Below are 144179 nucleotides of genomic sequence, written 5' to 3'. Positions count from 1 at the left end.
TACAGTGTTGTTTTCTTGGGTTCTCCTAAGACCTCTCAATTACAGTGAAGACAATCTAAATATGTAAGCTTATCAAGATATTTTGGACCATTACATGATTCCAACTTTATGGGGAAAGCTTTGAAAAGGCCCTTTTATGGTTCAAGCATGATTGAATCCAAGAGAGCAAGGTTCATAGAGCCTGGTTGGATGAGTTTGTGGAAGAATGCGACTGGCTCGCACAGCCCTGACCTCAGCCCCATCAATCGGGGTGTCAGTTGGGATGAACTGAAATAGAGATTGCGAGACATGCCCTCTTGTCCAGCTTCAGTGTCTGATCTCACACAGTCCCTGCTGGATGAATGGGCAAAAATTCCCACAGACAAACTGCAAAATCTTTTAGACAGCCTTCTCAGAAGAGTAGAAGCCATAATAGTTGCAAAGGTGAGACCAACTCTGTATTGAGTTGTATGGATTTAGAATTGGATGTCAGAGATACAGAAATACTGAAATTTGTATGTGGTTCAGTGCTTTTGTCCATATAGTGTATTAGTTTTGAGTAATTAAGCCTACGTAGCATAATCTGATCTCTTCCTTTCACTGTGATTTTTATCTCTAGAGCGCATTTCCCTGTTGCTTAAGATAGACTTCAGACTTGTTCCCCACACTGGTTGTGATTGTCACCCAACTACCTTTCAGTCTAGAGTAAATAACACAAATTGAAAACTGCAAGTGTAGCCCTTCTTACTTCTGGGTTGGATAATGTTGGTTGATAATGCAGAGAAGTGGCAGTGCATTCACTGGTGTGGATCCCCATTATAACCAAAGGCCAATCAGCCCTGCAGCCAGCTTTGGAAGCATATGTGTTATGATGCTCTACCGCTGTGTGGAAATGTCCAATTCTCTCCTTTGTATTTGTGCCCAAATGTCTGTCTCTTAATAACCCTTTCAGTTCCCTGGGCAGTGTTTTTCATTGGTTTGTAGGTTTCAAATCATCCTCTTGGCCCTTTGTGGGAATCCCGGGATGTGGATAGCTTCCCCCCATGAGAATGCTTTGGCAGAAGATTTTTGTTTTTGTCTTCAGCATTGTTAATCAAAAGCTGGAAATCTCGAGGCTTGAGTTTGCTGCCCATTTTTTCAACTGCCATCACCCTAATGTCACACAAGTGTGCAAAATTCCAACAAGCCCAAGAAGAAGCTCAGGATTTTTTCAGCCCTCCCACATTTGTCTCCCCTTTTTGCCACATCAGTTTGAGTTTTTGGATCGTTTTTTTTTTTTTTCCTCTCTTGCTTTTTATGTTCCCCTATTTATTTATTTCAGTAGTTTCAACAGTTAATAAAAAAAAAACAAAACAGCAACAACAAAAAAAAAAAAACAACCCAGAAGGACTCTATTGTACCAACCATCAGTAGTATTTAGCTGTCTGGCGGAGATAAAGATGTCTCAGAAAAGGGATGTCATAGGAAGACAAGTCTCTCTGGGCGACCCACCCCCATTTTCCTCTTATCTCACGGATCAAGTGTTCCTTCAGGACTCTATACCACCACGGAGATACCATCCCACCAGCACTGCGCCCCAGAGGGAGACAAGACTTCAGCCACTTCAGGTAATGGTTGTATTTACCTTAACATTTTTTATGGCCTGGTAGTAGAGATGAAGTTACCAGTTTAACAACCAAAGAGAAGTCCATCCATCCATCTTCTACCATTTTTCCACTTTCGGGTCCCCAGGGGTGCTGGAGCCAATCCCAGCTTACTCTGGGCGAGGACAGGGTCAGCCTGGACAGGTCGACAGTCCATTGCAGGGCCTGAAATAGAAATCTTGCCACACAATTTTGGACTGAAGTGTCTGAATTAAATTGTAAGAAAAACCACCAGTGTCTCATCAGCAGCCACATAACTGGTTGCCATATACATTTTCATGTTTTATTTCTTTGTTTATATTTCATTTGATACATTTTTTCTGATACTCTGTGACCAAACATATATTCTCCTTTAAAAGAAAAGTCCTATTCTTCAACTGATATTTGTCCTCCATGTTTAGGTTTGGTCCATTGATGTTTAAAATAAATTTTTATGCTGATAGGGATTTGCAAGCGCAATATTATGGTACTCAGTGTCACCAGACAGGTAGATGGCCACATTAAAGACATGGTTGCTTTTCCACATTGCCATGGTTGGCTACAGTTAAAATTTGTACATGATCAGTTCAATGTGAAAGACACTGCTGCCACACTTTGGCTGGTGTTACAGCATCACTTTATATGCAACTTATTTTGCATTGAAGATTGTTTTCAAAGCATATCAGGTAACACTGATAACATACATTTGTGAAGAACCCTTGAGGTTCCTCAACCATTCAACACAATACTCAACTTAATTTCATTATGAATTGCAAGTATTAAAGCTGGAGCACGTTGAAATATTGGCCTATTTGACTTTGGAAAAAACACATTTTACTGTATATGCGTAGACGGGTTCAGAGGGAGCTGATGTGTATTGCTGTGCTCTGTGTTTTTAGAGTCCTGTTGATCCTGTCGAGAAGCACCTACTGAATTTCAGGTTTGCAGCCTCATCACCGTTGCCCCTCAAGCCTCACACTAGCACTACTATGAGCAACCATGGAGATGATTGCTACTTTTTTTACTACTCCACCTGCACAAAAGTAAGCAAAGTTAAAACACATACAGGAAAATGACTGGTGACCAAGGGCAAGAGGATTTATGCTTCTTGTTGATTCTGCAGGGGGACAGCTGCCCATTCAGACACTGTGAGGCAGCTATGGGCAATGAGACCGTTTGCAATCTGTGGCAGGAAGGACGCTGCTTTAGAACCATCTGCAAGTTTCGCCACATGGAAATCACAGTGAGTAGGAGTTTGGCTATTGGTTTGCATTTATCATAATGGAGTGCTTCTAAATGCTCTTAGGCTATGGTTTACACTATCAGAGAAACTAGGTGGATCCCTGCAGTATAAAATCATGACTGTTCAGTCTGTCCAGTTTTTGAATCATGTTTCAGCAATAAAGCGAGCTGAAGAAGTTCAGATCATGAGAAATCATGAAAAGATTTTCTCTTACCTACCAATTCATGTATGTGTAAAGGCAAATGAAATGGACATAAATGTAATCCCAATCTCCACCATGCTTGATTTGACATTTTATTTATCTCTTACATCACAACAGAAAAACCGAAAGGAGATTCCTTGTTATTGGGAGAACCAGCCAGCCGGCTGTCAGAAGTCTCACTGTGCCTTCCTCCATGAAAAGGCCCGCTACATTGATGGCATCTTTGTCCCTCCTGATAAATGTGAGAGGGCTTCTTGGCCAGACCTTGCAAAATGTAGAGATTAAGACCATTTTACATCCACATGTGAAAGGCTAAGCCATAATTGTTGTAATTCTTTCAGGTTTAAACAAGAGTGAGGAACAACCCCTTGAGGAGCCTGCCCCCCCACCGGCAGCCCCCCTCACCACTGCAGCCAATCCCCAGCTCAGAGGCGTCATCAAGACAGAAACTCAGGAGCCAGTACCAAGCCCAACCCACCCACCTGTGGTGATAAATCCAGCAGATGATGATGAGGATGAAGATGGTGAGTTGAATTTGATGTCTCTCATCTTACAATATTGTTGGAACATTCCCATCTCAGATTTACAGAGTGTTCATTGTCATCTTTTGGGTCACTGTGTTTCCAGACCAATTCTCAGAGGAGGGAGAGGATGGCAAGTTCAGCCCGTCCCCTAGAAAACTATCTAAATCTGGTGAGGCTGCATCCAGATGTAAACACTATTTGTAGCTTGCAATTGTAATACAACGATTCATGGGCACCCACTATGGATCGACTGTGTTGCTTGAGGTAATTTTGTGTGTTGACAGGTGACTCTCTGAATTTTGGAGTGAGTACTCTGGAGGAGATCCGACTAAGGAAAGCCCTGAAGGCCAGCATGAAGAGAGCTGGTTACCCCATCCACAGTGCTGACACTCCCGCCAACGGAGAGAAAGAAAACATCCAGTCCTTATTGTCACCAGCTCTCTATGAGGCCAGAGAGGGTAAAAAAATATCTGAAACTTCTGAATTTTAGGGATTTAGGGATAATCTGTTATTCCTCCTATACTGCCACAATATCATATGGTGTTTGATACTTTAGACTGTCTTCACGAATGCCAGTGTCTGAAAATGTGAATGCTGACTTGACAGTTAGGTAAACTGCTACTTTTGGTCAATACAGTGACTAGAATATAGAGGAAGACAGTTAAATTGAACATAATAATTGACACTGAAATATCTCACTTATGGAGTTTTGAAGCAGGGGTTTACTTCTCGGAGAACATTAAACTCTGTTATTCCACTCTGACCCACTTATGGTTCCTGTTTTACCCAAGGCCCCCAAGAAACTGGGAGACCAAGAGGCAGTGTTGCTGAAAGGCTGGGGAGGAAGATGCCCATCAATGGTAAATTTGCACTTGTTTCTCATATTTTTTAAACACCTGTCAGCAACCGTAGATACCAAAGTGAATTACTTTTTTTTTTTTTGTAGATTTAAAAAGGGGAGAAGGTGTGCTGAAAAGGAGTCTGGCTGAACGTCTGGGCAGTGTTATGGCTGAGGAAGTGTCACCCCCTCATAAGGGTGGGTACTGGGAAATATCAAAGCTAGCTCTCAACCATTCACTGTGCACAATCTGCTTTTACCCAAAATGATGACGGTGATAGATTATGTAGCTTAGGGTAGAAAGAACCATGGTGCAGCTGAAATGAGCTCTAAATAAGATGTTTACCATCTGTAAGGAAGAATGACTTTTTTCTTGTTCTTTTAGCTTTGAAACCTATCAAGGAAAGACTTGGATTACCTGCTGCTCTTGTTGCACCAACCCATCCAGGTAACAACACAGAAGAACCTTGAGTTTTATGTTTTCTAAAAACAAATAATCCATTAATGCTTATGTAAACATTGTGTGTTAAACAAATTCTCTAATAGCTCAGAGCAACACAGAGTCAAAAAAAGCACCTGAGCAGATCCACATCAAAACCCTGGAGGAGATCAGACAGGAGAAGGCAGCAAAATCTCAGTCCCAGAGCCAGAGTGATAGCCCTTCAGACCAAGGCCCAGAAACTACTAAAGCTACCAGGGCTATGAAGCGAGCTATCTTCATCAAAGACGACTCAACAGGCCGCATCAAAACATTCGAGTTCCTCCAAGCCAAGAAGAAAAGGCAGATGGAGGAGCAGGAAAAAAGCAAGATCAGCCCTAAGAAGGTGAAGAATGCATTGGAGAAAAATCCAGGCAAAAATCCAGCAGAGACAAACACAGCAAGACAGGGACCTAGTCCTGTTACCACGCAAGTAGAGGAGATCAGAGTAAAGACCCTGGACGAGATCCGCAGGGAGAAGGCAGCACGAATACAAACCCTGGATGCTGAAAACAAGCAGAGCTCTGATATGCAGGAGAATGGTGCTAAGAAGCCACGCATACTGCGCAACAACACGCTGACTTCCCAAAGTAAGAGGGTGGCTTTATTTATACACCTCCAAGGTGCTGGCACAGCAGAATTGTTGTTACTTTATTTCAGTTTGACTCCCATTTGGAGGTTTGCTCATTCTCATCATATACCAATTTAGAGTTCAAATAATGACTTTAATTTTGACAGGAAACATCACAACAGAGAGAACTCCTGAAATAACTGTGAAAAAAAAAGCTCAATCTGCTGCTGTGGGGGTAAGATTTCGCATATTGGCTACTATTGCTTGTACTTCCATCGACTATTGATGATGTAAATTCATGTTTGTCTTTCTAGACTGACCTGGCCACTAATAACCAAGTCAAGGTCAAGACCTTCGAGGAGATAATGCGTGAGAAGCGACTTCGCAAGCAGGAAATGGAGACACAGGGCAGACCTTCACCTGAAGCAGAGTCTTCTCAGAAACAGACTGTTGATAGGATACTAATAAAGGATTCTGCTAAAGACAGCCTTACATTACCACGGTCTTCATCACCTTCCTCCACCACTCTGACCCCTGATGTCACCCCTTCCACCCAAAAGCTCCCTCTTCGCAAACGGATCCCTCTCAAATCCAAGGCTGCCTCACCTTTGAATAGCACTTCTCCTGCTGGTGCAACAGTTGCTGCAGTCACAGTTGTGACCTCAGTACCTGCAAGGCAGACCTCTTCCCTACAGGGAGAATCTACAGAGTTCCACTCTGAGAGCTCCACAACCTCCAGTGAGGCCTCAGACAAAATCTCAACAAATTCTACCCTGTCCCTGACCAAGAAATCCAGGGCCACGTCACAGGGTCCCACTGCTGATAAATTACTGAACAATCAGAAAAAGTCACCAGAACACACTACCGACACCAAAGGTAACCGCCCCGACCATTGCTTTCACACACTCTTCATGTTTACCTATTCTTTTTTTTTTTTTTTTTTTTTTTTTGTCCAATTAGAGTTATAGAAACCTAATAAAACCCTTGAGCTGAATTAAAACAGGATTTTGAACGCATCTGTGAATGCCTTTGTGTGAGGATAAATGACTTAATTCTTTTTATCCCATAGCCTAAATACTCTGTTTCCTTTCCAGTGAGGCCCAAACTGAATGTGAAGCCATCTGTTATGAAGCCAGCAGTGCAGGTGAAACCGGGCCAGAAGAGGAGGGGGGTAGAGCGATCTGCTGTGGCAGCTGTGAAACCTTTGAACAGCTCCACCGCAGAGCTTGACGAAGCTCTGCAGGAGAAAGTATGCCGAGACAGACAGGTAGGCTGGACACAGGGTTGTGGGTTCATGCTCTTCTTTACACTGTACTCAAAAATTGTTGACATATTGGGTTAAAATTCAGAATCTGTTTCCTGATGTTACTTACCTTTTGTTGTCAGGTGTTCCCATCCTCAAGCACAGAGGCTCAGCTGAGCTCTGCAGTTCCCAACAATCCCAGCACCCTGCAGGACTCGAGCACCAGCTCCAGTCCACTGAGAGAGGAGTTCCAGACTGTCCCTGTCTTCAAACAGAGCCTGAGCCAGGAACCCAGTCGGTTCACCAGTGTTACTTCCTCCGGAGAGGCCTGTACAGTCCCCCAAAGGTAGAGTTGCACAAATTTGTACACTGACTTTAATCTGAAGAATGTATGTGTAGGCTTGTGTTTGGAGTGATGAACAAACTGAAATACAAACATTGTAGTTGTTTTAGAGATAAAGAAAAAAAACGCAAATATAGTACGACTTAATATGTGGGAGACTGCGGTTCAATTCCCCAATGAGAAACCCCAGCCACAGGGTACCCACTAGTGGGACTCTTGTGCTAGTCCCACTAATGAGAGGGTTGCATCAGGAAGGACATCTGGCGTAAAAACTGTATCCAAATCAATCATGGAGGTTGCAGGAAGCTGACGTCCTGTGGCGTCCCTGAATAGGGAAAAACCAAAAAAGCAATGGAAAAAAAAAAGTATAATAAGACTTCTTTTGGAGATTCCAGTTCATCCTTAAGAATAGTATTCATTGTGTTTTCAGCTCTATATATAACGTAAACATAAAAAGTAACGACCCTCTTTTTGTCCGTCAGCCCCATCCTGAAGTCCCCCACTCAGCTGAAGACACGGAGACAGAGTGCTGGTGTATCCCGCACCACCTCTAGTGCTTCCACCTCAGCCGCTGATGAGTTGGAGGATCTGATCAATCAATTCACTAACGACCATCTCGAGGAGGATGTGGATCCAGACATTGGAGAAGATGACCTACTGCAAGAACTGTCAGAGATGATTGACAGCTGAGGTCTCCATTTAGTGCAATCACCCCACCCCACCCCGCTCTCACCCACAGCCTTGTCCTGTATTTTTGTAGGACAAGTGAAACCCATCATCCCATGTCCACCAAGGGGCATTTTAAGGACATTTTTACTTTAAAGTTAAAATAGTTTTAAGCTTTTTCTTCTGTCTTCTCGCAGTTGGCTCATTTGATCATCTATTGGCCCAGGGGTTTCCTTTATCAAAGCTAAGCTGTTAATCATCTGTGTCCAAATGTCCAGGCCCAGAAGAGGCGCCCTGACTTGGAAAAGATCCTGAAATGTCAAAGAATTCTCAGTTGAAATTAAATGTTTTTTGAGAGAATTCATGTTCGTACAGTGAGTAAAAAGGGAATAGTAAGTTTAAAATAGAAATAATGAATACTACTTCACGAAACAGTAGCCTGATGCTTGTGTCCACCCCCCACCCCCCCTTTTTTTTCTTTTTTTTAATGTTTTATGAGCAGATGAAACTAGTCCCCAGATTATGTCATTATGTTTTAAAGACTCTTTAGCCACATTAATGTGAGGATCTTCTTCTCAGTAGTGGTTCCTCTCATTCCACTCAGAAGTTCATGAGCGCTCTTTCTGCCTGACTGTCCTCTCCAAGTCATTTTATATGATGATTCATCGAAATGTGTATTTTTTAAGCTGTTCTTAATTTCAGTGGACAAACAGAGTCTTGGACAAACCGTTATGTCACTCTCTGGTCTTTGTTAATGAACACCTCAGGGACTATTTCTGATATTTGTACTATGATAGACTGTCATTCCTTTCAATAATACTGTCTTGTTTTTTTGTGTGTGTGTGTTTGTTTTGGTTTATCAAAGTGCTATGTGACAAGATAAACTTGGTTTTTCATCTTCAAGCATTCTGCTTTACTTTCTTATGTTGCTTGTACAAATTGCTGTGTAAATAAAAATGCTTTTAATGACCAGCTTTATCAATAATTGACCTTTAAAGAATGCTTTAAATCTATTTAGTAAGTTTTAACAAGTGACATTACACAACAAAATACATGAAATGAGTAAAAGGTCACTTGTTACAGGCAAGACTAACTGAAAAGAACAATGCCAAAATGGTGTTCATATTAAAGGTCACACATTATACAAAATTGTATGTCCATGTCTTTTTATGTCTCGCAGCTGCGGCCAGAGTCATGGACATTGTTCTCAGCTGTTAGTCCACCCATCCTGTTCTGACGGCATGTCTCAGAAAGACAGTGGGAACTTGTTAAAATTCTGTTGCAAGAATGGACTTCCTCCCACTGTCCAAAGACATGCACGTTTTGGTTTACTGGGGAGTGTCTTCTTTTTCTCCATATATTGGCTCTGAGATGTACTGGCGACCTGTCCAGAATGTACCTCAACCTCGCCCAATGGGAGCTGGAATTGGCTCCAGCATCCCTCCTGACCTGGAAACAGATAAGTGGTAGAAAATGAATAAATGAATGAGCGGATGACTGGATGAATGGAGATGTGAAACTGAGCCATGAGACCTGGAGCTGAGACTCTAGATTGATTGTAAATCGGGTCTAGAAAAAGTTCACATTCTGGATTCAGAAGCTGAGCCTTAAAATCAGCCGTGAGGACCTGTGGGACATTGTCCAGTGATGTCCCCAGAAGCAGTGTAGTGTGGTCTCCCTACCGGCAGGAGGCGGCCCTCAGCGCGGTGACGGACCCCCAGCAGCCGGCGTCCTTGTGTTTCCAGGTTAGTGGATGTAAACAGGAGGACGTTCCTCTTTGGAGACAACATGAGCAGGCTGGAGCTGCTGAGCGTGTTTCTGAACGAGAGGCTGACGGCGGCCGGTCAGGAGATCTTCCGCGCAGTGAAGGACGCGGTGCTGGAGTACCAGAGTGAGATCCTGCGCTCCAAGGAGGAGAACGAGCGGCTCCGGCGGCTCCTCAACGCGGCCGTCCAGAGACTGCTGGTGCAGCCAGGTGAGCTCCGGGGACTGCGGTCTGTCCTCTGCCTCTGTCCCCGCAACACATCACTGACATGGAGCTCCGAGGACACGGCAACGAGTGAAAGTCAGAACGAACATGAAACAGGGAAGAATTTGGGTTGGTTTCTAAAATATCTTAATAACAACATTACTACTGACCACACAGAGACCGACACATGCTTTTTAAGATGTTTTGTTTGGATTCTGGCCATAAATTAAAATTTCATCAGCACTGGGATGTTTACTTATCAAAATGACTATCTGTCTCTATAAATGTGTGTGTGTGTGTGTGTGTGTGTGTATATCAATACACATATTACTATTTTATTTTATTTTGTTAGTTTTAAGAATATGTTGATGTAAATATCATATTTGGTAAGCAGAAAATATTGTGACATTATAGAATTGATTCTCATGAATAATTCTGAAAATGTCTATTAGCAGAGACTTCTTTAGGGTGCACTTCAAATGAGCAGCAATAAAACCTCACACTAATTTTAATTTATTTTTTCCTATGAGTTTTATTCTGTTTCTTTTATCAGACTGGGGTAAATAATTGTATGATAGAATACATCTTTCCATCTGACATCGACTGAGTACTACACCCTTCCAACATACGAACACCATGTAAACTTACAGTATCATCTGGAGGAGGGACCTCAGTGACAGAGATCAACATATTTTATTGCATTCATAACACAACATGTTTCCTTTCTCTCATCCATGTCACACACAAAAGAAAACGTAGCTGGACCATGCCAAGTTTATGCCAAGTTGTTGGTGGGAACCTCGACTTTTTATGAAACAGAATAAACTCACCCAGAGAGCACAGACCTCTGCCAAGGCCGTGACCAAATAACATACACCAGATTTCAGAGGAAAGATTTAAAATTCATAGGAAATTCATAGAATCTTCCTCTGAATGTAACCGGTTCTTCCCTGGTCCATGATCAACCCCTCCACCAATGTCAATACTTCAAATAAACAGAGATGAAAATTAGTATTTTATGAGGCTGTCCTTATAATAGTTTGGGGAAAGCTGCCACACCAAATCAGAATGACACCAGTTTAATAGTACATATTAACACATGAGAGAAAGAGAGGAATTGGTGAATGAAGAAGTGAATTTAAGAGTAAAATCATGTAACTCGGGTTAAAGTCTTTAGACTAAATCAGCAGATATTTGAATTGAGTTCAGTTGAGACAGAGAAGTCAATGCTCAGGCCAAGCCAGTTTTAATTTTTACAGCAGTGAATGGAAAAGAAATTGCTGGTCAAGTGGAGGCAAACACAGAAGATAGCATGACTGTGATGTTGGTCACCTTTCAGAGCTTCATTCTGTCCAGCCCCAAGATGATGGTCAGTCCTGTGGGTCAGAGTGGAGAGGCAGCGTGGAGCTGCTGCCGCAAGTTAAAGAGGAACCAAAAGTACGAAACATTCAGACCCGTGAAGGAAGAGACTCAGAGGAAGGAAACTGTAGTCACATGGAGCCGCTGCAAAGCCCCCGTCCTCCACCAGTCAAGGCTGTGTGCAGGAGTGCATCCCCACCACCACTTACATCCCAGGAGATTAAGGCAGAGAGTGGCAGAGCGGACGACAGGAGGCAGCAGCCAGCCAGCACCTTAACTTCTTCTCTGACTGTTGATTCAAACTGTAGAGCGTTTCAGATGGAAGCTTGTGCGAGTCCTGCAAAGACTCAAAGGACTCCGAAAGCAGAGCAGCAGGAGAAAGCTTTTGTTCGCTCCAACAGCAAAGTGAGCGCTCATATACTGCAGATCAAGAACGTGAGGTCCCTGAAGCCGCCCCTGCCACAGAGCATGCAGAGGTGGCACAGCTGCAAGGAGTGCGGGAAGGGCTTCAGCTTCGCCTGCCAGCTGGAGGTCCACATGCGCTGGCACACTAAGGAGAAGCCTTACAGCTGCGCAGTGTGCCGAAAGAGCTTCACCACGGTCAGCATGCTGAAGAGGCACCACCGCATTCACACCGGAGAGAAACCCTTCCGCTGCCATGTCTGCGGGAAGTGTTTCAACCAGTCAGCTCACCTTAACACCCACTTCAGGCTGCACACCAGAGAGAGGCCTGGCTGGAGCTGAACTCCACACTGCAAGTAAATCCAGGCCATCAGTGTGACAGTTTCACACCGAGTGCAGTCATGGTTGTTGATTGTGTGTCTTATTGTTGTGCAATAAATTGCAGTGTATGGATAACTCTGACTGACTGATTGTGTTGTTTATCCCCATCAAATGTATTAAAAGGACAATATTAATAATAATAACTTGTGTAATAATAATTTGTGACTCTAAATTGCTTGTAGGTGTGAATGGCTGTTTATCTCAATGTGATGGGCCTGTGACTGACTGGAGCAATGTCCAGATGTCGCCGTCCTCTCATATTGCCAGCTGGGATTTGGCCCAGGGCCTCTGTAAGCAGGAAATATGAATGACGCGAGAGTGTTTCCAGTTGTGTTTGTGTTGAATCAGAACAGATTGATATGACACCTGTGAGGGTAAAACTTTAAAATTGGAATATCAATTTTAAGAGTTTTAGCTGCATTCTTTCGCATCAAGTCATGAAATAGAAACATAGTAAAACTAAAATTTAGTCACTGAAGTCACTGATCACAGTAACTGTGTAATGTGCCTCAAGACTTGGAACACCAAGCTGGATGAGTCACCGAAACTGAATGGGACAAAGTGAGAGAGAGAAGAGCAACTTTGTCTTCAATCAACAGTAAGCTGTTCACTCTGGAGGCAATTGGTGATCAGCGGCTGCTCTATCTGTGATCGGAGCAGACGATGAAGGACAGGCCACGTCACAGGATTCACACAATACAGTTGTTTCTCTCGCAGTTGTTGTCTCTCACTTCCACTGACACACAATAACCCTTCTGCCTTTCTCTAAGGATCCTTCTTTATTTTTCACCAGCACAAAGACCAGACTGTGCTACACTGCAGCTTCCATACTTCACTGATTGAGCATGAAGACAAAACTAAAATTGTATAATGGATGATCGATCCATCCGTCAACAACACTTCAGGGCCAACTTCACCCACACGGGTGTTTTTATATTGGTTGATTAGACATTTTGTGCTGAGCTATGATACAGGTATAAGTAACCCTGTCATAACAGGATAAGTTATAGCCATGGAGACATCAGTCCATTACACTGTTTATGGTTCTGCAGTCAAACAATCAGGAGTTCAAGTTCCAGGTGTAGACCTTTGTCACAGCAGGGAAACACTCCAATACAGATGGCGTGAAAGAAGGAAGTGCCACTGCCACTACCAGAAGCCCAAGTGACTTCAAATCCACCATTGAATATGTAGTAGATGTCTCTATTTTCAAAATAAAAGTGCACTTCTTAAAATGTTCTTTTCTTGTGACAAGCCATTGTGACACCTGTTTAGTCAACATCTGGAAGTGCCATGTCAGGATGGAAAAAGTAAAATGTTCACTGGCACTATTTGAAACACATTTGTGTAGAAAGTTTGATAGAAAGGTGTCCTCTGTGTGCTTTGAAAGGGCTCTTTCATTTTTTTTAACCTGTCCTGTTCATCAGTTGGGGCAGGCAGCATGAATGCTCCTGGTGCCTTGTTGTGCTGAATCAGTTTTACTGTGCAAAGAAGGAGTCTGATATATTCCTCCTGTCGCCATCTGCATTTAACTTTATGGGCAATGGTACTGGTTTGGTGGTGGTAAAGCTGAGGCTGAGGCTCAGGAGTGGAGCGAAAGAGAGAACAGGAACAGAATAGGGAGGACAGGGGGGTACAAAAACAACAACAGCAGTAGCAGCAACACTATTAACATGGGGAAGACGGGTACACACAGATGACAACAACAGCAACAACAATATCAACATAAACTGTGAGAGCAGAGTTTTCCGTGCAATGTGAGTAGGGCACCTTGTGTATATGCGAGTGTATATGTGTAAGCTATGGTTTGTCATTGAATGCTGAACTGTAGCTGATGTGGGGGTCTGGAACAACACGCCCCCGGCCCAGGATAGCAGGCAGGTCAGGACTGAGCCACCTGAGCTCTTTCATTTAACAAAATAAATACACAAGTATTTCATTTATATTTTTAGTCATGATGTGCCTGTTGTGTTAGAAGTGTTAATACTGACATCTGCTGGAGCTTTACTTTTAGTAGCAACTGTGAGCAATAAATGACCCCTGAGGAAACATGCAGTATGTACGAGCACTACCAGCTGCTTTTGAGTTGTTCTGATTCTAAACTCAGTAAGCAAAGTATGCATGTACAGCCCTTTTCACAGACACGAGTAATACACACAGCCATAAACAATCAGAGTCTGCCAAAATGCAACTACATAGAAAACCCACAATGCAGGGACACAATAGAGCGCCCAGTAAAATCTGCGCAATCTTTCTGAAATTCTTTTTAGCTAAGTCTCTAACTGCTTTTCATGGATGCCACAGGTACACCAGAGAACTTGAGGGAGCAGGCTAACCACTGTGCATGCTGCAGACCAAAAATTCAAAGTGGAATGTATGTGAGACAGTGACTTCACTTATTTTATCTGAGAGAGCAAGCTGAAAAGTATGTGGCGTTCATCAGCTGAACATGCAGTACTTTCTATAAAAGAAGGAAAACTGTGAGCTGGATACTAACAGGGAGCCAGTGATGCTAAGACTGACATAGTGTACAGCCCCAGCGAGGCAACAGCACTACCCACTATGCCACCATATTGAACACCCCAAGAATAATAGACTAAAACTAGAAAATGTCCTCACAGAAATGTTGAGATTGTTGCCAGGGGAGAGAAGACTGTCTGTCCCACAGTAATGTATGAACCAAAAGAACAACATTGATTTTAGCTGTGTGTGTGTGTCTATCTTCCAGTATCTGTCTGCGTGTGTCTGTTCTTGTATGCCGCTCAATGTGTGTGTGTCTCAATATCTATGTGTGTAAATGTATGTCTGTATGTGTAACTCTGTTCAAATCTGTATATATTTAAGTGTGTTTGTCCATGTTTGTGTCTATGTGTGTCAGTCTGTTTATCAAGCTGTGTGTATGTGTGTCTCAATATCTGTGTGTTTATGTGTCTGTCTTTTATTGTATGACTGTGTGTGTGTGTGCGCACACGCGCGCGTGCGTGCGCTCGTGTGTATGTGTGCCAGTTGATTAGCTGCTCTCATGTCAGAGGAGTCTGCACATGAAGCACACACACACCTGCAGCTGTCACCTATAACTCCAGCATTGCTGTGACAAAACCCTGAGAGCAGAGACAGAGAGGCCAAAACCGGTTGATCTCTGGCTCAATGAAACCCTCAAACTGGGGCGACTTATGACAAAGAGAACTGACCACATGGTGACCTCTACAACAAGTTCCTGAAGCAGTGGATGGTTTTTGATGTCTCTAGAGCCTAAAAAGCAGATAAGAGAGCGATGTGAAGAAAAGCGACAGATCTGCTTTTCTCCTGAGAAATTGAATTGGGGCAAATTGGAGAAATAGACGGTGGACATTTCCTTCAGAGGCTCACAGATCAAATTCTGTTTGACTCACTGTTCAAGTACACACAGTGTCTGAAACAGGACAAGAATCTCTACTACTTTGGAAAAAATTGTGCGGCTAGCTAGAGGTCCATGGACTCTGTGCAGGACCCAGGGGTACCAAACTCTACGCAGGCTTTAATAATTTTGATGTTTGTTTCATGATACAAGGTTAATGAATGCAGAGAAAAATATTACAATTAGTGCCAAAAGCATATGTCTGCAGCATGATAGTGACATATCAGGTCTGAGGTCATAGGTCAGGTCAAAAGGTAACCATAGCAATTTAGCAGTAAAATCTTAAAGCTAGATGAGTGGGGGCCTTCCCCAAAAACTAACATTGGACCAGCAAAGACTGAGTTGAAAAAAAAAAAAAAAGTTCTCAAAAAAATCATCCATCTGCCATGGAAAACATCTGTTTGGCACATCAGAAAAGATCTGGGGTGGATAATGCTAATGCTAACATTAGACTGTTAGACTGGGGCCATTAACGTTGCTCCAGCTGAGGGCATGGGACTCAACTGTTCTACGATGCCAAAGCTACACGTGAGGCTGACAGAATACTACACACCGCCTGCCTTCTTCTCAAAACAAATAGACAGTATGTTGGTCCACAGAGGTCACTGTGCAGAAAATTCAAGAAGTAAAGGGACCAAAGATGCACGCTGCAATGAAGACAAAACCAAAGATACATACACACATGCAGAACAGTTCTCTGCATGTGTGCACTATGTTTGACCAGAAGGTAACATCCAGGAAAGACTCATTTGCTTGCAAAAACTGGATATCTATGGTGCAGAAATGGGTTCTTGCATCAAACAACAACATCAACTGTTGTGAACAACTGTTGTATGTTCATATAATTTTGTCTTCTCCAGTGATACATTTAAACATTTTTTTCAGATTTTCAGATTATATTATTGTCTCTTTTGGTGAATTTAAGAACCTTTACACTTTTTTCTTGCATCAACTCTGAAGGTGTTCCCTGATGTGTTTTGTCACGTGACTCTCTATCGCATACTTACGCTTGCAAGATGCGTTTTTGTAGATGTAGTAACTGAGAAATATTTATCATATGTTTGTTGTAGATCGTGTATCGTTGACAGCAGACATTCTTGTCAGAAACCACTCAGAATTTGTGTTTGAGTTGGAAGTGAACTGCAGCTTGATTGTGGATAGAGACAGTGTTTAAAATGTTTCAACTTCCCTCTCTTTGTGTGACCCCAGAGCTGGATGTGTGTGTTGGGATCGCTCCCGCCGTGGCCACGCTTGGAGCGTGTGCACGCCCTGGAAGGAAATCCGAAAGAGGGGAGGAGTACAGAGTCCGACAGAGCGAGTGAGCGAGAGACCTACACCGCATATTGACAGGCAACACGGAGCCAGAGCCCCGGTAAGGCCGCCAGCACAGAGGAGGCGGCGGCGGCGGCGGATCGTTGTCGGATGCCCCTGCGGAGCTGACTGTGCGGCAGCTGGGAGAGGAGCGGCGGACCAGCGGCAGGTAAGGGGAGCCTTTCTACTTCACGCCGGAGTTGGAGCTCCCATCGCAGCGATGCATCGGGCGGAGTCCCGGGTCTGGCGGGACCGGTTAGCGCTGACGATGAGAAAGGAGGGTGCGAAAAGTGACAGCAGGACGCAGTACTGCAGCTTCAGCATCGCAGGCTCCGAACGCTAAAGTCCCGGCCCTCTGCAGTGTTCTCCGGGCGCCGGGTGTACACGGCCCCCGCCTTTCTCTGCGCATCTTCTGGATGATGCTGCGGTTTTGTGGGATTTGTGCTGCTCTGCGCAACTCGCGTGTAACGGCACCAAAGTCATCGCTGTCTGCATCTGCAGAGGCCTCTGTGTGTGATGCTTTGAGGTGAGGTGTCATTGCAGAGGACGAGGGCTTTTTCAGGCTGCCAAGTTGGGCTTATTTTCTTGGGCCCCAAAGCTGCAGCCTGGGCAGCACACAGGGTGAGTCAGGGCTGTCTCAGCTCTCCAAATGGATCAGAGCACATCTGACTGTGAGGGAGGTGACTGACAGAAAAGGTGGCGTATTTATAGTCGGTTATATCATGTCACCCGTGGATGAAACACATCTCAACACATCAAACAAGTCTCGTCCTGCTGAGTCAAATACGGGAGCTTGAGCATTTCATGATGACCTTGTTGTATTTTAATACCTAATATGATCTCAGGTGACTGCATTGCCCTTTTATTTCTGTAATAGCCCAAATGAGTCCGTGGGAGTTTTATCATGAAATCCTCCAACAGTAGCTACATCCATGATGTTTCCCCAGGGGATCATCAGAAGTTCTGAAATCATAATGACCTTCGCTTTATGACATTTTCTCCCCTTTAAATCATCAAAACTATTTATTCAGCTTTTGAACTTAAATGCAATGATCAAGTACTCACAATTATACTAGTGCAACAGTATAGTCAGTTAGATGTCCTCAAAAAATCAAAGACTCTAACTTAAATATGAGTAGAGATTAGCTACTTAACATAAATACATCAATCTTGATGACATCATGACAGGTATATTTACTTTTATCACTGTTAGGTATGTATAGAAAAATGTGTTTTATTTTATTAGTGCTGATATAATTGCAGTATTTCTTTCATACTTTGTTAGGGTTCTTATATAGATGCTGAGACCTGAATGTGATGTGATGCAGCTCTATGCCAGTATAGAAATGTTTGCTTATTGACTTGTGTCTTGAGATCCTAACACATGTGAGTGTATGTGAGTGTGTATCAGATGGACAAGATTTCCATACAACTTTACATAATAAGCAAGCAATAATACAACAAAGAGACAGGCAGAGTTTTTGCTGCTTCATGTCTGACCTCAGTTAACATTTACACATCTCACCTCACCATGTCACACCCCATTTAAAACAATGCCGCAATTTGCCTTTGCTACTTCAGAAGGTTTGTGCTCATCTTAAAGGTTCTCTATGTTTGTGATGGAGCTGGTGGTCAGTAAGTGAACTGCAGCCAGTGTTTATCGGCTGTTCTCGATCATTTGAGCTAATCTTTTCCTGTATGAAAACAAGGGCAGAAAGTCAATATTTACATTACTTTTTTCATGTCGTCCTTCACCATTTGAGGTTGACTGGTGGACTCTTAGTGGCATCCTCTTGTTACCCCTTAATGGCATGAATGGAGAATTAGTGCCACAAACTGCAATCTTTTAACTTCCTAATTTCTCATATTTAACTACGACATTTCAACGAGCATCTATTGACATTAGCATCATGGCTGGATTTCATGTGGACTGATGGTACCTGCAATAGTGACAATTAAAGGATTAGCAGCAGAAAAAGAAGCACTAAACATTCAACATTCAAAACTAGATTGTGATTTGCTGCAGTGTAACTAGTATAGCAGCTGAGAAATAAAAATGTGTTGGTAGGTCTGAACATGGAGGATAATGAGAGTATTTCATTGCCTTGTTGTTGATTAAATGACAATATAAACATTTTTGAAACAAATGTTTTACTCTGTCATTGTCAGTGCTCCAGGACTGGTTGATTCTGAATAGACAGTCAAATAACTAAATAAACTACTCTTCTAATTAATTTTCATAATTCAAACAATCTGTTTTTATGTTGGATGTTGTTAGATGCAACATATTCAAGAGCCAGGGGACGGAGCTGTGAATCAGTGTATATGTATTTGCATATTTTTGTCCATTTTGTCCATTTTTTTCACCACAATGGATTTGAAATGAGACGAAATGGGAAGATGTGCTTCAACTGCAGACTTTTAGCTTTGATTTGAGGGTATTTTATTCCAAATCAGGTGAACAGTGTAGGAGTTACAACACAGTTTATACGTGCCCTTCACCATTTAACGGACCAAAAGTAATTGGACAGACTAATATAATCATAAACCAAATTGTCACTTAATACTTGGTTGTAAATCCTTTGAAGTTTCGAGCCCCTAGACATCACCAGACACTGGCTTTTGTTCCCGGTGATGCTCTGCCAGGTGTCTTGAACAGGGAAAGGATTCTTCTGTTATCAATGACTCTTGTTTTCCACAGTCTTCTGGGTCTTTTGGCATTGTTGAGGAGAAAAGTGACATTTTTCCTTTTAAAAATTGCAGTTGATTTGACACACCGAATGGAGCAATTGTGCAGTAAATTGCCCAGTTACTTTTGGTCCCTTAAATGGTGGAGGACACATATAAAATGTGTTGTAGTTCCTACTCTCTTCACCTGATTTGGATGTAAATACCCTCAAAGCTGACAGTCTGCACTTAAGTCACATCTTGATTGTTTCATTTCAAATCCATTGTAGTGGTGTACAGAGCAGAACTGTTGGAAATTGAGTCAGTGTCCAAATATGTATGAATCTCATTGTAAATATAATATGATGAGGAAGTGATATAGTCTATGTAATAGACTATATTTCTACATTCTACAACGTGTTTTTCTATATTGTTGTCTGCACATGGACTGAGTATCCTATCCAGTGAAAACACTGATCTTTGCACATGGTCCCTGTCAAAGTTATTAAATAAACTAAACTAGCTTAGCTTCCTTAAAAGTAGAATGGAGATCTGTAGACCATGGAGATTTTTTTTAACTCACTTTTATTTTCGACATGTTCAGCATATTCAATGTCTCTGTTTTGTGTTGGTGATGTAGGAGTGAAGCTTAAATCACCATTAACAGAGAAGGAGCAAAGAAAATGAATAAAAACAGAACAAATTGTTCTACCTATGTTCTCATGGTGGTGCTGTCGCAGGAGTTTGAACTAATTCACCAACTGAGTTGAATTTCTTTGGCCTTAAGAAAAAATATCCAAACTTCAGACGAATGTTTAACCCCTAGTTTTGTCAGCTTGATGGTGACAACAAGGCGTGCCATGTGCAGTCTGTAGCCATAGATTTGGCTGGCAAATGTACTCCTCCTTGCTGATTAATTTGATTCTTAGGTTGATGATGACATTTCCTTTTCTCCAGTTTGACTGAAAGGAGACTGGGCATGTCTAAATGATAAGTCATCAGATAATAGGGATACACAGTTTGGGATGTAAGCTATATAAAATTCCCCTCTGCTACTGACTGCCTTTCCTGGGAGCTTCAGATTTAGATTACTGAGAGTGTGACTTGCCTCTGAGTGAAATGTTTCTTTTTTCCACAATGAATTAAAATGTGGGGACGACCCTTGTCTGGTATGCTTTAGTAGGATTGAGTCATTTGTTAGCGGTGCTTTTGTGGTTGGTGGTGTCCCCTCCTAAAATTGATCTGCTGCTTTAAATGCAAAATGAGCTCTGTTTGTTCCTGTATTGGGAAACCTGACCCCCTCGGTTCAGGTGTCAGCCGTTTGGCTGACTTCCTGTGATAAATGAAAGGAAAGGAAGCAGGGAGTTAGGTGATCACTGTCTTTTACATCACCTGAGGACAGACAATAATGGGCTTGACATTTTTCAAAAGTCGTAAGTGTCATCCAAACATGACTGAAGACAAAACAGTTTATTCTGTTTGAAAATGGCAAAATTCAGGCCCATCCACACAGGTAAAGGGAAAGGCCAAAACTCTCTCCAACGTGCTGCTCTTATGTTTCTCAGTTGTCATAAAGATATGAGTTGGATAAATGAGGATACCAGCCTCTGCTTCCATATTTACTCAAAGGTAGAGAAGCTTGACAGAGAAGTTCAAATAAGTACTTTCTCACTGTCATGCTGATGAAACCAGTCTTAGACCACTTCATTTTTGTGACTGGGAGCATTGTCTTGTTGGAAGAAGCCATCAAAAGATGTCAAACAGTGGCTATATATGCATGCTGCTGTGTTTGGTGCACTGAAGCAAATGGAGCTTTTTCTTTCCACTTTGGTTCAATGCAGCTGAACAATTTTTGTACCTTTTGATGAGGCTGGCACTATTAGGTATCAAAATTATGATATGTGGATATATGATTATTACTTTTTATCACGCAAGGATAAATATAAAAAACAGAGAATTTGAACGAGGTAGACTGAATGTAAAATACCTGTGGCTACAATCTTCTAATCATTTCCCTAAAGCTCCTTAATAAAGTCCACTGGGTCTCCTTGCTGCAATTCAAATGTTTGGCCAGCAGATGTCAGTGTTATAACATGACAATACACAGATCGCTTCTGCTATTTAGTGCTGTCTGGCTTTTCCCTCACCGTGGCTACATGCATTATCACAGAACTGTGGTGAACTTGTACTTAACCGAGCTGTTTGTTGCATGTTAATGTTTTCATTCATATTTACAACAAAAGTTACCATGACCAAATGTGTCAAGTGTCAAAATGTTTGTTAATCAAGACAGGAGAAGTCTCTGGACTGGAGGGTTTTCTGTGGTGTGAGTGAAATGCAGAAACAGCATGAGTCTCACATCTCACAACAGTCTAGATCTGTGGAACTGACTCTTCATTAATACAGAAGATAAAAATAATGATATACTGCAGGTAGCCTCTTTGATTAAAAAGCAGTGGGATCACTGAAACCAGGGAGATGTATCTACCGTTAATATCTACTCAGCTGACACTTTCATCTGGATGATTTACAAGTGATAGTTTGAAAATAATTGTGACTAATCCAAAAAATAATCAACAACCAAAATGCAAGTTGCAGCCATAACATTGGGGAGTGGGGAGTACACAGCAGTGGATACCGTATGGCTGCATTCCAGGTGCTCTCTTCTCCTGGATACCATTCAGTGAGATAGGACATGACCAGACGGTAGACCCTTTTGGAGATGGGGCGGTGCCCAGTGCCACATAAGGTAATTCTGCATTAGGGAATCCTGCTGGCACAGTGTTAAAAGGTATGTGTGTGTCTTGCTCCACCTACCATGGGACTGAGCACAATGCTCCAACTTCACTTTGAGTGAATGTGGACGAATGATATGTGGATGAGGCAGGCATACAGGTTTAATACTTCTTAAGTTAATTGTCCTGATGTGCAGAAACCTCCCGTAGCACTGAGCACAGAGAAAGCAGAGAGAGAGAGAGAGAGAGGCAACAACAAGTAGATCTCTGATCTCTGCTGTTGCCCAAGCCATTATTGATTTCTGATTGGTTTCGCTGAGCTATAAACCATAAGTTAAACTATGCTGCTCTCCTGCATCAGCTGCACATCTTGTTTCCAACTTGTGTATGTAGCTTTTACAGCTGAAACAAATGTCAAGAAGCAGCTGGAAGCTGTTCCTAAGAATTTATGCTAAACTGGTCGACAGCACTTTCATTGAGCATATCCTGGAGGAAAACAACAGTCTTACAGAAGAGAGTTGCTTAATTCATGCTGTTTAACCTCTAAAACCAGACACTATCTTTATTTATATGGCTGGTCCCTCATATATCACTACATCATTCCAGGCCACGGTTACCCTTGAGTGAAAGTTCGCCCCATAGGTCCTCTCAGGTTACCTGATCTGCACCTTTAAGTGTCCATCAAGTTGTGCTCTTCAGCATCTTCTATTTTTAAAAGCCTCACAAAAGCACCTGTTTCCTCTGAGGCCAAGGAGAAATGTTAGGAAAGAGAAAGTGCGAAGGAAAAGACTGCCGATGGGAGAGAGAGGAGGCGGGGAGGGGATGGGCAGAGGAACACACCAAGATGGATGTAAATAGAAAAACAAAAGATTGCTGGCATCTGGAGCGAAGTTCAGTGGCACAGCAGTGTCTGGCTGGCTGCCAGACAGAGAGGAAAAACAGACAGTCAGGACCGAAGTGATGCTCCAGGGCTCAGTCTCCACTGAGACCACTGACAGTAAGATGAGAAAACGGCGAGCAGGAAGGAGAGAGATGATTCTGTTAGTGATACTGTTGGATTTGAGCTGCTAGAAATAACGCATTTTTGATCACTGATGTAGCAGTAGATTTCATAGATGCAATTAAAATGTACTCCTCTAATTGTAAAACATCACAGTCACCATTGTTTGAGAAGCAGACATGATGCTTCTCCTCAAACAGCTCTTTAATAGAGCTAATTAGACCTAGATAATGCTATAACGGTCCAACTCTCTATCAAAGGGTTCTTTCTGAAGATATGCAATAAATAGAACACAAAAATATCTTCCATTATGACTTTTTTATATTACATAGTAACTTACACTATCTCCACAATAACTGTTTATCAGTGCAGACCTGCCAATGCTGTTTGGTTGTTATGCCAGCTACACCATTGGATCATTTTTTATCAGGGCATCAGGTTTCTTGCACGTGAACTGAAGGAAAACTGCTATTTTCGGCTATGTTACGATGTATTTTGCAGCTGATCCAGGTGTGTTCCATTAGTTCTCAAGAAGTTTCCATCATTGGGGTGCAGTGGGAGAGAATTATCACTTCCGTGTTTCAGAAGTGCTGCTACACTGGAGAGCTAGTTAGATGTCCCACCCATCTCTCTGCTGATTGGGCTATGGACAGAGACTGAATGAATATCCAGTAGGAGCAAAGTAGGTAAGATGATGTGTCAATATGATCGATGCTGCCTGTGAAGGAGGAATTTAACTCTAGCTCATAGTTATTCACCCACTTTGTTTTCCATGTTTAACTCACCCTGGATTTCTCTGGGTGTGACTGGGAAATATTGCAACATAAGGCCATGCATATGCATAAAGGGCAAAAGTGACAGCTGGCCTTTCCAGCTGTGTTAAGGACAAGAAGTAGGAGAAATTTTCCTCTCAAAAGTTATACAAAACTTGACATGCATGCTAAACAATAGACCTCTGAATTAATTCATGTTCGTTGTGTTTCGATTATCTTTTGTACTATCAATTGAATAAAAATCACCTATTTTTAGATGGTTTGATCAAATATATAAGTTCATAACAAGAAAAAAATAACCTAATACGCTTGAACCTATAAGAGTGTTGAAAAGGTGAGTGCACCTAGAACATCTGATCACCATGACATCAGTGTGTAACAGGAAGAAAGCAAATAAAAATGGATGAATTGCTTAAAATGGCAATTTATTAAATTCAAATGAAGGGATAACATTCATTTATACATTACTAGAGCTGGCCGCTAATTAAACTTGAATTTAACAATTTAGGATGATTTGAATTTTATGAAATTTCTCTTTTCTTTACTTTGCTGACACACCTCTTGGGCTCCTGTAGTTCAGACTGAGCTGAGCTTGTCATCAACTGATGTGAATAGCACATGCGTAGTGATGCACAGTTGGGTCAGCCATCTTGTAGAACTACATACATTCACACCACATTCCTATACAATGTACATTCAACAATATTGCTAGAGTCAGTCTTGATTTGTGACACAATGCAAATTTAGAACTTCTCACCTGACTTTTGGATTTTGGGAAATTTTGTTCATATCATAAAAAAGGAAAATCTAAACTAAATAAAAGCAACAAAAAAAAAAAACAGTTAACATTTCAATTGTTATTTTTAAGCCATATCGCGCCACCTAAGTCTCTTTGTCTTAAGGTGTGACTGTTGATTGATTTCCAAATGTCAACAAAACATTCCACCTTAGAAAACTGCTGGTACCTTTGATTTAGTGAATGGATGTTTTCACTGTGGTTTCTTTTTCACGAAGTAAAAGTCAAAGCAGTAGCAACAATGGGTCATTCAATGCGAACTACTTGTGAAACTGCTTCTCAACGCTGACTGCAATCTAGTTTATTATGGAATTGTTTGTTTGTGTGATGCTACATCATTTTGTCACCATGATTAACTGTTCGTAAAGTCAGTCTAATATCTGATCATGTGATCACAGTTGGCTAATCAATGTGAACTTCTCACTGTACAAGCGGTTATAAACATTGGGAAAGGTTTCTGTTTGCTAGGTGTGCTTTCTACAGAGCTGATGTCCAAACTCAAACATGATGAAGGCTCATGTTGGAGACTGAGGGTTAACGTCACAATTAAGTCCATCCAGCTATGTAGGATTTCACTTGGTATGAAAGGAAAGCCAGTGCTGAAGCACCTTAAAGCTTTATCGGTGACCATAAGGAGGCAACTCCCCTGGTTTTATAAAGTCAGATTGTATTGAAGCCTATGGGCAAATGTTCCTCCTTCTCTCTTGATTTATTAGCTCAGGAAACGTTTTCCTGGTGAATTTATGGTCTCAGTCTGAAATTTCAAGTCGTCAATACAATATGATGTTTATTTTTTAAATGATGGTCCCTTTTAGAGGAAAATAGACCAGAAAGCAGGGGATGGAGTGGAGCATCACGACCATACGATTGACTGACTGTACCACCCAATCAAGACAAAATACAGAGCAGGTCAGAAAACCAAGAAGTCGATGGTCGATGGCCACATTATAAACTGGAGGTTTAGAAGAACAGCTAACAAACCATTTGGTGATGTCTTGGGGTGTCACTTGATGCAGGCTGTTTCTGGCTATAAACAGGAAACACATGCTGGGACTTGTACAGAGGAAATGAGCCCCATTATAAAGACTGCACAGTAATCATTAAGAGTCTACCCAGCTTCATCAACTCTGTGTTTTGTGCACATCTGCTCCACCCGGTGCTGGTCAATCTCCATGTCTGTTCTTTTTTTTTGTGTCGTTATTGGGGCGCAATGAACATTTTCATCCTCCAGGAGTCACTAGAAGGACATGACTATATATATTTTCTATATACAGTACAGCCAAAAGTTTGGACACACTTTCCTATTCATTTGAATGAGAAGGTGTGTCCAAACTTTTGGCTGTACTGTATATTTGATTCAATGCATTATGCACGGTTTGCTAGTCTAAGTATGGAGTTTAAATGCTGCCAATCTCCAATAGATTCTGCACTTAGAGACACATTCAGACATGGGATCAGTATCAGAGGAAGTGACCTGTGTTTCTTCATGGTCTTGTTTGTGAACCATACACCGTTCTGACAAAAAGACTTCAATAAATGATGGTGGTTCATTCGGGCCTGGTTATAGCTCATGCTTTCAGAAAAAAAAAAAAAAAAGTTGTGAGGTTTCAACTGATCTGTTCTGTCTGAATGTAACTAAAGCTGCATGCCTGGAGGCCCATTCCCACCACACATCCCATCTGTCAGTGTCCTGAATGTCTTCCTGCATCTGCTGAGCAGGTGAAGAGTATGTGCATTGTGACAGGCTATTCTCATAATGAAGCTTAACCACCTTAACAAAGGACACCCTTCCTCCTCAGTGCTTTAACCCCGTGGGGCTTTTACACTGATCCCCGGGCCAACAATCACTGCTGTATTGATCATAGTGCTCCCACCCACCAAAGGGGGAACCAAGGATTACATCATCTGGAGAATATCATTTGTAGGCCCGACAATGTTCAACATACATTTTTATCAAGAATTTCTATTTGGAGTAATTTTGCAGCCCTAGCTGATGACACATAGTTTACATGATTGAAGAAAGAGCTTGTAGACTGTGCTCCTGTCCTTCAAAGACCTGATTGAAAACAGGCAAGTTGCTTGTTCCACTATTGTTAGCACCATTATGCTCTCCACAAAGGAACATGATTGTTTGGTAGGAGACCCAACAATAATCATATCATTACTGTTAACATTTTTCATTTTAAATTGGTCGCCTCACAAAAAGAAGGCCTCAGGTTCGGTTCCCGGCCTGGGGCCTTTCTGTGTGGAGTATGCATGTTCTCCCTGTGCCTGTGTGGGTTTCCTCCTGGTACTCCGATTTACTCCCGCCATCCAAATACATCATGTTTAGGTTAATTGGTGACTTTAAATTGTCCATAGGTCTGAGCGTAAGTGTAAGGATTTGTTCGTCTCTGCCTGTCCCTATGTGTTGGTCCAATGATGGACCCTGTCCAGGGTGACCCCCCCCCCCCTTTGCCCAGTGTGAGCTGGGATTGTCTCCAGCACCCCCTGTGACCCAGGAAAGGATACGTGGTAGAAGATGAATGAATGAATGAAAATTAAATGCTAAAAACCACCATTCCAACTGAAATTGTTTCATATACAGTACAGGCCAAAAGTTTTGACACACTTTCCTATTCATTTGAATGAGAAGGTACCATATACCATGTACCATATAGAACTAGTATTTGCGCTTTGGGGGCTTTCTCTGTCTTTATTTTAACTACTTAGTGTCAAAGAGGCTGACAGGAAACAGGAAGGGGGAGAGAGCAGGACGACCTGCAGCATCGGTCCTGAGCCGGAACCGATGCTCAGGCTGCCATAATGTGGCATCCTTAATTTGTTCTCTTGGGCTACAACAGTACATTTGAGATTGCTATGACCAGTTGAATCACCATCACACACACACACACATACACACTCACATTCAGGCCATTAGAAGCCAGTGTTAATGGCTGCTGATGAGATAAGGTCAGAGGTTATCCATCTGCATTAGAGAGCCACATGTTCCCAATGAGCAATTGTGTGTGTGTGTGTGTGTGTGTGTGTGCGCGTTTTCTGTAAAACCACACACGTCAGTTGTGTTGCTGGCAAATCCTGTTTTATTATGTTTTCACAACAAAAATAAACTGAGTTAAAACACATTACTACCAAAAAAAATTCTGAGGTTTACATCCCTCAAATCAGCAGCAGTTTTGGAATAATGACCTAATTACCATGTTTTCTAACTACTCTTCCTGATTTTGATGAAGCTGTCGGCAGACATCTTCCCTTCAGCTTGTTGGGGATGTTTGAAGGTTGAACTGCTAACAGCTGATCAATGTGGGGCCCCAAAATTAGAGCCATGACACAACCAGCATGTCTCTAAACTACACTCGTGATTGAGCAAGATCAAATTACTGAAAGTGCTTTCACATGAAGATGAAGAGCTGAAAATATTTTAAAGTAGGCTACAATTTCATTGATACTACACGCCACACTAGACTGCATCAAGTGACTGTCCAGGTGGTTTATTGACTAAGTGAGGGAGTATTGATAGTTCAGTCTTAAGTTTCAAACTGGCTTTTATTTTTACTCCATGACTTTCAAAGTACATTATCTGAGATACTCCCAGGAAGAAGATTACATAGAATCCATCACTTCCACCCTACTCATGAAAGAGACCAAGGATAAAGTCTTTATTAGTGTGACCTTACAATGAATGTCAGAACACAGATTGTTGGTGAAGGATGGGATGTCACAGCCAAGGGCTGAACTTAAAGTTCTTGTCCAGTGCCAGCCAACTGTCAGTATGTTCAATGAAGGTCTTGTTGCATACATTAAGAGCACAGTGACTGCAGCCACTTCTATCTGCAGGCCTCTTATTGATACGCTGCAGTACGCATACAGCACACTCAGACTGCAGAGGCACACAATACAAACATACACACAACACAATGCATGAGATGCACTGAGCTCTTTTCTTTCTTTTCAATGCAATGATTTGAAAGAACCATATAATGCAGGGGAAAATGTGTGTATCTATGAGACAGAGACTGGTGTGGCGTGTTACACGAATAACAACGGTTTATCTGTAAAAGAGAGACTCAGAAGACATGTCCTTTGCATGTCAGCTTCTTGTCCTCTTAGCATGTTCTTTGCATAATAAAACTGTTTTATTTATCTTTTCCTTTGGTTAATATTTGCAGTAACAAATGACAAAATAGAAATCTGCACCATTATATGGCATTTACACTAAAGGCTGGGGGCCAGAGGATAAACAATATTATTGGAATGTTATTTCCAATGTTACTTTCAAGTTAACTATTGCTGATATAATAAACTGATAATACTGATAATAGGCTTCTTTGATAAAACACCAAACAAAACACCATCACTCCAGCATGAGGATGACATGCATCTTCCTACAGCAGGTGATAGGAATCCAAAATATCTGTGGTCTTTTCTGACATATTTGCATCTATCAAAACAGCTATGTGCAATTACCACTCTGCATCAAGTCTTTCAACACTACAAACTTAATTATAGAGCTCAAGAACCGTCATCCCAACTGTTAAGATTAGTTTGTGGCAGTAAAGGAGGAAAAGGCAAACTTGCCAGGTAACTGGCGGCAAAAAAGAACCTCACCAGTGGTCTCTTCTCCACTCCTTGGATAAAGCCAGGAAGTAAAACCAATATGTCCCCTGTCTGAGAGCTGAGACAGGGACTCAGTGATTATTTGGTCTTTCACAATCACCTCACTTGGTTTCTGCAGTCTGTGCACCATACTGCGTAACCCCCTGCCCCCCTTGCACCTCAGCAGATGGGCAGTAGTGCTCTCTCTCTCACTGTCACTTTGTATCTATGTCTCTCTCTCTTTCTCACTCAGTGGGGAGCAGTCTTTTGATACTTGCGATCCACATCCCCTCCCCTTGCCTTGGGGGCTCCCCATTGTTGCTATTGTTTTGTCTTGAAAGTGGGTTAAAAAAGATGGCAGCAGCGGACAGAAGGGACACTGGACTGAGAGAAGTGGGGGCAGTGATAGGAGGCACACAGGACAGTTGAGAGAGGGAGATAGGAAAAATTACCAAATGGAGGTGGAGGGGAGGATGTGTGAGATCATATGAATACAGGACAAAGATGATGAAATGATGGGTGCCTGGGGGATGGGGGCCATTTCTTACACAGTAACTCATTATAGCTACCATAAAGCGTTTGTGGCTGTTTAGACTGAAAGAAGCAGGAAGTCAGTTTAGACAGTGAATAAACTGTGATGTGCAATTACATTGCGAAATCATTAAATGACCTGAGGCTCCTGATATTCCTGATGTGAGAACTTTGAAGCGGAATGAAGAACACAAAGGTCACTGTGAGTCATCTAGTCTTCTGCCGGTCATGCTGCCTGCTGGAGCTCACTTGTTTTGGACCCTTCACTGTTAGCTTAATGTTAATGCAATAGATGGGAGCACATGAAAATGCATCTTTTGTTCATCTTCACAGCTTGTGTTGCAATGTGTTTATTTCTCATATAAAAAAGACTTTATAAACAAGATTTATTCATCACTAGTCTATAAGAGACTGCTCTGAACTATCCTTTTTCACGATGACTGGGAGGGAAACAGTGGAATTAATGCTGGCAATCATTTCCTTAGATGAAATTACTAAGAAGATTTGATCTTTTTTACTCCATAATTGATGAAGATTAAAAAAACAACAACTTTTAATTGGTTTGTTTCACAGGTGTGATCATTCTCTTGTGTGGTATGTTTGTGTCAAAATTAAGTTAAGGAAATTAAAGGGAAGCTATTGTATACTTTACTATCAGTGGTTATAATTGATCATATGACTGGTCAGTGGAATTTATGCAGAGTTCTGCAGGAATGAGTTTAAAACCTGAAGATGAATTCCTCTACCCTGTGACCCTGTGACTACGTGAACACATTTTCACCACATATTGAATTCTGTCTCTAAATAACCCAAATCTGTTTGAATGCTGGCTGCTACAAGGAGATGAAAAGAAAGAAAGACCCAAAGTCTTCAAGTTGGATAAAGGTATAGTTGTAAGACCACCTACACTAAGGTAATGAAAATGTTCAGAATAAACATTCTGAACGATAATGACTTTGTTTCATTCTTCAAAATAAGGCTGTCCACTGCTGGGTGTTTACAATGAGCCTGAACTTGGCAGCACTGTGTATCCTCCAAACAATGAAGCTGAGTGTAAAGCAACTGTCAAATGTCCCCAATTTTAGAGCTAAAAGCTTGAATTCATTACATCTCTATGTAAAATCTTGAACACAGGAAGTTCTTGATAGAATAGATAGAATATAAAATATATAAATAGAATAGATCAGAGTGCACAGTGTCATATTCTTAGAAAATGAATTCAGTGAGGAAAATGATGATCTGAGGAGAAACAGAAGAGAGATGCAAACTGAGACAATCACACTGGAACTGTTAGTGAAGCTAGTATGTCTACATACAGCATGTGAGTTTGTAGACTTTCTAGCTGAAAACCTCAAATTCTATCTGTCCCCTGGTCAGGTTTGCTTCTGGATGGGAATGAGTAAGGTCTGTGTTAGCACATGCTCAAGACATGTTCACCTTTTATTCTACAACAAAAACTCAGTAAATAGCAGAGTCCTGATTTCTCAGACTTTTCCAGCTGGAGGTTTTTTGGGATGTTAATCTTCATCACGCTGAACATGAGATGAGTTTCGCGACAGTCCACCTTTACAGCCTGGGTGTTTTTCTACTAAGTCAGCGAGAGGAAAGGTTTCTGTCGGAGAGGTCAGAGCTGATCAAACCACAAGGTGACGATCAGACCTTGTGATGGTGAGTTCATGTGACCATGTCACAGCCAACATTAGTGTTTTTTCCAACTGTTTTCAGAAGTGAATTTCTACCAGACACAGGGATATGAGCGTCAGCAGTCAAGATTATCAACAACAGCCATAGAAAATATTTGATTATTGTATCTCAACATAAGCCTGTATGTTAACAGCAATGATATTTGCAAGATGTGAGAACACCAACCTTGGAACCTGCTAGCAACTGTAGACACCAGCAGCGTATGCATTAATCTGAGCTGAGGAGGCTTTGTTTCACATTACTCCAGCTGCTTATGTAACTCAGTGAACCTTTTTGGTCTGAAGCTCCTCTGAGACTCTGGACTGGTGACCTATCTGTGACCTTTCTGACACAGATGTTACATCTGGGCAGTTTTCAGGAAGGGAGGTTTATGTCTTGGTCTAGCATCAGATATAAATTCACTGTTGTTTGTAACAAGAACAAAATACAACACAGTGCACACACACACACACACACACACACAGATGATTATAAAGTCATGGTCTGGATTCAGATTTTCTACCTCATTTCTTCATGCATGCCCTGGTTTCTTACTGCTGCTCACATTGTTACCAAAAGTACACACACTCCACATGCACACTGGCCTGTACAGTCTTCATTAGCCCTCACTGTGTTTTTAAGGCTGAATGCCTTTTCACCACAGACCTGATTTGTCTGCCTGATTCCCTTTCATTTAACTCTGGCACCAATGTGAATATGCAAATATGTGTGTGTGTGTGTGTCCCAAAGGTCAAGTTTTGTTCAGGCTGTATGACATAACACTTAACTAAACCAGATGACACCTCTGTCTGCATAGACTTGAAGCGTAAATGAACCATTATATCAGAGTCAGTGTAATTTGTGCTCAGAAAATGATGCCCATTGATTTGTCTTTAGTCATTTTGTTGGTCAGTCACTGTGCAGCTGCTCCAAAACTCATTTCAAAGATGCATTACAGAAAAAAGGGGCAGCTGTGGAGGCTGATACCTCAGTATGTGTGAGAACAAGTGTAAGTCTCAATGGGAACATTTGTATTCTTGATGGTGTCAGAGATTTTCCCTCGTCTATCTGTAATCTTTCACATCCCGAGCAAAGTAGCATCTCCCAACCTCTCAACTTTTTCTGAAAAAATGTTCACCTCCACACTGTGATGGAAAAATCTCGTTCCCGAAAAAAACAAAAAAAACAAAGTGATACCCATCCATCTTTTATCGCTTTTCCATTCCGGTCGCGGGGGGTGCTGGACCCAATTCCAGCCAGCATTCTGGGTGAGGGTAGGGTACACCCTGGACATGTGACCATCACAGGGCCAACACAAAGAGACAACAAACCGCTCACGCTTGCATTCAGACCTACGAACAATTTAGAGTCATCAGTTAACCAAAACATGATGTCTTTGGACTGTGGGAGGAAGCCCATGCAGACACAGGGATAACATGTAAACTCCGCACAGAAAGGCCCCACGCCAGGAACCAAACCCGCAACCTTCTTATTGTGGGACGATAGTGCTAACCACTACACCGCCATGCTGTCTAAAGTGGTATCTATGAAAAAAAAAAAACAAAAACAAAACAAAATAAAATAAAATAAAATAAAATAAAATAAAATAAAATAAAATAAAATAAAACCACAATGAATAATACTTAGAACTTTTGGCACAGGTGGAGGGAGGAGACAGGGGCAACCGGGGCAGGACTGACGATCATAGCAGGAAGTTAGCTATAAGCAACATGAACATGTGAGTGGCACCAAATGAAAACCAAAGGAAACTGGAAGTCATGAAAAGAGACAAAACAAGGGAATTATGGCCTAAAGACCCAGTATACCAGCAAGTTGTACTTTTTAGTACTTTATATTTAATCTTTTGAACAATAAATGAATCATGTAATCTTTGTGAAGCAAGTAAATAAAATGTGTATCACCATTGTTGTGAATTAGGCTCAGGACACCATAACTATGGTGCTTGGATTAAGGTTAGGTCATTGCAACTGAAATCGCAATATTTTTCAAAATGATCGTATCATGATTTATTTATTTATTTGGCCTCATTTTATTTACATTTAAATATAGAGTACAGGCCAAAAGTTTGGACACACTTTCCTATTCATTTGAATGAGAAGGTGTGTGCAAACTTTTGGCCTGAACTGTACTGTTACTGTTAGCTAAGTATTGTGTACAACAAAACAAACTGCAGGACTGCTTCTGGATTTTTCAAAATGAATATTGAGATTTATTAGTTTCAAAGAGAAAGTGCATGTTGAGTTAAACAAATAATACAAGATGAACATGATAATGAGATTTAGATATTTTCTCTATTTCTCTATTTTCTCGTATTTTCTCTAATGCAGTTTTGTTTTCACTTGCTGAACATTATGAGGAGAAAAAAACTATCCAACGGCTCCACTGATTCTTTTCCCCTTGGATTTAACTCCTCTTGGTCTGAGCATAGAAGGTCCTTCTCAGGAGATTTGAACCAGATAAGCATAATTTACTTTGACTTGGAGGCCGAAAAACATCAGTAAGATCAAAAAAGGTCCCAGTGCAAAACTTGCAAATAATCACTCAAGGCCTTTACCCAACCCATGGTGAAGAGGCCATTGAGCTCATATTTGGTCTCAATGATTCATTCGTTCACTTTGCGACTGATACAATGACTAATCTGGTGTCCTGCTCCATCAGAGGTGATTTGTTTGTCAGCCACAAGGGACCGCAGTGAGTGTGCATGCACATCCACTTGGTTGTGTTCACGTGCTTGTCATTGTGTATTCATATGTGCGCAGGCAGTGTATCAGTGCCGTAAGTGGCAGACGCTCTCTGTGGCCTCAGGCAACGAGCTGTCACCACAATCTGTGTGAAAAGAGTCCAGCTGGTGATCCTCCTCTTCCTCTTCATTTGATTACATCTCTTTCACACACTAAATGCTCGCTGTTTTGTATTTTTAATATATTTTAACACCGATATTTAACAAGAAAGTGCAACCTGACAACCACAACTGTTTATGAGGCAACTTTGACTGTTTTGTTTCTATTGGCTAAAAGACCATCTACTTTAATGCCTGTTGGAGCCTTCCAATTTTTTTTTTCCCTCCAGCCCTCACTTCAGTCAGTTGTCACCACGTGCCACCAATTTATCCATTATTTCAAGTAAAAGCCCTCTGTAGAGTTGTGTAATTGCATCTTCATGACACTGCAGCAGGTGCACTAATCTTGCATCAGTGGGGCGTCCCTGCAAAATGGACAGGGACACCCCAGGAAGCCCTCGTTACAGATTTTTACTTTAATAGAAGAAATACTGCAAAGCACAGATCTTAGTTTTTAAAGTAATTCCTGTGCCACAACAACCACTGTAAATGTAGTTTCTCACGACAACATCTGTACATTGTAGAAAGTGTGCTTTGTGACGTGTGTGTGGAGCCTGATTTTCCATAATCAGTTCCATTTTATATTCACTCATCTTCTGTCTCCAGGCTGATGGTCAGGGTGAAATAGGAGATTTCCTAGAAAACCTCCAGAAATCAGTTTTTCTGTCTGCGCTGTCTGTGTGTTGTACTTAATGGGAGGTTCAAAGTCTAATTGCTTTCCCTTCCTTAGTCCCACCCCTGTCTTCTCCAAACAGCTGCTTTAAGTGGAATATGGTCGGTGAGTGTGCACACAAAGGACATGGTGTATTCAGCAAAACATTTTCTTTTCGAGTATGCAAATACAGAGAAAATTTTAATTTGTGGTAAATAATCCAAAATCAATCTACTGTATAGTAAATGCTCACGCTCCTAATCCTGTCAATGTACAGAGACTAACCAAAAATCATTATGAAAGGAAAGAGGAACAGTTGATGATGTATGTAGGAAAAGATGAGAGATGAAAGCGGACAAGTTTTCCGGAGGTCACCCGTCTGTTTCTGTGCTCCTTGCTCACCAATTATCCCCTGGACCTTGTTATCTTGATCCGCTTAATTACGTCTGCCTGGGATGTCCACTAATTTGATTGGACAGGATCTCAGCCCTAGTCAGAGTGGATGGCCAATCACCTCAAAGTCCCGACCCTTTAGGACTACGGGTACCCCAGATAGTCTTTGGTTGAATGATTATTTGGATGAGAGGATAGATGAAAAGGAAAGGATACGATGTGAATGCATGCTTGTGACTGCTGCAGCTCATAAAAGATGAAGAAATTCATGCCCCAACATTGAAGGTCAGAGGCTCCCCTGTAAAGATCAATGTTGAAGTGTTGTGAGGCTCCAGTTAGAACTGTGCCGTGCACCTGCTTTAATTTTCTCCATGAACTAATTTCTGGCTTTGATGGATTGATCTTTAAAATGTATTTATATCATGTGTACACTGAGATGACTTCCTCTGTGTGAACACAGTACATGCTTGCCTTCACCTCTAATGTATTGAACTACATAATCTGCTCCAGACTCTCTCTTTCTGTGTGTGTGTATGTGTGTGTTTGTGTGGAGAGTAATCTGAAGTCAATGGAGCATGGCAGGTCCGTACTTGAATGCCAAGGTAGAGATTAGAGAGGAGTTATAACCATACATCACACAATCACTTCAGTTTGTGACCTTCAACACACACACAGACCCCCACTGATATTCAACTGTGGCCATGTGTTGACAGGTTAACAGTGTGTGAGTGATGGAGGTCAGCTCTCTGAGACTGAGGTTACACCTAATGTCATTCTCAGCCTCTCTCGTAGTGTAATTGTGTTACTGGTAACTGTAGTTCATCTGAGTTTGGAGCAGGAACTATCTCCTACCCTAAGAGATACACACACATGTAACATGTATAACAATTCTATAATGTTCACACAAGGTGGGGTTGAGTGACAATTAGATTTTATTGTAATTCTGAATTTGCAGTTTTTTGATGAACATCTTTATTGTCTTTGCCAAAACTTGTTTTAATAATTTCTTTGTAATTTGTAGTTTAATGTCAAAATAAAAAATCTAATTTGGTCCTGCCCTACTACAACTGGTCATATGACTCATTTTAGATGTTTAAATAACAGGAGAGATTGTTAAACATTACTAAGTCCTCTGTGTCCTCAGTCTCTGAACAGAGTCCCATGCGTTTTTCAGCAGAACTCAATTTGGGTTTAAAGGTTAAACAATGAGCAGGATTTGATTTGGGATTGAAGTTGACTTCTGATCTGAGCGTTGATGATAAATATTGTTCCTGGATCAATAAATGGAGTGACATTTCTGTGAATTAAAAAAAATCTCTGAATAAACAGAGAACAGGACTGTTGGTGAAGAACAGCAACAAACATCTGAAAGCAGGTACAAGTCAGTGGAAAGCCACAAATCACAACTTCCAGGGAAAACTTTCATTAAAAAAAATAAAACAAATCAGCAGAATTCAGGTCCAGATTGTGATGAAAATCACAGATGCTTATTCTCTGTTGGCCAGAGTGATGGCCAACAGGTAAATTATCAGCAGCATATTGACTAAATAATAAATGTTCACTGTCTGTGTGGACATTGAAGGAACATTAAATGATCTGGAATCAAACAAATAACCTCCTTGCACAGGAAACAGACCTCTATCCGAAATTTACAGAGCTGCAGGGATGAGGGATGTAGGCTAACCTGCTAACATCATCACTTTGGTTCCTCCCACAAACAGCCAGTAGGAGCCTTCCATTCCAGAAACTGCAGACCACTTCCTTGTTCTGATCAGGTTTGATTCAGCAGGATCATCTTTTTAAGGCCTTTTTGATGCCTAAATAAGTACAAAAGTAGTGTAAGCCTGTAAATCAGTGACACCATCAGAGACCTAAGTCCAGTTGCGGTCGATTCAATTGTTGGCTGGACACACAGAATATACCATTTTTATGCCATGGGGAATGACCCAAATGTATCAAATATCCATAAATCTGTCAGAGAAAATGGCTAGTAGATATTTTCCCCAAATGCCCCATTGCTCATCCAACAGCAAACCTCAGGACTGGGGAACAGATGGATAACTTCCTGGCATGTTTGAAGGATCAACTGCATTGTTCATTACAGTACTTGCACTCTGTGCACTTGGAATTTCGGTAATACACAAACAACTCTCTGTTCTGTTTGTCCTCAGATCGTCATCTTCTAACAATGTGTTTCTGTGCACTCTGAGTTCATTTTATTCTGCAAGAACTTTGTGTGTTTGAGATTTTTCATACAGATGGAATGAAGTCAAGTTTTTAGCTCTAAAATTAGGGACAATTCATAGTTGCTTCACAACCAGCTGTCTTGTTTAGTGGGTATCACAATTCCGCCAAGTTCAGGCTCACTGATGTAAACATCCATCACTGAACTGCCTTGTTTTCAAGACTGTGAATAAGTCATGATCCCAAAAGCACAATGACAAATTCTCATTCTCATCAGCTTATTTTCCATGACATTAATGTAGGCGGTTTTAATTTCAGTTGAGATGCACCCCTGTACAACTTGAGGACCTCAGTCTCTCTTTCTTTTCATCTATTCACCTAACAACTACTGACCACAGTGCACTGAGATCTCATTAGTGCTGTTTCTTGGTGTCCCCTGACCTAAACCTAGAGGACAGTGGCGTTCGTGAAGATCAGCAATGAGCAGACACATATTTGAAAAAAGCTTCAAAGTCGTAAAAAGATACCAGTAGGAAGTCTCAAACTGTATAATCTCTTGGGCATATCCCAAACCCTCTATCAGGCTACTGTAGCTGTCCTTGTTCAGCGATGCTGAAGCTACAGAGAGCACTTAGATAAAAGAACGCAATCATTCAAATAAAGCAATGTGGTGTAGCTTGAGGATATCAGGCCCAACCCAAAACCCCACACCAGTCCCCTCCTGGAGCAGTGCTACCTCAGGATGATGCATTTTCATATTTAAGATATGTATCTTAACTCAGTAACCTTTCCACACGGGAGATCACTGGATTCCAAATTCATCTGCTCTATCACTAAGGCTAGATGGGAACCTTTCTTGATGAACTGAACAGCTTATCACCTTTTTGAGATCATCAAGATATGCTTTGCCTTTGAGTAAGGGTTGATTTTTATAGCACTGCAGAGCAGATGCCTCTTTTTTCAGTGAGCACCATTCTAATGAAATTTAATCAAATGAAGAGTTGTTCTGAGCATACATACAGTTGTCTTTTGTGCTTTTGTGAACAAATGCCTGATTAATGTGTTTATGTATGCATGCTTCTGTGTGTTGATGTGTGTGAGTGAGTGTGTTATTGATTGTCACAGATGTTCCTTATGGCCTTCATGTCACAGATGGCCAGCCAAGTTGTCTTCTCTTGTTCTTATGTCGTCTTGGCACGTCATTAGACATGCAGGGGCTTGTACATGTTGAATGTTTGCATGTGTTTTTATGTCTATGTGTGTGTGTGTGTGTGTGTGTGTGTATGTGTGTGTGTGTGTGTGTGTGTGTGTGTGTGACTCCTATGGCTACTGCTGACCAGCTGCTACCAGAACCTATTGTGCCACCAGACGCCAAAGCTATATGGCTGTGTGTGTGTGCGCGCTAAATGTTGTTGCGTAGAAATTGGAGAATGGTTTTTTTTTGTTTGTGTGTAAAATTTGAGTGTTTCTCTGCTACTGCTGGATATATATTTGTGCATTTTACTGTGTATATATACGTGGGTATGGGTGTGTGTATGTATTTGTGTGCGTGTGTGTGTGTGTGTGTGTGAGAGATGTGTAAGGGGGAAGTAGGCTAAGGAGGATTAAACGGCTAAATGAATGAATGACCCGTGCCTCCTCTTGGCCCTTGTCGCCCCGCCAACTCATTAACTGAAGGAAAACGACCACACCTCCTGTTGCTGGAGACAAAGAAAAAGCTGGGGGACTGAGTAAGTGGCAAGTGTAAGTGGTGTGTGTGTGTGGTGAGGTAGGTTTTTTCTGATGGTGCCGGGAGAGTGTGGACAATAGGGCTTGGCGCGCGACAACCTTTATTTGACTTGACAATAAGGGAAGAATCATTTAACGCCTGCTGGACAGACACACACACACACGTGCGATGTTGCCATGTCCTGCTTTCAATGTGTCTGGTCTGCTGTGAGCTCAGTTGTCCACCCGCCCCCTCATCTATTTACTCCTCTGACTTTTTCAGGACCTTCTCTGCTGTTGAGTTTCCAGCTCTGATCATTATTATCATTACATAGCCAAGCATCAGAGCCATGAGACAATAAGCCTAAACCTTGTAACTTTATCACTATTAAGCCAAATTAAGAAGAGGGAGTTAAGGCGATCACCAATCATGAGTCCGAGGTGAAAGATCACCAGGACCGGCAGAGACACAGGTTATGTGTCATGTGTCAACATATGAGGTTTAAAACTGCTACAATGCAATGCTGATTGCTGTGTTCCTCTTTGTCTGCCTGTTACCCTCTTTGGAGCGGGGGACTGACAGATTTACATGTAGCTGTGGGAACAAAGATGGAATACACACACAGGACCCCACAAATGTCTCCAGGACTGATTGGGATTCATCCTGCAGAATTCTGATCTCAGTGTTACAGGGATCAGTCTATCTGGGTTCACATGAGAAGACAGGCACTGAGGGAGGTCTTGAAGTATCTGCTTGACAGAAAATGAACTGTGAGCAGCTGAACTACGAACTGGAGCTGGTCTAAATTCAGAGGAGGGTTGACAATACTGTGCAAAAGTGTTGCATTTCAAAATAGATTTGCCTTCTGTAGTTGGCTTTGTTTCTATTGGCTGTGATAAGATTTAGCTCACCCAGTTCTTGTAGCTCTGTGTGGCATTATCAGCGCTGAGACAATTCACAAATTAATGCAAAACACTGAAAGCATCTAAAGGGTCTGGATAAATGATATGCAGAATAGCATCAGACTTCCACTATATAATTAGCTTTAAGAAGATTCAAGCCACCAGGTATGAAGCTATTTATTAGCATTACTTGGTATTAATTAAGATCTATTGAATTATTTATGTGATCATCTGAAGATAGAAATGACTTTTGTGGGATTAAGTACGCACACGGTTTCTATGTCTTCCTCCTCTTCCTCTTGCTCTCCACCCTGTGTGCTGCAGTTTTGTTCTGATGGTTCGTCCACCTATTCAGGTGAATTCAGTGCTGAAACACTTACCGCCCTCTGGCAAAGTGTTGGGAGAAACCTGATTGTGGGGTTGCATGCGTGTGTTTGTCTGAAGGGCCGGATATGGGAGGATAGTCATCATTGGCGTAGCCATGGCAACATTTGCTCTAGTGTGGCTTGTTTATCTGCAGACAACGAGCCTCTGTCTTCCTCACTGTCTGCAGCAGCTGCTCTCTCACCACTCCCCACATCTCTCTGTCTTCTCTCACTATTTTTATCCCTGTTTCTCTCATTATCTCTCTGTCTGTCTCACCCTCTGTCTTTTTGCTCCTAAACTGTCTCCACTTTCATCTCTGGCTGGCTCATGTTCAGCACAAACCTGTGCCTCAACGAATGAAGCTGCCTTTAAAGCAGTGACCTGTCCGAAGCTGTTTGGGGTTGATCACAGATAGACCCATAAATAAACATTATTTCCTCATTCGTAGAAAGTCCAATTTCCTGACCCTGCCAGCTGACTTCTCAGACTTCGAAGGTGGGATCGGAAGCAGATGCCTCCCCTGACTTCACTTTCAATAACATTTACTTCATTGGCTGCTGGTGCACATTAACTTCACCACCATCTTGGACCGAGTGCAAACACTCATGAGTAAACAGATGAGCTGTTTCTTTTCTCCTCTTAAAGATACATTGTTTTCTCAACAGATTTCAAGAGGTTGTAGCAACACTCCTTCACAACAATTGTTTACAAAGACTGTGCATCTGTGTGTCAATGTCACATTGACACATTGAGTTTTTATGTCTGCAAATTCTGAGGTTATTGAAACGTTGCTCCACTCTAATCTAATCCCTGTGAGGGGCGTGAAGTGGACTAACTAAAAATCAGCAGAGATGAACAGCAAATGAAATTGTTCTGCTTCAAATGCAGGCACACACACACACACACACACTGCACATTTTGGCTTCCATCCTAAATGCCATGTTTGTGCCAATGATGCGATTCACTGACCGCTTGGTTGGAGTGGAATAAACAGAACATCGTGGGAAGGTTCAGGGTGTCCTTGCTCTATTGTGCTGTCTTGCATTTCCTCTCTGTGGTCAACGTGTGTGCTTCTGTCCATGAATTTTAAAGTTGCCTCAGACAGGTTTTTTTCAAATCTCATGCACATTGTCCTCTTCCTCCCTTACTGCCTCCTTCATCTCTGGTACAGTAAATTTTTAAACAGCTCAATTAGTGAGATACCTGATCCATGTGAAGGGAGCCATTCATGTGTGACCCTGGATCTGTGTATGTGTGTGTGTGTCAGAGCATTTGTTGTTAGATAGCTGTGCTGTGGCATTTTTATTGCATCCATAGTATCTAGAATGATTATGTTTTTGGAACAGTTACAGCACACCAAATTGTTCTGTTTTAAATTGAACCTTTTCCTGTTCTAACTTTGTATTATGAAACGGGCCAAAGTTGTACCGAATTTCAAAGCTGCAGCTCCTTAAATGACCAGTGGAGGCTATGACAAACTGTTAGAGCCTCTAGTGGTCATTTCATGTGAGCATTTCATAAAGTTAGCTGTATGTTTGTCATTGTAGCCATGGCTGCTGAGGTACACCTGCTGCCACTGTTTCAGAAGACTATACCACAGGATGCTCTTGAATTCTGGATATTTTCCATCTACTGTTGAACCTGTCTTTGAGTTGTACCCCTACAAGTTATGTCTCACATCTGAACATGCACAGGAGCATTTGCTGTTGTGCGCCTCATCCTTTGTGCCACAGTGTGATATTGCCAAGTGTTATTCGGAGGAACAGTGTACAATAGCAGCTATGTGTCTCTCCTCCATGTTGTTAGTTAAATCCTCCATCCGCTGGACAAAGCCTTATTGACAGCAACCCACATACTGTATTTGCTTAGAATGGATCAGGTCTGGGCAAACAAACTCATGCATAGAGACACCCTGATATGAGAATGGGAAGTACTGGAATTTTCTCTGTACGTGGGGAGAGAAAAAGAATCAACACTGTTTTCGTTTAGATGCCCACATCCTCCCTACAACAAAAAAGACAGGAGGCATGTATGACATTTCACTTTAAAAGTGTTGTTGTTCTCAGTTTCTTGTGTGGAGATAAAGGACACACAGCCAAACACAACCTGACATGTGTATGTGTGTTTGTGTTTGTGTGCTTGCTCTAGTAATTAGCAGCCAAACTCTAAGTACCAACATCATTCACTGACAGTTTTTCAATGTGAAGTAACAGTTATAAAGATCACTCAAAATTTAAAATGAGAGCAGATCTGTGGCAGAAGCCAGTCCCGGATCAAACATTAATGTGTGCATATGTGTGTGTTGTGGATGTGGCCCCAATGCACTTGTTTTGATGTGTGTTTGTCTGTTCCTTGGTCCGTAGAGCTCTGAACAGAGGTCAACTACTGAGCCCATCTGGGCACGAGTGGTTGTTTTGTTTGTGCTCTGTGTGTGTGTGCGCGTTAATGTCTTGGCCGACGTCTTAAGGGGATGTTGGGGTGCGTTGAGGCTATCCTATTGTTCTCAGGGCATATGTTTTAATGACATGCAGGGGTCATTTGCATGTCACTGCTCGCGGCGGTAAATGAAGAGGTGGTGTGGGGTTGTGTTATTGATTGTTTGGGGGTGTGGCTAGAGAGAGGAACTGAAAATGCTGTCCAATAATATCTGGACAACCCACCCCTCACCCACACACACACACACACACACACATAAACACACTCATAGATAGAACAAAATTTAAATCTATGTTAAGCCTCAGGTTAGTATATCCCTTGTGAGTGTTAGACTACTGAGGATGCAGAAAGTTGAAAAATGTACAAATACAGAAAAAAAAAAAAAAATACTATGAGCTGAAGTGTTTGCACACTCTGTTTAATCTGCTTGGGAAAACACTCAGCTTTGAGTTTTATTTCTCAACACTGGCTGATTTACACTAAATAAGTAAAAATGACTAATGATACAAATGACAATAGAAAGATTATTTTAAAGAAACAATGTAATCAGACAAGTAAGCTAACAAGTTAATGGGGTTCATGAGTAGACAGGAGACATCAGAACCACATGCAAAAATGTGTGTGTCGTTATCTCACTACTGGGTTTTTTTTTTTTTTTTTTTTGCTTCCATCACACACGCACACAAACACACACACACACACAAAAACTATGAGTGACCTTCCTTGTAGCCACATCTCATTCATGAGAAAACTCAGATAGCCTACAGCTGAGAGTCGGGTGGGCTTCCATCCCTGTACTTGATGCATGGACAACTCAGTGTGTGTGTGTGTGTGTGTGTGTGTGTGTGTCTGTGAGAGAATTTGGGCTTTGCATTCATGCATGACTAGCCCTGTCTCTGTGACCTGCGTGCGTTCCACATGTGAACGTGTTCATGCGTGTCTGACGTGTGTGTTCAGGCTTTTATGGGTTATATGTTTATGTGAGAAGACTGAAGACTGGAGGAAGCACACATTTTTATTTCCTAAGCCTGACTTACTGAGGATGGTCCTGCTTCTGGTGTAAGCATAATGCTTGCTGCATGTTGGCTGTGTCCTTGGAGGATATGGCCCATGGTCTGGTCACACCGTACTCTCAATGTTGAGCACCTGTTTACTAACAACTCGGGCAGCACATAACGTTTTGTCATAAAAGTTTTAGTTTAAAATTTGTACCATCAGCTGTTGAACTCAGTGGAAACATATACTTACATTCACAGTGTGACCTCTCATGTCACTAATATTTGCTAACATTTTATTTTCATCCTGAACAAAATTAACATTTGCCATAAAATTTCAGAATTTTGCCATCATTTCATTTTAAACAGCCAACAGTGTGAAAAGCTTAAACCTGGAGGTTATTTTGGAAGTTTTTGGAAGTAGTTTGAGGTTAAAGATAACATCTGTTTTCCCAGTTCCCAGATGCTCTGATTGGTTGCTTAAAGAAAAAAACCTGTCCAATGAGATTATTTGAAATGTGAATTTTTTAAGATAAAAAAACCAGGAAAACTGTTTTCCTGTTGGATTGTGTGTATGTTGTTTTAGTCTAAGTTATAGTAGTTTTGTTAAAATCCATCTGGTTCAGTCTAAAAGCGGAAACTGTCACTTCATAAACACACACTTGAATGTTTTTGACCTGTATTTGTGTCTTGGGAAGTTGCGCATGAGTTGTAATGTGTGTTTGACAGGCTTGGAGCCTGTATGTGCGCGTGTGTGTCTGAGGCTCATTAATAATGCATGATGTGGGAGGGGTGAAGGAGAGGGGTGGTGACAGATGGAGAATCGGGAGAGATAGAGAGAGAGAGAGTGGTCTGAGAGCAGAGAGCGAGCAGAGTCAGGGAGAGAGTGAGGAGAGCGAGAACACACTGAATGACAGAGATGAACACACTGTAGTTCCCTCCTAGATTTGCACAGCCGTGTTGTGTGTTCTGGATTTGACGGAGAGGCTCTCTGTCTTTGTGTTTGGTTTTCCTGGATGCTGAACAACCTGATAGAGATGGAGACACAGCAGAGTTACCCAGTGCTGCTGTACAAGAGCTGCACTGACTGAGGTACTGACACATTTAGTAAACATGTGTGTGTTTGTTTTCTGTTTTATTTCCTGTACAGTGTTTAGACTTGTCAGGTGTGGTTAATGTGGGTTAAAAGTTGATGTAGTGTGCCTGGGGACAACTGCGCTGTAATATAATATATTACAATATAACTGGATGTTTAGCCTCTTTGTGCAGATGTGAGAATCTGCAATGTACACATAGCTTGTTTCTGTGTTGTGCTCATCTTACCTCACTGGCCACAAAGCTTCCTGTTTCCTTTGGCCCTTTATTCTTACAAAAACATTTATTTCATTTATTCATTCAAGATGTTTTCAGTGAACACGTTTAGTTACGTGCAGCAGAGTTGGCTTCAGTTCACACTGGGCATGATGTGAAAAACCCTCAACTTCGGTATCTCAATACTAGAAGTAAGGATTGATGTAACACTAGCATCTCTGCTAGATAACCATTAGCAGGTAAAGTAATTATACTCACACTTGATTAAAACAACAACTTTGTGCAGCAGAAAGTTGTTTTAATGAGTAAGATGTAAGATAGCGCCTGTTGACCCGACTCACCAAGAGATAGAGCTGTCTATAAACCTGGGTCTGGGTAGACCTATGACTCTGGGTCTGTAAAGTGAAGCCATTGTAGAGCCTTAAGCCTGCATTCTATCTGATGATTGTCTATGGAATATTGTCAATGGGAAAATGCCCCTTGACATATTAGCTCAGTAAATGGTATCCTAATGAGTTCATTTTGGCTCTGTCCACAGGAAGATGTTTTCATTTTAGACTCATAACTTCTTCCACATTTCCTCTCTGTCCAGAGTTTTTAGCTCCAAAAATGGACTTTCAGAAATGCTGCTGGAACTTTCTATCTTGACAACTTGTAAAACTGTAGTCTGGATGGACAGAAACCAGGACCTCTGGAAGCCCATACAGTCATCTCCTGATCGGGTTTAATCAGCTTCTGCTCCTGTTGGAGAAACGATATCAAGGATGACTTCCCTGTTATGCTGCCTTGCTGTTTTTGCTGTTTTTGTAGCAGCTGTGATTTAGTTACATTCTTTATTTTCAAGCCACAGCTATACTGTGTTTTGTGCAGCTAGCCAACAGTAGACAGTGTGAACAGTTAGATGATGCGCTTTAAGTAGTGATAGTGTAGAAAGATGTTGTTTCTGACATGGAGCTAAAATGCTTGTGAGGACAGAAATCAGTTGGTATTAAAATGGAAATGGTGTTATGTGGATGCAGTCTGAGTTGTTTCTTGTGTCAGATCATTTAATTCGCTGTATCTTTATTGAAAGTCTTTGATTCAGGCATTGGTTAAAGTGGTGGTTCAACACCCTGGGCTATAACGTTCAGACTTTTAAACTGGAAGAAAAACAGTAGCTGCGATTGGTTCAGGACTGAGTTGGATGCGTCATGTCATCAATCACAAATCATTTAATGATTTGCGGTTGATCTGATCTCCACATTATGAAACTGCGGGGAAGATATTGATATTTGATATGATGTTTTCATGCATCACCAGATTTATATAGATTTTTCACAGTATGCTAATGAACAGCTCCCCTTCTAGACCAGTGTCAGATCAGTGTCTTTGTCACAGTACTATCCTTAGCCAAAGACAATGAGACATCATGACAAGCTGTCTTTAACCTTTGACCTTATCCAAAGGCACAGTCATGTGAATGGGGCAAGGACGAAGAAACCCTAGACTACTGCTACCTGTAACCAGCGTTATTGTGTGTGTGCATGCGTACGTGCGTGTGCAGGTGTGTGTGTGTGTATCTTCTTAGTTGACACGCAGTTTTTCCATTATGTGCAGGTGCTTCAGTGTGTGGTTGATCAGTATTTGTTCATGGATGTAAGAGGTTTGGATGGTCGTGGGAGTTACACTACACTGCAGACACACATACACACATACTGCCATGCACGAATACAGTCGGTTCTTTGTTTGGGAGCATCATTGTGAAATAAAGGTTAATGCAGCCAGAAAACAGAGCGAGAGCGAGAGAGAGACTAATGGAGAACGAAGGCCTTTCACTGCAAATATTTGGAAGAGAGGTCTCACACTAACCATCCCCTCCCCCTTCCTCTCTGTCCTCCCCCTCCTATTCCTATTCCCCATCTCCCTCTAGCTTCATGGCCACGGGGAGAAGATCAGAACAAATTGTCACTATGTGATCTGTCCATGTTACACGGCTTTTTATTTTTTCTGGAAAGAATAAAGCTGGAGGCCACAAGTCAGTTGGTGATCATCAGAGAGGACGAGCTGCCTCCACCATATCATCTCAGCTGCTGCTGGTTCAGGCCTCATGTTGTATACACATCTACATATAATATACTGAATATTTTCATTCATGGTTTGAAACCTGCTCTAAGACTAGGGAAACACAAACTCATTTTCATCTAAAACTGACCAATAGATTATGAGAACATTTCTTCATCAGCTTCATCCTCATCCTGTGTTCTTCTTCACTGCTGCTTGGACACTTATCTTTTATGTAATCATAGAGATTTAGCTCTAGATGACTCCTCTATTGCCATGCCCAGTTAATCTGTTGGCTCAGTGTGTGTTTGCGCATGAGTGTGTGTCTATCTAGCCAGATAGCACTGAATAAGCCCTCATCAGCAGAATACCCCACCCAAAAAAAAAAAAAATGTACACAGCAGAAACTAACTTCCTTTCATAAATATTCCATGTGAAAGCAGGAACTAGAGGAGCTGAATCTGAATCATCGAACAATAGGGCTGAAGACATTTTGGGTCCTGTTCAATTAATTTCAGGAGTTTTAATCAGCTAGGTTTGCGGTTATTGCCTTGAGAGCAAACCTGCTCATATTGAGTTGAAGGACTGTGTCAGAAACATATTTTTTGTGATTTGATAGATCAGGATTGTGTGTCCTCATCCTCAGCAACTAATAGGTTGCCTGCCCACAGCAGCAGACATGCCAGACCTTTGTTGTCATGGTAACAGTTATAAACACACAGCTAAGGTTGAGAGATTCACAGTTTATGTACAGATTATATAATGAAGATGTAGATAATGAAAATCACTGAAATAGACACTTTTGCGAAGGTGAGGGGATTTGTGGTAACAGTAATAAACACAGTTAAGCTTGTGGATCATCATAGATAAAAAAAAATAAAAATCACATATTATTATTGATCCACCTCAGCCTCTTGGCTGTGGCACAAATCTGAAGGTTGCTGGTTTGATCTGTGGTTCCTCCAATGCCTTTGGCGCTGAACCTCAAATTGCCTCTGATAGCTGTTTCATCATTGTGTGGTTGTGCGCATCAGAGCAGCACTTTGTTTTTGTTTTTTTTTATGTGGGAGATAAAAGGTAGCTTCAGGAAGATGATCTCTTCTGCTCAGGGTGCTACTGGTGTGTGCAGGTCACGCCGGCTGAAGGGACACCTGTGTTGTGATGGTCATGTCTATAACAACACACACTGATGGGTGAACTTAGGGATTTGCAGGAGAAAACCACAGCGGTAAAGAAATGGTGAAAACAAGGACAGAATAAATGAGCTCTGTGTGTGTGTGTGTGTGTGTGTGTGTGTGTCTCATCAATCAGGGTCATTGCTTCCCTCAATGAAGGCTTTCTGTAGTCGACTTGTCCTCAAGTATGTTTCCATTTCGTGGCTGTGTTGATTGGTGAGCACTTGGGGTGCAGCCTTGCCACTGGCTACTGCTCCACTCAGTCATGAAATGATTTGATCCTTTAATCTGTGACCAAAGCTGCTACAGGATCAGTTTTACATGTTCACATCTGAATGCACCAAGACAGCCTCATCGATAAAGATGATAAACTTGTCTTTTTAGTTGTGATACGGGAAACAAAGATTAGTCGGAGTGGATACTCATAACTGCTTAAGACGCTTTTGTTCCAGGCATGCAAATCCATCTTTCAGTTGTCCTGTAAAAATATTTTCCAGGAATATTACAGGAATATTTTACACCTTTTTCCCTTCTGTTTGTGAACAGGAAATTTATTTTGACAAAAAACAAATAACAACGACGGATTAAATAATAATAAAAAAAAAATCTGAAAAGCCAAAATCTGCGTCAGTGTAAAGTGAAAGATTTAGTTAATGAATTCAGCTTTTTGCAGAGAGAGAAAAGAATGTTCAGATTTAAGGTTCTTTTCATGCCCAATGTTGATGTCCAAGTTTAAAAAACAAAGTCTCTATGTCGGACTTTGTTATATTTGATAGCCGCAACGTATATCAAATTAAGGAAATGTGTAAATAGTGATTCCATGGGACACTAGAAAGAGATAAACCTACTTGAACTTAGCTGATAGATATAACACATCCATCTGCGCTTGCTGTTAAAAGCTCATAACAAGTGAGAAAACACTGAAGTAGTGTGTTCCTGCAGGGCCATCATATTACCCTGGAAACACTTCTATTGTCTTGTGAGCTTTGGCTGTTTGTGTTTTCTCTGCTGAGAATTCGTTTGTGTTTTTGTCTGCTTGAAAGCGTATTCTCGAGAAGCTGTGTGTTTCTCTCAGGTCATAAAACAAGTGGTTTGTTTTGTAGCTTGCAGCTTCCTGTTGGTTTGATGATCTTGGGGTTTCCAGGGCTAGCAAAACATAAATGTTCAATATGTTCCTCTTGGTTATACACTTAATTTTCTGTCTAATACTAACATTGATATGTTTGTGAATACTTTGACTGATAGTATCTGCAAAGAGTTCATTAGATTTTTTAGCAGCAGCACCAATTTCATAAGCACACACACACTGTTACACACTTCCCACCTACCCACTCTAAGAACGGCACACACAGCAGTGCCTAGTCCTCTTTACTGTGTTTCCACAAACACTCACAGACAGACACACTCCACATCACACCTTCCAGTAGTGATAGAGTGCAATGATCACCACACAGACTTCCACGCTGACATGTCCCCGGGGAGTGTGTGTGTGTGTGTGTGGGGGGGGGGGTCGTTCCTCACAAAATTCACTTGTGCATACGCTTACACATGCACTTCATCTCTCTTTCTCTCTCTGTCTCTGTCTATCTCTCTCACACACACTCAGCATTGTTGTGTGAGTAAGAAATCAGACGGAGACACAAGGAAAAAAGAGGACACGTGGCTCTAATGATCTGCGTTATTCCTTCACATTATGGATGACAGCAAGGATCAAAGGAGGAAAATACAGTTTAATTAAAGGAGAGAATGTTGAGACTGACAACAGAACAGCTGTGATTTCTATAGGAAGAGACAGATGTAATATCATCCTACAAAATGAATGAACACAGAAGGGGGTTGAGGACAGAGTGCTTTTATTGTGTCCATGTAGGTGGACACACACACACACTTGATAATGGATTTAATGTCATTTTACAGATCAGATTGTATGTGAGAGAGGAGAAATTAAATTATGAAATTTTGTGGTTGTATAATTATAGAAGAGAAATTGGAAAGGACGTGTCTGTGAATGTGTGTGTGCGTTAGTGTGAGTGTGTGTGGCTGCAGAGTAGACCAGCCAGCGGCAGAATGACTTTAATCACAGTGGTAACCCAAAGGCAGATGGGACCATGAAGGCAAATTTGACCTGGTAGTTGTGCTTAGAGAACACACAGTCCAATTTCTTTGCCATATTTACACTACTACCAAATTTAGTTGCCAGGTTAACTGTTCCACCTGATCACATTTCTGATTTATGCTAAGCAAACCTTTCTGGCTCCTGTTTAACCGTCTCCATTCTACTTCCATTGAAGGTGAATGATTTGACTGATACTATTTCCTGACTGCAATCTGAGTGTGTGTGTGTGTGTGTGTGTGTGTGTGCGTCCTTTCATACTTGTTAAGTGTGTCTGTGTCTTCCCTGGACTTCCCCTGGACCATTTCATAGAACATTCTGTCCCTGCATGACCTGACCTTGTTCCTCCTGTTTGTTATTGGCGGACACCTGAGTCCACCAGAGTGAGTATGTGTGCACGATGTTTATGTGCATTGATTAAACAGTGATTCTGCTTCTACACTGTGCCAACTTACCATCATGTTACTCAGTGATTTGTGAATTACAGTTTCATTTTTATTGTTTTTTTTTTTTTTTTAAACCTTGAAGAGATCAGAGAAGGAAGGTGGCTCTGACCTGGTATAGCTTATTGATCACACAGTAGCTCCGTCCTCAAGCCCATTACCTGCTTTATGGTCTGTTTAACTCTATAATGGGAGCATCATTTAAAAATAAACATCATGTTGTATTGAAGACTTGAAACTAGAGGCTGGGATCATAGACTCGTTAGGAAAACATTTATTGAGCTAATAACACAAAAAAAAAAAGAGAGAAAAGAAACCTATCATGAAAACAGTACAGACTCTATGGTCTGTGGTCTGTTTATAAGCAGGAGAGTTTCTACACCACAGACAGGAAGTAGAATATTGCTGAAATGCACTGATAGTGATGTACAGTCCCAGAAAGACTTCACATCATCACATTGAAACATGAGTCAAAGGCCTCGCTCATGTCTCTGTGGCTATTTAATAGTAAAAGGACATGTTGGGACCAGCCTGTCCCTGAAAACACCACTAGAGTCATGTTTATTCATTCACTGTCTAAATAAGGCACTTGGGAGCTTACAGAGCACTCCGCTTGTTTTTCAAAGCCGTGTCTAACTTTGATGATCAGGCTGTTTCTGCTTTCTTTAATTAAATAGAAACAGAAGAGATTTTCATTTTAGACTGAAGATAGACAACACCAGGCCGTGAAATGTAGCTCAGGTTGAGGACACACACACAATGAGATAAAACAGTGACTGTGTGTTTGCTGTGCCCTTTCAGCTCTGTTCCTCCACACACAAACACTAACACTTTAACATACAGACCCACACTCCTCTTATACAAGGCATTGATAATGGCAAACACACCACCAGCCTCACACTCCCACTGAGGTTTAGAGGTTGGACTCCCTATCCACAGTGCTACTACCCCACCTCCAATCATCTCCCTCCTCCTTCCTCCCACAATCTCCATCTCTCCTTCCCCTGTGGGTCTGTTGCTAAGGAGCCCTGGTGACTGGGGAATTTTCTTATTGGATGAGGAGAGGGATAAAATGAAAGAATGGAGAAAAGGGGGAGCTGGTGTGGTGTATGTCGGTGGGAGCGTAAGTGAGGGTTGAGGTCAGTCTTGCTGAAGATATGTGTGATAGAAAGAAGAGCACAAAATGAGGCCCAGATGTGCTGATGAGGTGGCATGCTGACCCAACATCAGCACAAGGATGTTTGTAAAAAAGGACATGATGGATGGAAAAGAGGATGTAAAACAAGAGTGATTGAAATTATTAAGATGGAGTGATGACATCCGTTGAAAAGATTTTTGTGTTTGGAGAGAAATATCAGTCAAATACAACAAAGACAACAAAGGACTGAGAGCAAAGAGAAGGAGGAGGAGAATAAAGGAGGAAGGAGGGAGAGGTAATTTAAAACAAGACGGGGAGTGTGGGTGGTGGTGGGGGCAAGCAAGATAGGGGAGAAGCAATAGATGTAAAGAGAGAGAGAGCTAGACTGCACCCTTTCATTTATTTTGGCTGGCACAAAGGAACATTACCTCTGGACACACACACACACACACACACACAAATTCTTGTATTACTATAAAAGTGAGGGCCTGAAGCTGATGGCCTCTAACACTAAAGTCAGATGAATCTTATTCTTATTAAAGGTACACCCTCTTCCTTGTCATGTGACCCAGATCTGAATGCTGATTTTGGGTTCTTTCATTGCTGACGAAAGCCAGAGTCTTTGCGGGTTTATTGACTGGTGGATAAAGGGGTTGAGAGACATTATGTGCCATTCCAGCCAGCAGTTTGTCCTCACTTTTACTTCAAGGTAGCGGTGAAACAATTCTCCAATCAATCATTAGTGTTAAACTGACAGAACACCAACATCACACCAGCAAACACAACAAGCAGCTTTGCAGGTGATTAATAGCGTCGGAGCTCAGTGAGCTAACTGTGTCCTACCATTCTCTGGACATGGTCGTGTCCCTACTTCCTGTATCCCTTGCTTCAAACTGATAATGCTCTACAGAGTTGTGCAATGTGACCTCATGTCATTTCCGTAGTCCCACTAAGCTGGAACACTGAGTCTAATTGTTTGAATCATTTGTCAAGCTGCTCTTCCCTAATTTGGCCTCTGCTGTTCTGGTTTTTATCATCACTCGCTCAAAGTATTTGGTTTTTGTACTGTTGCTCGGATGATGTCACTGTGATATCAGGGAAATTGTAGGCATTCGAACATTGGCAGATTTATTGATAATGACATATTTTTTCGTTTCCGACTGTCTTAATGTTGAAATCAGATTAGATAATGTAATATCCACTGTCACCAGGAAGTCTTGTGGGGCAGAAAGTGAACTACAGTCAGGCAGGTAGGAGTGCTCCAATGAGGGCTGATCTATAATGAGCCTGTTGTAGTGGATCAGCGCTTCAGTCCAGATGTGAGTGTGACCTCACGTTTACTTTCCCTCCAGCTGGCTGCAGGCTTTCATCTGCCACAGTGATGCTCCCTGAACCCCCAGCACTATCTGCTGCCTGATGATCTGGTCATGTGGACTGAAGTTAAATACTTTACAGTGTAATGACTGTGATCATTGCCCCACTGAAATAACACTGGAAGTGTTTAACATGCCCCCATCCCCCTCTTCACCGTACTGGAGTGCACAACATATTTGGACGGAGACCAGCTCCCCATTGGTGGGTGTGGTTTTTGCCTAGAGGGATCACTAAATAGCCTTTTTGTATGTCATGAATACATGATGCCATGGAAAAGTTGAGAGGGGGCATCTTTCGTGTGATTGGCTGCCAGTGGGATCTCTTTAATATTTCAGAAGAAGAACAGAGGAAGAGTAGACAGAGAGTTCTTTGTTGAGACAAGTCAATATACACCAAATCAGAAAACAGTTTATTTTTCATAAACAGGAAGTCTGACATGAATAAACATGACAAATACAGATTGGTGAAGGTGCACAGATGAACCAGCTGCTCCAGGTTCCGTTGGCAGAGGAGAACAAAGTCAGCGGCATGAGGTGAACATACAGTATACACATATATACAACAAACACAACCATTACAGTTTTTTACAAAATAAAAGCAATATTTCTTACATTTCAACAAAGTACAATTGTGATTTTCAGGTTTGGATAAGCTGTCCTAGGAAAGTCTAGTCCCATTATTCTTGTAAAGTCCAGCAAGACTCCACTTTGAGGAAGATGGATGAAAGTATTTTGCATTTCCATAGCTTTGGAACACTAATTTGAAATGAACTCATAATAAGGCCTCCTACATTATGTCTGATGAGGTGTAAATACAAAGGTGTTTCCATTACACCTTGGCAATATACTTCTAAATCAACATGGAAGAAAAACAAACTAATGAGAGCGTTTAAAAATTTGTTGCAATATTTGAGGGGTTTAGACTTGTCCATTGTGAGCTAATTAACTTATGCTTGTCATTGCATTATTTAGCATAAATCAATTAAGTGCTCATCCCAAATTTCTTTTATGAAATATGAAATATTCTTAATATGGGCTGATTGGGCTGATCAGAGACTATGTGCTTGGGGGTGAAGAAGAGGTTAACCCCCCTGTTCCTTTGAGAAGCAATGTGACAAAATCTGGCATTTTTTCTTTTCTGTCTAATCTCATGTAAATGACATTGTCAGACTTTTAGAAGTATCCTGAAATTACCTTTTGTGATAAATAGTCACTCGTCAGTTGTACATATGTTCCTCTCTTCTCCTCTTACTCTCCACCCTCATACCACCTTGCCTGTCTCTGTTTTTTCTCTCTGCTATTATCTCTCCATCATTATTTGTAGCAGCTCGCCCTTTCCTCTCCTCCCCCAACATCCCTCTCTGTCTGCTTGCCTCCATCCTGTCTTTGCGGATATGATGGTAAGAAACTGACAGGGGGTAAGAAACTGATTTGGGGGCGTCACCCCCCACCCCCTCATCCTCCATACAATCGCTTTGGTTCAAAGCAGATGATTAAGATGGCTTGATGTGATGTTGTGTTGTTAGCTGGTATGTTTGTTATGGTGTGGAGATGGTCACACATTCATTTTATTGAAACAAAACTGGGATATAGTTGTTGGCCCTGTAACTGGTGACTTGTCCAAGATGTAATTCGCCCTCACTCAGTGTGAGCTGGCATTGGCTCCAGCACCCCCTGTGACCCGGAAACTAATAAGCAGGAGACGATGAATGAATGAATGTTCATTTATGATTCATTCTCATTTTATTTTTCATATCTACGATAGGTTTAGCGCTAGTAGTGGTAATATAACCATTCATATTACTATGAGCAGTTTAGAACATGTTTAGAGCATGCTGACAACTCAACAAGCAGTCAGTCAAACTGGGCTAATGACAAGAATTATAGGTATTTCTGCAGGTGCAAGTGTGTATGTCCGTGTGTGCGTGCATGTGTGTGTGTGTGTGTGTGTGTGTGTGTGTGTGTGTGTGTTTATTTCTGTCGCTGCAGATGGTGGTCATCATTTATTAAGGAGCCTCATAAAAGAAACTGTATGGACACAGGAAGTATTTCAGCTCACATCAGTCCAGGAACTCTGGAATTGATTTCTCTGGTTTTGAGCTGCGGGGCACTTCCCCTCAGGCCTGCAAACACACCCACACATACACCTTCTCTTCTGTTCTTTTTTCCCTCTATCTCCTCTTGCTTGACCCTTGGGGACGTCTTTTTCAGTCTCTACCTGCTTGCACCGCCTTTATGCTCTTCTCTTTTCTGTCTTTACTTTAAAATGAAACCAGGGAACCTTCTTGTCTTCTCACTGCATCCCTGCCTCATTCTTCTCCTCTCCCACTCTCTCTATGCATTCACTTGTTCTCTCTTTCGATTAAAAGTAGGTCATTCGGCAACATCGAGTCCCAGCTCCTGCCAAGCATGACATTCACACACACACACATTTTGCCTGGCAACCATTCGCCCTTTCTGTCCTCCATCCTCCTCTCCTTACCTTACCTTCCCTGGAGGATGTGCTTGATGCAGAGGATGGGCCTTGCAATTTGACACTGCTTTGTTTTGTCACTGCTCATCCTTTTTAGAGGGCTAAGGGTTAATTGAGCTTTTTAGAGAATAGGAGGATTGAATTAAAATACACACAAACATCTACATATCTGTAGATGTACAATGATAGAGAATAACAGCACACAGAACTGGATCTAATCTAAACTCTGGTGTTGTAAAAGTGATTTAATTGCAGATTGTAAGGCACATTACAGTAAAAAGAGATAAAAGAATTTGGTGTGAAATGGATTGTTAGTCTTCTCTTGGTGGAAAAACTCAGGAGTACCAATTGAAGAAATTTAATAAAAAAATGTAATTAAAGGAATAAAAGAAACAAAATTATACAAAATGAAAGAAACTAAAATGCTCAGTTTTCCTCATTTAGCATTTGACAAAGCTTTTTATGGCACATTATTATCTTACTCAACAGATTTATATATATGCAGGATGCTGCCTTCATCAGATCCTCATCATTTGACACATTTTATTAGGTATGTGCGCTCATGATTTAGTCACATTGTTATAAATGTATTAATTCATCTTCTTTTGGACTGACTGTGTTTGGTGTGCTATAATCCAGTGCAACACTACATGGAACTAAAACCTCAGTGATATGTTTGAAATCAAACTGAGCCTTACAAACGTCAGCACGTCCGAAGAGCAGATGCATTTATTTCCATTACTCTCATAGAACAGATAGGTATATTTCTTTTTGTCATTTTCCTTATTGTTTGGATATCAGTGCCTTAGGTGACTGATCCACAGTAAGCTGTCATGATGGTGAACTTTAGTCAATGTTGCAAGATATGTTTACAAATTTTGTGTCATTGATTTGATTTTCATTCATTAGCACTGAGCTAATCAAAAGTATCAAAAGCTAATCAAAAATACCAGATATCAGATCTGATATCTGGTATTTCAGAGCCCGTCACCAGTTCAGGCTTTCAGCTGCAGAATAAGAGACAGAGCTGTTGGCTCATGATGAAGAAAATATGTTTATTTCAGGGTTCAATCATATGAACAAAAAATATGCCAAATATGATGTAAATAACAATGAGCAACACAGTCTCAGTGATTCTGTGCTGAACAGTGAAATTAGAATGGGAAACACTCACAAGCACAGTATATTGTTTCACACAAACATGAACCCAACTCTTTTTCCAATTAGCCCATCAGCTTCTGAGAGTGGTTGTCACGACAACCCCTTTAAAGACCATTTAAAACAAGAAAATGATGTCACACATAAACCCCCTCCAACCTCTTTAGTATGTGACCCATGGCCTTCCAGTGTGTTTAGGAACCTTTTATTGCCATGTCTTCTATCTATCTGTGTGTGTGTGTGTGTGTATCATAGTAATGCACTGGGTTCAAAGGTCATAGTTGGAGGGTAACGAGATGGTTGAAGTTGTATGTGGGTGGGAGTTCATATACATATATTAAGGTATAGACACAGACTTCACACACCATTACTTTTATGGATTTTAACACCTGAATTATCTTCTAGAGGCTTGTTATAAGAAAGACTAAGAACAGATTTAGGTTGCCATAGCAGTAATACCCGAGAGACACACACATGCATGCAAAGACACAAACACACCTCTGGGAATGTTATTAGTGAATTGCTGTGTTCAAGCCCTGTTATGGATCATATGGAATAAGAGGTGATAGACTAGACATCAAAGTGCATCCCTCTCTCTCAAACACACACACACACACACACACACACCTTGTTACCCCATGGGGCTGCTGAAAGCCAGTGTGTTTGATCAATACCAGTCATTCTTTATTAATTTCACGTGTTCTTTTCAGTCTTTATTATTTACAATCTATTTTTTTTTTATTGAGGCGGGACCAACTTCCCCTGCATATAAGGACCAATACAACATCTGATGGAAAATATAAAATCATTGACTCATTAATAGAAAGGCTGCTAGTGACAAATCTTAAAATTACATAAGGTACAAGCTTTATTAGAGACAGCCACAAAGCATTGGGTCCTTGGATCTAACAGTGAAGACCAGAAAACTAAGACTTGCCTTGCATGCCTTATCCAGTCCTTGCTCTAAATATTGCAAACAAGACTTAAACCCATAAAACAAAACATGCAATATGCGTCTCCTTGGATTTGTTGCATTGGTTGTTGGGTTGGGTTCAGCTCTAGAACTTCAGTTCATGTTAGCGAGTCTCTACTGTAGCTACAGCGCTGAGCCAATGGCCACACACACATTCCGCTCAAGTAGGCCAGACTTCTACCATACCCTTTGGCAAATCACTTAACCCAGTTAAACAGTTTTCTCCCAGATGTTTAACATGTGCTATACTGTACCAAGTGTGTGTGTTGGAGGGGGAGTAATAATCAGATGGAATTAAAGCTACAATATGCATGCCATGAAAATCAAGCTAGCACTAACATGAGACAGCTTCTTCACCTTAATCCTGTATTGTGCTCCCCCTCTCTGCTAAAGCAGCAAACAGGAGCTCTCCAGTCTGAGTCAGAATCAGCGATGTCCTCCAGCAGCTTGAAGCCTCACTGAGGAGCAGTGGACCAAATGTGGGTTCATGCATTGATTGACTGCTTCAACCCCTGACTTTGGCCTTCTCTGATTGATTAGAAGGGACTTCAGGAGGACATATCACTGGCTCACAGAAGCCTCTGACAGCTCCTCTACACATTAACTTATATTTGGCTAATATTTCAGATAACATCATACAATAACAGAAGATCGATATTGACTTAAATGAGTAGCATTGCACTATTGCACCTGTGTGTGTGTGTGTGGGTAATTAGCACTGTGTTGGATGGGTTTTTATACTGATTTTAACTGTTTTGGTCACTGTAGCTCAGGCTGTGTTGCTGATTCAGAGTGGTTTTGTGTGTGTTTCATATTTCCATGGACTTTTGCACACTCTTTGGGGCCAACCCTGTATTAGTGTGTGTATGTGTGTTTAAGTGTGCACAGCAGCAGCAACACTGGCAAGAAGGACAAAAAGAAAGTGAGAAAGAGCATCTTGTGATCCTGAGGGCAGCGGCTGGCGCACAGACGAGCTCTTTGAAAGCACAAATACATGAGGAGAGAATCAACATGGATGCAGACAGTCCTGAGGCATCTGTGTGTATATGTGTGTCTGTGTGCGCATTGCCGTTGACTGCATCTTCTTCCTGTGCTCAGGGTAACAAAGACTAATGAGCAGTCAGCACATCTGACTACAGTCTTCAGATGTATTTTTATTGTATTGCCTCGCTGAGTCTACCTGGCAATAAACACATGCATTATTAACAATAGTCTGTTAACTGGTCCGCCACCAAACACCAGGACTTCTCATAAACACTGAGCAAAACATTTTTTTGTGGTGTTAAACACTGTGTTTAAAGTGAGTTTGTCTGGAAACTGCAATTCAAAACATTCTAATATCGATTATTTCTTCTGTTTCATCAGGTCTGCTCAGAGGTCAGGACAGAGTGTGAGGACAGACAGAAGAATCCACATCAGCGTAAGTAAAACAGTTTGATATCCAAAGACAACACCTCTCCAGCTCAGCCACAGTGCAGCCTGAAAGAACAAGATTAATGTTAGAAAAATGGCTCTGGGATTTAAAATCTAGCTTGCATATTTTGTTTTTTGTTTTTTTTTTTGGGGGGGGGGGGGGGGGGGGGGGGGGTGCAGTCTAAGTGCCTTTAGCAGACATTGACTCTGTGTTACCTGCAGTATTTATTTCTGTGTGTGCAGTGCTTGCAGCAACTCTGCCATTGCTTTGGTGGAGTGCTGAGGGTAATTGTGTGTGATGGCTGGAGAGCTATTTTTGGGAGGCTTGCAGAGGAAGATTAGCAATGCTGTTTTAGGGAAATAGATGGAGGTCAGTGGAGTGGTTGTATGGTCAGTCAATGTGTTAGTGCCTCCAGCTCTGTCACTGACTCAATGTAATAAAATAGTGACATGGATTTGTATTTAGAACTTGAATGCCCTCAGCTAGTTTTAGATACTGGTTGTGTAAATGCTAATGTAGTATGAAATGTGTAATTCAAGTAGATTAAATGAGGAATCAGAAATCAGAAAATGCCCAAGTGCAACATCCAAATCACACAAGTTGCTCTTATTTGAGATTGCATATCACAATATCTACCAAAATAATCAAGTGAACAGCTTTCATAGCAGTTCATTTTGCAGTCTTGATGAGAGCTGTCGTCCTTACAATACAAGACATTATATGTGACCAAAGTCACTGGACTAGGCCAGGGGTCTGCAACCTTTAGCACTAAACCAGCCATTTGGGCCCATTCCCACCAAATTAAAACCCAGTCTGAGCCGCAAAACCTATTTGACCATTAAATTGAAGCTCTTACGTATAGTCTATTTAAACCAGTGCTTTATGAGATTGTGTTACCTTTATGAAATAAAGTATGAACAGAAAATTCCTTTTTTTATTTTCTATTTATTAACAGCAAACATCAAATTACTTTGAATTCTGAAAAAAAAAAAGACACTGGCAATTACACTTTTTCAACTAGTGCTGGCCTGTTCATTGTAAAATAATATAATATTAATAAGGGCAAACGAAAAATGCCAGTTTAAGTCATGTGCTGTAATTCTTTCCTCAAGTGACGTGCAGAAGCCAACCGCCAACCTGAATAAGAAACACAAATGCAGTACATCAGTTCAGGGTCCAATATAGGAATATATATTTTCAAAATAATAGCTTGTTAAATTATATCTCTCACCTGGTTATGGGACTTCTGCCCCTGCACTTCACTGGAAAGCGTATCTATATCTGGGTTGTAAGATGTCACTTTTACACTCATGCAGGATTGCAGGCTCTCATCCATGAGCCGTGAGCGATGTTTGCTTTTCATAAAGTTAATTGTGGAAAAAATATGCTCGTACAGGTATGTGGATCCAAAGATCTACAGGACTCCAAATGTGTACTTTTTCATGTTCACATTAGTGTCGTCTATGGTGTTCCGCGTGTCGAACACGTTTTTCCGGTTTGGGGAGGCTCTCAGTGTCGCTCCAGTTCTGCTTCTGAGCAAGTTATTAGCTATCAAAGCAAAATTTATTTTAAAGTCACAAGAGCATCTGAAAAAAACAAAAACTAAATAAATTAGATAAAATAAATTAATTGGCAATTAATTGTTCATTTTATTTATTTATTTTTAAATGAGCTCAGCCTCTGGAACCACAGCAGGGGGAACGCAGGTTCCCGACCCCTGGACTAGACTCTAGTCCAATGACTAGTCACCACAGCAAGGGGATTAGCTTGCTAAATTCAGTTGGACTTTTACTTCAGTAGAAGTAATAGGTTTTCCCTGCTTGAAACAGCTCTTGGTGACTAAAGGAATAAAGCATTTGCTCTGGACTGGTAAATAAAGAACTGTTAATATTAACACTAGCTTTGTAGCAATATCAAAACATATGTATGGCCCCTTTAAAGTTCACAGTTTGTTGGATTGCAAAGGTCTAAAACAGAGAGGCCATAATTATCTAGAGCCCTGTGAAGTGCTGTAGTGTTGAGTGGCACACTAACACAGTAAAACACACTGAAAATCTACACATACAATACTGTGCACAACTGTCACACATAGACGCACATCCAGCACCATCCAGAGAGACTCCAATGGAATCTTCCTATGCTAGGAACAATGAGACAGTCACAGCTGGTGTGTGTGTGTGTGTCTGTCTGTCGGTCTGTCTGTATGTGGGGATGGGCATAACTGAATATCAATGCTCCTTCTAAAGGAGCATAGAGGAAGCACAACAAAGGACTTTGTGTAATTGTGGAAGGCAGCAGTAATAGTCAAAATTAAGGTAAAAGGTTTATAAGCTGTCTGAAATATGCAATCTACCATGAAAGAGCAGATCCCTTGTAGCCAAGTCAAATAGTTAACCTTGCTACAAACGGCTCAATGTTTCAAGTCTTTGAATCCATTAAAATAATCCTAAAACAAGCCAAAATGAAAATCCTCAGCATCTGATGGGGCTTTGTGTTAGCAGCTGTAAAAATCAAGCTTCAATCACACTAATCAGTTTCTTCACCATTCATAGAAAAGGGGTTGGGATTTAAGTAGCCTCTCTCAGAAGTATGAAACCTGAAGGCTGAGATAAGAAACTGATTCTGATTTTAATTGATTTATTCAACATTCATCCTGACAAGACTGGGGAATGTAATTTGCTTGTATTGTCTGTAGCATGTTAATGACATAAATGTCATTACTTATAGAAATGACTCATGTGAACTAAAGCGGATAAAAAAACAATTCTGCTTTAAAAATAAATGCAAATCGCCTGTAGTGTACAGAAGTAGGTTAACATTTCATATCTTCCTGTATGCTGTGAGTCTTTCTGTGATGATAATGTGAACCTGAGGTTGGGAACCTTAGGCTAAGCTAAGTCTGACCCAGTTGTGTCTTTTAGGTCACATTGTGTCGCAGCATGAAGAAAAAAAAGGTGTGTAACCCAGATCAACTCAAAACCTGCTGCAATACGGAGCAGCCAACCAAACCCGCCACAATTATAGTAGTTCCAGCACACATCATAGTGTGGGGTGACAGTCTTCAAAATGCGCCAACATGAGGGGCCCCCAGAGGCCTGTAGGCCTGGAGATCAAGATGCTCTGACATAACTCATATCATAACCACCTACTGACAGATGCCGTAGTTTCTGGATGAAGCTCACCCAATGAAAGGTGCCATGGTTACCAGGTGGTACATGTTATTCACTTCACCTGCCAGTGGTCATCAGATGAAGGCTTATTGCTATATGCTGAGACTAAATGCAACTTTGATGCCCCATTAAAGTACCAATTTCCAAAGTTTATGACCAATCTCATGTGGTTGCTTGGCAACCTCATAGTAACAACAAGATGCTAGAGAAGAAAAAGATTCAGTAAACATTTATTGAACATGTTCTGTAAAAACTGGTGGACAGTGAGTTTTCTAAAATGGATCCAAATACTGTATACATAAACAGTACAGTATACGTATACAGTAAACATACAGTATACTGTGAAACAGAATATGTAGAGTGTGATGTTCACTGAGCATTGTTTCAGTGTCTCACTCTCTCATTGTCCCCGTCTCTCACTGTCTCAGTGTGAGCCCTCATGTCCTTCAGGGTGTAGAACGTTCCACATGTGGACAGAAGCACTGCTTCCACTCCTCCCTGATCTCTCCTTCTTCATTTGCTCTTTATCTCTCTCTAATCTCTCTCTCTCTGCCTTGTCTCTATCTCTGCATGCCTTTTCTGGTCGGAGGAGATGTTTAATTTTCCTTTAAAGCTTCCTCTCAGAGGCTTATATTGTTACGGGTTATGTGAGTGTGTGCATGTGCGTGTGTGCGTGGATGTGCTTTGGCATGTGCAAGTCTTTAATTAACAAAGATAGGGAGATACTCGTTAAATTTCACAACAGCTGGGTGGCAGAGATATGTGTGTGAATGTGTGTGTGTGTATGTGTGTTCAATAGGATGAAGGTGTTTTGGGGTGTGTCTTCATCCATGTATAACCATGTGCTGCACCTCCCTCTGTGCAGGTTGTGTGTGTGGGTGACTGGCTCCTCGTCCTGGTCCATGTGGGGTTCTCAGCTCCCCAGGGGCAGATTAGCTATTTAGTTCAATACAGTGGGATCAGCATACCACCAGATGGTTTATGCGTAATGTGTGTTTGGAAGGTGTTTCCAGGTTTTGGGTGGCGACAATTGCCCCTCGGCCAAAAAGCTGTTCTGTCCCTTGTGTTGTGTTATTTCAGTGCTGACAATTTAGGGTTATATCGGATGACACTGAGATGTGTGTTAGTGCTTCACTTGTGTTGCTGTCACAATGTAAGTAATTTAGTGTTGTCATTAGGACATAATGCCATGCTTCATGTCATTTATCAAACATCAGAGTCTTACCAGATAATAATCAGAAGGACGCTTGTTGTTGTTAACTGTTATTTTTTTAAAAGGAGCCTATTAAATGAGAGACTAATGGATGCATTTATTAGTATTGTAATCAGTTCATTTGAAATTTGTTTTGTTTAACATTTTAAAGGGTTAATGCACAGTCGTGTACAGTTTTCCCTGAAAAGAATTTTGTTTTAAAATGTTTAACCTTTGTTCATACAGTTGAGGAGCTCAGAGCACTCAGATTACTCAGCAGATGGTGTTTTGTGATACACACACACACCCACTCCCACATGGTTTTATATGAAATTCATCTAAGTCATGGCTCTGAACAGAGTGATGCTGGTGGGGGATGGCAGCGTCTGGGACGGGGATTAACAGTGGGCAGGTGATCCTGGTGTGGTTCCCAGTACGCAGACCTTGATGTCATGTGAAGGTGATGGGGGGTAAATTAGAAAGCTCTAGCCGATGACAATAGAACTGACACAGCTAACTCTTGTGAAAACATGAATGCAGCTTCCATTTGGAGTTTTTTTTTTTTTGTCCCTTAATTTTAGCACCGTGTTGGGGGTGAACAGAAGTGAGTGGAGGTGTGACTTTTAGTCTCACATATGGACTCATACCAGTGTCATGGATGTGATAACAAAACCAGTCCTTCACTTTGACCAGGGATCAGTTCGTTTATTTTTCTGCCAACAGACACATTTTCCTCAGAACTTGCATATTTGTACAAGTCTGTGTATGTGCATGTGTATATGTGTGCGTATTGTGATGCATGGGGTGATGAATGTCACAGTATACAACTGTCAGCCTTGAATACAATCTAATGGTGAAGTATGCGCATCACGTGTGGTGCTGTAAGCTTGTTATCTGTGTTGTTGTGATACATGATGGGGACTACATGAACGGTATTGCCCATTACAGGATAAATAAAATGTTCCAATCTAAGTATCATTTTGATGTGATTGTCAGAGAGAACTAGTGTCACTGATGGGAAATACATTCCCCCTGGTGGCTTACAGCAAGGACTACAAGACACCACCACTTCTGATGTTTTATTGATATGATCCAGCAAAAGACTAGAACAAGAATCTCATGAACTGGTTGCTGCAGATGGGGAAAAATAGTGACAAGAAACAGGATGAGGACAGAGAGGATCACAACTCAGATGGTGGTTTTTGATTTTGGTCCTCAGCCTTGCTTTGAGAAAAGCATCCCATCTCATCAAGAATTTAGCATCAAAGGAAACTGATTCATTACTTTTGTACCATGGTGATTTTGTCTTGTATTTTATTTAGACAGAGATGAGACATGTGACTACAGTTTTACTAAAGAAAAGAGATTAGACTGACGAACTGGTCCCAGGAAGAATTTCTTCATCATAGTTTGTGCTCCACATTCAGACAATCTGTTATCGGCTGGCTGGAACCTGATCTCACGTGAAGAAACGCTCTGCTTCTCCAGGCTTTGTTTCCAAGCTGCTCTCTCTGAGGAGACACTCAGGGACTCAGCTGTGAATGTAGGCCAGAGTCAACACACTCTTGTGCCAAAACACTACACACTCATCCACACACACACACACACACACACACACACTTTATACTGTACATGTACTGTACACTCTGCTATGCTGTCTCCATCTTAACCGTTTGCTTCTGCGCTTGCACTCACAGGTCCACGGTGCAGCTGTCAGGAGACCCATCCAGCCCATCAGGACAGGCAGAGGCGAGCTAATCCAAGGGGGAGAGATGTTGAGGCAGGGCAGGCATGCGGCCCTGACTCTCATGTCATTACTGCTGCTGCTTTGGCATGAAGCTATGCCCATCGAAGTCCCACAAGATGGTAAGTCAGCTGCCAATCATTACCCCCAAACCTGACACCAAGGTTGCAACACAATGGCTGCAACACAGGGGATGCAAGACAAGAGCTGTAACACAAGGGCTGTAACACAAGGGCTGTAACACAAGGGCTGAAATACAAGGTGCGACAGCGAGGCTAACTTTATGACAGGATTGTAACTGGTCCCACTGAATGAGGCTAATTATTTGATCTATTCCACATGGGGCAAGATTCATTGAAAATTTTTTAGCTCGCATTGGTACGGACTCTTTGAACTGTCTGAACAAAGAAGCTGCTCCAGTTTGCCTCAGCAAATGAAATGTTGATGTAGTAAAAGGACAGGCAATTTTAGAATTCATCACATTTAGGCATGTTTTCAAAGTGCATGAGATTATTTTTGTCTGCAGTGAAGATACAAACAGACTTGGTTCAGAGAGAGGGGTAGGGTCTGGATGGAATCACTTGTTTTAAGATTTTAAAAAAGCTACCATATCCACGCTGACACCTTATATCTGTACATTGCTTAATATAGGCATTAAAATGGTTGAGTAACTGGGTATATGCATACTGAGAATTGAAGGATCCATCATTTTTGGAGGTGAAGTCTTGAGATGTCTGATGGAATACTCTTATTGTACTCTTACTTTGTACATAATTATTTTGATTTATTTTATAAAGGCTCTTTAGCCCGGGGATGTGCATGACTTACATGCAGAAGCCCCAGGTTCAAACCTGAGCCGCAGGGCAGACATGTAGTAGGCATGTGTCGGGCATCTGGCGTAAAAAATGTAGCCAAATCAATTATGCAAATCACGCAGCTGACTTGCTGTGGCAACTCTGAATAGGGAAAAAACAAGAGGAAAAAGAAACCCCTTTGTTAAAGTTCTTAACATAAGTGTTTCATATCAAAATGGCATCTCTTTGTTTTAGAGCACCATGTAAAAGATCACTTGGAGAAAATAACTGTGCTCATATGGATTTAACGTTTTGGTGTTTCATATGGTTTATGGTGAGTTTTAGGTTCCTAAATGTCAAATAAATAGTAAATGTTGTATTTGTTTATACCTTTACCATATGTTGGAGGCCAGCTGATTGGCTGTGTAGCTCAGCAGCTCATGCAACATCTCAAGAAAATATGGACCAGAATATGAAGAGTCTTGACTCTCCGCAGATATTAACATAAACATAGTGAAAGCTCAGTAAACTCAAGGCGTCAGCTTTGTGTGAGTGATTGTCATCTTTACACCAACCTGTCAGTTACAAAACATCCCTGGTGTCAAAATCACACGCAATCATAATGACATGCTAAATTTGAAATGAAAAAACTAAAGTTAGTTTGTTCTTGGGCTGTAACAAGTTTCAGAGCAGATGAGTTTTCATTATCTTTGAACTTGTTGGAACTTCTGCTGAACAAGTCCATCACATTTACCAATGTGAACACACATCTATAGCTCTGAGTGAGGGTTAGAGATTCTTTACAGCCTTACACGCACACACACACACGCCACTGTCAGCTATCAGCTGGTCTTTGTTTTTTTTTATGGGTTCGACCTTTTAACCCTGGATTTATGAGGGACAGCAGTCAGAAGGACACACAGGCAGTAGGTGACATAGTGGGGCACACACTGTTGGCAGCAGAATACACAGAGAACATGAGGGACAGTAGGGCATACACAGGATTTAGGGGGCACATACAGGAAAGCAGGCCATGCAGCTAGTGGAGCACACATGGAACAGCAGGATTCTACTAGATACTAGGACATACATGGGATAGGAGGACATGCACTGGACAACAGGACAGTTACAGAAGTGCACAGGACACTAGGACCTATACAGGACAGAAGGACACACATGAGCAGCACACAAGCAGTGAAGGTGGACACACACTCTTTATTTTCTCTTGTCTTTACAAGCAGCTGCAAATGATCTGATAAATCGATTCATAAGTCAATAAAACTTAATTACCAGCATGATGTGTGTGTGTTCGAGAGAGAGAGTATTATTGTCCCGGAAGCACATCCCAATAACATTAATCTAGAGTTTGAATTAAGCTGGAATTAAATCCTTCAGTAAAAACATTACAGACCTTAAATTCTCAGGATCACAATCAGATGAAATGTGTGTGTTCACCCCCCCATAGAACTGAGAAAGCTCAACATCCCACATAGCTGATGGTTTCATTCAGGAAAACACATCCCCCACACTGCTTTATGTCGAATCTGCTTCACAGCAAACTGACCTTTATTGACAACACACATTATGATACCAATGAGCACACACAAAGCTCCCGATTTCATAGTGTGTGGGCTGGACGATGCGCAACAAAAATTCAAATGGCCATTTTGAAATGCATTTTTCAGAGAAACAAATCTAATGATGCTGATGATGATGTGATTTTTTTTATGGTTACAAACCAAACATTAGAAAACAACGAAACTTAGGAAACTGACTTGTTGACCAAGGTGTTAATGTTGTGCGTCAGACAAGACAACATTCACTACAGCAGTTTTAATGTAGGAGAGCACGTACAGATCAATCTAGCACTCTGATTTAACACTATAATAGCCCACATCCCTGACAGAAATAAACACAGTTCATGTCTCCTCAATCTTGTCATCAATCCACCCAGACAGGGTGAACTCACCAGCTCTATATCTCTAAGCTGTCTTGTGTCCTTTTCTGTGTCTTGTACATTGAAATCCTAACATGCTGGCCTTACAAACAGAGCCATTGATGGGAAACTTTAAAAGGAATGTGTGTAAATTGATTGACAGAAGTAAACATTGAAACCCTTGATGAAAAATCTAACCTGTGTCATCTGTCTCTTCTTTGCTGACATGGACCTTCTTTACAGGTGAGTCATTTTGTTTTTGCTGAAAGTCACAGTTTTCTCTTTCCCTTCTTTTTTTAATAAAAAAATAATATTAATAATTTCTATCACATAAACACTCACCGTAACAGTGGTCTCCAGCTGATCCAGATTCCCCTTAGACATGAAGTCATGGTCTACTCAGAGGCCATCCATTCTGAAGGTCCCTCGGGCTATGAAGAGACAGTGTTAACCTCTGCACTGCACCTTCACTACATGGAAACTGAAATAACAGAGACAAAAAACCGAATGAATAGGGAAGCAATAGAAGTTCACAACCAGCATTTAAAAAATAGTTCAACTAATTCAGGCTTATTAAGGGCATGGAAATACTGAGATACACACTGCCACAAATAATCATGAGGAGTTGTATTCAACTCAGGTACCTGCTACTTCACTTCATATGTTTGCTCTTCTAAATCTGCTGGATGCAATTTGAAGAGAATCAAACCAGCTGGGAACCGCTGAGACGTGAAATCTGGATGAATGCACAAAAAGTAGGGGCAAATGTTTGAATGCGTTTAATATGATTAACAATCACTTCACAACCTGTCCATCTGCTTCTTTGTCTCTTTTTGGTTTCATGTTGGACAAACAGCCAAGATTCTGCAAGACCGTAAGTTGACCGTAAGGACACGTGTCTGCCCTCCCCCCTCATCTCAGCGCTCATAGCTTGTAACACTGTGGTGACACACGAAGATGTGACTGTAAAAAAGACACACACTTCCACACTTCTGGCTCATTTCATAGAGGTTAAATACTCACACAACAGATAAGGTTATCCTGCTGCTTTATTCTGTTCTTCAGAAGGAAGCATGGTTATTAATACATTGACTCTGTTGGAACTCAGAGGTGGTTTCAGTCTGGATCTTTGAGAATGTGAAATAAGCTGATGATCCCTTTAATCAAAACCAGCCATACTGTACAGAATAAAACTCTTGTGGTTACCATAGCAACATGTGGGATATGTATAATCCAGTGCTATTTCTGTTGTGGATAAGATTAGCTGGAAGAGGGACACGGTTCTTTCATCCTGGTTCTTTGTGCTGAGCTGGAACCCCCTCTCAGGGTCCAGAGTTCCTGCTTTAATCTGGCAGGCGGCCTGGTCATATGTGTGTTATCTTGTATGGTGTGCGAAATGTGTCTGTGATGCAGTACACTGTATGTCTGTGGGGTGAGATGTTCGACTCAACACAGCGGGGGACATAGTCATCTGGTTCTTTCTTTCATCAGGACACGCAGAGGGCTTTTTGAGCTTCATAAATAATGATAGTGATAGTGATCAGACAGAAAAAATGGTTAAAGAATAATCTGAATATATGTTTTGTGTCTGTCTTTCACAGCCTGGTGTGTGTCTGAGCTCCGTTGTTTCCAATATCATCAACATTAAAATGCACACACTGGTCTTTACACTTTCTCAAACATACATACAGATACACAAATGAAAGTGACCAATAAATGCATTGTTTCTTCCTAATCGGTACTTATGGGACTTATGACAAAAAGAAAACTAAAATAGTAGCAGCTTCATTATTTTTCTTTTCCTTCCTGACCAAGGGAGGCTTCAGCGTGGCACTGTGCATGTATTAGTGTGTGTGTGTGTGTGTTTGTGACTTTGCGTTCATTATCTGCACACAACCTCATCTCTGTAACCTTCTCTTTGTCCCCTCCCTCCCCACAGTGAAGCAGCCCCCCACGATTGTCAAACAGTCAGTGAAGGACTACATTGTCGACCCCAGAGATAACATCATCATCGAGTGTGAGGCCAAGGGCAACCCAGTGCCAATGTAAGCAACACACACACATACAATGCATTTATCTGTAGTCTGCTCTTTACTGTGAGCGCTGAGGAGAAAAGAACGTGATACATTTGATTAGAACTGACACAATCACATATATGAAGAAGATCATCATTACTAATCATCATTATTAACCAAGGCAACTTTCTTCTTCAAGGTGCTCAGTCCTCAGACTGAAATCCACTAGTGGTTGAAGTTGTAGCATACATAATATGCCTTTAAGTTGAAATACTGGCTTCCTGATAAAAGTCATTATATGATTCTGACGATGTCCCCATGGGTCATTTTCACAGAAGGGACACAGCTACTGGCTCATTTGTAGGGACATCACAGCTCATTTAAGAAAAAGTCATAGTCAGACAGGGAATGTTCACAGCTGCAGTGTAGTCAGCACCACTGAAGACAAAGGGCAGAGAGGACGTTCTCCCTTCCTGCTCTGTCTGCTCTCAGTGTGTCCTCACTGTCTCTGCTTTGTCTCCCCTGCTCATCCCTGCTCTGTCTGTGCTCAGTGTGTCCTCTTCCACCCTGCTCAGTCTGTCCTCAGCTTGTCCTCTCCCTCCATGGTCTGTCTGTCCTCAGTATGTTGTCCCTCCCGATACTGTCTGTCCTCAGTATGTCCTCTCCTTCCCTGCTATTTGTTTCTGTGACAGTGACAGTAATTAAGGGTGATGTTGCAACCCAGATTTGCACTCCTGCCACTCTGCTGTAACACATTTTATCTGAGCTGCCCCTCCTCTTTCAGTGACCCCCCCATTGCCCCTCCGTTGCCCCTCTGTTGCCCTCTAATAAGCCTATAAACTGAGTGTGACACCTGTCAACCTCCCCCTGACTGCCTCAGTCTGACAAGCGGTAGTCTTTGCCTTTCACTGCCCATGCTGTCCCTCAATTAGCATTGAACAAAGGCTGAAGCTGTTAATCAGAATCAACTGTATTGACTGCTTTTACCCACCACAGACATAACCAAAAAAAAAAAAAAAAATGTCAAGGAGATCCAGAACAAACAGCAGCATTACTGACAGTCTGACCGTCAGGTGTAAACAGAATTGCAGGTTTTTATTGACACAGAGATTATTAAAGTAAATAAACCACCAGGGTCTATCCATGCATTAGCTATACCACTAATCTGTGCAGGGTCATGGAGCTGAAGTACATAGTTACCACTGACCACAAAATCCTGAGGAGATCAGACGGATGTGGCTGATGTGTTTGTTGGATGGGTATCAATCCATCCACCACAGTAGCACAGGAGGCACTAACGTGAATCAGATGGTGGAGTCCTCACTCTGAGTTTCTTAATATTATTCACTCATTCATCTTCTATCGCTTATCTGTTTCCGGGTTGCAATGGGTGCTATTACCACTCACACTCAGGCCTACAAGCACTTTACAGTCATCAATTAATGTAAACATGCATGTCTTTGTACTGTGGGATGAAACCAGAGTACCAGGAGGAAACCCACACAAATATGGGGAGAGCATGCAAACTCTCATCAAACGCACAGAAAGACCCCAGTCCCAGAAACTGAACCCAAGAGCTTCATGTTGTGAGGCTGCCTCGTTTTCGTATATCTCTGTCTTTTCTCACTCTCTCTCACAGTTATCCTATCCTTCTCCTCTGATTATCGCAGAACTAAACTCACACAAAAATATGCTCTGAATTATTCACGTTTCACACAATGGCAGGCTTATACACACAAACACAAACTGAGTCTCCAGGGGTGACATCAGTGGGGGTATGACCAGCTTAGGACAGTGGTACATTGTGATTCTGGAGACAGATTGCCTTTACGTAAGGCACACACACACTCACCCAGATTCTTGTGCACACAAACACACACACAGAAACACGCAATAAAGCACTCACAACCACTCTCCCATGCATCCATCCTGTTTTCTCCTTCCCAGGACAGGCATTGTGCTCCAGTAATGCACTCAGTTGACTATTCATGCTCATGAAACATTTAGCAAAGAGATCGTTCACTTCTTCATTCACAATCAGCCACTTACTGCGACACACACCACAACACAATCCCTAGTGCTTCAACAGACGCCCTTTGTTCAGGATCATTTCTACAAATCAAGCCCAGATCCACTGGAAGGGACCTAAAACTGACAAGAAGCATCTTCTGAAAAGCTCTGCTGAACACTAAAAATAGAGGCAGGTTACGTAAAACAGCCAGAGCGGGATTAAGCTGCAGAACTGTAACCCTAAGCGTGTGGCACATTGGCACTTTGAGCTGTAGTCATGTGCCGGTTGAGTAATAAAAGATGGCAACCACATGACAAGCGAAGAAGTTTCATATTTTCTAGCTCTCCATCACCAGAACTGTCCCAAGGACCACATCTCCTGCCACCATCAGGCTTTCCACCATTGTCTCCTCTCAAACATGTTTCCTGAGCCTGTAAACGTAAACCCATATGTAGTCAAAGCTGTGGCGGACTGTTCTAAAATCAAATTTAAAATTGTTTCTGTTTGATGTTATAATCAAAGTCTGTCTTAGAGACTAGAGATTGTAAATTTGTAAAGTCTTAAATGCAACAACAAATAAAATCTTGATGCTGAAAAAAAAAAAAACAAGAGGATCAGTAGAATCCCATGCACACATACACACACGCACACACACAAAGTGTTGGGATGAAGTTGTAAATTTATTCCATCACTTTTGCTGTCCTGATTTTCAGCTGCTGTGCTTTCTTCAATAAAGTGCTTTCTGTTCAAAGTCAAATCTATTCAGGAATGGGAAGGATTGAGGTGCCGAGACACCTTCAATGTGAAATAAATGTAAAAAAAATGCATATTAAATGTGCAGTTTAAGAAAAAAAAGACAAAATTGATTCAACTAAAGCTAACAACAGCATATCTCGAGAGGAAAAGCTCAGGAAATGAGGAGGGAAGATATGATAAATGAATGAATGCTTTCCTAACCTGTGGCTGACATTCTCCAGTCTTCACTACCACTTTGTTTGGATCTGATATGTGTGCTGAGTTATCCATAGCCAGTAAATGGTTTTTAGCTGCTTCATATACACATCCTGAGAAGTGTGGAGCACTTACGCTCATCCTTCAGGTCCAGTGACCAGAAATGATCTAATGGAAGACTTTTGGCTCTCTGTTCCATGACTCAGGTTCTCATGGAGAAGGAACGGGAAGTTTTTCAACATCGGGAAAGATCCCAGAGTGTCGATGCGAAAACGCTCAGGAACCCTGGAGATTGGGTTCCGTAGCGGAGGGCGACCCGAGGATTACGAAGGAGAATACCAGTGCTTTGCCACTAATGACTTTGGAGTAGCACTGTCAAGCAAAATCCTGCTTCGGGTCTCCAGTGAGAACATGCACTCACTCACAGAGGGAAAAGAAATCTCTGATGAGATTTCAACACATTTGCATTTTCAGCGTTTGATTATTGCAACATAATGAAACCTTACATGTTCATGTGACCAATAAAGTGTACACAGCAATACTGACCAGACTCTTTCTTTTCTCTCTATCCCTTTCAATCCTTCAGAGGCTCCACTGTGGCCAAAGGAAGTGCTGGAGCCAGTGGTGGTGACTGAAGGCTCCCCATTGGTTTTACCCTGCAACCCCCCACCAGGGCTTCCTCCCCCGTTCACCTTTTGGATGAACAGCAGTGAGCACAGTGATACACATATGTACATACAAACATCCTGAGAAATTTTACATCCAGTAGACTGCAATTGTCCAGAAGGCTTGTGGATCATCTGGAAATCTTTTCCTCTCGGTCTGTCTTCGTTCTGAACAAAATGGTTTCATTGAGTCTTTTTCTCTCCAGCAGTTTTTCTTCACCTCACTCTTCTCACTGTTTTGTTGCTTGCCAGTTTTGCTCCAGCTCATGCTAAGCCTGTGTGTGTGTTGCGTGCATGTAGATCTGCAGGGACAGAGCTCATGTTCAGTCAGATATCATTTTACAGCCACAAAGAGAAACTGGAAAAAGCATGTTAGTTAAAAGGAAAAAGTTGAACTATTACAGTTTTTCCTCTCAGTGAACTTTGAATATTACTATGGTGCTACAGTGTCACTTGTCCACTCAGCAAGCAGCCTGGATTGATACACAGTGTCATATGTGCTCACATAGACCACAGAACATCATATCAATTTGTCATGTGGCCCAGACACATTAACACACCAGCAGATGATGAGGTCTGCTGGCTGGCTGCTAATTGGTCCTGAGGCACTCTCTTGACTACCATAAGGTTCATGTCATTATATGTATTCACAGTATGTATTGGAGTGTGTCTGTGTGTGTTTAACGGTGCATCAATGTCACAGCCTGTATTTGACCGTAGGATAACAGAGGAGGAGATAATGTGTGTGGTTGGATCACAGATGAATCCACCAATTATGTGGCAGAGATCCTGCAACTCCATCTCTCTGGAGAGAACATGTGGTTGATATTGTCTTTGTCTTCCTTCTCTGTCTCTTTCTTTCCGTCCTCCTGACACTTCTTCCCATGTCTTCCAGTGATGATCCCGATACCTCATGATAAGAGAGTGTCCATGGGTTTGAATGGAGACTTGTACTTCTCCAATGTTATCGCCCAGGATGCTCAAACAGACTATAGCTGCAATGCTCGCTTCCTTTTCACACAAACCATCCAGCAGAAGAACCCCTTCACACTTAAAGTTCAGACCAGTGAGTAGAAAACAAGCACACACACACACACACACACACACACATACTCTGTGCCTTCAAATATGTCAATGTCATTTAATGGCCATCGGACATGGTACTGCTGCAGTAATGTATGAACTCAGTGGTCTATTTATCCATCTAGAGTTAAAGAGATGACATGAAATGAGGAGCATGAAGTATGTATTATTCGTTGCTTTAGAAAAGGAAAGATTGTCTTGCTCTAATGTGAAATACTATTTTTCAGATTCTGATGCGTCATTGTGCAACCATTCTCTGAGTGTTTGTCTGTGTGTACACTCATGATCCACTGTATATGTCTGTATTTTCAGAGGAGCTGTATAATGATACCTCTTACAATGCCACTGACCCATATGGTGGTGAGTCACTTCCTGTCTGGACAGTTTCACTTCCTGTCCTCCACAGTAACATACAGTATTTAAAAACACTAACCGGCTCAGCCTCATGAGCCAGCAAGTTAACCGATGCCAATAGATATTCTCTATATGCGTTCACGTTAACATGCCAAATGCTTCTCGTCTTCTGCCTAATGACTAATGAAATGTGTGAGACTGGTTAATTCTGTTCTTACATGCTGAAAACATGTTTTGACCTTAAGCTTCTGGTATTTTATGTCTCCATGTAATGTGTAGTATGTTGGTTGCTCCTTATATCAGGAGTTTCGGGGGAAACAAAAGGAACAGCCAAAACACTCATAGAATAAAAATGCTGCAGCTGAGTAACATCTCTCCTAATCACTCAGTCTAGTGTCAGTCAGTTGTTCATTACACGTGGAATCGCTCAATTCATATCTCAGCAGAGGTTGAAAGAACGGACCACATGCAACTTCCAATAAAAGACAAAACATCATCTGTGACCCTGAACTACACTCGCACAGGAGAAATACATTCATCTCATTGAGGCCATAATCATCTTATTTCACCTCAATCCAAGTTAAATGATCACATATAATGAATAAACCTATTGTAATTAAAACACAAATTAGCTTTAATTCAAGTGTATTGGGAATAGAGAATTGAATTAACCCCTAACTGCATGGACCAGATCAGCTACAGTGGCGGTGTATGCAGGATGGGTAGATGTGATGTATCCCTGAGGGAGAGGATGCACCCTGTTATAGACCAGACTATGGGCCCAGTGAAACTGAGGATACCACTGAATCTGCAGCACTGAGGATTAGGTCACATGATGAATATTCAGTCTTGAGTCATGCTGTGATCATTAATAGTCATATGTATGGAAATAAGGTTTGAGTGTGTGAGTGAGGGAGAATGATGGGGACAGCTGTCAGGACGCTCACACACTGCCACCTTAACTCATGCTCCTTTTGCTGCTAATCTCTTCTGAGCACACACTGAATCACAATCACAGTTGTGTCTTTTTTGTGGGTGGGAGGTGGCTAAAGGGCGCTAGTGTGTGCTGAGCTCTGCCAGTATCACAAGAAGTCTGCCATATTTCCATGGCGTTCATTCTGTCGCTGTAACTCACAATTCCTCCTCTGTGTCCTCATCTTGTGGTTTCTTTTCTCCTTCCCATGTTACTAACGTCCAAACATCTCTCTCACTTTAATCTTTAATCCCACACAGATCTGCATCACAAAAGAGGCTATTGCTAATTTAACCCCACACACCTCTCTGCAGGCTGCAGCTCTCCACTGACTGGATGCGGTATCCATCGTGTTAATGGAGCAGACTGGAAATGTCCTGTCTAAGTTATGATTGAAGGGAACTAAGCCTGTTGAAATATAGAAAGCATTTTTAAAATTGGATCAGTTTGTGGTAAAAAAGTAAACTATCAATGTCAGTGCTGCATAGAATTAATACAGTACTGTTGTGGCAAAGAAGTAATCAAGGACTGAAACTCTGCTTTATTAAAACTTGGATAATATTTTTTGTTCTTGTGTATGCTGTGTATGACCACACTGTATTTAGAAAACTAACTGCTGAGTTTACAGAACATGGTGACAGCAAATACTGGATCATACACAAACAGTCCAGTTCCTTTTCAGACCTGGTTAGCTTTGTTCAGTCCCACTCCGACATGATAACTCTATTCAGACCTGCTCAGACTTTTTCAGCTGTCTCAGGTGATCCAATCAGTGGACAGGTAATTTCAGATGGGAACAAAGCCAAGATCCAACCAAGACTGATTTTAGATCCAGTCACGCAGACCTCTTTAAGAGGGTCTTTGAGCTGTGTGAACACAGATGCATCTGGGACAAATAGAGCCCATTGAATTAATCACAGCACCTACATTAATACCAAAAATATTTGATGACTATAAATGACCTTATTTGACTTTGGAGTTGTGAACAGTGCGGTGATTTGTTCAGCCTCTGTCTCTGTCCTTCTCGCATACAAGGTGAGCTACAGACCCGTCTGTCTTCCTGGCACATACCTATTTATTTGCTTATAGAGTGGGAAGTGAGCTCTGATCACAAAAGCCCACTGTGAATGTACATGGTTAATGATTCAAGCAAGTAAAATTATTAATCAAAATTCCACCTGGATCAATGGAAATGTCCATTGTATTGTCAACTGTGAAAGTAACCTGTAAAACTGTGTATAAATGTGTTCTCAGTATTGTTGTAACATGAAGCGAGGTGCCACACAGTTTGTGTTCTAGTCGCAGACACTTGGCATCTCGCTCACATCTGCTTATCTGGCCTGACTGACTTTATGTTCTTGCTTGTTCCTTCAACCAGCTGAAACTAAACTAATTCTGTTCAACTCTGCCTCTGGATTGTTATCATCCCTCCTTGTTCTTGTTTGTGTCAAATGTTTAAAAAAGACCTCAGTCTAAAAATCAAGGTTCTGGTCTAAAGAGTCTACTTACATGTTGTACAGAGGCTTATTGCTGTGTCCGAGTCCTGTGGGGAGATTTAACATGGGGTGAAGACTAATATTTAAACTACATGATCCCATGTGAACTTGAGTTTGATGTTAAACTAATCTTGTCCCAGCAGAAAGTCATAGTGCATTTTATCAGCTGATTTATTTAAGCTTTTAATGGCCACACTCTCCATCTCAGCACCTCTGGCAAACATGAAGCAAGATCAGTGACCTTGTTGTTTTTTTCTGCATCTCTTAATGTCTTCTCTTGAGAGAAGCCAGAGAGCTTTAGACCTTTACAGAAAATTTGCCATTTGTACAGACTGTACAGAGTGCCAAAGGCAAAGATGGAGTCCAGCCACAGGGAAATGACCAGAATAATAGTGTTAGTGCCCAGAGAGAGGACGTGTTGCTACAGCAAATCATGCTGTGAAGATAAACTATAGCGCTGCTGAATTATACTGATTTATGTATACTGACCCTTTTCTTCTCTTCATCTTCAGGCCGAAAAGTAGCAGAGACCATGCCAACTTTCCTCTCACCGTCAGGCAGTGAGAGCTCCAAAATGGTGCTTCGAGATGAGAGACTGCTGCTGGAGTGTATCGCTGCAGGACTGTGAGTGCTCTCTCTCTCAAACAGACACATCCACTTTATTTTAAGATCACATTATTTAATAATCATACAGTAATGGTAATGCTGGTCCAGTTCATTAAGATACACTAGGATGCTGTTATGGTGTCCTCTGCCTCTGCCTTCTGGAGTTGCTCTGTTCAGGTTGCCTTTTACACCCAACCCACATTTGTGTACCTCCACCCCAACCAGACCGACGCCTACAATTAAGTGGTTTAAAAAGGGCGGGGACTTACCAGTGCAGAAAGTCAAATTTGAGAACTTCAACAAGACCCTGAAGATTGTCAGTGTGTCAGAGGAGGATGCTGGCGAGTATGTGTGCATGGCCAACAATCATGTGGGCAGCATACGCCACTCCATCATTGTCCAAGTGAAAGGTAAGGAGGTCCGGCTTGTGTCTTGGGACAGATGAATGAATCTGTGAATGACTCTGTCATGTTGACCTCCCTTTGTGTTCCACAGCGGCTCCTTACTGGCTGGACAAACCCACAGACTTGGTGCTAGCCCCTGACGAGAATGGACGCTTGGTTTGCCGTGCCAATGGCAACCCTAAACCCAACATCCAGTGGCTGATTAACGGACAGCCTATAAACAGTAAGTGGCACTTCACAGCGTTATCTTGTAGCAGGAGACCGACCCCACACTCTGGATCACAGAATCCAATCAGACTCCATCTTACTCTCCTGTCCTCGAGTTCCATCATTCCTTCATTATGATATTTTCTCCATCCCCAACCCCAGGCTCTCTGCCCAACCCCAGCAGACAAGTGTTGGGTGATACCATCATCTTCCGCTCAGTACAGATGGGAAGCAGCGCTGTCTATCAGTGCAACGCCTCAAACCAGCATGGCTATCTGCTGGCCAATGCCTTCGTCAGTGTTCTCGGTGAGACCCAGTTATCTGTCTGAAGAGTACGGTATCCTGTCACCTGCAGAGTCCCCCAATGATGATGTAATGGTGAAGATGTAATCCATTTTCCCAAAACTTGCAGACATGGCTCCAAGGATGCTGGATCCTAAAACTCGGCTGATCAAAGTGGTTGAGAACAACCGCACCTTCCTGGATTGTCCGTTCTTTGGTTCCCCTCTGCCAGAGCTCCGCTGGTGAGTGTGAACCTGCGCTGATGACTCCATGTGAATAATCTAGTTTGCATCTTTTTTCATCTGTCGTTGTGTTTTCTTTATGTGCAGGTTTAAGAACGGGCAGGGCAGCGGGCTGGATGGTGGTCAGTACCGTGTTTATATCAATGGAACCCTGGAGATCAAACAGGCACGAGCTGAGGATGCGGGCACCTACACCTGTGTGGCCAACAGTATCCTGGGCAGTGCCAACAAGCAGGTTCACCTGGAGGTCAAAGGTCAGACACTTCGCCACTGCTGCATTCACATGAGGTCTCCTGTTCTGACTCAGTATCTAAATATACAGTGACCATATTGATCTCTGCAGTCTCATAAGAAGATACTCTGTAACTGTGTCCAAGCAACATGACGTTGAACAGCTGACGTTTGCAATAATCAGCTTGTGCAGGGCTCATTGCTGTTTACCTTCTTTTCTTTCCTTGTGCCAAACAGCCTGCTGGATCATCCCTTGTGCCTTTTACTAAAGGAATAGTCAGTGATTACTAATTGAGACACATTTGAGGAACATAGCTAGACCATGTTATTAACAAGAAAGTTGAGCCATGTTATGTCAAACCTTTTCCTGTCAGCTGTGTGCTTTCCTTCACGAAACCGACCCAGAGCATGGCTCCTTAAACAAGTGAACTGATGTACCATGGCAGTGAAGTTGGGGAGAATGGGTGAACGTACCACCACAAAACTGAGATACTAGGGGCCTTTGACTCTTTTTTTTTTTTTTAGAAGTACAGCTCCACATTGCTGGGTCAACCAGCACGATTTCGCCTCCAACTGATTTTCTTGCCAACTTCTAAATGTGTGTGTTTGATTTTTTCATCACCAACTCTTACCCCTCAGAGCCAACTCGTATAGTTCAAGCCTCTGGCCACCAGTCAGTCATCAAGGGCTCCACGGTCCATTTGGAATGTAAGGTGAAGTCAGATCCCAGCCTGCCTGTCACTGTGACCTGGACCAAGGATGACAAGCCTTTGTATCTGGGATGGAGGTAATGGCCTTCACTGTCACACACCTTCCATGCCAGAACACGGCAACTCGATGAGGATTTGCAAATAGAAAAGCATCCTTATCCAGACAGTTAGTTACATTCATAACTCTTGGTTTTCACTCTCCAGTTTTTTCTAAAACAAACCAAAGAAAATCAACAAATATATTTGTTATTGAGGTTTTCAGATTGGATTTTTAGCTTTATTCGCATACATTTTAATTCAAGCTGGAACGAGAGCTGTTCTCTGAAGAGACAAAGAGAAAGCTCCAGCAGGTTGGCACTGTCTGGCACACTGGCTCAAACTGGATGAAAATTTCAAGGTCTAATAGTCTGCATTATATCGAATGACCATGATGGGGCAACTTCACGTTGTATTGAAGTCTATGGGAAAATGAACCCTGCCTCTTGTCCAGAACATTGGCTGGGATTGGCTCCAGAACCCCGCAACCCGGAAACGTACAAGCAGTAGAATATGGGTGGATGGATGGAAAATGTCCCTACCTCTACCTTGATTTACCAGCTCAGTAAATGTTTTCCTAAGGAGTTTATAACTCCAGTGTTTAGTTTCAACACATCTCCAAGGTGTTTCTACACCTGGACAAGAGTCCAGCTGTGGTGACTGAGCTGATTGGACCTGATGTAGACAGTCACATCAGTCTATGCCAGGTCTCACAGCTGATGATGCAGATCAGAACACGGTTCATGAGGAAGAAGGAGCTGCTGCAGAGCTCAGAAAGTGGATTCTCCTGATGCTCATTTAAGGTTCAGGAGCTCATTGGCCGTCAATTATAATAATATAATATCAAGAGTGCTGTAACAACCAGGAATTTTCTAGAGCTGGACTAGGAATAAAACACCAGGGCGAAGGTTTCCTACTTAAGTCGATGTTTCTCTCTTTCTCGTCTTATAATTTCATACCATTTGTGATCTGTTAAAACAAAGTTTCTTTCTTTTTAAGAGTCAGATCAACAGAAATAGACTTCTTCCAGGTTAAACATTTTAACATGTTTTAGGTTTTGTTCTTTGCATAATAAACTGTTGTCTAACTTTGTACAGAAGAGAAGCATGGAGTGTTTGCTGCTGTAACATCCACGTTGTCTGTGTCTCCCAGGCTAAAAAAGGACGGAGAGTCGCTTACCATCAACAACGTGAATGAGGGTGATGAAGGAACCTACGCTTGCACCGTCAAATCTGAGATTGACCAGGACTCGTCCTCAGCCCGCCTCACTGTGTTAGGTACAGGCAGAAGGGAGGAGCATCACTGTGATCAAAATATTACCCGAGAATTCAAGTGGACTGAAGTGTCAGTTTAAACATGACTGAGATGTTTTGCCATCTGACAATGTTGCTGCATCAGCACATTTGTATTCTAATATTATGTTCAATCAATTAATAATCTGCCCACACACATATGAGTGGGTACAAGCACCATTTAACTATCCAGAACTCACCATATACACTACCGGTTTGGACACACTTTCTCATTCAAATGAATAGGAAAATGTGTCTAAACTTTTGACTGTGAGTGTATGTGATCAAGCACACAGGTATAAGTGCTGATGGTGGAAAAAACAAGCCAAGCTCATTGATGAAATATAGTAATGTGTTATTTAGCTTAACAGTCCAGATACATATGGACTCATTATAAACAGTTTCCCATTTTATCTATTGGCTTATAACATCTCACAAAATGATTTATAAAGTTTTAACTAGCTAATTAATGAGCTTATAATAAAGCGATTAAACTCATACTGTAACACTGAATAATACATAATACAACACATAATAATAACAATGTTCATATTTGAAATGTAATGGAGGCAGAAGTATAACATAATAAGGAACCAGTTATTCCAATCCTTTCAGTGCATGTGTTTCCATGTTCGACACATTAAGACAAATTGTACTGCTACTAGTTTTACTTTCCTGTAGACAGTTTTCTCTGGGAACAAATTTTCAGCTCTGTGTAGTGACAGTCAAGCATGTGTTACTGTTGTGGACTGAACACTCACCTAGCTTAGCTTCACCCTCACTGTAGTGCTCTGTAGGGATATGCTATGATGAAGCTGTGCTGTAGACTGTGACCATTATTTTGATGTTAGACTTGTGGGTTAATGACAGCGAGTCACAGGAATAAACCCTTGTAAAAATCTTAATATTAGTTTACCACCACTCTGTTAAAGCAGAAATAAGTGACAGAACTGTTCCTGTGTCACCGTCCACCTGAAGAATTCGGTCAAATCATGGACATGAAGTAAATTGCCGAACTCACTGTGACCACTCCGGGTTGGCTTGAAGTTCAGAAGATTTTGAGAGGAGCTGGTTTATACCTGTGACTCAGTCTTAGCTATGAGAACATTGCCAGCATGATAAAGTGACCTAAAGTGTGATCTAAATGTTAATGGTTGTGCTCCCTTGCTGTTGATTTAGTGGACTAACCTGCAGAATCTAACCTTTATCCCCACCTCCTGGTCCTTGACCACGCCCCACAGAGGAAGTCTCCCACAACCCCTCAATCTCTAGTGCCTTGCCTCCAGGTAACACATGGATTTGGTGCAAATCTGTCTTTTCTTTTTCTTCTCTCTCCCTCCAGTTTTTTTTAATTTTTTTTTTATATAAGTATTTTCTCCTTTTATGGTCTCATCTTTTCTGCCCTGACTTGTGCCTTTTTTATACTATAATAATGATAATAATAATAATATCAGAAAAAAGTTTTAAGTGATATTATTTTATATCATGTCAAAGATCATTTCTGTCCCTATGTGTGTGCAAGATTCAGGTTTTATATCCATGCACCAAATTCATTATGACAATAAGATGTTTCCGCGTTTGACAGAAGTGTAATATCCTGATTTGTTCCAACTTAACTGGAGAATATTTCTAGATTTGTAGAGTCAGGTCTCTTGTATTTTATATTATTTTTAAATGACTGCATGAAGCATGAGAGAAAGGAGAGAAAGTGTTTTGCAGCATCCATCCCATACATGTGTGCTTTTATGTATTTGGCTCATCTAATTTTGGGCAAACCCTGTCTTTCCTTAGGTCCTCCAGACCCCCCTATTGATCTGGATCTGTCAGACCCAGCAGCCCGTAGTGTCCGTCTCACCTGGATCCCCGGAAATGACCATAGGAGCCCCATTACTGGTCAGTGTGCACACACTCCTCACATGGAGATCATGCCCTTTATTTTCACTACACTAGAAAGAGACAGGGCGCAGTGCAGGTCCCACTCTTTGCACCATCTCCTCACATGGACGTAAAATGTATAATAGTAGCATATGTTTGAGGACATGAAGTGTAATCCATGAACGATGAAATAGAAAAATTACATACGTTTTTATCAAGGCTATAGGTTATAATGATTGAATGGCCTGCTCCTCTTACAATAATGAATATAATCTGCATTGAGTGTGTGAGTTTCACTTCTTCAATAATATATGGTGTCCTTTTCTTGTCTTTGCAGAGTTCTTAGTCCAGTTTGAGGAGAACCGCTGGGAGCCAGGAAGGTGGCAGAACCTGTCCACCTACCCTGGGGACCTTAATTCTGTGGTTCTGCAACTTGCCCCCTTCGTAAACTACCAGTTCAGGGTCATTGCAATCAACTCGGTAGGCCAAAGTCAGCCCAGTCGCCCATCGCTCAGATACAAGACCAGCGGGGCAGGTGAGAAGCACACTAGTGTAAAATTATGTGTTTGTTCTGAAGCTGATGTTTTTCCATTTTCAATTTTTAAATGTGCTTCACCTTTCTTCTTCATGATCTTTGATTTAGACAAACTCCCAAAGGTAGAGAAAGTATAGATATTAATGAACACAGATCAGAAAGGTCCATGGGTGTGTTGGAGTTTCTGCATAATTTCAATTAATTTTGTCATATTCCAAAGCCCCAGATGCCATTCCGAAAGGTCTGCGGGGATGGGGCTCCAAGAAGGACAACATGGAGATCACTTGGGAGGTAAGACTAAGCCAAAGTCATTCGAACTTATGTATGTGTCACTACTATTGGAACATGACAGTATGAGAATACGCTTTAGAATTATTTTAAGTGACACAATAATTTCCACAGTCTGTAGAGATTTTTTTAACCCATTTTCAAATCAAAATGAAAGACTTAAAAAACATATTGAACAAAGTGAAAAACAGTATCATCATAATATGATTCACAAGACTTACCAGTCATTAGAATCCTTCATGTGTTATGTTTAAAGAGGCTGGAGCTATGAGCTGCATTGATCCAGATAGCAGACTTTAGCAGCGCTCATCACATGTTAAATAGAAAAATAACCTCAATAACGATATGACAAAATTACCAGTGAACCATTACTCTGAGTAGCTGACTCAGAGAATTATAGTGAGACATTAGGCAGTTACATGAACATATAAAATATATTTATATATATGCACACACTGCATTTGCATATGAAGGTTTATGTAGGATTTAAGACGCATTACAAATGTGAAGCAAAGCAATTCATAGGTGGTCATAAAAAATTCTATTTCGATACAAGATCATTTTCAATGTGTTTTGAATGTTATTAATGAAGATCATGATTTCAAAGTTGCACTTAGTATTTAGTTAATGCTGTCTGAGTGAACATCTTTTTCCCCCTGCAGCCTCTTCTTGATCTAGAGAGAAATGGGCCCAACCTACATTACAATGTGTTTTGGAGGCAGAAGGATACAGGAGAAGAGTGGAGTAATGTGACCACGTTGGAGTCCAAACACATAGTCTCTAACACAGATACCTATGTGCCCTATGAAATCAAAATCCAGGCCAGAAATGACTTTGGATCCGGACCTGAGTCTAATGTAGTCAATGGTTTCTCTGGAGAAGACAGTGAGTAGACACAGGTTCCATATTCCTAAAAGACACCAAACCTTTGTCTCACAAACCCTGTGGACCTTTTCAGACCCCACCGATGCTCCCACTGAACTGCGGGTGTCAAAGGTCAACAGGACCAAAGTGAACGTTCACTGGAAATCGGTGGACCCCAGCTCAGTCCAGGGAGAGTTCAAAGAGTACAGAGTGAGTCTCAATATCTTCTAAACATTGACTGGATGGTATTTTGCTCTTTTATAACCTCTTCACCTATTACCCATCAACCCCTTTCCTCTCCTTCTCCCTCCAAGCTTTACTACTGGCGCGAGTCCAGTCTGGTCCCAGGTCTGGTGGTCAGTAAGGAAAAGAAAACCAAAGGTTTCTACAGCACTTTGGCCGAGCCATCTGGCATTCTTAGTGACCTGGTGCCCTACTCTGAATACAAGATGCTTATGGTTGTGGCCAACAGCCGCTTTGAGGGTCCACCCAGCAACACTGTGGAATTTACCACCAAGGAGGGAGGTGAGGACGCCAGTCCAGGAGAGACTGACAAATTGTGAAGACTCAGAAGGGATGCAAACCTGCATGTGGCAGCGTAACAGCCTGACACCTAAATGACGAACATGTCTGTCAGTGACACACCGCTGTAATGAAGTGTGCATGCGTGTGTGTGTTTGTGCTTAGTGCCTGATGCTCCAAGGTTCTTCAGGATCAGCCGGAGGAGTTTTGACACCATCCACCTGGAATGGGACAAACCTCTTGAACCTAATGGCATTCTGACTGGATACCAGCTCAAGTATCAAACAGGTGAGCGGCTGTGATTGGTCAAATCCCAATCCTGTGAGTCCCACAGAATGATCTGAACTCTGATTTACTTCTCACAGCCATTTGAGCACATTTTTCATTCTCTGTGTCTGTGTCTGTGTATGTGCACATACATCTAGTCAACGGCTCTAGGTTAGGTCGCCCACAGCTGGAGATGTTTCCTCCCAATGTAACAGACTTCACCCTCCGGCTACTGGACCGATCGACGCGCTACAGGTTCTACCTTTCGGCACGCACTCAGGAAGGAGCGGGTGGGGTCTTCGCTGAGGAATCCCCACACTTCACCAATGAGGGTGAGTGTTTACACACCTGTTACCCAAAAATCTAATTATATGTGTTTTTCAATGAAAGAAAAAAAAAAGTGGCGTAATGGTTGGATGAAGCTGCATTAGTGTCAGCTCAACAAAGGTGTTGCTGATAAACTATCCACTGAATGTTTGTACATTTAAGTGCTTTCTACAGGGAAGAAGTCACATTCACTCTTCAGTTAAGTCACATCAGTGTTGTTTACAGTTTAATATTATTATTATCCACCACCGGTTTTCATTTGAGTGTTTTAAATTCTCTAGTAAATACAAAACACCAATGAAGTCATTGACCGTCAGGCAGTGTGAATGTCTTCAGCCTGTCTCCTCTGCCTTCTGGTCCTCCATCACCATCAACACACAAACCATCCTGCTGCTGGATATGCTTACTGAGCAAATAATGTTGGTTATTCAATGCTGGAAATAGTCCCCAAAAATCCACATTTTAGCCCTGATGATTGCGTGATGAGAGAGAGAGAGACAGAGAGAGAGAGAGAGAGAGAGAGAGAGAGAGAGAGAGAGATTTAGAAAAGAAAGACCTTGTGTTTTTCGGAAGGGCGCCATTATCAGCAAACACACACACCTTGTAGTGTTGTGATCCTGACAGGTTGTTAGAAGTGTGAGTTCAAACACACTCACCTACTCACCTCGAGGATTTAGGGGTTAATGAATGCTTGTGGCGCTCCCAAGGATGAAAATGAACTTTAAAAGCTGTTTTTCATTTCTTTCTTAAATAAAATTACTAAGAATGAATGTTAGATAGCATCTGCACTGAGAGCGACAGTCCAGATGTTCTTGTCCCGCTCACCTCTGTCTCCCCTCTCCCCTGTCTCTCCTGTTCTTTGTGTTGGCAGAAACCTTGACTAACACTACAGGTCTAGGTAAATGGGAATGAGAAGTGCTGTCTCTGCCTGTCGCACTCCCCCATCCCCCCACCCTCACCCCTTGTCTCTGTATGTGTCAGTGTTAGCAATGAGCAGCAGCACAGTCCAATTTTTACAATGTCCAGATGACACCCCCCCACAACCCACTTTGGCAGCCAGCAGAGGGCGCTGCTGTATGTGGGATTAGTTTTATCATTTCACCCTAACGTTCCACTCAGACAAGCAAATTTGTCTCATCATATATTTTACGGTATCAGTGTAACTGATTCGCAATGTAATTAATCAGGATCCCAACCCAGATCCAACTCCCATGATACTGAGTTCTTTTAAAACAAGTTTCAACTCCACAACAACCATGATGACAAAATTCAGTGTTAACGACATTGCAGGACAGACATAACAGTCCAGACTGAATGTCTACTGAGCTTTTTACCATATCACACGCATTATTTTTCTTATTTTATGTCATGAAACGACTGACAACAAGTCCATCTCTATGGCAGTTGACCAAAGTGATGAAGACTGTGTGATAGAGTCGATAGCTCATTTAATGCCACTAAATATGATATAAATATATAAATGCAGCATTTGTAACGGGGGTCTCCAAATGCATGAAGGCGAGCATGTATATAATCACTGAGCCCAACAGCATGGTGGTGCAATGACACTTTTTGTCTCACACCAACCCAAGGCTAGGGGCCTTTTGTCTAGGGTTTGTTTGTTCTACCTGTATCTGCATGAGCTTAACTTCCTCCCATTGGTGACTCGAAATTGCCTGTATGCCTGAGTCAGCTGGGATATGTTACAGCCCCCCCCACCAGCAGTATAAATAAATAATGGATGCACGATCCCAAAAAATATCTTTACTACACAGAATTATGACAGTTACTCCAGACTGTGCTCTTGCTGCTGGACTGAACTGCTGCTGATGTTGCCACTATATTTCTTTCTCTTGTCATCTGTCCATTTGCTTCTCCTAATTTCTCCATCTCTTCTTTTTATCTCAAAATGCTGTAAGTCTGCTGATGTGTGCTGTCAGGGAGTGAACCCAGTCAGTGCTCAGCTTGTCACTGGCTCCAACATGTTTAGTTAGCCCTTTACATCAGCTCAGTATTATTTTTGATCTGTGAAGTATCACGAATCTTAAGGTCTTCTTTTGTCTTGACCTTTAACCTGTGACCTCCGAACCAGTCCCTGATGGTACACTCTTACAGCCTCACTTTGTGTCTGCCATGACACACAATCTTTTGCTTGTCTGATGAATGGGAATCACACCTGTGCTTCCAAATGTTGTCACATGTTGAATGATTCAACGTGATGAGGTTCACCTGCTCAGGCAGCGCATCTATCATCTTATTCTTGAGCTTTTCCAGCTGTCATGTCACTCTGCCATCATTAGCCATCGCTTGTTCACTGAGTCAACAGTTCATAGACGGAGCCACAGGTAAACTGGCTTGAATCTCACAAAGCTGAAAGGGCTCTAAAACTTGCTGACATGGCCATTGTCCCATCCCCTTTTATTTGCTTTTTGCATCATGGTGTATGGTCATAGCATCTAATCTGGTGATGCAAGCATGCTGTCGGGGGGAGGGAGGTCCTGCATTGGCTGGAGATGACTTCAACTTCAAGGTACAGTAGTCGAGTAGCATTTACAGTGGAAGTCAACAGAAAAGATGGAAAGAGTCCTAGTTTCACACCTGAGAAGGACACAGATAAGACCAGATAATTTCATAGACAAAGTCAAACACCTTAGTTGAACTTAGTTTAACAGTATCTTAACAGATCATGGCAAAACAAGTGACATCAAGACCTAATGCCATGATAGCTGAGATCATCTTTGATACTCCACTGATGCCACAGCTGGTCTGACATTTATAACAGCGGCTGTCAAACTTTTTATCAAGGGCACAAATCAGGCAACTGATCCTCATTTGAGATTTTTACTTTTTCATGTTTTATCATAAAAGATAGTCTAAATACATGCTGGCTTTGTACCGCTTATGAGCAAAAATAATTTACTCCCTCAGGAGCCACCTAACGCCACATTGAGAATCACTGCTTTATGAGTTGTCTTCCAAAATCCTATGAAACAGACAAAAAGCTCGGCCAACAGTGATGTCTGGGCATTACAGTTAGCGTCTCTGACTTTCTGACTTTTAGTCTCTCATGTGGGCCAAGCTAGAATAATGCTATATCTTCATTTGGCTATGACTGCACTGTTTGCGATGTGCCATGTGTCTCAGTGTGTAAGGGGCTGCATTTTTCTTAGGATGTGGTCTAGTAGGGTGTGGTGTCCCAAGGCTGCATATGCTTTGAAAGGCTGAACTAAAATTATCCTGGTCTCAGTAGGATTAAGGTCTAGTCAATGGTTGTGTTTAATTATAAAGTCCACCTCTTGAAAGGTGATGTAACACTGGTGTGTAAAATCAATCTCAGGAGAGGTTGGGCTGCAAAGATTCGTTCGTTGCACAGAAAATGGACAGTCTAGTCAAATGGCTGTGATGCAGTCAGCCTTCAAATGCAGCCAATGAAGGATGAAGCCCCTGCACTGAGACACAGCTGTGATGTTGAAGTCGAAACCAAGGTTTCCCCAGATGATGTCATCATCACCAAGGTGATGATGTCCTAACAAACCCATTTTTGAGTAGAATTTCTGCTGCGGACTGCTCCTTTAAATGCAACACAAACACTTGACTTATAAGGTAATCTCCAAGGTATACCTACTCTCCACTGTTTGACGTGTAATATCAGCATCTGTCCTCTTGGTGGAAGCACAGCAATGATGATGATCATGATGATCATGAAGAAGCTCATGATGGTAATGTGTGTAAATGCTAGCAGGGATGAAGTTGAAACACTGGAATGATCACTGACTGATGATGTAAGGTGTATGTGGGGATCAGTGGTGCTGAGTGTGAGCTCAGAGCCACACTGACTGTGTGCGTGTGTGTGCGTGTGTGTTGTATTGTGTGCCTGTTTGATGACCCTGCCGCTGTGTCTAACCCTCTTCTCTCTGCTGCCTCCTCCTTTGTAGTCGAGCTTACCGACGCCTCTGTGGCCTCACCTCTCACTCCTACTCCTCCTCTTCTCACTCCTCTTCCTCCTACTACCATCGCTCCCACAACCATTAGTACTTCAACTACCACCACTCCTCCGACTACAATTTCTACTAGTACTACTACTACTACTACTCCTTCTACTACCACCACCACTACAACTGAGGCAACCACTACCCCTTCGCCTCCTGTGCCAGTCACCACCAGACGCACAGATCAGAACGTGTTGGGTACATGCTGTTTCCCCATTATGGATTTTTACTCTTTGTAGTCTTTGAGAATCAAATTCCTTCTCCCACCTGACAAAAAGAAAACTACATCAGGGCTGCATCCTGATAGACTGTGCTGTACCTGCTATTCTAAAAGCAGTGTGCTACTTGAGATTATTAGGATGTAGCTGGCATTATATCCTCCTAGTCAGGGAGGAGTTTTTTTTTTTAAGAACTATGACATCTTGGTCTTTTAGACTTTGTAGTGATGAGGGTAAAGTGTTTCACTTATAAGGATTAGGAGAGAAACATTGGATGGATTTTCTCTTTATTGAGATGAAGTAGTTTTGGAGTTCACTTGAAACCAAAGGTAAAACACTTGATTTGCTTTCATAAATTGAAAAATCCTCACAATTTACTTTTGGTTTTGAGTGGCCCACGATCAGCATCAGTCTGGATCAAAACACACCATGCATTAGTCTACATGAAGCTTGTGTGTGGCCCCTTTGTGACCTTTAACCCTTTACCCCCCCCCCTCTGTGTAGTGGCCCCTGGGCGGAAGATCTGGGATGTGACGGTGGAGCCCAACAGTAACTACACTAACATCAACTGGAGACACAACTTCCCAGCCGGCAGCAGCGAATTTGTGCTAGAGTTCACACTGGACAGTAAGAAACCAAACGAGGCCCAGCCTTAGCCTTAGCCTTAGCCTTAGAGACTGGAAAAGACCTCTGAGTGAAGACCTCTGCACAAATAACCATTTTGATTTCATCAATGTCTCACATGGCATCATGTAAAGTAATCAGTAGAGACGAATTCTAAGAGGCCGAGGAGGTTCCTTCTTATATACTGTTTCCAGGGCTGGTGTTTCAACACCTTTTTGCCCCCTGCCCCACCACAAGTGCAAAAGAGCTGATATTGTAAAGATTAGTTTCATGCTGTTTCAGCTGACTGTCTTGGAGATCAGAGAGATGACTGGGTATGATCTTCCTAAGCTCTGAAGCCAAATCTCTTTGATTTACTTCAGTGCATCTTCATTCATTAAAGGTTCCTGGAGTCCTTTTAACAGCTAAATAATGATTCTAATCATTATATGCATTATAGCAGTGGTCACTTAGATCTCAGTGGCAGGTCCTTGTTGTAGCTTCTCTGCAGCAGGACAAAGAGTGAAGGAAAGGAGGGGAAAGTAAAGTAATGAGAAGGAAGGTGACTTTCTACAGTTGCTGCATTGTTAGCCTGCTGGCTTGCTTAAATGATACTTGGTGACATTCGCATTAAGTAGTCTCCCTTGTATTTGTTTTGTTTCTTTTTATGTTAGAAAGTGTTGATGTGTCTAAGCTCCTATTCTGTCCACCATCACGATGGTTCCTCTGCCTGGCTTCTAATGGCTTTTGTTTGACTAGCACTGTGAAGGGCTGCTCAGCTTCCTCTCTCTGAATGTCACACTTATTTTCAGCTGCCCACACTTCTCTAATCACTTGCTTTGGTTCGGATTTGGTGTGAATGCACTGAATCTTTTCCTGGAATAACCCAGCAGTCTGTGATGGAGAACACAGAAAAGGGAGGATGTATTTGCACTTGGACAGTGACAGTAAATTCTTAATGATGTCTAAATGTGAGTGGGTGAAGGGAGGGATAAGACTGATCTGATGGCCTCCATCCCTCCCACCCACTTGCAGGTCTCCAAGGTCGGCTCTTAAAGCTTTCTCTAGAGGAGGGTTGAAGGGAGCCCTGAACCCTTGTCACGCAAAATAAACATCCTTTCATTCTTCCTCCTTCTTCCTGACTGTGATTCTCTGCATGGGGCTTTATGAAGGGTGCTGCCCCAGTGACTCGGAAGAAGGAAACTGGGATGAGTTATCAAAGAAAAATGAGAAATATTTTCAAAAGTCAAGAGAAATAGGAACAATTGTCAGGTTGTGAGTACAAAAAAAGTTCCACAGCTACATATATTATTATTACAACTTGTTTCCCCACATTTTCCCAATTAATCACCTGCTGTTTAACACAGTTTTCACAATTAAATAAGAGTCAAACTAAATTTTTTATAAACACTTAGACCATGGCCAGAGCTGAAATACAGACAGAACCTAGCTATTATTTGAAACTAGCATTTATGCCTTTCTTTCTATTTCCCTCTGCTCTGTGAATAATACCAGCATATTTATCTCACATATAATTCTCTAAACTGATGATAATAAAATCAAGAAATTACATTAACACCCTTGCAGCAGGTCAGAAGGCTATGTTATTCTTCCTGGGTTTGAACCCTGGCTGTTACCTGAGAATTTCAACAGTCCTTGTAAAGCTGGAGACATCCACCAGCTTACCAGATTTTCGGAAACATGCAGTAATGCAGTGAAACATATAAAGATGGCCTGTGACATATTTTATTAAAAAAAATAAGTATATATAGTGTTTATGATACTTGTTGTTGAGACATTTTTTGTCATGCCAATAAAGCAAGTGGATGAAGTCATCTTTAGAGAAGCCCTGAGGTTACTGAATATTTTAATGACATTTTCAAAACCCTGCATTAATTATTTAATGACAAAAAGTGTAATTTGAAATGTCTCACAAGAGGATGCACAGATAAACATACAGAGACATACATAAACCAGGCACTTGTCACTTGTTCCCACCCATCACACTCCTGAACAAGTGTTTAGACGTTCAGGTGTGTCACAGAGGAGGTAACAAACACTTCAGACTGGTATAGTCACTGCAAAAATAATGCAAAGTAGTATTAGCATGGTGATACAGAACTGAATAACATCTGGTCAAAGTCTTTTGACCAAACAGGAGCAAAGATTTAAATAGTATTAATAATTTGAGGATGCTGAATTCCTTCTTGCAATAACTGGGAAACATTTGGTAATACGTGTTGGACTTACTAATAATAAATCTCAGTCTCGGACTTTCACTCACTGATTAATTGTGTCTTCTGGCATGTCTTTTGTTTCTGCAATAGATGTTTTTTGGCTACTGGTTTAGCATGGCTTTGGAATGAGCATCAGCTCTAATCAGTGGTTGATAGCATGGTGCATGATGTCACCACCTCACGCTGCCTTCTCTCACCACCACCTGCGAGCCATGCTCATGTCATCCAATTCCACGTCCCAACTGACACGTCTTTTTTTCTTTCAAAGAAAGACGCAGGTTGTTGTCGCAGTATGGGCCTGTGAATGATTGAGACCAACAATGCTTTGCCACATCAGCCCCTGGTAGGAACAGATAAAGTTCTGCAGTGACCAGTTTCAGTCCTACCTGGTCCAAAAGTGATGCAGAGCAACTAACTCAGGACAGAGTGAGATGTAGGTGGCCAGGTTTTGCATGAGGAAAAACTTGCTCCTCTGCTCAAGCTTTCTAAAGAAATCTGCCTGATGGAGAATGAGAACAAGCTTCAAAGTGATGTGAACAGGCACTGCATTGTTATCAGTCTCAATTCGCTTCAGTTACTCTGCTATGGATCTCCCTGCAAAGCATTGTGATGCTGTGACCTTTGTTGATAAACACAAGCTTTACTGTGGTATAAAGGCCACACACCCCCGGAGTGTGATTGGCCCCTCTCTTGTTTCTCTAAGGCAACAAGACGGTGAAAGTTGTGCCCGTGAATCAACAGCCCCCCATTGCAGTGGCGGATCTAATTGCAGGTGCCAAGTACCATCTGAGGGTTTACTCCCATGAGCTCAACAGCATCAGCAGCCAACCTTTCACGTTTGAGACCAAAGCAGGTGAGGCCTCACCAGGCTAGGTGGAACCAGGGTTCCAGCCAGGTGGGCAAAGTCTATCAGTGCTGGCGTCTGCAGTAACACAATCAAAGATTGCTGAATCTTTATGCTTCATGTTCCTCTAGAGGTAACCTTCGGTTAGGATGATATTCTCTGGATGTTCTTGCATGTCAGCGTCAAGGCAGTCTCTGTGAGATGTTAAAAGGGCAATTCTTTTCTAATTTTGAACAGTTGTTCACATGACATCATTTGCACCCAAGTTCTTTTGTGATTAATTGGAGCTGAAATAATAAGTATAAACAACATTAAATATATGTAGAGTGGCTAACGGGTTTAATATTCCTGCATTAGACAGCTATACCCATATTAAATAAAGTGAGAGTTCCATGTTTTCTTTGACTGTAAATCAGGTTAGCAAAGTATCAAAGGTCAGGATTTCTGGAACCTTCTGGAACTGCTCACAACAAAGCAGACAGCAAATTAAAAAGGAAAGCAAACCGAGCTCTCGCATTAAAATGCAGAGTGAACAACACAAAGCAATATGGTCACTAATGCTGCACTGAAAATCCCTCTCCATGTTGTTTTCCGATTGGTGGTCCAGGCTGATAAGAGCCAATCAAGGTGCAACTCGTTTTCAAAGGTCTTGGTTTCTGTCTGTCCAGAATACACCACCACCCTGACCCTGTTATCACACCATGGGCCAGTAGTGTTTAATGTTTTGTAGCATGGGCTAAAAAGCATAACAAAGGAAGTGAGTTTTAAAACGAAAGCATAGTAAAGTGGATTAGAGGTGTAAAACAAGGAGTTGGTTCTTTTGACCCACAGATATATCTTCAGATGAATATCAGCAATTCAAATAAAACACTGGAGAAAGGTCAAAGGAGACATTTTTTTGTTTTGCTTGCACTTCTTGTTTGTTTAATAGTGGGTAAGCTACAAATGTTAACATGCAAACAATAGATATTAGCAGCTACCAGCCAATAATGTTACATTTGTTAAATACAGGAGGAAGAATTTTTCTGACTGTAGGTTCAAAAATACAAGTAGCATTAATAGGTGTAGTTGACCAAAAGCTTCGGCCTCCTCACCTTCACTTAGGTATCATGATATACTGATATACATATATATAGTTAGCAGTAACAGTTGTCCACCTCCCAGTCCAGGAGCAACCAAGAGTTCTGCATTAAACTTCACTCCTCCACTCACCATCAGCTGCTCTTGCAGGTGGAAAGTTAGCATTGTCTTGTCTTTCAGATGATAACTCAGTGCAGCCATATGTTTACTTGTATAAACCTTTTAATTTGGTTCATAGCAACTGTGCAGCTTGATACCCAACATGATAAGTCTGTAATCCAAAGATGAACAGGTTTATATGGAACTTGTATTTAGTATAGGTGCAGACTCTGCACTGTTTCATAACACTGTGGAAGTTGGTGCTGTAGATATCTCTGTCTTCAGTTTGTTCAGTGCTGTCTGTAAAATTTCTGCCGACTGTGTTCCTTCTGGTTGAATAGACACTTTTCCAGATAGATTGAAAATAACCACAGTTTTCCCTCCACAGATCACTCTCTCAGCCTCACTCTGTGTAGTGACACAGTAAGAGTAGTAGTGTAGTGTGTAGTAAGAAGATAATTGCCTCTTTTTTATGAATGGCATCATGTGGATGTGAACTTTGGGGGAAATCACGAGAATCCAGTTCTGAGTTATGGACTTGACTGTGTGCCTGTTTGTTTGTGTGCATGTGTGATATGTTGGCATACGGGCAGATTTTCTGTTTTCTTTTCTTTTACTCATGTAACAAATAATAACAAATAACAAATAATGTTTCCAATCCTCTCCCTTATCTGCCCCTACCCCGTGTGTGTGTCTGTCTCCAGCCTATATAGACCAGGTAGACATAGCCACTCAGGGCTGGTTCATTGGCCTGATGTGTGCCATCGCCCTCATCATACTGATCCTCCTCATCGTCTGCTTCATCAAGAGGAGTCGCGGCGGCAAATACCCAGGTAAGCTCCGACTTTGGCATTGTTGATAAAAGTTGTGTTTTTTGCCTGTTATGTCAAATACATTGAGACCATTGTGTAGCGCTGATCTCAACATCTCACTCTTCTCAATCAACTGTTCCTCAAATATTAGCACATTAAAGTGAGTAAAGTTAATTTGCTGAATATATCCAAAAGATCAGACTCTGACTCTCAGTTTCAGGCATTTTCTGCTTGTGTATGATCGTACAACACTTGAGAAGAGGAGAAGGTGGAATCTTGTTAATGTTTTACAGTTTCTATGATGTGTAGGTGGAGGCTGTGTGACTGGGCTCACAAAGTGTCTCGGTAGGTGGTGAGCTTTAAAACAACTAACTTCAAGTCTGATAAGGTCTGAAAATTAATCTCCTTAATTAAATGTTTTGGGATTAATTAATATATAAAATTCACTTTGAGAGGTGTGTCTTGTGTTCTTTCTGTTTGCTGACTCATCATCTGAACTTTCCCCAAAACAAGTTTGGTACTGTATTTTGAGAATAAATCACCAGTTTCACTGTCACCAACGGGCTGAGCTGAAGGAAGAGTACTTCCTTTAGGTTCAGGCTAGAAGTGACTATGCTGTTAGAAATTTGTTCTAATTGCCTTATCAAGGACTTGGGTGGAGGTCATTGACCTCTGACATAGATAATGTAGAAGCACCTGGCAGGTGTGTTAGAAATGCTTGCCCTAGCAAACATTTAAGCAACTGACAAAAGAAACAGACATGTCAGCATTTAATGAACAGGAACACAGCCACTAACTGGTGAGTCTGTTCTCTACTGCTGCAAGAGATACTGCTTATATACACATAGAAAATGAACAATTTCCTGACACTTACCATTTTCTATCTGAATGTATAGCAGCAGACCAGTCCACATCCTGTCTGATGTCAGAGGCCATTGCTGTGTTATGAGTCCTAAATAATTTTTTAGAAAATTTTATTTTTCTACTTTTTTCTATAAATAATGCATTACTTAATTTGAATTAACTGAATTAACTGAATTTGAAATAATTGTTATACTTACAAACCTAATTCTATTTCTAACAAAAACGCCAGCTTACAAACCTAAGCCAGTGTTGCACAGCTGAGTTAAAACACATCTAAGATAAATTTCAGTGTTCCAGATGCACACTCCAGTTAACATGGAGTAAGAGAGCAGATCTTAAATGAATGCAAAAACATTCAGAGACTGCGTTTTTAAGTTAAATGCATCTGCTTAACTGTGCTACAGTTCAAGTATGGAGCTGCGGTTATTAACAGCCTTAACAAATTATGAATGAATTGTGTTCAGATCAACTCCTCGATGTGAGGAGGGCTGTCTGTGTCATGACATCTGCTGAAAATGTAGCTGTCTGTTCTTGTCTCTTTAGTGCGTGACAAAAAAGATCTCCCCTTAGACCCTGTGGACCAGAAAGACCAGGATGGATCCTTTGATTACCAGTAAGTATAATAAAAGAGAGCAGATGAGACAAGTTTACAGTACGCTGTTTTAACATGGCCACCAAAGCACCAATTTGTTTATGGGATGGAAATAGTAAAGTCCAGCTGCTGTCATCACTGATCCAACTGAACACAAGACTAAGTGGTTAATTCAAGATCTCAGCCAACCTCTGCAGCTCTGCCCTCATCACATACTGTGTTGTGGACATCAAGAATATGCTGTGTATGTCATTTGAGTTGTGAGTACTCTGTTGATGCTGTCGTTGCTAAGTGATGTATCTTTTGCTCCTTCCAGGTCCCACTGATCTCTGTGGCCTTATTCCTCTCAGTGGAGAATGAGTTGATGTCTCTTTGTGCACTTTGACTAAAAATGTGTGAAGATTAACCTGCTTCCTAAACCAGTACATGCTTTAACTGTGAAAGAGTCACTAAGGCTTTCGGGTTTCTGAGTGTGATTATTAACCTGGATCCTACTGATGAAATGACAGCAGTACACTGTTAATATCTAAATTCACACATACAGTAACAGGATCTGTTCTTGTATTGCATTCAGGCTGTGTTTTACACACATACACTACATATTGTATATTTTGATTATTTGATTATTTAGCTCTGTGTTGGTGTCAGCTTCTGCTAAATGTAAGAACTGAGGCTTTGACTGATAGCTGTGCCTCTGGAGACATAACCTGTTTGATCATCACGAGTGGTGCTTTAGTGTTCATGCTTAACACTGTGATTCATCTGCAATCCTCTTTTGTTTGTTAATCATTCCTGAGTCTAACATGGACACCTGGCCCATCTCTCACAGCCAAGGTCACTGAGCCAAACTCTGGTGCTAATCCATCACCTCCATGCAGTTGTGTGTGTGTCTGTGTTTGTGCATTTGTTTGCTTGTGAGGATTTACATGCATGTATCGTGTGGCGCTTCTCCGTCATCCTTCCTCTCCCTCCCTCCTTCTATCTCCCCTGTTTCCTCACGTCTCGTCCCTCTTTCTCCCTCACGCTGAAATGGGTCATCTGTCCCTGACAGGAATGAGAACGAACACAGGTACATTGGTTTCGGCACGGCATCTCGCTTAGCCTGCGCATGTCAGATGGAGCAGATGTTCTGAGCTCAGGAGAAAGGGGTGTAGATGAAGTTTAGCTTGCTTGGTTTTGTTTGTGTGTGTGTGTGTGTGTGTGTGTGTGTGTCTGTTTTCCTTCAGTAATGTCAGTAATATCAGTGTATATGGCCTGCTTCAGCTTTTAAAGCACTATTTAAATCATATGATGCACAGATTACTTCAGCATGACATCATAGCTATGTGAGGTGTTTAGACGGGATGAGCTAAACTTCAGTTCCTGCAGGGTGTCAAACTGTCAATTAAACAACCACCAGAGACCCAATTATCTCTGCATCAATCACCTGCTCTCCAGAAACGGAGGTCAATGCCCCCTTGCTCAGCAGCGCTCAGGAAGATCATGAAGTTGGTCTCCAACATACAGAAATTAAATTAAATGAAATTAAATTAGTCAGTATATGTTAACTACTTTGAAATCAGAACACAACCCAAATCAGCTAATGCTAAAGCCAACATACACTGTTAGGCAAGTGATTTGGACTGGTGGTATCAGTCCTGTTTCATTTGTGTTAAGTGACATGAGAAGTTAACATCAGGCTAACATCTGGGTTTGACCTGGAGTCTGGGTTATAGACTGCAAATAAAGATGTGACGTCACCCACAGGTTTCTGAAAAGTGTCGCTTCAAGCTCAGAGAGAGCTGCTCTGCTGTTGCCATCTTGGCAGCGCCTGACTCTGTCCCTAACTTCCAGGTTGAGCATGTGTGATTCCTGTCACTCAGAGATACTAGCACAGAGTTCTAAATAACTTAATAGAATGAAAAGAGGAGTGAAAAGATCACTGTTGTCATGAAGGAACAAATTAGCCAGACATTACCGAAGACATTTTTTTGTATCAAATAAACTGACAAATACTGTAGCTTATCAAAATAAATCAGCCCCAGAACAACCTCTTGGTGGTAAATGATCTATTTCATATGGCCAATCAAAAATGGCATGATTACTCTGGAGTTTGGGCCAAGCTGAAGGGAAATGATCTGCTCAGTCTGTTCACAGTTGAGCTACAACACAAGAAAGGAAGTTGCTTTGGTCCACCAGTCATATCAGTGTACAGCTGAATGTCAGGCAGAATACACCATCCATGGCAGAGTAAAACCTAAATGCGTCTTCAATTCTGTCTAAGTTTTTCACATTGCTGGAGGTTAATTGCATTGTTTCTCCATCGGATGACATTTAGAAAGTGTCCAGGGCCAGAGGTGGCAAGGGAAATTAATTAGGGATGTGTGGATTCTATGTCTGGTAAACTTTGACTCCCGAAAGGAACTGACTCAGGCCACAAACAATTGCACAAGAGACAGAACAAACATTTAAAAATCCAAGTAAAGATGTTGTGACCTTAAATCTCCTGACTCTCTGAAGTAAAAGCACGACAAATCTGAGCCAGGTTCCTCCTGCTTTCTCCAGCTTGTTGTCTTTTTCAGTAGCATCTATAATAGTTTCAGTTTAGCTTCTTGCTATAATGAAAATGCTTTTACAGCATGTAACTTTGGTGTGAAAGTTCTCAAAATATAACTTCACATTAACAATGTCTGGGTCTTTATTCACATAGCTGTCTTTCAGTGCTGTAAAAGCAGGTTAACAGTTTGTTTCTGAAGCACTACTGCCTTTAAGAGGTCGGAGATCAAGAAGCACAAGCAGTCAGACATTCAGAGCTTAAATTCAAAGAGAAAACAAAAAGCCAAATGTCTACCAGAGCACAAAGGCTCACTTTCTGCTTCAGCATTGACCATAGCTCCTGTGTGAGCTACAGTCTGGCTGTGTCTGACTGCTCCTGTTTCCTCCACAATCAAACATAAACACATCTGAGCAGCTGTTGTCATGACAATTCAAACTGCCACTTTATTTGTTTGTTGTCATGAGGATCATGGTGCTGAGCTCCACCCTCAGTAGAGATATATGAATGTCAATGTTTTTCTTACTTACTTGCGCACATTGCCAGACCTGTTTATCTAGCATGTATGTTATCTGTCTGTTTCATGACTGTCATTCTGTTCTACCCAACCCAATTTCATGTCTACGTCTTCTGTCTCTCTTTGGATTTTTATTTTCCTCATTGCTCAAAAGATCTCCGGAATGGTATGAACGATGAAGAATCTTCTGAATCATAATCATTATCGCAGCCCCTCTAATCCTTCTGCTTTTCTGCTGCTCATCTATAGCGCATAGTAACCCATTAATGACAAACACAGCTCTGCCTTTACATTAGTGTTGGTCCAGGGCCTCACCACTGCTCCTCTACTTAAAAACATCAGTTAATCAGATAGTTAATTCCTCCCTGCCACTGCCCTCTTTGCTTCAGTAACATTTTGTATTGAAGCAAGAGCTACTCTCTGACTGCAGCTGCAAATGAAATTACAGAAAAGTCCTGTCTCTCAGGCACATTTGCTTTATTTGCTGTCGAGGAGCAATGCCGTTCTAACTATTTAGAAAATAACCAACCACTGAGTCCTATGGCCTGATTTTTCATCCATCTGAAGACATCACATCTCAGCACACAGCTCAGCACACAGCTCAGAGGCCTGAGGTTCTTGTCTGTATACTGGACACGTGCACCAGCACAAAGAGGTGCTCAATTTAAACTTTACACCAACAAACCTTATAATTAAGATGTTCCTGAATGCATCAACAGGACAGTAATCTGCTTGGGTCAGAGATTAATCAGAGACATGTCTGAACAACCATATTTGTTGGAAAAAACTACAGTTAAAGATATGGCTGGAACAATGCAGAAAAATCACAAGGTTTTATTTATTAGAGTAGAAATAAATGCATCATAAGATAACTAACAAAGACAGGGAGCATCAGGAAAAGGAGAGTGAACAACACTAGAACAACGGTGTAGCTCTGACACAAGTCCAGGGAACAGAATCCATTCCTGAACCTTTCAAAATTAAAGGAAAAAGAAAATGCTGTTTGTTGTGTGAAATACAATTGGAAAAAATAAAGAAGGAAGGAGCACGCACACTTAAAGCACAAGTTCACTGGAAGTTTCCCGCACAGTATTTCACGTTAGAGAAAATCGTAATTTTGGTTAAAAGACACCATCTTTTACAACAAAACAACAAAACAAGTCCGACAACTTTGTTGGGACTGTGTAAAAACAGCACTCATATATGATATCTGGGGTCTATTCTGGTTGTGGTTTGATCCTACCAGAATTAAGTTGGAGAATGCATTGAATACGCAGGCAGAGTAGTGAGCCACCATGTCCCAGTTAAACCAGTCATCTTACTCTCATCCACCACATGTTCAGCTCTCACTAGCTTCATTTGACGTGAAAAAACTTTTCATCAGTGTGTGTGTTTGTAGCCTCCACTATCTCCTGCTGTGAGACTGAAGAAAGATGAAATCAACATCAGACCCCCAGTTCTGTCAGAGTTGAATTTACTGGGTTGTGTTGGACCCCGATTGCACTGCATCTGTCTTGGTCCTTTGGTCTTCTGGATTATGAAAATGTCTGGTTTTATAAAATGTGTGTGGTTCAGCATGGAGCATGATGAGAGTGAGAGACTGTAGTACGGAGTTTGTCCTCTTCGGGGCCTCTGACCAAACCATGTGTGATGTAATGCACTGACATGAGAACAGAAAGTCCTCAGATAGATATCCCAGTCTTGCATCTGTCAAATGCATTTTCTTCTGTGATGCTGCCAGCTTGGTCTGAGATGAGAAAGCTGATGCTACCGTAGAGCTCTCTGTCCCTATGCATGAACTTCTCTTACCCCACAAAAGTGGGGTGACATGCAGCCATGCTCTGAACTGAGACAAGCCTCAACTCTGCCAGTGAGATGCAACAATTCTCAGCTCAGAATATGGCCACTACTCGGCATGTGTATGCAAATATCTGACGTTAATATTTCAGAACAGTACCTCCTCTAAAACCCCACTCGAACCCCCTGTGTGCTGGTTTGTTGAGCTGCTTTGTCAAATATCCTTTGGGAAGGAAATGTTATGTTCACCATTGTTATTTCCTCAGACCAGGATTGAGACCAGAGTCCAGAGCTCACCTCCCATATGATGTTTAGATAAACAAAATAGATGTGAGCCTATAAATGCCTATCCTTGACTCTTTTAATTATCCTTAATATATTTATCTTTCTATGCAGACACTCATCTGTTATCTGTTACCGTGTTGAGCTAAGTCGTGTTTCTCTGGATCTTTCCCTGCAATACTTTTCTCCACTGAGAAAATTATGTGCTGCTGGCACGAGCAGCAATGCAGTATCCAGGTCTAGTACATCCATGTTCTCTCACTGAGTGTGTATTTCACACTCAAGCCAAACTCCAGTCTGTGATTTTCCAAACATCATGTGACCTGAGCCATAAAGGCTAGAAAAGCTGCACTGGTTAAAATTGAATCGCCCCTTCAAAATGTAACAATTCTGCAATTTATACTTTATAGGCCTGTCTCTGGGTCCAGCTCCAGGCCATGTGCTGCCCCTTGGTAACCTCTCCACCAGGCTCTGTCCCCAGGAACACACTGGTTGTGCAGTGTGTGCATGGCGACCGTGCCACTGAACTCCCTCTATTTTTTCAGATTTGCCCTGTCTGACTGTAGTTGAAGGTGTCAGGTTTATCCCTCAGTTTTACTCTCTAGATCATGAAAGGCAGTCCCAGTGTGTATACAGATATGTGTCAAACAAAAATCTCTGAATCTTCAAATTGAATTTGTCATGTCACATTTTTCCCAGAACAAGGAAATGTTCAAATTCCAACTTAAGAATAACGGCTGATGAATGAAAGCTTGAGTGAGCTGAACATTCTGTCATGTTAGAGTTAGAACATGCTGAGCAGGGAGTTCCTATCATTTTATACCTCAATCTCCACCTGCCCTTCTTAAGCTGAACCAGTAACAGCGTGGCGAACTCCTGCTAACAGAGCCCTGTCCCCAATGTGTCCTTTGACCCTCCTTATCATTTACTTCTGCAGCAGCGATGAGGACAACAAGCCTCTGCAAGGCAGCCAGACCTCGCTGGATGGCAATGTGAAGGAAAGTGATGACAGCCTGGTGGACTATGGTGAGGGCGGCGACGGCCAGTTCAACGAGGATGGATCCTTCATTGGCCAGTACACAGTGAAGAAGGACAAGGATGAGACGGAGGGAAACGAGAGCTCTGAGGCCACCTCACCTGTCAACGCCATCTACTCACTGGCGTAGCCCCTCAGAAGCACACAGGGGACTCATTGCCCCCTCCACCTTTGACTCGAGGGCGTTGCGACAAACCACAGCACCACACACTACAGACAAACACAACAACATGAATATAGACAATTTGAGACACAGGAGAAGTGCAGCAGGGTCAGTGTGAAGACTGTACAGATGTACCTCCGCAGATCTAGTGGACTGGGACTAGACCACAAGCCTTTACTTTACATTTCCAGCTTTGAGAATATGGCCCATCTGAGGGATGTTTGGACACAGAGTACGGGTCTTGTTTTCCTCCGTGCTCTGCCTGCTCTTTACCAACACACAGACCTGCTGACAGTGTTGCCTTTAGGGTGCTGTTCACCTTCTTGAGGCATTTAGCGCTGTTTAGAGATTTTCCTTTGGTTTATTTCTGCTCCTAACATTTTCAGTGTCACTGCTCATCCTCTCTGATACAGCACTCATACACAATATATGCACACACACACACACAGACACACTAACACCCTTACTGTAACATATCAGCTTCTAACCATCAATCTCAACAGGATGCTGGCAGATATGTTTATCATATTGATACTTACGCAGTGAAAGATTTTACTTTTCCACAGCTGGTAGATGAGTCATTGAGTCCTTATGAATGCTGTGTACAGTCCAGGCACACATTATTGTGCCCCGCAAAACTATGCACTATCACCTCCTCTGTACCTTTATAGGTTTAATCTGGTTAGTAAAAGTTTATTTTCGCCTCTGTTATTTTTTACCACTCACAGGCCAACCTCACCGGCTTTCACTCACTTTGCCTTTTATGATGTGGTAGACATGTTACCTCTAACCCAATGTTGTAGTGCAGACATTCAAAATGGCTGCCACAGCTGCTGCCAGCAACAAACTGTGCTACAGCTGGCTGTGAGTGGACCCCACTTCGAAGGAGGTGATGAGTAGAATTAATGAGCATGGTTGTTTATGAGAGAGGTCAGGTCAGGTCTGCTTGTGAAACAGCAGTGGACCTCGTCCCAGTCAAACCTGGTGAGCATGCAAGCTGAGGCTGCATTCATGTCATGTGGGACAAATAGATGTGGACAAATCAATGAAGCTTCATATGAATAAATGTTTTATACAAAACCAAACTAATCAATAATGGGTAATTATGATAAAAAAAAAAAAAAAAGTTGAAATATTTTTCTAGACCAACCTGTGTGCTCACTCACTGGTCTTCCGTGGGCTGAGTTGTGCTGGGTTGGAGGCTTGCCTACGGCCTCTCCTGTGGGACTTGAATGCAGCATGTGAAGCTGGGATCCTCATGTGCATTCAGATGAAATTTCTTGCATTGTGTTATGTACACAAATTCAGCTACTGGGCTGTTATTACAGTCTGCGTTTATTGATCCCAAACAGCCAATGCGAAAGACGTTAGCTGTGAGCTAGCACCACTTCTCCTTTCTCTTGTTTTTTATAATTCAATCAATTTGTTGAGCATTACAAAAGAAAAAAATACTGCATTAGGGCAGCGTAGGCTACTTTAAAACTGACAATATTTACAGCATGATAATATAGACATAAAACTCACAGCCAGCTTTGAAATGAAGCTTTTTGTTTGTTTGTTTTTGCAGAGGAGGAAAAAAAGAAATGTTTGCGTGGCAGAAGTTTGAAGACATGTGTGCGCTCAGTATTTCACCTGTCATGTGTGTCATGTTGTCGTTCTCTCTGCAGACTGATTTGAGTGCTCAGTTTCACCACATCACCTTAGCACTCGTTCTGGAGCTACTTATAAACTCTCCTGTGCTAAATCACATAGATATGAACTGCAGTTAGTGACACATTGTATTTCAAATATTTATTTTATATTTCTATTCAATACATTATATGATTAGTATTAATATATTGATTAGTTCTTTATTTAATGATCTTTAATACACATTCAGTTGTTTCACACCAGGAAAAGGCCAAAATAAAGAAACTGTTTCTGCTCACAAGGAGAGGCATTGAACACGACAGTATTGTCCAGATATTTGTGTAGCAGCTGGATTCTCTGCTGTGAACAAAGCAAAAAGAAAACAGCTGTCATGTCTCTCTGTTTGTTGTGCTGCTCTTCTCATTGTCATATTGTGACTGTTGCTTCGTGCTTTCCTTCAGATTTATGTAACGTAACATTTCCACGACACAGAACACAAAATATTGTTGTATATTATTTATTTGGCGCGTAATTCTGTGCATGTAGTCCTCCTCTTTGTAAATATTTCATAGTTAAAACCCCCCTAAAAAATGCTTTATTCAAAAAGAAAACAAAGATTTACAAATTAGCATCCACAAAGCAGATGTGACAGATGTGTCCTAAGTCTGTCTTGCAGTCTGTGTGATGTAGCTTTGACTAACATTTGCACTCTGAAAAAGTTACAAGAATCATCCTTCACTCTGTTGCCCTTTGCGTTGACATTGTAATATATGGTGGTGCCTGCAGTCACTATTTTAATGGTGATTTGGATTCTATATTGTGAAAGAGGAATATGTTATATTGATGTAAATAAGTCCTGCAGTGTCCCCTTTGTAGCAGCGGTCACACTCAGACTGCTAGTAGGCCTAAAGAACATGCATTCACTGAGGAATAGGGACATATAACCCCCTCTCCCCTCCTCTGCAACTGTTTGTTCTTGAATTGCGTTTACCCTTTCTTCCCATGACGCCCTTCACCTAACGTGCTTATTGTTGCATAGCTGTGTCCCATTTCAGGTGTCCCCTCAGAGGAATAAATATTGAGACCTCATGTCTCATCGAACCATGTCCGTGAACACTTACATGCTATCTTAGTTACCTGCTTGTGTCTGTGAGAGTTTGTGTTAAGGTGACTGTGTTCAGACCACACTCACAGACACATATGTCCGCCCATGCAGGAATCCTGTAGACTATGCAGAGAGTGCACGTCCACTGTCCCATCTGAAGGCTGCATATAAGGGATCAATCTGTAAGTTTGGCTATTGCAACATAGTCACTGTTAGTATTACTCACCAAACATTGTAAGTTAATTTCTTTACTCAACAATATCTGTCTCCAGAGGGACACAAAGACCAGTGTTAACAGTTTTCTCCGTTACATCTTCCTTCTAAAGTTAGCATACTAAGCAGCTAACCTTGGCCCTTCTGTTTCTGTTAGTGACTCACTGCATCCTCCAGATGCAGCTGCTCAGAGGAGCTGTTATAACTTCTTGTATTATAAAGACAGAAACAGAGCTGATGCTCATCTCAACAATTATCTCACGCTCCTGACAAATGAGTGATAGAATCTTTAAAGTAAGTGACAACCTGTAAAATCAATTTTTCCACGATTACTGTTTAGTCATCATCCTCAATTATTGTAACATTGTCAACACTGCTGAAACTGTACAGTCCTCTTATAACTTGACTAGTAAACCTTGTGAGGGTCCAGTTCTCTGCAGGGATCCCAGATCAGATTGGTACCCATGGCCCAGAATGTCATCAAGCAATGTGCACTTAATCTTTTGGGGTCAATCATAATCAACAGCACTTCCTGGACAGCTGCCAAAAATGGCACCAGGAACTGATCTCCTAAGCAGGTGAACAAAACTGAAGCAGGAGATGGCCAGGTTCTGCGTTAAATTGTGTCAGTGAAAAAAGATTAAAGGTGGTAAATATCTGAATGCAGAACAGTTGAACATGTGACTCAATCAACTGTCCAATTTTGGGAGTCTTTTCAGATTCTTGAGTCAACCCTTGTCTAGTGTGGAAGAGTCTCCACATTACGAACCAGGAAAAGACCCATTTGATCCATTATGACAGTTCCAATCTGCAACTGAAGACACCTGAAGTGGAACACAGCATGTCGTAGCAAGAGGCAGCCATTTTGAAAAAAGGTACTCAACCCTTCCAAACAGAAACACCTGATTCTTCCAAAACCAACTGTCCAATGGAGTGGTAGACTCCCAACAGCTCATGTGTCTTTCAAATCAATTTCCTCAGAGTTGCAACCAGCTGCATGCCATTATTTTACATCAGTGGGGTTACCTTGTGCACCCCGACTCATGTCGTTGGTGTTTTCAAGCATGGTCTCTCTGATCTAGATGTGAACACACAGGGTTAAGTGGAGTATCTTGAAAAAAAATTTCATGTGGTGTTGAAGTGGAAGAAAACAGAAACAGCACTCAGAGATCTTTGGATGACATTTTCTCTCTTGGATCATTCCTTCAAATCTGGTCCAGACACCTGCGTCCTCTGCTTCCTTCATGACCTTTCTTTTCTCCCCCCAAGGTGTGTCACAGTGGGGAACTTACAACAAAGAAACTTATAACAGAGAAAAGAGGATTATACATATTTGCTGATATACAGTGCTTTTTTTTGTCCTTCTGTTTGTGCACATTGATTTGAGGCACATTCAGTTTCAAGTGTCTGCTTTTTCTGTCAGCTTGTCTCCACTCACCTTTCATGGGAAAAAAGAAAATCTAAATGTGCGTTTTTACAGCTTTGTGTCATTTTTTGATGTATTTAGTTCATCTTGAAATGCTGCAAAGAATAGAATTTTACTGGTGCACATTTTTTAAATGATTGATCACATGCTGTATTGCTTTTTTTTTTTTTAAGAAATCTCATGTCAGCATCTTGTTTTTATCATGTGTATCTGAGCAGCAAAGTCTTGCGTCAACATGCAAAAATAACAGCTTTTGTAAGTTACATCTAACAGAAAGTGGCATAAATATATTCACCATGTATGCGTGTATGATGAGATGTTGCAACTTCTGCTAGCGACGCCTTCTTTATAGTAAAGCTATCTCCTTTTCTCTACCTCCTGACTGCTGGTTTCTCTTCATCATTGCTGACTAGCAGCAGACTCAATGCTGCATAGTGCAGCATTATGCTAGAATATGCCAAAAAGATTCAAAGTGTTTATTGTCATAGGGAAAGTAAAGAAACACATGTCCCTGTACAATGAAATTCTTTTATTATTATTATTATTTCCAGTAGGCTTGGTCTCAACAGAAACACAATCACAATCAGAAGTATGCTATTATCTCCTGGGAAATGAAGTTTGTTACATTTCCAGATTGAAAATAGAAATATTACGGTTGCCTCATAGCAAGAAGGTGGCAGGTTCAGTTCCCAGGCCTGGGGCCTCTGTACAGAGTTTGCATGTTCTCCCCGTGTCTGCGTGCTTCCTCCAGGTGCTCTGGTTTCCTCACATCGTCCCGATGTCAAGGCATCATGTGACTCTAAATTGTCCATAGGTCTGAGTATGAGTGTGAGTGGTCGTCTGTCTCTGTGTGTTGACCCTGTGATGGACTGGCGATCTGTCCAGGGTGAACCAGCCCTCAGATAAGTGATAGAAGAGGAATGAATGAATTCATAAACTATCAGCATCAGCATGGTGGAAATATGGTCAGTGTTGTTGCCTCGCAGCAAGAAGGTGGTGGGTCTGATCCCGGGCCTGGGGCCTTTCTGGAGTCTGCATATTCTCCCCATTGATAAGCAGTAGAAAATGAGTGAGTGAGTAAACTATCAATGAAACTACTGTCTGCAACTCAACAACAATTTTTCACAATTTCACAAATAATGAGAGTAACAGGGAGAAGTAGAAGTAGAGAAACAGCTAATATCTGACCAAAGCAGCCTTTATTGTATGTCACACGACACTGAAGACACATTGCAGGCCATTATCTCTGATAAATCCCTGATAAATGGCTTCTGTCTAAGTGGTTTTGTTATGTGAAACAGATGCCCTCATTGCCTTTGATTAAATACAACAGCAGCTGCTTTGATGGAATCAACCTCCCAATAATTAGTAGATGTTGGAAATCCATCCCTATGTTTGACTGGATTAATGTCCTGAGAGTAGAAAACAGCTCTGTTATGCACATATATTTAAACAGCTCTGGAAAAATGAAGAGACCACTGCAAAATTATCACTTTCTTGGATTTTGCTATTTATGGTAAATGTTTGAGTAAAATGAACATTTGTGTTTCATTTTATGAACTACTGACAACATTACTCTCAAATTCCAAATACAAATATTGTCATTTAGTGCATTAATTAGCAGAAAATGAAAAATGGTCAAAATACCAAAAAGGTATTCACCAAAAAGTGTTTTCAGACCTCAAATAACAAAAAAAAAAAAAAACAAAAAACAAAAAACAAGTTCATATTAATTTTTAACAACAAACTAATGCATTTACTTGGGAAGTGTTCAAAAATCAATGTTTGGTGGAATATCCCTGATTTGCAGTCACAGCTTTTGTGTGTCTTGGCATGCTCACCACCAGTCTTTAACACTGCTGTGGGTGTTGGGTGACTTTACGCCAGACCAGGTCTCCCCCAGAAAGTCCTCCAGTTGTCTATGTAGCCCACATTGTTTTCTGGACACCACTTCAACAAGCAGAAAACTAGACTCCAACATTGTCTTTGCGTAACACATCAACTCCATATTAATCTTTGTGACCTTTGACTGGTGTCATTACCGACAACATGAATTTCAATTCTGCTATATTGACACTTATCATTCGTTAGCAGGTTCAAATAAGATAAAGGATACACTAAATTACGGTGTTACTAGATTCATCTTTCTCAGAAAAGAACTACCTATAACCAGATTCTGTTTCTCCAGGAGTGTGTCAGGTGGTCAGGAGGGGCTGCTGCCTACTATGACTCTTGGCGCAGAATGTCACCCAGCTGCCTGAATACATCCTGACTGCTCAAGAGTTTTTAGGGCAGGATACTCTAGGTGCTATACTCTGAGCTACTCTGTTAACCTGCTCTGACTACAGGGGACTGGCTCCATTTGATGTACCTTTAGCATTAAAACAGGCAGAGAAATAACTGAACATGGACACACAGAGCAGGAAAGAGGGAGAGGGCATGGATAATCGCTCAGGTCTGTCTCAGAGATTATGGTTCTTCTGTTGGGAACACAAAGAAAGTGCCCTCACTGCCCTAAAGTCTGAGGACCATTTGAGTTAATAAATGCATTTAATAAGTTAAAGATAACAGCTAGTTCTATTCTGCAATATAGGCTTTTAGCTACTGTACTTTGGTAATTAAGCTGTTTCTCACATTGTACAGTGCTCACTTTGGCGTGGTTTAAATGTATGTGCATGTCATTTCTACGTGTGCATGGAAATTCTTGTGTACTGCTTTATGTTTTATTTCTGCAATGTACCAGCTTTACAAACAAATCAATAAAAGGGAACAAGTCTTATTACAGTACTTTTAAAAGTGGTATGAAAGGAAAGCAAGAAAAGTTAAAGTTAGTTCATTCTAGCCTTAATGGACAGAAGAGTTTGATTTTGTTTTTCAAAAGAAAACTGCTTAGTGAGCTCTGTGTAATGAGAATGTTTTGTACCAGGCGTCAAATGTTAGTCAACTTTTTGAGACAAAGCATGAGAGGACTTTCAAAAACCAAAGAGACTGTTTCAGAGTCTTTTCAAATGTTTAGCAAGCTGCTCATATTCAGATGAGGGTCAGGATTAGACTATTTTATTTGTACTTCCCCTTGCACGCTATGTTGCTTTCACAAATATGGGCATGAACGTCAAAGATGCTGTTTTACATTAACAAACATATTTTTTACTTTTCAGCACTGACACAGCAGGGCAGCAGTAAAATTCAACATATGCATAAATTCAGTACCTGAATGTTTCAATCTAAAGTGAATGTCTTCCATTTAAATGAGCTGTTTGTCACAACTGACTGACTAGAACTTTTATGCTGCCACCCAGTGTCACCTTGGAGTGTTGCATAATAATAAAATCTGCTCATATTAACCCCCCTCCTTGTTACCCATTCAGGCTTTCTCATCACATTGCAAATAAAAGGACATTCAAAGAATTCAATCTGAGATGAAAATATGTCTAATCTATACAGATACACATCTTTGGATGCCAACAAAGGTGTTTACAGTGATGAAGCCACATTTGCAGTTTGTCTCCAAGAGTATAGTTGGTTTTAAAGTACTCAAGTAATAATTTGATTGACATCTGCATTAAAACGGCAGTCCCTTGGTATCATTCACCACAACTAAATATTTTAAAGACAACTACATTTTCTGTGATTTGGATACCATTTACATTCCATACCATTTCGACCACCGACAGAGAAAACCTTGGAGGAAAGATAAGAAAAACAGGCTGCTACTGGTGCGGCACCATCTGATATTTAAGGACAATTTAAAATGCAAGGCAACATTTAGGTTTTGGAAAGGACTGAATGCATACTTATGTAATTCATGTGAAGAGGAAGTTTTGTTGGAGAAAGACAAATATGATGCCTTTTACTCGTGGTAGGCTGAGGGGTCAATAACAGACATATACAGACATACACACAGCAAAAGACCAATACATATACAAAAAGATATTCATACACACACATTGAGTGGCATACACAAACAGAGTAAAAGTCAACGTTGTTCACTTTGTTCATGCGTGACTGCGGAAGAGGTGACACACACACACAGACACACATTTAGACATGTAATAATATACACACAGACAGATATACACACACGCTGTGAGTGACATATGCAAACAGATACACAATGACACTGATGCACACAACTAAGACACATACACACATAGAGAAACCATTATACATTACTTAAACATTAAAGTCATGCTGTTTGCTTTATTGATACATTACTGTGGGACAGACACACACACAGACATTCCATATAAAGAAATGGGTTTCCAATAGCAACAACAGACAAAAGGAGCTGAAACTTACCAAGGCTAACTATATAAGCAGAAGCTTACTGAGGCTAACATACATCCACCAACTACATTTTGACCGCATGAAATGGGGCAGATTTGAAACGTGGCTTATAAAAGGCTATTGTTAAATGATGATGTAGTAATGTGGATGTAGCCTAACTTATACAGGGCAAGGCTGATGTGTAGCTGTAGGCACCTCTTGTCTTACTGCCTGTATCCACTTCGCTCGTCTTAAAGGCTTTTTTTTTCCTGTTTGGCAGCTTATAAAAACTTAGATCAGGGTTCTTTACCCTGTTAGTAGTGCATCCTACCACACAGCAGCTTTTGGGCATTTGTTAGCATTTACATGGAGAATGACAAGAGACACCATACAATACAAAGTCAATATAGAGCTCTCGATCGTTTGATCGTTCGAGTGTGACGTGTTGCACTCTGTATCTATATTCTTGACGATATTATATGATGTCATTGTCACTTTGCGATCAAACTTTATGTATACACTGAAGAAACATTGTGAAACTGCCAGATAGTCAGTGAACACGTGAGAGAGCGACACACGAAGTTGGAACTATCAGAGATGGAAAACGTTGAAGAGAAAGTAGATTTCTACCTCAGCTCCCTCGAAGAAGAGGTGAGATCTGAGCTTCAGGATGACAAAGCCAGACTCACACAAAGCAACGATGGGATGGTCCTTCTTGAAATCCAAGAGGACACACTAACCAACTTCCTGGAAATGGTCCGAGATGTCAAAGATGGCAGCAGCAACATCTGGAGCCAAGAGAAGAAGCAGATGGAGACTGAGATCTGTGGCCTGAAAGCCCTGCAGGACAAGGCTCAGGCCAAACATGTCTCATCTCCAGAAGCTGATACTGAAGCTCTGCAGGCCAACCTGAAAAAAACCAAGAAGATCCTGCAGAGGTTTAAAATGGACCTTGAGCATCAGACCATCCAAAACAGGGACCTTCAAATTAAACTGGAGGCCGTCCAAAAAAAAAAGGAGGCCTTTCAGCAAGAGATGGAGGCAAAGAAGCTGGAGGTTCATATTGTCAAACAGCTGCGCAACATGGCTGACAAAGAGGTGGAGAAGGCAACTCGTTTGCTGGAGGACCAGCGCCTTCATCAAGACTCACAAACAAAAGAGCTGAAGAATGACCTTGTGTCTGAGAGGACTCAAACTGACAACCTGAAGGAATAGTTGGACAAGCTGAAGACCACACTTCAGAAAGAGAAGGAGGATGCAAAAACAATTCTGGAGAAATTCCAGGCGTCCCATCAAGTCCAGCTGGAGGAAGCCAGAATAGAGTCCAGCGAAGTCCGAGCCGCCCTCAAAAAGGCACAAGATCAGCTGAAGACAGAGCTCCACTTCCTACAAAAGAAAACCTTACTGGAGAAAGAGAACAACCTGATCAAATCAGCTCTGAGCAAGAAGGAGGAAGACCTTCACCGTCATCATCTGCAGTTTCAGCTGGACAAAACCTCCCTGCAAAAAGAGAACACCGCCCTCAAAACAGCTCTGAACAAGAAGGAGGAAGAACTTCAAAGTCATCGTCTTCAGTTTCAGCTGGAGAAAACCTGCATGCAAGAAGAGAACACCTCCCTCAAAACAGCTCTTAATGAGAAGGAGGAAGAACTTCATCAGCATTGTCTCCAGATCAGGGACAACCTGATGCAGAGTCTGCAGGAAAAAGAGCAAAGGAGGAAGAAGATGGAGGCCTCCATGAAGATCCGGCTGGAAAAATCTTACCGGTCTTACCATGAAGTCTACCAACGAGGAGGTACTGTGGAGGTGGAGAGCGCAGGGTATCGCTAGCATTAACCGTGTAAGCATTAGCGGTGCTAGCGGTGCTTCCTCTGCATGCATGCAATTATTGCACCAACAAGACAGGACAGGATAGATCGGGACAGTTGGTGCAGCTTTTTTCGGCCTGATCCCTAGTCTGAGCTATGAGGCTGTAGAAAACCACCCAAAAACGTAACATTAGGCCTAATAAGTTACATGCCAATAATTTTTTATTTGAAATGGAGTATATAACTTTATATTCAACCTGTTAATACATGTTATTGTTATATTCATGTTACAATAATGTTACTCTAACTTGCTGGTTAAATAAAGGTTGATATAACTTTATGGTATACAATCTAATAGAAACCAGGTACTGTAAACAGAGATGGGCAGTATTTTAATTACTTGTATTTAAAATATGTATTTCAATTAAGTTTTTTGTAATACGTATATAGGGTTAGGGTTAGGGGTTAGGGTTAGGGTTACTACAAGAAGAATACTACAAATCTTGGGTCATGAGGTTTCTCTGATTTAGCCATTGGCCTGTATGCTTTTGCTTCGACAGTCGCAGTGTCCCCTTCTTTGTGTAGTTTAATATTATGAATATATTACTCCACTGCATATTGCAACCCCTTTTGCCTCAACCTGGACGATATCCCGCCGGTATTGCTACAAAAAGAGTTCCTAGCTCGCTCTTCTTCCCCCTGCCATAACGCTGTGCTGACCCCCCGGTGGCGTCAAGAAGCCTGACGGGCATAGCAACAGTCACTAAGGGGGGGCGAGGCTTTTGCGAAAGGTCAATTCTGTTTCAGATAACATTTAGTCCCACTCAAAAATAGAGTAAAATTTATTCTTTGGCCAGTGTCAGCTTTTCAATTAATTCATCAGTTCAGTGTCAAAATTAACAATGAAATTTGTAAAGATATTTAACTGTGGCTTATTCACACTGTTCAGAGTAAGATGATCATGATTACACAGTTAATTTTACTCCACATGTAGTTTTTTTTTTTTTATTCCTCTAATGTTTTTTAATATTTAAAATGTATTTCTCTACAGTGTTATTTTTTTACATCTTGGTCATATGCTATATTACTGAATTGCTGTGATCCAACCTCTCAAATGGAAATAAACACAAACATACAATGTTATGTTTTGTCAGTGAAATAACAGTTACTCATACTTGCCTTGACTACAATGTTATTTTTAAAAGACAGTGTTCACCTGAGAAAACTATATGGTACAACAAAGAGAGCTGTGTCATTCACTCCATAAGACATTTGTATGCCAGCAGGCCTGAGATAATGCATGTTGTCAACATGAAAGACTACAAAATCTTGCTTTGTCCTGGTCACTTCATATGCATGGAAATGTTCTTGAACAGTTACTGTAAATAGAGGTGAAGTGAGCAGCAACAATTTCTTATGCATTATCAGAAGTAACACAATCTGGTAAAAGGGAGACAATTCAGATCCAACTTTGCTTCAAATAACCAAATGTCAGCGGTAAACAAAACCTTGTCTTGTCTTGAGCCCAATTCACTTATAATCATAACTTGAACATTACTGTTCAGTTGCATTGACATGCAATTCCAGAAGCTCCTTTTACCATTTCAAAAGACACCATTTTTCCTGGAGCTATGTCCAATGACCAATGTTAAAAGTTGTTGAAGATCGCCAAATGTTTGCCATATGATTCTGTTTTTTAGCTAGGGTTTGAGATTTTTAAAGAATTTTAGCTGTTTCTTGAAAGAATTGTGCTAACACTCATACCACATGCACCAGCTCTGAAGCACAGGGGCTTTGGTGAAAGTTTTTTCTGGGGATATAATGTTCTGAGCAGTTTGTGGAACATTAGACACTCCACCTAAATTCACAGCCACTGACCTATTGCTTCTCTCCATGAATCCATTATCAAAACTTTGTATTCTCAAATTCGGCTCCCCCAGTGTAACGTGTTGCTCTTTTAAAATACAAAAATAATATCTTCAGTTCATACTGGGCCACCCTTTCCAAAATGTCATGCATCACATCAACTCCCAGCTGTATGAAAATATGTCAGTGAATTCAATAAGCATGGACATCACGCAGAAGACGTAAGGAAGATGGATTACGAGCCTTTTTTTTCACAGTGAGCAGTATGGGTGTCTTTGGTGTGTCACACTATTTTGGAAGGATCTTTGGAGAATTCTGTTTGAAAGTCAGCTTTTTCAAGTGATTTATTTATTTATTTATTTTTTTGTAAATTTTGTACCTTAGTTTAGATGTTTTTTTTTCCCAGTTAAAGTTCATAGCCAGTAGATTCCTCTTCATGAGTGAGTCGGATTTTTTGAGCAGTAACTTCAATAGATTATCGTTATTTTCCTTATTAGGTCAGGATTGCCTCCTCACAGAGCATTTTGTATTGGCCCTTTTGCCCCTTTTATTTATTAGCCTTTTTCCCTCCACCTGGAGTGGTTTTTTTTGTGACCCCAGGATAGAGCAAATAATTTTCACAGCCTTTTGTTTTGTCACTCTATTTTGAGGTCATCGGTGTTCCAATAAAATCTGAGAGTCATAAGATCTCCGTGTCTGAGTCCTGCCTTGAGTCCCTGTCTGACAGTACACTCTGGCCAGTATGGACTCAGCAGAGACTGGCCAGCTGACAGCCGTACTGCGGGCACATGAAACCCGACTCTCCTGCCAGGAGGAGGTTCAGGTGGTGATGGCTACACAGCTAGGTCAGCTGTTATCCCAAATGCAAGATCTGCTCGGACACCTGCAGCAGACCCACAACTCACCCATCGCACCGGATCATCCACTCACGGCAGCTGCTCCTGTTCATGTTGAGCCCATCACCAGGACAGGAATCAGCACCCCGAGAGCACTTCTCTGGGGAGCCAGGGCTTTGTAGGACCTTCCTCATCGACTGCTCCATGCACTTTGAACACTCCCCCCATGCATTGACCATGGACCGCTCCAAGATTGCCTTCATGGTTTCTCACCTGACCAGGAGAGCGAGAGCCTGGGCCACAGCAGAGTGGGGGTGTGATTCTCCACTCTGCCACTCTCTTCCCGTGTTTCAAGCCACCCTCCAAAAGGCTTTTCATCCAGCGTCCACAGAGAGGGCAAAGGCTTGGTATGTAACTGCGCCATTGGCTTCCGCACCCTGGCAGCAGAGAGTGGATGGACCTCCACAGCTTTATACGACGTCTTCCTGAAAGGACTGTTTGGTCCCATACGGGAGCTATTGGTTCCCTTCGACCTGTCAGACCTGACTCCCTCATTGCCCTGGCCATCTGGACAGACAACCGGATCAACAAACTCCGTCAGCATCAGGGAGGTTGACCACTGTTGGAGAGGTATCGACGTTCCCTGGCACTGGATGGACCAGAAGCCTGAGGCTCAGCTTCCAAACGACTTTCACTTGGACCCACAGCAGGGGCGACTGAGCCCATGCAACTCGGTAGGACCTGTCTGTCACCGGAGGAGTGACAGCGACGACAGCACGAGGGCCGTTGTTTGTACTGCGGGGAGCCCGATCACGTCACTGCCGGTCCTGCCAAAAGGTCCAAACCAGTGAGCCCACCCTCAGTGCCCGGCCCCCCTCCGCGTATCCTCACCTCAGTTAAGGTAACTCACCATACCACCACCACCGACCTCAGGGCACTCAAAGACCTCACCAAACAGGGGCCTGATGGCCTGGGATTTGGCTGCCAAATTGAGGCTCAATTCGGAGACATTAACCAAGCCCATCAAAGCCAGAGCACTCAACGGCAAGGAACTCACGGTCATCAAGAGCGCATGAACTTTTACCTTATTCAGTCACCTTCAGACACTGATTCTTGGCCATCCCTGGCTGTGCAGACACAATCCGCACATTAACTTGAGAACCGGAGAGATCTTAGGATGGGGAGGGGGACTGTGTCATACATTGTGAGTACAATCTGAACCAGGGGAATCATGTGTCTACCATTAACCATGTTTCTCTCCACGTTGCCACAGACTCCTAGACTGACCTGAGATCCGTACCCTCCTGTTACCACCACCTCCGAGAGGTATTTAGCAAAACCAAAGCCATGTCACTAACCCACATAGACCATATTTGACCTGATCCCGGAGAGGGGGCGGCTATGACCGACTGCATCCAGACATCACTGAAGGCGGGCCTTACTCTTTGTCAGCTGCTGGAGCAGGGTTTTTCTTCGGCACTAAGAGGGATGGATCCTTCAGACCATGCATTGCCTATAGCGCCCTCAATGACATAACCATCAAGTTTGATTGCTTGTATTCTGAATTAAGAATTGTGAAAGGATTCTCTAACTCCTCAAGAAGACATGCTTCAACTCAATGACAGTTTCTTCAGCATGTTGCTGGATATCTTGAACAATCTCTTCAATGGAAATCACTACAGAATTCATTACGTTTGGCCTACACCTGCTGCCTTTAACTCAGAACATCAAAATCATTTTCTTCTCCAGACTCAAATGAACCGCTTAGATGACACTTGTGTAGATGCTGCATAAAACCAGAAAAGCAACCAAAACAACGTGAGCATCCCACTTGCCCATATTTTAAAATGAAGAATCCTGCCAATACAGAGACGCTTGTAGTTTGCTTTGTTTCTCCAGCATCAGTGTTGTAAATGGTTGTTTGTAGAAAAGTGAAAAAGTTAGCCAGGGAAAAACTGTATGATATACCAAAGACATAACGGCCCTTAAAGAGTTCGTCAAGGGCTCCCAAATGAACCTGCATAACCAACAACAGCAATTAAAAACAGTTCCAGTCATACCATTCAGCTTGAGCATCTGACTCAGCATTGGGCATTAATTCCAAGAGCTCTATGGCAGGCACCAATCCATGGCTTTCCTTTTAAACATTTGCTTTGAAATTGGTGGGCCACCTTTCCAAGAATTTGTTGGCAGTGACCTCACCAAACAGGAGCTTGAAATCTTGTTCTATCTGTAATGCCAAAATGCAGTGCATAGAAAGGATGAGTGACACTGCACGCTGCGTGGGATATTTCAGGGATTCAACTAATGAAGATGTCCTGGTGTGTCCAGAAACCGTGGAAAGACTGAGATCCAGTCAGGAAGACATGGACCTGCGTAATCAATTGTACAACTACGACTAATAATTTAAACATTTTTATTATTATTATTAGTCATAGTTGTACTACTTTCTGTTGTTGATAATATGATAACAATGATGCTCGAGGTATTTTATAGAAACCATAATTTATACCACAGTCATATCCGTTATTTACAGGCATCCTGGCTTGTGGTGCTGCCTGTTTCTCCTCTTCCCCTACCTCAATTACAGCCTCCACACAGATAATCCTTTTAGGAGAGGGGCCAATGTCATGGATATGGGTGGGTGGGACAAAGTGTTGGTCTGCCACAACATCATCCTCTGAGCCCCCATCATCACTGATGGCAGGGTCAGCTGGCACAACAGCCACACTTTTGCCATAAAAAAACCAAGACTGCTTTGAGTGATTAAAAAATTGCATTATAAATAATGCGTACTATTTATTTTAATAAATGGAAAAAATACATAAATTACAAATTTTGAATAACTGAATTAATTTTAAGGGTAATAAAGATTTAAGCAACAACAACAAAAACAACAACATACAGCAAAATATGAGTCATTGAAGTACAAAAAAAAAAAAAAAAAGAAAAAAAAAGAACCAAGAACCAAAATTGCACACATTTCACTTTTTATCGCTAAAATATTTCTATACACAGATATAAATGTCTCACTGCATCACCATATAATGTAATACAATCTTTTGGCAACATTCAATATAGACTACTATGGTGTATACATTATAAAACATGATTTGTTAAAATATGCTAAGTATGATTTACTACTGGCATCAGGCATCCTTTAGTCAGTTGCGTTATTTTTACCTGAACCGGGCATATGATCAAATATGGTCACATAATTTTTACAACGAAATATTTGACTCATATCGACAATCCTGAACAAACGACACCTGTCCAGCACAGCTACTCAAACGCGTGATGTGTGAGTTTCATCAACATATATTTAGTTTCAATGCTAAATTCGAATTTCTCGTGGTCTGGGGAAAGAGAGAAATTAAGACACACACACATGTATATATATATACATATGTGTATATATATGTGTGTGTGTGTTGCTATCGGACCTTGTGACAGATCTGAATCTGTAAAACAGATACAATGCAGTGGAATAAAAAGTACTCGCTTCGGTGTTCAGGTCACATATATTCACTTTTACCAATTCAAAATACAATCAAAACATCATATATTTCTTTCAAACTCAGGTAGCACAGTCTACAAAATGCATTGCGAAGTTATTAAGCGGTAAGCGTGTTACGTCATTTCCGGTCACTGGTGGTCTGTGTTACCTTGTGTGTTGTCTCTGCTATTCTTTCCTATTCACTCGATTAATCCGACAGCAAATTGTTGTCACACTAACACTGGTATAAAACTCAATATCTCTCCCCTTACCTAAGCTTATAGCCGATTCTGTTGATCTGCTAATCAAACCACACAATTAGCAATGTCCTCTAGTTCTCTGTCTCCACTCTCTCTTCCTCCTTCTCCTCCTCCTCTCCTCTCCTGTTCTGTGTGCCTCATGTGTAGTTATTCTTCTGCCTCCTTTTATGATAGCACCTCTTGTCATAGATGCAGGATGATGGTAGAAACGGAGGCGAAAATTTGCGAGTTAGTCGCGGATCCCCCCTGTAGCCAGTGTGGGCCGATCTAGACCAGCTCCTACGGCAGCCGAGATAGTTCTCCCCCCCTAGTCAGGGCGGCTGGGTGACTGTCCGAGACGAGAGGCATAGTCGTAGGCAGCAGCCCCCGGTTCACCACCGACCAGTTCACGTTTCCAACAGGTTCTCCCCTCTCTGTGAATGAACCCACTCACTTCTACAATCATATCCTTGATCTTGTTCCAACATATGCCATTGAAATTGACAAGCTAACAATTTTTCCTCAAAACTCTCTCCTGACTGACCATTACCTTATTACATTTGAGTTTACTTTAATGGACTGCACAGCATTGAGGAATAAATTCCGCCGTAGAAGATGTTTATCTGAAGATGCTGTGGCTAAATTTAAAGAGAACATTTGGTCATCATTCCCAACAATGTCATATCTAAATTCAAAGGAGGATATCTCCCATACGCAGGTTGATGACCTTGTGATTAGCACTATGGCCACACTGTGTTCAAATCTTGACGATGCCGCCACTCTCAAAAAGAAAGTAATCAAACAGAGGAGGCTGGTTCCCTGGTATAATTCCCAAATCCGTGCCTTAAAGCAGACATCAAGGAAATTAGAAAGAAATTGGCGTTCCACTAAGTCGGAAGAGTCTCACAGAGCCTGGAAAAGATAGCTTAAAAACATATGAAACCCTAACCCTAACCTCTCAGCAGTGCTAGAAAATCATATTACTCAGCACTAATACAAGAAAACAAGGACAACCCCAGGTTTCTCTTCAGCACTGTAGCCAGGCTGACAGAGAGCCATAGCTTAGTTGAACCAGTGATCCCCTTAGCTCTAAGCAGTGATGATTTTATTAACTTTTTTACAGATAAAATTCTCACGATCAGAGAAAGAATTCATCAGCTCTTATTTGCATTAGACAATAATCTTCTACTGAATACAGCAACTTCCGAATCAACTGCAATGCCTTTTACATCTGGAATCACCTCTGAATCTCTCAGAGCTAGCTTCTATAGTTTCATCATCTAGACCGTCAACCTGTCTATTACACCCAGTACCAACTAGCCTCTTTCAGGAGATTTTTTACTTAATTGAGCTGTTCATTCTAGATCTGATTAATTTGACCTTATCTTTGGGTTATGTACCTCAGACTCTTAAGACCACAGTCATCAAACCCCAGCTTAAAAAGCCAAATCTTGATCCAGATGTTTTGGCAAACTATAGACCCTTATTGAACGTTCCAGTCATTTCTAAAATCATTGAGAAAGCCGTAGCAAAACAACTACACGACCATCTGGACGGCAACAGTTTGTTTGAAGAGTTTCAGTCAGGATTTAGAGCCCATCATAGCACAGAAACAGCGCTGGTTAAAGGCTCCAATGACATTCTAATGGCTTCAGACAGCCTCCATACTTCTCCTTTTAGATCTTAGTGCTGCATTCGACACCATAGATCATAATATTTTACTACGGAGACTGGAACATGAAATTGGGATCAAAGGAACTGCGCTAAGGTGGTTCAAATCCTATTTATCAGATAGACATCAGTTTGTTCATGTTAACAGCAGCTCCGCCTCATCATGCACTGTAGTCATTTATGGAGGGGTTCAGTACTTGGACTAATACGTTTTACACTTTATCTGCTTCCTCTTGGCAACATTATCAGGAAACACAGCAAAAACTTTCACTGTTATGCAGACGATACTCAGCTGTACCTATCAATGAAGTCAGTCAGATAGTCAGAATGCAGACATGTCTTGAAAACATAAAAGTCTGGATTACCCAAAATGTTTTACCTCTCAACTCTGACGAAACTGAAGCTATTGTACTCGGCCCTAAGCACCTCAGAGAAACCCGATCTAATCATCTAATCAGTCTGGATGGCATTACTTTGGCTTCCAGCTCCACTGTAAGAAACCTTGGACCAGGACATATCCTTTTTCTCTCACATAAAACAAGCCAGTAGGGCAGCTTTCTTACACCTTAGAAACATTAGGACAATCAGAAACATCTTCTCTCAGGCTGATGCAGAAAAACTAGTCCATGCATTTGTTACTTCTAGGCTGGACTACTGTAACTCATTACTATCTGGATGTCCAAACAAATCTCTGAAAGGCCTTCAGTTGATTCAGAACACTGCTGCACGAATATTAACAGGAACTAGGAAAAGAGATCATATCTCTCCCGTGTTAGCTGCTCTTCATTGGCTGCCAGTAATGAATTCTGTACTACAGCTCATCTCCATGAACTTCATGTAGCATCATGTTCCTGCCTACACCCCATGCCTCTCTCACTCTCTCGCTCTCTCCCACTCTCAACCCAACCGGTCAAGGCAGATGTCAGAGTCAGCAGAAAACAGTTGTGTCAGCTCATACTGAAGTGGAGGTGTTATCAGGTGGCTGTAGGGAGGGTAGAAAAGGGAAACTTACCTGAAGAACATGAGAACTAATGCCACACTTTCATGCCACTGCAGAAGAACTGCAGCTGATGTTATAAATACTACATGTCTATGTGCTGTGTGAGTGCCAGCCAGCTCTCTCAACCAGATACTGTTACAATATAAATGATATGCCCACATAATCTCCAGTAGAAATCGATGATAATGCTTTCATGTCCGTCTGGACCAGAGGTCTCTTCAGATAGTGCTGAGCACTTTCATCTGTCTGGTGCCAAGAACCTCAAATCATCCACCACTTTAACCTATGACTGTATGTCTGAGAAACTGCATGATGACAGGTGCACAGGTATTCTGGGTAAAAGCCTTTACTCTGCCGGATTCCACCCTGGTCATGTTTTAACCCACATTGTAACCGAAGCAGAATTTTATAGTCTATTGATTTATTCCCTGGACCCAGGGATAAAATGGATTACACCACAGCCATTAACCTGCCATGACTGCTCAGCTCGTTTTACAAAGACAACACACTCAAAACCAGCCCAAAGATTAATACAATACACTCCCACTGTAAATCTAGTTATAGGTAAAATGGAGGGAAAGAAACAGCACAAGGGAGTGGTCGCTTTACTGGTGACATGTTTTATTGAAAATGGCCCCATCTAGGCTGTCTCCCTCAAGGCTGGTAAATATTAATGTCTCAGCCCTCTGTTCCTGCTATCTTGTCCATCAGTGGGTTAAAATCCATTAGCAACCCAATACGTCGCTGGCACAGACATGCAGTGAAGCAGCCATGGTGCAGTGTCTCAGTGGACGTGTTGGCTAATTGTTACTTTTTCCTCTGTGTGTAATTAGCAGGGTTTAACTGCAAAACAGGCAAAGGTTCATAAAATAAAGTCTCTCTCCCCTGAGCTGCTTTCCAGTTGAGTCAGGGAGACTGAGGGGAAATGATGCCAAGTTTACATGAAATAATCTACTCTATAAAAAGCATTTTGAGGAAATTTCCAGGGTTTAAGCCCCATAACACCACCCCTCATTCCACCTCTTGCTCCTGAGAAGTGATGATGAAGATTATAATGACGATGCCAACTGGACTGGACATGCATTAGGGACAAGACAAAGCAAAGCAACCATTAAAGAAGCAAAGGAAGTAAGCAGCTGAAAGTCTGGGCAGAAAATGTGCAGACCACAAAACTACAGCCAAGCTATTTCCGGCCAACAATTCAATCAAAAGCAACTGGATTTAGGACTTAGGTTTGTCAAAGAAGACGTTTCACCTCTTATCCAAGGGGCTTCATCAGTTCATAACACATCGGTCTTGCTAGTCCTCACTAGTCTGACAAAACAGTGGAGTTGGATTCAGGTATTTAACCTCTGTGGGTGTTCAAAAAACTCCCTGAGACAATAGCCCATTAATGGAGTTTCACTGATGTCCATCGTTAGGATTCATATGAGCCCACTGGTGAACGTCAGTTGTTATGGTCATTGGAGTTACATGAGGTCAGACTTCACTAACATCTCTGGCAAACCTAAGTCCTAAGTCCAGTTGCTTTTGATTCAATTGTTGGCTGGATATGACCATGACCTGGATGAATGAGAATATACACAGACATACAGCCAAGCTAGCCTCAATGTGAGCCTGTGGTTTGGGCTAAATACTAATATGTAAGTATCAACATGTATTAGCATACTGATGTTTGCTAAAGAGCTAGCAACACAGCTGAGTGATTATTGGACCAAATAAAGTTTTGACCTGAGCACATGCTCCATTGGTTAGTAAGTAAGAGACTTCAAAGGTTGACAGTAGGGCACTAGTAGAACCAAAAGATGAATATATATCATGGGTTTATTTTTCTGTTCTCTTCCTACCCCTCCCCTTTCTGTTTTTTCAGACAGAGTGAGTGTGCTGTGGAGGGTGTGGCTGGTTGTGTGGCTCTGAAATGAAGCTCACGGGTTGGTTGTGCAGCTTTGTGACGAGGCTCACCTGTTTCACATCCACGAATCATTCCTGCCATAAAAGCCTGGTCAAGTCTCCACTCCTGTGCCAGATTATTCCTGTTGCTAGCGCAGTGCTTAGCTCCTAGACTAGCATTTGTGAATCCTGAGGCAGACCTTCTTTTTCCTGTACATCCCTGATTCTCTGTTTTATGCAGTTCTCCTGTGGGCCTCCAGTACCTCTGTGTCCTCCAGTGCAGTTTCTGTTTGCCAGCCACCTATAGAATCTACTCCAGCCAGCTGTCTACAGCCACCACCAGCCCTGTTTTTCCTTTTTGTGGTTTACAATAAACCAACTTGGACTAAACTCCCTGTCTCTGCACCTTTTTGCAGTCCAATTTAAAACTCTAACTTAACAATATAGCCATTACAGTTGGACCCTTCTCTTTCCCGCATGTCCTTCCTATCACAACCCCTCCCCATTGATCCAGGTTTGAGACCAGCACAAGCCTACCATTTGCTTGCCTTGTGTCTGGGGTGTGAATCCGGGGCATCTGCATGCAAGGTATGCACACTAACACTGAGCCATGAACCAGAGATAAAAAGACAAGATAACAATAAATAACTCAAAATAAGTGTCCCTCATTAGAATAAATGGTGTTCAAGTCATTCTGATGTAACACACTGTGTGAGACAAGTTGCCCGACAGTGTCACATTTCTCCTTGCTGTCACAGATGCTGTGATACCTCCACCAGGACATGTTTGCATAAACACTGACAGATGCAGTCGGCACGCCCCTCATGGTAGTTACCAACCAGATCGGCTACCTGTCCTGGGACCACGCACACACCCACAAAGCTCACACATTCACGCACACAACCAGTGTGACTTCCAATTTAATCTGGTGAAGTGCTAAGGTCGTCTGCCCTGTTCCCCTGCAGATATGAATCTCATTTGAGTCATTGGGTTAAGAGGAAAGGTCATCACCAGCGCTCCATCCACCCATCCTGAAAGTATTATTTATGCCCCGACCAGACAATTTTGCAAATGCACCAAACATGTCTACACAATGAGGGCCATGCTGACAATGAATAGGCTGACACTCTCCATTGTCACCGGATTGAATAGAGTTTCCTGGGGGAGATGAAAATCAAATTTATTGTTTCTTCTCCACAGGCCATTGTCTGAAAGCCAAATGCCTCAGCCAGCCAGTCTCTAAAAAGACAAAGGACATGAAGGAATCGTGCAGAGACACTTCATTTATTATGATGCCAACACTTACTCTGAATACAGCACAGAGACAGAATATCTGGTGCAGATTGAACATCTGTGTCTGATTATCACAGCCTCCTGAGAGCTAACTTGTCTAGACTGATAAACTAGAGAATTACACTGACTGGTCATCACATGAAATTTCAGTGTCAGTTTGACTTCTGAACTGCAAAATAAAGTAATAGACCTCCATGACTATTGCTACACTCTGGACAGGTTGCCAGTCCGTCACAGGGCCAACACACAAAGACACAAACAACCACTCCCACCTACAGACAATGATGTCTTTGGACATGGGAGGAAAGTGGAATACCTGGAGGAAACCCACACAGACACAGGGAGAACATGCAAACGCCACACAGAAAGGCCTCAGGCCAGGAACCAAACCCATGCCCTTCTTATTGTGAGGCGACGGCACTAACCACTACGCCACCATGGTGCCTGTGTTACTTTATGTTAGCACTAATTAGCAGACTGACTCAAGGTCTATACTCTGACAAATAGAAAGCAACTCACAGTCCATGTTGTGTCATTAAGCATAGTTACCATCCTGAACAATAAATGTCAGAGGCCGTTGCGAAGATGGGGTCAGTTTCAGGGCCATAAGTCTGTGTGAATTTCTGCCGTTAACTTGATCACAGACAAGTTACCAAGGAAACAGCTGCATGTATTTGGCTCTGCTGGAGTGAAACTATGATGATGTGTCCTTTTAAATGTTGCTACACTAGCAAATTGTGTCAACGTATTATCCCCTCTCATTATCATGGCCTCTGCTGACATACATTTGACTTAGTTTGGGTCCTTTCTAAGACAAAAAAAAAAAAAAAAAAAAAAAAAAAAAACCAACTATCCAACATCAGCTCTTATGACAAACAGTGTCCTCTTCTGCAGCATTGTCTCAGAGCTGAATTGGTTTATGTTGGACCTGAACTTGTAGAGTTGGGGTAGCTCTCTGGGATGCAGTTGTTGCCAAGCAATCGGGGTTGGACAACAGACTCAGCTAGTCTTGATAGAGCAAGGTTTAGGGCTGATAATGATGCCAGCAGGCAGCAGTTGGTGGATAGCGATGATGGATTCCTGCTCATTGAGGTCATAGCTAAACTAGGTTTGGTTAACCAGTCTCATTGGATCATATTAAAAGTAATTTAAGTTAATGTTCTGGACTCTTATGGATATTCAACTGATGTTTATTTCAGCCAATATTAGAAATTAATTCATGACTGTGCAGCACAATTTATATTTCTATGGGTACTGTACGTGTATGTTTATTTCAGTAAATGTAATACACTGTCTGTTAGCAGCTGCTGTTAATTGTGTTAACTCTAATGCCCTGTTCCCTTTAATTTTTTTTTTTTTTTTTCAATTTTCTTCTATTTATCTATCTATCTTTCTTTTACATCTTAAGCTGTTGGAGTGGAAAGCTGCTTTGTTATTTGTGCTACTTCATTATAAAATGAAAACTTCCAAATAAAATGTTTTTTTCAGTGTTGCAAAAATAGCACGGGGGTCCCCTAGACTTATCTGCTGCCTGGTTTGGTTCACTTGGTCAGAATCAGAGGATTCAGGGTCATACACACATTCTTAACTGTTTAAGTAACACACAAAAACAAAAATTAGGATCAACTGTGGCTGTTGTATTGTATGCTGCACCTGGACCTCAAACGCACCTGTTACAAGGAATATTCAAAGACTCAGTATCAGTGTGTTCTGTGTGCAGGAGCTGCCCATTATGTCAAAAATGTAAGTAGGTGTGATTTAGGATAATAATGCTGCTGTCCTGAACTGGGTGACAGCTGTTGATGTTATGGTCTGCTGCAGTCTGCTCTCGAGGCTCATGGTGTCCCCAGTTGTCCACTCAGTCTGTCTTTGTGTGTCTCCAGCTGTGTGTAGCTGCCCTACTTTCCATTTCCTACTGACCCACCACCTCACTTGTCCATCTTTCTGCTGCAGTGGAAAACCTCCTGCCTGAACCTGCCTGTCCCCCACCGCCCCTACACCACCCACCCACCACCCTGGACTCCCTGCTCAGGACAGGACTGGTCTAATTGATCAGGACTGGACACCCTGGTTACTCACAAAATTCACTCACTCGCTCATCTTCATCATCTTTATCCGTATCCGGGGCCACTGGGCTGCTGGAGCCAATCACAGTACACATTGGACGAGGGGTGGGGAACCGGAGTACCCGAAGGAAACCCATGCAGACACGAGGATAACATGCATACTCCGAACAGTAAGGAACCAGGCCCTTCTTATTGTGGGGGGACAGCGCTATACTCACAACACTGAATCAATCAAATTGATTGATGCTCATATAAAACTTCGAAAGTATTAGAATGGCAACAACAAAACTGCTCAGTCTGAATTTCAGAAGTGCTCTTCAGAAACCTGTTAATGACATCAGTCCATCTTTGTTTACAGTATATGAGGGTTCTCACTTCACTTTGGAAGAGACTCTTGGGATTAAACAGTCTGCAGCAAAGTTTAACTTCTTCTAATAGACACTATGACAGCCAAAAGCTTGCTCATCATCAGCAAACAGAAAACAGCTGCAGATGCTACTCTGAGGTGGAGACACCCATCTCATTTAGTCTAACTTAGCAATGCACAAGTTTCAGGAGCAACAGGAAGAATCATACAGGGCAGTTAGTTGGACTTTCATCAATAATGTGAAGCCTGCACAGTGAGTGGACCTACAGTCTGATTTCCACAGAGGGCTTGTCTTTCTGGGCTGGGAATACTTCACAGTGCTGATGGATTAAAGCAGGGAAAATGAAACAGAGGTTCCGTAATGCTTCAAAACCAAGGACTGTGGTTAAAATATATGCATGTCTGCCTTATCATGATTTTTTTCTATGTGAAAACCAGCATCCTTTGTGTCTATGTGGTCTGTAGTCGTTAATTTATGCAAACGCCGCACAGGACCGGGAACCAAACCCACAAACTTCTTGTGGACCAGTAGCACTAAATACCATGCCGCCTTGCTGCCTGGTCTAAAGGCAGTAATGTGATTTTCTAAACATCTGTGAACATCTGTGACATGTTCCCATTAATCATTTTTCTGGGTTTAGTTTCTGCCAGTCGATTAGCTCGGGTCATCCATTAGTCTGAAGTCCACCACATCACTGTCCAGCTGGACACTTCATCCACTGTGAGGATGCCTCATTATGGACTCAACTGCCTTCCCGGTTATGAATGCATGTCTGCCTTTTAGCTATCAATCTGTGTTATTTGTCCTGCGTTGGTCATTAGTCACAGGCAGTATAATAAAATGTCTCTCAGCACAGTCGGTAATGCAATTAATGTTCATTTGTCATTGGAGGAGCTATTTAAAGGTGGCATGGTGGCTTAAAAGGCACTAAACCACCACTGGCTCAATCTGTGAGGCTGAATTATTCATGGCACTTTAGACGTCAGTTGCAGACGATGGAGAGAGGTGAGACAGGAGTTATTGTACTTAAGGTCTGCTGATTTACAGCTGGAGAAATTTGGCTGCTGAGTTCAGGCTTTTAAGAAAAGACACAAGTTGTGTGGAGGCTTGGATGGATCCAAAGTGACTCTAGCTGCAGCTCCATTCACAACCTATGCAGGACTTAATTCTGTGGGAGTTGGTGATTTTTGAATTCTGATTTCATCCAAATCCGCATATATGGTTAAAATGACTTACCTGCCACCCACCCAAATGAATAATTTTCCAAAATTAACCCCTCACCCAGAATGGCCACAATAATTATTGCTGTGTGACGTATTGGATATAATGATATGGTAACATATAAGACCTACCTGAACACAGACTGATGTGTTTAATTGTTTTACGATAAAATTCTGAGCAGATCTGCTGAACACAAATAGTTTATAAGTTGCACATTAAACATCTGGCTGTCCCCCAAAATAATAGCAATAAAAAAAGAAGCATCCAAACACTCAAAACAGAACTCCAAACAGTCTAATTCCTGTCTGATTAAAAATGAAATTTTAATATGTTCACATTTTAGATCATTTAGATTTCCTCTATTATGTATGTTATTTAACCGACTTTATAAACTATCAGATCCACGGATTAACCACAGTGCCTGCAGATAGACCTGTGAGCTACACAGTTTGGATTGAGACCTGTGGCCCGATTTGATCTTGTTAAATTTCAGATGCTAAAGATGTATTCCTTCCTTTTAACTGGCAGAGCTGCTGAGGTGACGTTCCTCTCTGGGATTTTCATGAGCATGTCAAATGCAGGTCTCTAGTGTCCCTGCAGAGCAAAGTCAAAGCTCCCATTGTGTCTGTCAGCTGTATAGAGCAGTAGCCCAATTCAACTGATGTCTGAGTCACATACTGAAGAGTGAATTTTCTCTGCTGCCAGTCAGTCTCAAAGTACATTGAGGTCTCAGTTGATTAACCTCCACTGAATGGGTGCAAGAGATTAAGCAGTGATCCGTAATGACTGGCTCTTGGGCATTTCATACAGTTTTATTTAGTTAATATTGGGGTTGGTGTTTGTCCACCCAACAATACAGCTCATTATGTCAATCTCAATATTAGTCTCCACATATAGTACAGGCCAAAAGTTTGGACACATTTTCCTATTCATTTGAATGAGAAGGTGTGTCCAAACTATTGGCCTGTACTGTATGTCACTGCAAGTTGACATAAAATTAAAAGGGGAATTTAGTCAGAAACCTGGGAAGCATTTTAACTATGAAACCCCTCATCATGCATCACCCCAATAAGAGACCCTATGCATCATGGGCCATTTTAAAACTTCTATCTCCCCCCCATCCATCTCTCTGTCACTGGTGAAGCTGTGTTGCTGTCCAACTGAGGCCAACATTTAATTTACATGGACCATCAAACCTCCAAGTACAGTTCATGCGAAGAACACTTCACTCTTGTACTGTCTGTCATTTATAATCAAACTTACATGACTGACAGTAGCAATGATGTTTGTATTCCAGCTTGGTTTCTGCTGATTCTGAGTCCCATTGTAGCACAGCAACCATACTGGCAAAGTCACACTTATATCAAGGAGAGCCATCAGCTTCAGAAATTGTCATTTATTGCCATTTATTAAAAAAACCTATTGTGGTTCTCTGTGTCCTGGTTTTTTCAAAGTCAGGGAGACTTGCAGTCTTTCATTGATTCATTCAGGATTAAAACTGCTCACAAAAGCAAAGTATCATGAGTTTTCTTTCATGTTGTAACTATTAATAGGACGATGACCTGGTTCAGACTTTCATCTTTCATTGTTTATCAATTGCCTGGTAGTGTGGTGTCTTGATAATTTTTGGTCATTATATAATGTATAAAATCATCACATTTTCCACCACTACTTCATTCCCATAGAGAAAAGGCAGTTATTTAAACTTCAATATCATATCTATATGGATGTTCAAAAAACATACACATATCAGGGGAAAGTGTGTCTAATCCAACTACAACATGAAAGGAACTTTCTTTTGGTTAAAACATTCTTTGCCTGTCAGAGAAGTGCTTTACTTTTAAGGACTCTGGTTTTTCACCTGCTAGAGGTGTATTGCATTCTTCCCAAGGCAGAATGCTCTATCTGGCATACACTTGGGCATCCAGCCAGGATAGCAAATTAAACAAAAAAATCTTTGAAGAGGAATAATAAGAACTAGAAAATTCCCTCAAAGAAATTTTTAGAGTGCCTCAGGTAGGGCTGATGCTGTGGGGGTGGTTTGTCTGTGTGTGTGTGTCCCACATTCATGTATGAACAAAGTGGACAACATGGACTTTAATGCATTCTGTGATTGTATATATGTATGTCAGTCAGCGTCTGTGTGTACATCTAACATACAGTACAGGCCAAAGGTTTGGACACACGTTCTCATTCAAATGAATAGGAAAGTGTGTCCAAACTTTTGGCGTGTACTGGTATGTATGGTATGTATTTAGTGTATTGTATTTTATAGTCTGTGTGTGAGTATAGGTATGCATATGTATCTGTCTCTTTATGTAATTCTACTGTGTGTGTGTTTGCCTCTGTCTATGTGTGTGTTTTTCATTTGATCAGTCTGTCAGGAAGTCATTGCTCAAACCTGCAGCTGTCACCTGTAGCTCCAGCGTTGCTGTGACAAAACCCTGAGAGCAGAGACAGAGAGGCCAAAACCAGTTGATCTCTGGCTCAATGAAACCCTCAAACTGGGGCGACTTATGACAAAGAGAACTGACCACATGGTGACCTCTACAACAAGTTCCTGAAGCAGTGGATGGTTTTTGATGTCTCTAGAGCCTAAAAAGCAGATAAGAGAGCGATGTGAAGAAAAGAGACAGATCTGCTTTTCTCCTGAGAAATTGAATTGGAGCAAATTGGAGAAATAGACGGTGGACATTTCCTTCAGAGGCTCACAGATCAAATTCAGTTTGACTCACTATTAAAGTACACACATTGTCTGAAACAGGACAAGAATCTCTACTACTTCGTAAAAAATGCTGTAGCAAGCTCAAACTATGTGCCCGTGAGGACAATTTATGAATATTTTTTCAGATAATTTTCACCTCAGCCCTCCACTCTGGTGAAACTACACCTCTGACTCTGAACAACCTTTTCAATACATACTCATTATTTGCATTTGACACCATAGATCATAATATTTTACTACAGAGACTGGAACATGAAATTGGGATTAAAGGAACTGTAAGATGGTTCAAATCCTATTCTTCAGATAGACATCAGTTTGTTCATGCGAACAACAGCTCCTCCTCATGCACTGTACTCAGTTATGGAGTCCCACAGGGTTCAGTACTTGGACCAATCCTCTTTACGCTTTATCTGCTTCCTCTAGGCAACATTATCAGGAAACACAGCATCAACCTTCACAGTTATGCAGACCATGCTCAGCTGTACTTATCAATGAAGCCAAATGAAGTCAGTGAGATAGTCAGACTGCAGACATGTCTTGAAGACATAAAAGTCTGGATGACCCAAAATATTTTACTTCTCAACTCTGACAAAACTGAAGTTATTGTACTCAGCCCTAAGCACCTGAGAGAAACCCTATCTAATCATCTAATCAGTCTGGATGACATTACTTTGGTTTCCAGCTCCACTGTATGTCCTTTGTCCCTCACATAAAACAAGTCAGTATGGCAGCTTTCTTCCACCTTAGAAACATTAGGAAAATCAGAAACATACTCTCTCAGGATGATGCAGAAAAACTAGTCCATGCATTTGTAACTTCTAGGCTGGACTACTGTAACTCATTACTATCTGGATGTCCAAACAAATCTCTGAAAGGCCTTCAGTTGATTCTGAACGCTGCTTCACGAATATTAACAGGAACTAGGAAAATCTCTCCCGTGTTAGCTGCTCTTCATTGGCTGCCAGTAAAATACAGAGTAGAATTTAAAATCCTTCCCTTAACATATAAAGCTCTTAATGGCCAAGCTCCATTATATCTCAGAGAGCTCATAGTTCCTTACTGTTCTAGTAGGCCACTCCGCTCTCTAGACGGAGGTTTACTTGTGTATCCTAGCATCTCCAAGAGTAAATCTGGAGGCAGAGCTTTCAGTTATCAGGCTCCTCTTCTATGGAACCAACTTCCAGTATTGATCTGGGGGGCGGACTCCTGACTCCTTCCCCGTCCTCATCCTGCAGGTGGTGACTAATTGCCATCCCATGTTCCTGCAGCGCCTGCTGCTCCCATATCTTCACGAATTCCATACTACAGCACCATCTCCATTAACTCCATGTAGCATCATGTTCCTGCCTACACCTGTTTTGAATATCTCCATCTCTTACACTCATTCTCACCCCATGCTACCCCCCCGTGCCTCTCTTGCTCTCTCTCTCTCTCTCACTCTCAACCCAACTGGTCGAGGCAGATGGCCACCCCCCTGAGCCTGGTTCTACCTGAGGTTTCTGCCTCTTAAAGGAAGTTTTTCCTTGCCACTGTCGCCAAGTGCTTGCTCATTGGGGGATCTGTTGGGTCTCTTTAAATCATTTTATAAAGAGTTTGGTCTAGACCTGTTCTATATGTAAAGTGTCTGTGTGGGTTTCCTCCCACCATCCAAAGACATTCATGTTTAGATTAGTTAGATTCTAAATTGTTGGCCATGTGATGGACTGGTGACCTGTCCAGAGGGTACCCCACCCTGGCCCAGAGTTAGCTGGGATTGGCTCCAGCAACCCCCGCAACTTGGAAATGGAAAAGTGGTAGAAGATGGATGGCTAGAAACACTCAAAAAATTACTGGATGGAAATGTACCAGAGTTGGAAGGTAAAGAGAGGATTACAAATGATACGCAGATATTTATTATTCAATGTTGTTTTTGTCTGGTTTTGGATGAGGTCTGGGTGTGAAGGTGCTAAAGACCAAATCATTTCCATCTTCCCTGTTTGCTGCCATTACTATAAAAGTATTGGATTCACTCTACAGACCCAGAGTCCAGGTCCATTTTTATAGATATTTTATAGGCAGTCTAGGGTCTCATGATGTTCATTGGTGAGTTAACTCGAGATCATATCTATACGGGGACTGGCAAGTTCCTCCTGGGTGTCTGTAGAAATAATTACTCCTCATATATTATTCAATATTTAATTAAAAAATATTAAGGTGAACTGAATAATTTAAACAACCCCCCTCCCAAAAAAAATCATTATTTGTCTCAGATCAGTGGATGTGTCTCTTTATATTTTGACCCTTTAAAATGAAGTGGTGTGAGACCTTGTGACTCTTCTGAACTATACCACCTAATCCAGCTCATTATTTTAAGCCCTACTGCCCTGTCATACACTACCAGTCAAAAGTTTGGACACCCTTTCTCATTCAAATGAATAGGAAAGTGTGTCCAAACTTTTGACTGGTAGTGTTTTCTAAGCCTGTTTCTGGTTTTCTAAGTGATTTGTAATACATTTTTAAAAACAATTCTAAAAACAGATTTTCAGGATATATAGGATAGAAATGGATGAGCAGATAAGATGAATGATGAGTATATTATTGGCCTTGGTATGGTGGGCTTCAACTTTAACATAGGGATATATTCCTCCTGTGTCTGCGTTGGTTCCCTCCCTGTCTTACAGCTCCACACTCCTAAGAAAAGAACTGATGTGTCTAAATTAGGCTGTAAGGTTGTGTATCTCTGTTAAAGTGGTGACCTGGCTGGGTGTTGCCCAAAGTCAGCTGGGATTAACCCTGCTTGGATAGACAGTAGAGATAATGGATGTAACTTTATCTATCAGACATGTGCTTCATCGATATACTGTATATCCATCCTCACATTTGAAAGCCACTTTCCCAGAAAGAAGAGACCATTAATGATAACTAATACTATGAAGAAATATACAGAGAATTCCAATATGTAGCCTATTCTCTTTTAAAAAAATCAAACATATGTAATATTTGAAAATATATGGAAACAATGTAGAAATCCAGCATATAGGTTGCTTTAACATCTATAAGTTTTGGGATCCAGGAGTCTCATTTATGCAATGGTGACATATATAGCAACAACACTTTCACATTTTTCTGTCTTTCAAATTTTGCATAGTCCCATCATCATTTTACTGCTTTTCTCATTGTATATTGGTCTGTCATAAAAATTTGAACTGATGTTCATGTACGGACGGACTTACAGCTCCACGTGTACATGAAACAGATATTACAATAATATCTTATACCAAATTTCAATAATATTGTAAACTGATCATTTTGAGCTGGACCGTGCAGTCTTTTTTATTTAATAATAATTTAATAATTTTTAATAATTTTTATTTATTTATTTTTTTGTTCTTTGACCAAAATGCCATTTAGTTGTAGTCATTTTAGTCATCTGAAATGTTTCCCCTTATTGTCTAGATACCATAGGTAGAACAAGATACCAAAATTATTTTTAACTGACAGAAATCTATGGTAGATTTAGTCAACTAAAATCTAAAAGTGTTATGTATTATTCAAAACACTTCTGTTGGATCGCCACTCGTGGAGAATGTAAGCCAATTAAAATGGAATGGGATTCAGGTTAAAACATAGAGCAGAAACATATGGCTCTTTGGGGAGGTTTTTCTCGGTCTCTCTCTCTCTCTTTTTTTAAGTTTTTATTAGGACTACTTGAGGAGTGCCAGGAAATGGGGGAGTGAGAGAGCAAGAGAGAGAGAACAAAATGCAGAGAATGACACTGGCTGCAACCGAATTAGCATCTGGGGTGTACATTGTCTCAGGTTTTGGCCATTTTTAAAAAATAAAAATAAAAATGGGGAATGAAAGAAAGACTGGGGCAGTATTACATTTTGACTAAACCACATAGTGACTGATGGACCATGAAGTGAAGAGTTCTGTATACTACCTAAAACCACCGCAGATGTTTGGTATGCAACACAAGTCAAACATGGGACAAAATAATAGATAGGGTTAAATAACAAAAATAAAAAGATGTCTTTGCACAAATGAGAACTTTGAAATGAAACAGTGTCAGAATTGATACTGAAATTCCAACACGAAATGAAAGGGGGCTTTAGTAGGTAATGCTCAGACATGACAATTGTCTCTCATCACCAAGCCACTATAGATAATAAACCATAATTTACCAGAGAGGTAGTGTTCAGGTTCGCCTGGGTGAATCTCCAGAAACACAACAAAAAAATCTACAATAATAATTCAATGAGACAAAAATCAATGTGTTACTACTAGAAGGAAGAGCAGCTCATTTTGAGCTGCTGTCATCATGATACCTCACCCTGCATTACCCCTGGCCCCTCGCCGCTGCCCCTGGCTGTCTATTGGGAGTTACATAGTGATTCCTTAATGAGCTTCATGTATACACAGTAGCCAGATGCCAGTGGATAGTCATTAGCTCATATCACAGACCCCTCCCCAGCACCTCACACACACACACACACACGCTTGGCTGATCTGTTCCCATCCTTTACCCACTGTCTCTTCCTCTACACTGAGCTTATTCTGTCATTGAGCTGACCCCTTATTATGTCGACTTACACTAAACCACACAAAGCCATCATATTTTTGTCAGTGCGTAAGTTGTTAGACAGCCTGGCAGAGTTTTAGGAGTCAAATATTTCAGGGTGAGTGGTCAGGGAGCATCCCACACAATCCCTTAAATTAATGCAAACATAATTTATATGTATGTTTTTAGATATAGATTTTTACAGTTTGTACAGTTAGTCACTCATCAGTGCTGTAGGATCACATGTGGTTAGTAAAACCTGCAGGAAAAACGGCCTCGCTTCTAACCAACTGCCAATCAACAGTTTCCTTTTTAGTTGGTTTCCATATTGGTGGAAATTGTCAACTGAACTGTAAACTGATCACTGAAATAGTTGTTTGCGACCACAAGATGACAAAGTTCCCAAGAATGAGGTTAAAAGTCAGAGGTCAGGTTGAAACAGGTTTAAGTTAGGCAAATCCAAAATGTAGTGCCCTCTTATGAGGGCGCAGGGTCTAACCAGGATAAGTCTGCTTTTCAGTCACCTTTTGTCTCTTCATGAAATTTAAAAGTGAAAATATAAAGTAAATGCAAGCTATAATTGATCTAGACTAAAATAAGAATGTCTGGTTTTATGGGACATGAGGTGGTCTCTGTGGCCCTGCAGCAGTCCTGGAGCCATTTCCTGGGGCGTAATAAATAAGTAAATACATAATGAATAATGAAGTTTAACCACACTTTATTTCAGCTGCAGTTTTTTTCGGAAACAGTAGAATTCACTGACCATCAGATATATAATCTAAGCCCCAACCCACTACAGAGGATTCAGCTCCTAAAACTTCATATCTATGACAGTAAGTAACATTAAACTGCTCGGGAGAACTTCTGATCAGAATGTGCATCAGTCACAGTAGGATTTCTTTTGCAATAAAAGCAGAAACTGAGAGGACATATTATGTTATGTGAAAAATTTATTACATATGTATATCAAAAAAAAAAAAATGTCCACCATTTTATTTCTCTGACCTATAAACCACTGGGTGTCCGTTAACACACTGTGATGATGCCAACACACGTGGAATGCAGGTTTTCAGGAAGTATTCAAACCCCTTCACATTATCAGGAAGGATAAAACCCTCCAGCCAACACAATCTCTGGCTAGCTGTAAAGAACAAAGGAGTTTGGATTCACCCCACACACTTATGCCCCCCCACCGCCCACCTGCTCTCCAGTTCCTCCACCCCTTGTCAACAGCTTTAGTGCTGCATGGCTGGCAACGCCTCACTGAGCAGACACTCAGCCCAAATACAGAGTCCCAGCTGGGAATTCAGATGTACGCTAGCTGTCTAGCTGGGACAGGATGAGGGGCTTGAGGAGAATGGACACAGCGAGGGGTGGAGGTTAAAACAAACACATCTTTTATTAATTGAGGGGCGCTTTAAGTGATCTTATTAACCAGTCACATGGTATGATTCATTACAGTGGCTGCCACTTTGGCTTTAGTTTGAACCTCATGGGAGGGTGGAAGGAGCATGTTAATGAACATATTTGACTATCAGCTATATTTACAGCTCAGTTACTGTAACTTCTATGAAGGAAGAGCTTTCCACTTGTGTCTGTTTGTTAGGCGTATTGAACTGAAGTGCTACACTGATTTGCACCTAACTTAGTGGAGGGATGAGTCTTGGGCCAAAGCTGAACCTATTGCATTTTGGGAATGAACTTGATCTGAGCTGGATCTTTACTATGAATTTGAATGTGTTCTTCTGAAGGCTGGTGTATGTTGTGTGATTTGTCCCTGTTTTCCTTTTTTATGTTCCTCCATTTTTGGTCTGCTCATTATTAACACCTGCTCAGATATAAAAGTCCGGGAATGCAAGATGGTGCTCGCTCTCTCCTGCATGGCTGGTGCTACCTGGGCATCCAGCATGGCCATGTGGTTGTTGGTAATGTTTGTTTGGTTTTCTTTGTTACTTTGACCACTCATGCAGCCATACACCCTACACCTCATTACTGATTACTGATTTTTTTCACCTGATTTTTTTGCTTTGAGTTTTCTTTATTAAACTTATGTTACCTTCATTTGTCACTGTGTGGACCTTCCCTTTCTTTGTTGTGCTCTCTCACGAGCTGGGCATAACAGTTGTTTGACACTAGAGTTCTACGTGCTATGACTGCCCCTCTATCATATCTGTAACACCATAAAGCAGCTTGTTTTCACCCGTGTCAATTTTTTGTTAGTTGGTTTCTATGCTTATTTAAGATATTGACCGAAGTTGCACTGAATTCTGGAGGGATGAGACACGGGCCAGGGAGGGACCAAATATCATCTCATTGTAATACCCCCCTTTGAAGACTCTAGTTTGTAATTTCACCATTGCCATCTTGGCTATTGAAACCAAAAGAAAACATTTGCAGAAGAAGATGGAGCTGATTAGGAGTGAGGGCTGGATCTGAAAATCCAGTCGGTCAGTCATGCAGCAGCCAAGCCTCCTCATCCATCATTTGCTTTTGGTCTATGTTCCTCTAAATGGGACAATCTTTTAAAAAATCAACATCATGTTGCATTAAAGACTTGAAACTGAGACCATGAATTCATTAGGAAAATGTTTACTGAGCTAATAAGTCAAATGAGAAGGAGGGGCATTTTCCCATAGAGTTCAACACAATCTGGCTTCTGTATATAAACAGTAGATTTTTCCCCTGATGGTCATAATATAGAATATAGTTTTAAGGCTTCAGTTTTGGCTTCACAGTCTCAGTCTTCATCCATTTTATAAACAGTCAATGGGACTGACCCATTAAATTCTGGTGCCAAAAGAAGATTAGATGGTTTAATTTTATCGCCTCACTTATTATTACAAGGTAGGACAAAGTGCCAAAAAAGACATTTGCAGGATTTTTTGGACTAAAGTCAAATGACTCTACTAACTTTGGACCACAGATGCCTGCAGAGAGTAGTGAGGACTGCTAAAAGGATCACCAGGACTCCCTTGCCTTCTCTGCAGAGTCCACAGGAGAGCTGCCTCCATCCTCAAGGACCTCACCCATCTCCAGCACAGACTGTTCACACTTCTGCCCTCAGGCCGGAGGTACAGAAGTGTGAAATGTAGGACCAGCAGTCTGAAGAACTCTTTATCAGACTCCTAAAAACAGTCAATAATTACATTGAATACTTCATGTAACACTTTGCACACTGATTGCTTCATCATGCACACTGCTTCATTATTCACACTAACTGTGATTGTCCTGTTTTTATTCTGTTTTATTTATTTTTTTTATTCTGTTTTTCTATTTCTATATATGTGCATTAATTGCGGACAGCGAAAAAGAATGTCAGTCCATCACATGGCCAACACACAGAGACAGACAGAGACCAACAACCACTCACACCCACACTCAGACCTACGGACAGTTTAGAGTCACCAATTAACCCAAACATGCATTTCTTTGGCTGGTGGGAGATAACCGGAGTACCCAGAGGAAACCCACACAGGCTCGGGGAGAGCATGCAAACTCTGCACAGAAAAGCCCAGGACTGGGAACAAAACCTGCATCCTTCTTATTGTGTGGCAGCAGCGCTAACCACAATGCGACCATGCTGCCCTGAGTGCTTCCAATGACATATAACAACACCAACAACAAAAAAAAAAGAACAGCTTCCACTGGAGCTTCCAGAATTGATGATTATGACAACACACTGAACATTTGATGTGTGTGGAGTGATGATGATGGTGATGATGTTGATGTCTTTCATCATTTGAGGTTTAGCTGGAGCCTTTTGAATGATGTCACTTTGCAGTGATTTAATGGCACCTGACTGTAGAGTCAGCTGCACCAGCTGTTTATCTCTCTCTATATATATCTCTCTCTCACTCTCCTATTTGTGTGTGTCTGTTTGTGTGTATCATGGGTGTGGTCACTCTCCTGGCATCCAAGGCCTTTCAGTGATGTGAACTCCTCAGGAGTTATTCTTTTAGGTTTGACTGGTGCTCCAAACTGAACCCGTCTCTACTACTCACAGACTGCAACCCTACTTCAGGGTTTATTAATTGTTTGTCATTGTTGTGTTGGTCTTCTGGTAGACAGGTGACCTGGCCAGGCCCAGGAATATGCTTGAGGCTGCTGCATAAACACAGTTTTTGTTGTTCTTGGTAACTTATCTCATTTAGTAACTCCAAACTCTTGGTATGGGTTTTAGTGTCAAAGGCAAACCCTGTTTGGGTTGAAGAAATGCATACCAGCATCATTAAATGCTCTGCTCTGTGCTGTCATTGATTAATTGTACCTTCAGTCATGATGGTAACGAGGCTGAGTACTTTTTTACATTATTTTTTTTTTCTTTCAGCTTTTCCCCTATTTGGGCTTGCCACAACAAGGCAGCTTCCTGCAACTTGCATGATTTATTTTGCTACAGTTGTACAGTTTTATCTGGGCTTTCCACCTGCACAAGAGTACCACTAATGGGTGCCATGTGGCTTGGGTTCCTCAAACCCTGGTGTCCCCCATATCAAGTGGGTAAAGAGACAAGTGGATCTTTCAACAAAGAGAAATATGGCGACCTTGGCTGACTGTAAATTAATAATAATACATACCTTTGACTGACAGTCAGGGGGAGACCTAAAAAAGTGGCCTGAGAATTTTGTATGTGAATTTAGAATTTGACTGGCCCACTCAGGGGCTGGGGCGGCGGATGCTGCCGGTGGATGATGGCGGCGAATGTCAGCCCAACTGCGGCAAAAATTGTTTTCTTTTTTGCTTTTTCCTCCAACTGTACCAGCCCACTGACCCAGCGGCCCACTGGGAAAACACCTGGTATTCCTGATGGCCAGCAGTCCGCCTCTGCTGACAGTGGAGTTTACAGATGTTCCTTAAATGCTACCAAAGCAGCTGTGCACAGACAAATTTCTCTCCTGAAGCCCCTGAGGCCCCTGAGGCCCCTGAGGCAACTGGAAAGAAACATGACAAAAGCTCAGTGATGTCTGTAAAGTAGTAAAATAACTTTTAACTTTTGTTTAATTTTCTGGAGCTGGAGGGAAACCATTGAGCTGCAGAGAGAGGTTCACCGGGATTAACTTTGTCACACGTTGTTCCAGGTACCTGGATTATCCTGCTGGGCTAGATGATAAAAGTTTAGTTGCAGTTGTGTGTTGTATTGCCTCAGGGAGTGTTTCAGAGCAGACCATTCAGGTTACAGTGAAGTCAAATGTAGTTATGTGGCTGTAGCATCAGGTAAAATAATTTTGTTCAAGAGACAGTATCAGAACTATTATTAAATCACTGCTCTTCGGGTGATACTAGGTGATATTAAATCAAGCTTCCAATTTCATCACTGCTTGTGGAAATTTTCATCTTGTCTTGACAGTTAGAGGATGTTTGAAGGGAAAAAAAAGTTGCTGAAATCGGAGCATCTTGGCCCATGGCAAATTAAGATTACAAAGATTATTTAAAGATTAGCAAGGTTGAAAAAAATTGGTGAAGAAACTAATCACTGCATTTCAGATGAATTCAGGAAGACTGAACTTAATCAGTGGTGGACAAAGTACACAGCTCCAGTATTTGAGTCAAAGTGCAGATCCTCCTGGTCAAATGTTACTCCAATAAACGTGAAAGAAGCTAAATTAATCTATGACTTGAGTAAAAGTAAAGGCATACTCGCTTTTAGAATTACTTAATTATTCAAAGGACTTTTCATCACAATGTGTGTTTCATCACAAGATTATTATTATTTATTTTTTTTTGTGGAGAGCAGAGATGGGTATGGAGGGGGCAGAGTCACGCCTGAGACAAAAGGCACTGGTAGGAACTGTGGCAACTATCAGAGCGGGTTTGGACTACTTCCAAAGGACCCAGGCAAGCTAGGCCCAGGCCAAAGAGAGACACCACCAGGAAGCGGTCAGAGCATGTGTGGAGGAAGACCAAGTTAGCAGGGCAGTAGGACTCTGGGAGCATGGAGAAGATGGGACAGCACAGGATCACCTGGTAAACATCATGCAGGCAGATTTCTGTCACATCCAATTCCTGGTGCAGGCAGTCTGCAATGCCTTGCCAAGCCCAGCAAAGCTCCACATTCTGGGAAAGAGTGAAATGCCCTCCTGTCCACTTTACTCTGGAGAGGCTCATTAGAATATCTTCTGAGCGGCTACCCAAAGGCTCCACAGATATGTAGGGCATTCTCTCTGCAACGTCCTCACTCGATTGGGCATCACAGGAGATGCCAAGAAGAGAGCCATTCAATCTGCCAGTGAGGCCACAGAAAAAACCACGAGGTGGCTTTGGTTAAAGAGGGCCGATCCTTGGGTAGATGCTGGGACACAAGTCCCAGGTGTCCTGATCAACCCTGGCTGGTTCGCTTGGGAGAGGTTGTATGCTGTGAGACCTGAAACAC

At 41.6% G+C, this 144179-nt stretch overlaps 3 protein-coding genes across 18 annotated transcripts in view; all 3 read left to right on the top strand.

Moving 5' to 3' along the window:
• The window catches only part of zc3h11a (zinc finger CCCH-type containing 11A), a 9978-nt gene extending 1297 nt beyond the window's left edge, over positions 1-8681 (top strand). Inside the window, exons 1-16 of the mRNA XM_029502496.1 lie at positions 1-1586; positions 2501-2644; positions 2725-2844; positions 3164-3287; positions 3388-3570; positions 3674-3739; positions 3855-4028; positions 4362-4430; positions 4517-4606; positions 4794-4856; positions 4955-5476; positions 5625-5692; positions 5772-6333; positions 6552-6724; positions 6844-7046; positions 7526-8681. The exon at positions 1-1586 is cut by the window's left edge and continues 1297 nt beyond it. Of these exons, the coding sequence (XP_029358356.1) occupies positions 1419-1586; positions 2501-2644; positions 2725-2844; positions 3164-3287; positions 3388-3570; positions 3674-3739; positions 3855-4028; positions 4362-4430; positions 4517-4606; positions 4794-4856; positions 4955-5476; positions 5625-5692; positions 5772-6333; positions 6552-6724; positions 6844-7046; positions 7526-7733 (2937 nt within the window). The 5' untranslated portion in view covers positions 1-1418 and the 3' untranslated portion in view covers positions 7734-8681. The remainder of the gene's footprint in view (positions 1587-2500; positions 2645-2724; positions 2845-3163; positions 3288-3387; positions 3571-3673; positions 3740-3854; positions 4029-4361; positions 4431-4516; positions 4607-4793; positions 4857-4954; positions 5477-5624; positions 5693-5771; positions 6334-6551; positions 6725-6843; positions 7047-7525) is intronic.
• An 809-nt stretch (positions 8682-9490) lies between these two features.
• Positions 9491-11883, top strand: LOC115044060 (zinc finger protein 79-like). Its single transcript, XM_029502890.1, has 2 exons — positions 9491-9684; positions 11018-11883. The coding sequence occupies exons 1-2, from the start codon at positions 9498-9500 to the stop codon at positions 11779-11781; spliced, it is 951 nt and encodes a 316-aa protein (XP_029358750.1). The 5' UTR covers positions 9491-9497; the 3' UTR covers positions 11782-11883.
• Positions 11884-44689: 32806 nt separating this feature from the next.
• nfasca (neurofascin homolog (chicken) a) lies at positions 44690-108893 on the top strand. 16 transcript variants are annotated; one of them, XR_003840770.1, is made up of 33 exons: positions 44690-44897; positions 59368-59422; positions 65476-65644; positions 69109-69126; positions 70192-70297; positions 73436-73632; positions 73816-73938; positions 74790-74960; positions 75290-75337; positions 78313-78424; positions 78632-78816; positions 78902-79033; positions 79180-79323; positions 79430-79541; positions 79629-79795; positions 80412-80559; positions 81671-81795; positions 83052-83096; positions 83602-83703; positions 84023-84220; positions 84441-84511; positions 85171-85393; positions 85467-85582; positions 85687-85897; positions 86060-86182; positions 86320-86493; positions 91200-91322; positions 94239-94388; positions 96263-96391; positions 96680-96715; positions 97778-97847; positions 98143-98895; positions 103893-104026. XR_003840770.1 is itself a non-coding variant. In XM_029503221.1 (32 exons), exons 3-32 carry the CDS (start codon positions 65551-65553, stop codon positions 104119-104121), a joined length of 3879 nt encoding a protein of 1292 aa, XP_029359081.1. In that variant the 5' UTR covers positions 44690-44897; positions 59368-59422; positions 65476-65550; the 3' UTR covers positions 104122-108893. The 16 variants fall into 16 exon arrangements, 11 of the variants coding, with proteins under 11 accessions (XP_029359081.1, XP_029359080.1, XP_029359082.1 ...); XR_003840774.1 differs by having other exon boundaries at positions 96664-96715; XR_003840771.1 differs by having other exon boundaries at positions 103896-103972.
• The last annotated feature ends 35286 nt before the right edge of the window (positions 108894-144179 follow it).

Source organism: Echeneis naucrates, chromosome 5, assembly GCF_900963305.1.
Source record: "Echeneis naucrates chromosome 5, fEcheNa1.1, whole genome shotgun sequence".
NCBI classification, from domain to species: domain Eukaryota; kingdom Metazoa; phylum Chordata; class Actinopteri; order Carangiformes; family Echeneidae; genus Echeneis; species Echeneis naucrates.
Note: the sequence above shows the minus strand (reverse complement) of the source record. Positions and strands in the feature narration are given on the sequence as shown.

Bases quoted from the DNA above. Each gene is read 5' to 3' on its own strand.
- LOC115044060 (XM_029502890.1), top strand. From the start codon at position 9,498: ATGAGCAGGCTGGAGCTGCTGAGCGTGTTTCTGAACGAGAGGCTGACG. The intron at 9,685-11,017 runs GTGAGCTCCGGG...GTCACCTTTCAG, and splicing joins GAGACTGCTGGTGCAGCCAG to AGCTTCATTCTGTCCAGCCC.
- nfasca (XM_029503220.1), top strand. From the start codon at position 65,551: ATGTTGAGGCAGGGCAGGCATGCGGCCCTGACTCTCATGTCATTACTG. The intron at 80,560-81,670 runs GTAATGGCCTTC...TGTGTCTCCCAG, and splicing joins CCTTTGTATCTGGGATGGAG to GCTAAAAAAGGACGGAGAGT. The intron at 86,183-86,319 runs GTGAGCGGCTGT...ACATACATCTAG, and splicing joins CCAGCTCAAGTATCAAACAG to TCAACGGCTCTAGGTTAGGT.